We start from the raw sequence: 144,179 nt of genomic DNA on the forward strand, positions 1-144,179 counted from the left end.
ACATTCATCAAGGATAATGGGTACAGATTACCCATGGGCAGCACGGTAGCATGGTGGTTAGCATAAATGCTTCACAGCTCCAGGGTCCCAGGTTCGATTCCCGGCTGGGTCACTGTCTGTGCGGAGTCTGCACGTCCTCCCCGTGTGTGCGTGGGTTTCCTCCGGGTGCTCCGGTTTCCTCCCACAGTCCAAAGATGTGCGGGTTAGGTGGATTGGCCATGCTAAATTGCCCGTAGTGTCCTAAAAAGTAAGGTTAAGGGGGGGGGGGGGTTGTTAGGTTACGGGTATAGGGTGGATACGTGGGTTTGAGTAGGGTGATCATTGCTCGGCACAACATCGAGGGCCGAAGGACCTGTTCTGTGCTGTACTGTTCTATGTTCTATTACAAATTTTCAAATTTAGACAGAGCAGACAGACACGACGAGGAACCAGAGTCATCTGGTACACACGTGTTACAGAACTATGAGAACCAGTTAACTGATATAGACAGGGTTTCTGTAGAGGAACACAACACTTCTGATGTATTAGAACAGGCCATTTTTCCGAAGGGTCAACTTCCAAAAGTTGGTATAAAAGTGACATACTTGCCTGAAGGGTCTAGTCAATGGAAGGATGCAACTGTTATTAGTAGAGCAGGGAAGGCCACTGGAAAGTATAAACATTGGTTGAATGTACAGCATTCAGGGGAGGGAGTCAAGACAATGGATTGGGAACACAAAGTTCAAAAATGGAAGGCACAGAACCGCAGTGCTAGTTCAGATAGTACATTGGATAGTGAATAGGTCCACAGGAAAAGGTCAAGAACTATTGAAAGGACATCCCAGAGCAGAAGGGAAAGATCAAGCAGTAGCATTACAGAACGAGATACCAGGCGGGAGAGGGGACGTAGTTTATCAAGATCTTGGAACATGACTAAGACTACAAATACTAATAGGAGTAGAAGCCCACATGCACGTGAAATTTTGGTGGCTTTCAATAAATTTGATGAAAAAATTATCAAAGGTGCCAAACAGCAAGAACTGCATTGTTTGGGGTTTACACTGAAGTACCGGATAGGGGACAAAGAGCTCTATCCCACAGATGCACGGAAAAGATTCTTCCGGGTGGAACTTATAAGGCAAAGGCCAGGCTTGTGGCAAGGGGATTTGAAGAAAACTTAGAAGATCAGGATTTAAGGGTAGATTCGCCTACGGCAGGAAAGGTTATTTTAAAGATCTTCTTGGCTCTATTAGCCGCAATGGTATGGGAATGCAAATCTTTTGATATAAAAGCTGTCTTTTTGCAGAGGAATCAGCTCCAGAGAGACATTTTTCTCCGTCCTCCTAAAGAGGCAGCTAACACAGAAGAGGTACTCTGGAAGTTGAACAAATGTGTATATGGATTGAATGATGCGTCTGGAGTTTGGTACTTTTCGGTAAGGTTAGTTTTGTTACAGTTCGGCTGTTGCCAGTTGAAAGTAGATCCGGCAATGTTTTACTGCCACAATAAAGGAAATCTTTCTGGCATCTTTAGGATTCATGTCGATGATTTTTTGTGGGGTGGGACTAGTGTTTTTGAAGCTATTGTAATCTCTGGTTTGAGGAAAATATTCAGGGTTGGAAGTCAGGCTTCCGGTGCATTTAAATACATTGAACTGGATAGCGGACAGAGTAAGTTAGAGGCAACTTTACGGCAGCAATCTTATTTGGAAAGCATCAGCCCAATAGCAATTAGTCATGGCCGGGTTTCACAAAAAGACGCAATGGTTTCAAAGATGGAAAAAGAGCAACTGCGAAGTTTAATTGGGCAACTGAATTGGTTAGATAGACAGACTAGACTGGACATGAGTTTTGATGTCTTAGAGTTGAGTACAAAAATGAATGATCCCAAAGTGGAAGACATAATAAGAGCAAATAAAGCGTTGGTCAAACTATAAATGCAGGAGTGTGTTTTGAGTTTCCCAGGTTTAGGTGACCTTAGGCACTTGAAACTCATAGTTTATAGTGATGCATCCTGTGCAAATTTATGTGATGGGGTTTCAAGCGCAGGAGGTTTTATAATTTTCCTTTTGGGGAACAGTGGTAAATGTTGCTCTCTTATGTGGGAAACAAAGAAAATAAGGAAAGTGATCAAAAGCACTTTGGCTGCTGAGACGTTAAGCCTTGTAGAAGCAGTGGATATGGCCTTTCATTTGGCTCAGATATTGACAGAAATTTTGGGATTAGGGGATTTGGGGAATATACCTATTGACTGTCACATTGGCAATAAATCCCTGTGGGAAAATGTGCACACTACAAAAAGTGTCAATGAAAAAAGGTCAAGGATAGACATCATATGTTGAAGCAGATGTTGGACAGAGGGGAAATAGCAAAAAATAAATGGGTCGACAGTATCTATTAACTGTCAGACTGTTTTACAAAAAGAGGGGCTAGTTCACAGAAACTTTTGGATATTGTTAATGAAGGGCGTCTGTTTCTGTGACTGTGACTGAAAAAAAAAGAGAAGGGGGAAAATTGCGTGCCTGTTTTTGAGTTTTTTGTAATTTTTGTTTTCACCAAGGAAGGGGAGACTGTTAAGTAATGGGTTAAGATCAAGGAGCCAGAGGCCGAGCGGGTACGCGCGGAGGAGACCTCCTGCAGGGGGACCTCACTCCGGGCCCTCGCCACGGTGGCACTCCCATCCCCACCCAAACAACCCTCCAACAGCCCGGTTGTAATAGCCACCCTCCAATCCTGGAACCAACTACGGCCGCAATTTGGCCTGACTAAAATGTCAGGTAAAGCTCCCATCTGCAACAACCATAGGTTCACGCCAGCGCTGACTGATGCCACCTTCAAAACGTGGGGACAGGACAGAGGGACACTGACAGTCAGGGACCTATACACGGGCAGGATCGCAACACTGGGTGAACTGATAGAGAAATTCCAGCTAGCCAGGGGGAACGAGCTAAGGTACCTGCAATTAAAATACTTCCTATGAAAGGAAACAAGGACATACCCACAACCACCATGACAGACACTACTGGAAGAGTTACTAGATGCAAGCATATTAGATAAAGGAAACTGTAGCGACATGTACGACCGACTGGTAGAAGGGGCCGACACCGTACTGGACACAACATGAAGGAAATGGGAGGAGGACCTGGGGATCGAAATAGGGTGGGGACTCTGGAGCGAAGCACTGCCTAGGGTCAACTCCACCTACACGTGCGCAAGGCTCAGCCTGACGCAACGAAAAGTGGTACATAGAGCCCACTTAACAAGAACCCGTATGAGTGGGTTCTTCCCTGAGGTGGAGGACAGATGTGAACGGTGCCAAAGAGGCCCAACCACGACCACATGTTCTGGTCTTGCCCCAGACTTGTGGAGTACTGGACAGCCTTCTTCGAGGCCATGTCCAAAGTGGTGGGGGTGAGGGTGGAGCCATGCCCGAAAGTGGTGGTCTTCGGGGTTTCAGACCAGCCAGATCCATTCCTGGGGAGGAGGGCGTATGCCCTTGCCTTTGCCTCCCTGATTGCCCGCCGTAGAATCCTGTTCAGCTGGCGGTCAGCAGCACCACCCAAAGCTGCAGACTGGCTGTCCGACCTCTCGGAATCTCTCCAAATGGAGAAAATCAAATTCGCCATCCGAGGGTCAGACAATGGTTTCCACAGAACGTGGGAGCCATTCACCCAATTGTTCCGGGACCTGTTCATAGCCAACAAACAAGCAGAAGAGCAGCCAGGTAGCCAAGAAACGGGAAAGTAGCCAAAGCATGAGAGGGAGAGATAGACCGGGCCGGTGGGGGGGGGGGGGGGGGGGGGGGGGGGGGGGGGGGGGGGGGGGGGGAAGAAGACAGCAAAATCTAAGAGGAAGGAAAGGCGAACCACAGGGCTGGGGGGGGGGGGCAGAAGTGGGGAGGGGGGGCTGAGAAGAGAGACAGGGAACAATAGAGGAGTGCCAGGGAAAGGGAGGGGGGAGGCAGGGAAACGTCCACAGGATCCTGTGGCATCCACAGGAACGGGGAAAATGGGAAGATGGGAGGGCCGCAGAAGCAGAAGTGCGCACGAGACGACAACGTCAGCGAACTCCGTCCGGAAGAAGCAAGGGACATCACCACGAACGGATGCCTACATATGTGTGTAAATAACTTTGCCAAGGGTACAGAGCTGCCGCTGTTGCGCGAGGGCACAATACCGTCCGCTGACTTCGTGGGGAAAATTAACACTTCAGCAGCAGCAGCGACCCATGGGGGGGGGGGGGAGGGGGGAGGGGGGCGGCAGGGGTGAGTGCCCCGATGGGAGGGGGTGGGAGGACTGAGGCGCGTGGGGTAACGCCTAGTGGATTGCTGATGTATATTCTCTTTATGCACTATGTTAATGTTCACTAATTTGCTGTGTTAAGATTATTACTATTTAATATGGAAAATTTTGCAAAACCTTAATTATAAAAAAACAGCAGGAGCAACCCGGGGGGTTGGGGGGCGGGGTGATTTATTTTCCTTTTTGTAGGGGCGCATGCTCTATCCTGTTTTGAATTGGGTGTTAATTTGCTAAACTGTTCATCGTTTAGAGGGTTAAATTGTTCTGTTCTGTTGGCATGTTGCCCTTCTTTCTTTGTATTATTTTCCTTTTTGGAGGGTTTTGTAAACTTATTGAAAAACTTTGAATAAATACACTTTTTTAAAAAGTAATGGGTTAAGAGACATTCCAATTAGTTGTCTCATTTATGTTAAGTATCCAATAATTAATACTGATATGTAAAGAGGCTTCGGGTGGTCTTTGTGTCAGGTGATGTGAAGATAGAATTTTGTGCAGAGTCTATTGAAGTGAAATAAAGGTGTTTGTGAAAAGGAGAAGAACCTTTGACTCTTCATACAACAGCAGCTCTGTTTATTTGGTTCTAAATATAGCGGTCAATATAGTCGCCTTCCTTAATCTTAATTATGTTTCCTCTAGAGTCGCCAGGTATCTTTCGATACCGCCACATGGTTCAAACCCGAATACTGATCAAAGAATCAATGCACCAGTTAGTTAGTTCAAAGTCAATACTATTTACTTACACACACAGTAATATCTACTCATGCACAAAATACGACAAACTAAACTATCTCTAACGCTAACGCCTATACTTAACTTTGGGTGCCCACTCAGTCAGAGGAACAATGGCCGTTGTTCGGATCTGAGGTTGTTGGGCTCGAAGAGGTACAGAAGAACAGCTAAGGTCGTCCGTCTGATAGCGAGCGTTGACCTTGGGCTTACTTGCTGCTGGTGCAGCTGGTGGACGGGTCTCTCTACTTTGAGAGCCGAGTCCAAGAGAGCGATCCTCTCTCAGGGGCTTCTTCTTATACCCGAAGGGGCTTTGCGTGCTTTTGGGCAGGCCTTGAACTTGGCCCCAATTAATTGGGTCGCATCTTGATCACTGGTATTGATCTTGACCAATAAAGGGGTGGGTGCCCTGATGGCTGGATGTGTCTTTGGTGGCCGTTGGCCTTGCTTTGTTTATGTCTTTCTGGCGCCGGGATGTCTGCCACTCGGTTACTTGAGTGTCATTCCTTTGTTCCCGGAGATGGACCATCAATATGTTAATTGACCTACAGTTTCAGTCTTGTCTGGGAGTTGCCTTCTCAATACACATAAAGGCTATGTGCCTGCTTGCTTTCTTAACATTGTCCATATTTCCCTACAGTCATTGCGAACATCCATTTTGTATTCTGGAAGTGGCCATCCCAGATAGCTACACTGGACATAGTATAAGGCTGCCTCTTCAGCAGACAGAATGTCTGCTAAAACTATTTTATGGAGATCTATCTCTCACATCAAGATGGATAATGAGTGATTGAAAGGGGAACATTATGGAATCTATTCACTTGATGCTGGATGGGAATTGGATCACTGGGGATGGGTGGAGATGCAGGTCATCATTCAAGATAGCCTTTGAAATGGAGCAGTCAAATACACTCCCTTTCCTTAATGTACTGGTTAGTATATCTGCCAGTGTTCTCAACCACTGTTTACTGCAAGTCTACTTTCACTGGTCAATATATGTGTTGGGATTCTATACGCGATTTACAATTGGCATTATCACTAACCTCATAAATAGGGCCTGTACCATTTGCTCACCATTCAAGCTTGATGCTGAAACAGAGGCATCAAAGGCATCCTGTGAGACAATGGCAACCCATATCCGATCATTCTGTGCTATATAATGCACAAACAGGCCTAACGTTGTCACTTTCTGCCCTGAAAAGCACCTCAGAGAACACTGGAAGGGGAAGGTATCTCAAATGTATGAGCAACAGGTGAAACTAGCTATTTCAGCACCTACTAGGAAGTAGCAAAACAAGTGATATTCACCACTAAAGGATGCTGCCAGCAAGTCAAAAAGAAGTTCTGCCTGTCACAAAGCTGAGGATGTGGTATGTGAATTTCAGTGCTAGTATGATTTTAGGTATGTAAGCTGTATGTCCCAAAGACTGGTGGGTCGCATCAAACAGCATGTTCCTTTCACTGTTTGCAACAGACAAAGTACAGGCTGTACCCAACCAGCCAGTGCTTGCAAACCCAAAAAACAGTGTCCAACTTTAGATGTGATTCTTTATTGGATTACATTTGGTAAATAATTCTCAGTATGCGAGGAATTACACTGACAACAAATTTTAGATTGTCAGTTGGGCTCACAGTGTGGTGAATTTGCCTGTACTGGAAGCTACATATATTAATACACAGGGCCCTGTTCTTAACTGACAGAAAGACCATGTACACACATTGCAACTGTTTCAGCTGAACAAACTAACTGACAGCCATATCCCTCAAGACAATGCCTTGACCAATCAGAGTCAAACTGCCTGGTTTAAATTTCAAACAATGCTAAGCAGTTAACTGTCAGTCACCATCAACCAGTGTATTCTTCATGGCAACACATCTACCGATCAGAAGCCACTTACCAACCAATTAACATTCTCTTCTTACATAATATAAATTGTTGTTTCCTTTACATATGGTATTCTTGCAATTGTCCTGATGAGTGCAAGATGAAAAGCTTTGCCAAAAAAGCCACTTCTTTCAGAAATATATTAATAATCTTTATTGTCACAAGTACGCTAACATTAACACTGCAATGAAGTTACTGTGAAGTTTAGTCCTACCAATCGATTTAAGAAATGTTCTTCATCTTTCAAATGTTTTTTTTTGCACTGGAGTGCTGAACTGGTTGTATTTGAGTGCTACAGTGAGAGTTTGGTGACTGAGGGAGTATAAGGGTTCATTTTTATTTAAAGTCTAGTATTTATTTTATTTAGTTAATTAACTTAAAAGGTACTGTTTGTTCTATAAGGTGAATTTTGAATCAGCTTTAAACAAGGTTCGACTTGTAGGTACTTGCAGCTTGAGCTTGTTAATTAGTTAATTGGATTAGGTCAGTTTTCAGAGGCTAGATTCACAGTATAAAAATGATCCAGCTACAGTGCAGACTTTGTTTGCACTGAGTGCTGAACTTGGTGCATTTGAGTGCTACAGTGAGAGTTTGGTGACTGAGGGAGTTAGGTGAGGAGGGAGTAAGGTGCTCCTTACATTTAATTTCCTATATTTATCAAAGAGCGTGAAGGGAGCCAGGAGTTTAGAGTACAGCTGACTGGAAGCAGAGTCGGAGGGCGGAGGTCCAGTTGGTCTACGGGGCAGCTAATTCTGTAAAGTAAGAGGGGATGGAGGCTAGGGAAGTTGCATGCTCCTCCTGTAGGATGTGGGTGGTGAGGGATACCACTGGTGTCCCCACTGACTATACCTGCGGGAAGTGCACCCAACCCCAGCTCCTCAGAGACCGTGTTAGGGAACTGGAGCTGGAGCTGATTGAACTTCGGATCATCCGGGAGGCGGAGGGGGTTATCGAGAAGAGTTACAGGGAGGTAGCCACACCCAAGGTACTGAACAAGAGTAGCTGGGTTACAGTCAGGGAAAGGAAAACTAACAGGCAGACAGTGCAGGGATCCCTCGTGGCCGTTCCCCTTCAAAACAAGTATACCGTTTTGGATGCCGTTGGGGGGATGACCTACCGGGGGAAGGCCCTAGCGGCCAGGTCTCTGGCACTGTCTGGCTCTGGGGCTCAGAAGGGAAGGGGGGAGCATAGAAAAGCAATGGTTAGGGCAATAGATAGGAGATTCTGTGGTCGTGAGCAAGACTCCCGGAAGGTATGTTGCCTCCCGGGTGCCAGGGCCAGGGCCAGGGATGTCTCGGATCGTGTCTTCAGGATCCTGAAGGGGGAGGGGGAGCAGCCAGAGGTCATGGTGCACATTGGTACCAATGACGTAGGTAGCGCATGGGGTGTGGAGGTAATAAACAAGTTTAGGGAGTTAGGCTGGAAGTTAAAGGCCAGGACAGACAGAGTTGTCATCTCTGGTTTGTTGCCGGTGCCACGTGATAGTGAGGCTAGGAATAGGGAGAGAGTGCAGTTGAACATGTGGCTGCAGGAATGGTGTAGGAGAGAGGGCTTCAGGTATTTGGATAATTGGAGTGCATTCTGGGGAAGATGGGACAAGCAGGACGGGTTGCATCTGAACCAGAGGGGCACCAATATCCTGGGGGGGAGGTTTTAAACTAATTTGGCAGGGGAATGGGAACCAGATTTGTAATCCAGCAACTAAGGAAGCCGATATTCAGGACGCCAAAGCACGTAGTGATGCAGTGGGGAAGGTAACACTGACAAAGGAGAGTACTTGCAGGCAAGAAGATGGGTTGAAGTGTGTATACTTCAATGCAAGAAGCATCAGGAATAAGGTGGGTGAACTTAAGGCATGGATCGGTACTTGGGACTACGATGTGGTGGCCATCACGGAAACATGGATAGAAGAGGGACAGAAATGGTTGTTGGAGGTCCATGGTTATAGATGTTTCAACAAGACTTGGGAGGATGGTAAAAGAGGTGGGGGGTGGCATTGTTAATTAGAGACAGTATAACAACTGCAGAAAGGCAGTTCGAGGGGGATCTGCCTACTGAGGTAATATGGGTTGAAGTCAGAAATAGGAAAGGAGCAGTCACCTTGTTGGGAGTTTTCTATAGGCTCCCCAATAGCAGCAGAGATGTGGAGGAACAGATTGGGAAACAGATTTTGGAAAGGTGCAGAAGTCACAGGGTAGTAGTCATGGGTGACTTCAACTTCCCAAACATTGAGTGGAAACTCTTTAGATCAAATAGTTTGGATGGGGTAGTGTTTGTGCAGTGTGTCCAGGAAACTTTTCTAACACAGTGTGTAGATTGTCCGACCAGAGGGGAGGCCATATTGGATTTGGTACTTGGTAATGAACCAGGGCAGGTGATAGATTTGTTAGTGGGGGAGCATTTTGGAGGTAGTGACCACAATTCTGTGACTTTCACTTTAGTAATGGAGAGGGATAGGTGCGTGCAACAGGGCAAGGTTTACAATTGGGGGAAGGGTAAATACAATGTTGTCAGACAAGAATTGAAGTGCATAAGTTGGGAACATAGGCTGTCAGGGAAGGGCACAAGTGAAATGTGGAACTTGTTCAAGGAACAGGTACTGCGTGTTTTTGATATGTATGTCCCTGTCAGGCAGGGAAGAGATGGCCGAGTGAGGGAACCATGGTTGACAAGAGAGGTTGAATGTCTTGTTAAGAGGAAGAAGGAGACTTATGTAAGGCTGAGGAAATAAGGTTCAGACAGGGCGCTGGAGGGATACAAGACAGCCAGCAGGGAACTGAAGAAAGGGATTAGGAGAGCTAAGAGGGGGCATGAAAAATACTTGGTGGGTAGGATCAAGGAAAACCCCACGGTCTTTTACACATATGTGAGAAATATGAGAATGACTAGAGCGAGGGTAGGTCCGATCAAGGACAGTAGTGGGAGATTGTGTATTGAGTCTGAAGAGATAGGAGAGGTCTTGAACAAGTATTTTTCTTCAGTATTTACAAACGAGAGGGGCCATATTGTTGGAGAGGACAGTGTGAAACAGACTGGTAAACTCGAGGAGATACTTGTTAGGAAGGAAGATGTGTTGGGCGTTTTAAAAAACTTGAGGGTAGACAAGTCCCCCGGGCCTGCCGGGATATATCCAAGGATTCTATGGGAAGCAAGAAATGAAATTGCAGAGCCGTTGGCAATGATCTTTTTGTCCTCGCTGTCAACAGGGGTGGTACCAGAGGATTGGAGAGTGGCGAATGTCATGCCCCTGTTCAAAAAAGGGAATAGGGATAACCCTGGGAATTACAGGCCAGTTAGTCTTACTTCGGTGGTAGGCAAAGTAATGGAAAGGGTACTGAGGGATAGGATTTCTGAGCATCTGGAAAGACACTGCTTGATTAGGGATAGTCAGCACGGATTTGTGAGGGGTAGGTCTTGCCTTACAAGTCTTATTGACTTCTTTGAGGAGGTGACCAAGCATGTGGATGAAGGTAAAGCAGTGGATGTAGTGTACATGGATTTTAGTAAGGCATTTGATAAGGTTCCCCATGGTAGGCTTATGCAGAAAGTAAGGAGGCATGGGATAGTGGGCAATTTGGCCAGTTGGATAACGAACTGGCTAACCGATAGAAGACAGAGAGTGGTGGTGGATGGCAAATATTCAGCCTAGAGCCCAGTTACCAGTGGCGTACCGCAAGGATCAGCTCTGGGTCCTCTGCTGTTTGTGATTTTCATTAACGACTTGGATGAGGGAGTTGAAGGGTGGGTCAGTAGATTTGCCGATGATACGAAGATTGGTGGAGTTGTGGATAGTGAGGAGAGCTGTTGTCGGCTTCAAAGAGACATAGATAGGGTGCAGAGCTGGGCTGAGAAGTGGCAGATGGAGTTTAACCCTGACAAGTGTGAGGTTGTCCATTTTGGAAGGACAAATATGAATGCGGAATACAGGGTTAACGGTAGGGTTCTTGGCAATGTAGAGGAGCAGAGAGATCTTGGGGTCTATGTTCATAGATCTTTGAAAGTTGCCACTCAAGTGGATAGAGCTGTGAAGAAGGCCTATGGTGTGCTAGCGTTCATTAGCAGAGGGATTGAATTTAAGAGCCGTGAGGTGATGATGCAGCTGTACAAAACCTTGGTCAGGCCACATTTGGAGTACTATGTGCAGTCTGGTCACCTCATTTTAGGAAGGGTGTGGAAGCTTTGGAAAAGGTGCAAAGGAGATTTACCAGGATGTTGCCTGGAATGGAAAGTAGGTCTTACGAGGAAAGGTTGAGGGTGCTCGGCCTTTTCTCATTAGAATGGAGAAGGATGAGGGGCGACTTGATAGTGGTTTATAAGATGATCAGGGGAATAGATAGAGTAGACAGTCAGAGACTTTGTCCCCGGGTGGAACAAACCATTACAAGGGGACATAAATTTAAGGTAAATGGTGGAAGATATAGGGGGGATGTCAGAGGTAGGTTCTTTACCCAGAGAGTAGTGGGAGCATGGAATGCACTGCCTGTGGAAGTAGTTGAGTCGGAAACGTTAGGGACCTTCAAGCGGCTATTGGATAGTTACATGGATTAGGGTAGAATAATGGAGTGTAGATTAATTTCTTCTTAAGGGCAGCACGGTAGCAATGTGGATAGCACAATTGCTTCACAACTCCAGGGTCCCAAGTTGGATTTCGACTTGGTCACTGTCTGTGTGGAGTCTGCACATCCTCCCCGTGTGTGCGTGGGTTTCCTCCGGGTACTCCGGTTTCCTCCCATAGTCCAAAGATGTGCAGGCTGGGTGGATTGGCCATGATAAATTGCCCTTAGTGTCCAAAATTCTATGATTAACCTCGGACAAAAGTTCGGCACAACATTGTGGGCCGAAGGGGCTGTTCTGTGCTATATTTCTCTATTTCTATTTCACCTATTTCTAGATGGTGTTGAAGTGCATTGTTTGCTTGAGGTTCTTGAGACATTTTATGTTAAAGGTGCTATATAAATAGAATTTGTTGTTATTAATGACCAATGCCAATAGCCAATGCAAATACAAGCAGTAGGCTGCACTGCTAGAATTATTCAATATATTGGGAAGATCAAACCCATTGACTTTGATTCCCTCCCCGCAAATTTTGTTCCCTCATCACCCTCTCCCTGGTTATTATCTGAGGCAGCCTGAGGCTTTGTAATTTTGGTGTAATATTGTTTCTCGTTGTGTTCTCTCTTTAATTAGCTCTGTTTATGGTGGTTAATATGGTCGCCTTCCTTAATTCTAATTACCGGTACATTTGCTCAAGAGTCGCCAGGTATCTTTCGATACCGCCACAAGGTTCAAAACCGAATACTGATCAAAGACTCGATACACCAGTTAGTAGGTTCAAAATCAATGCTAATTTATTTACACACACAGTCAATTATACTCATGCACAAACTCTACCAACTAAACTATCACTACAACTAAAGCCTATACTTCACTTTGGGCACCTACTCAGTCAGAGGAACAATGGCCATTGTCCGGTTCTGAGGCTGCTGGGGTCGAACTAGTACGGAATCGTAGCTAGGAGCGTCAATCTCGTAGCGTGCGTTGACTTTGGACTTACTTGTTCTGGTGCAGCTGCTAGGCAGGCCTCTCACCGCTGAGAGCCAAGACCAAGAAGAACGATTTTCTCTTGGGGGCTTCTTCTTATACCCAAAGGGGGCTTTGCGTGCTTTTGGGCGGTCCTTGAACTTGGTCCCAATTAATTGGACCGTATCCTGATCATTGGCATCGATTTCCTCCAATAAAGGGGTGGCTGCCCTGATTGCTGGGCGGGCCCTAGGTGGCTGTTGGCCTACTTTGTTCTAGTCTCCTCTGGCGCCGGGGTGTCTACTTTAGTATCGTTTACCTAAATGTTTCTCTTTTGTCCCCTGAGATGGCTCATTAGTATGGTAATGGCTTTGTAGTATCGGTCTTGTCTGGGAGCTATAGCTCCAATCAACAGACAAATCTTGCACCCGCTTGCTTTCTCAGCATTGTCCATTTTTCCCTTCACTCTTTGCAAAGTGTCCATTTTGTAATCGGGATGTGACCACCCCAGGTGGCTACAATATGTGATTCCAAAATGAACTTCCAACCACATATCAGTGCTATCATCAAGCCTGTTTTATTCCACTTTTGTAAGTTTGCCCAACTACACCCTGTTTCGGTTCTAGCTCTTATCTATAGTTTACTTTAACCTCTAGATTTGACATTCCAACACTGTCCTAAGTTTCCATAGTTTATCCTTCACTAACATAAGAGCATTCTAAAACTGCTGCTCATGTTCGAACTCACGCTAAATGCCATTCACCCATCACCCTTGTGTTCGCTGCCTGACATTGGCACATTAACCATAGAATTCCTATAGTGCAGAAGGAGGCCATTCGGCCCATCGAGTCTGCACTGACCCTCTGAAAAAGCACCCTACCTAGGCCCACACCCCTGCCGTATCCCTGTAACCCCATCTAACCTCCACGGTCTTGGACGCTAAGGGGCAATTTAACACGGCCAATCCACCTAGCCTGCACATCTTTGGACTGTGGGAGGAAACTCCGGAGCACCTGGAAGAAACCCATGCAAACTTGGGGAGAAAGTGCAAACTCCAGTCACAAGGCCAGAATTGAACCCGGGTCCCTGGCACTGTGAGGCAACAGTGCTAGCCACTGTGCCACCGTGCCGCCCGAAGCATTGCCTTGAAAATTCCTTTCCTTGCTTTCAATCTTTCTCTGGCTTTGCCCACCCCTATCTCTGCAATTTCCTGCAGCCCAAGCCTATGAAATCCCTGTGTTCCTCTGCCTCTGGTCTCTAGAAAATCCCCAATTTTAATTGCTACTCCTCTGGCAAGCATGTTTTTAGCTGACAAAGCCCAAGCTCTGGAACTCTCTACCTAAACCTTTCTGTCTCTCGCCTCCCTTTCTCCCTTCAAGGCACTGCTAAAACTTACCTTTCAACAAGCTTTTAGTAACCTGCCTTTTTAAAAAAAACTTGTTGAGGGGGTTGTTGGCGAGGCTAGTATTTATTGCTCATGTCCAATTGCTCGAGCAACCTTCTTAAGCCAGTCTTGTCTGTGTAGTTAGATTGTTACGCAATACAAATCATGGTAAATGTAGTCTCACTGTGTGGTCCAGCCAAATTTTGTTTGTTGATATTATGAAACATTTTTGGATGTTTTACTCCATTAAACAAATTATACAAATGCAAGTTGTATAAAACAAAAAGCACAACTTTGTCCTTGTAGAAGAATTTGGTCCAGCCTCATTGAGTTCAATGGGCCCATGGAATGAAAACCAACACGAGAGGGTAAAAGTCAGCATTTGCAGCAAGGTGCTGGACCATTTCTTGGTTAGTTAGAGTTCGGAACAGTAGGCCATTCAGCCCCTTGAGCTTGCCCCACCATTTAATGAGCACAGTAAGAAGTCTTACAACACCAGGTTAAAGTCCAACAGGTTTGCTTCAAATCACTAGCTTTCTGAGCACTACTCCTTCCTCAGGTGAACATTCACCTGAGGAAGGAACAATGCTCCGAAAGCTAGTGATTTGAAACAAACCTGTTGGACTTTAACCTGGTGCTGTAAGACTTCTTACTGTGCTCACTCCAGTCCAACGCCGGCATCTCCACATCATGGCTACCATTTAATGGGATCATGGCTGTTCTGTGCCTAACTCCATATGGCCCATATCCCTTAATAAAAATCGATCAATCTCAGATTTAAAATTAACAACTATTCTAGCTTCAAAGCTGTTGTGGGAGAGTTCCAAACCTCTACCACCATTTGAGTGAGGAAGTGATTCCTAACATGTCTCTTGAACGGTCTCACCCTAATTTTTAGACTATGCCCCCCCTTAGTTTTAGAATCTCCAACCAGTGGAAATAGTTTATCTAAATTGTCTTTTCCTCCTAATATCTTAGTTTGATCAGATCACCCCATAACCGTATAAATTCTTAACACAAACAGGCCTAATTTGACTAACTTCTTCTTGTAGCGTAACCCCTGTAATCAAAATATCATTTTGTAAACCTTTGTTGGACTCAATCCAAAGCAAAAATATCCTTCCTACAGTATGGCGCCAGAACTGCTCGCAGTACTCTAACCGTGGTTTTGTATAGCTGCAGCATAATTTCTGTGTCTTTATACTCCAATCCTCTAGATATAACGGCTAACTTTCCATTAGCCTTTTTGATTATTTTCTGCACTTGTTCGTGGCATTTTAAGCATCTTGAACCCCCAAGTCTTTTTGGACATCCACTGCACCTAGGAGACTTGGGGGTTAATAGCATAAACAATGTTGGTGGATGGTTGAGTGCGGTGAAGAGCATCTGCTGGACCTTTAAACAGCAGAGAGGAATTTTCCAGATGCTTTCCTGTCAAGTGTCGACCTCTGGCTATTTTTATTTGGTCTCTGCAGGGTAGACACGACGGGCCACATACCCTCCTTCTGCACCGTAAATGTGTCTGAAAATCGCATGGCTGCTCTGGGAGCTAGCAAGGGGGGCAGGACGCTAACAGCAGCTGTCAAAGACATCTGTGCTTTGGGTGAACACAGTAAGACGCCTGACAAAGCCAGGTTAAAGTCCACCGACAGGTTTGTTTCCAATCACTAGCTTTCGGAGGGTAGCTCCTTCCTCGGGTGAATCCCGAGTGTTGTTGGACACTGGTGTTTTCAGACCTCTTAATGTGCTCACCGCAGTCCAACGCCGGCATCTCCACATTCGGGCAACACGTTCTCACCTGGGCGGCTCCAGGGCGGGCCCGGCCGGTTCCCATGACAACCCCCACCTGACGTCGCGGGCACGAACCTTCTGGAAGCGGAGGGCGAGATCTGACGCCGCCCGACTGTGTTCGCGCGAGATCGCGCAGTCCGTCCGAGGGGGAGGGGGAGGGGGACTTGGAGTGCTGGGACTTGGAGCTATGGCGGCGGAGCGAAAGGTTATTCAGCCGACGGAAAACATCAATGCGGCCGGCGCTCAGGACGACTCCGCTGGCAAGGAGGCTGGTAAGCACGGCCCAAGCGCATCCAGGATAGAACGCAGCACACGGCGGGGGCGCCGATCAGTGATGGGGAGAGTCCCGCATTCAGTTTATTGAGACGTAGGTGGGTAACGGCGAGGGCTAATTCCCCACCCCGGCTACAAGCTCTTGCATTCGGCCCTCACTCGCAGTGATCGAGATTTGTGAATTGGCGCATCAATACCTGACCTCCTGCTGGAGATCTCCCCTCCCTCCTTGCTTTGGAAATATTTTTTTTGGGGTGGGGGCTGCTGAATGAAGATGAAGCTCAAGCTCCGGGTGCTCCGCGTTCGGGAGCAGCTACCATTTAAAAAAGATCTGCAACATCTGTGCACATTTTATTTCAGATGGATGGGCTTGAGTGAGTTCTGGTTTGGTGGGGGTGGGGGGTGGGGGGGGGGGGGGGGGGGGGGGATGAGAGTAATAATTTATAATCAGCACAAAATCAGGGAATTAGACAGAAATAAAAACTCTGTCAAACACTCATGCAGGACCTGAATATTTCCAGCATTTACAAAAGCTGAGAGATGCTGACAGACTCTCAGTTTAAAATTTAAAAAATGCTGGAAATACTCATCAGGCCAGGCAGCGTCTGGAGAGAAATGCCAGGTTGGTGACCCTTCATCAAAACTGAAAAAAGATAGTAATGTAATGGATTTTGAGCAAGTGCAAGGGGAGAAGAACAACACACGGGAAGTTCTGTTGTTTTATGTTAGGCTGGATGGCAGGAAAATTCAACGGTTTGATGATTCAGGAACCAAAGTGAAAGTGGGTAGAATAAATAAATACAAGATGCAAAGCTAAGGAGTGCTATTGCTCAAGTTTGGGTTGAGCTTCATTGGCACCTGAGCAGGTGGGAACAAGGTTGAAAATTGAAGTGAACAGCAGCAGGATGCTACAGGACTAAAAGCGGTCACCCAGTCTGTGTTTGAAGGGACCTCTTGTGAGCAGCAAATGCAATATAGTAAGTGAAAACTAAGTAAATTTTGAATTTATTTGGAAGGAGTGTTTGGCACTGTGGGTAGTGAGAAGCGAGGAGGTAAAATGGCAGATGTTGCACATGCATAGAAAGGTGTTGAAGGAATGGGTGGGTCTGCAGAGGAATGGACTAGGTTTGCAGAGAGAATGGTTCCTTTGGTGTTGAGAGGGGAGAGAAGGGGAAGATGTGTTTGGTGGTGGCATCACAGTGGTGGTCAGAAGTGGTGGAAGATGATTCATTGAATACAGAAGCTGGTGGGATAAGGACTAGGCGATCTATCATGATTCTGGGAAGAAAGTAAGGGGTGAAGTCAGAAGTGTGTGCCAGCATTTTCTGTTTTCAGATCTCCAGTAGCTGCAATATGTTAGGGAAGAGTGTATTAGGGAAGAACGGTGAGAGGGGAACAGGAAAGAACAAAATGTAAGGTTTATGATATCATAGAATTTACTGCAGAAGGAGGCCCATCGAGTCTGCACGGGCCTTTGAAAGAGCACCCTACTTAAGCTTCCAACCTATCCCTGTAACCCCACCCAACCCCAGGATTGTGCCTTTGTTCCTTTTGGACCTGGTTATTCCAATTGTCATGTGAGAGTACCTTTAAGAAATAGGTAGTTATCAGTGATGTCAGAGTGGAGCTGGGCTGTCTGTCAGTTTTTAACTTTTGTTTTAGGCTGTTTGCTTCAGGGTATGTTTTAGTTTAATTTTCAGAGCTGGATAGCTGCAGCCACAGCCAGAAGGGGTATTAGTCTCTCTCTGTAATCTAAAAACTGTACATCAATCCTTTGGTGATTTAAAACTAATAACTGCTCTCAGTAATGACTTTAACCTGATGTGCTTCTGTTTAAAGTTGTTTTTAAGTCTTAGGATGTTAAAAGGACAGCTTAAGGATTAGTGTATTCTTTTGGGGGTTATATTTTAATTAATGATTGTTAAGATGTTCACTGTATGTTTTAAAAAGTTTCACTTGAGTTCATAGAATTTTTTTGCTTTAAAAAATACTTTTCCATTTCTGCTGTACCGCACCTGTAGAGTGGGCCGTGTGCTCCCCATACCATAATCTATTAAAAGTTGTGGGTCAGGTGAACTCCTTGATACACTTTGGGGTTCTCTAAACCCTGACCGATAACACAACACACATTATTCAAAATTAATCCAGGGCACTGCCAGTGGAATAAATGAGAAAATGGCTGTCACTATTTTTGTTCAGCTACAGGCACAATGTGTGTCCATGTTCTTTCTGACTGCAAAGAACAGGGTCCTATGCATTAATATATATAGCTTCCAGTACATGAAATGGCCATAGCGCAAGCCCAGTTGACAATCTTAAATTGGTTGTCATCATTATTCTTAGCACCCTGGATCATTTAGCAAATGCTGTTCAGTCGTGGAATCACATCTAAGGTTGGACACTGTATTTTGCAAGAATGGGCTAGTTGGCTACGGTCTGTTCCTTGTACGATGTGAACTGCGGCTGGGACATGCTTTTGATATGAGCCATCAGACACTGGGGTGCATAGCCCACATACCTGGTAACTCAAACAAGTTTAGCTACGAATCTGTTCAATCACACCCTCGCCTCAACCTTTTGATTCCCTAGCTCCCTCCAACGGGTAGTGTCATCACTTTCATTTTTGCAATCATTACCCCCTCTGCAAGAAAATCAACCACGATCCTATTACCGTGTGTCATCTCCAAGGTCTCCTTTTCTCTCCAAAGTCCATGAATGTGTTGTCACCTCCCAAATCTGTGCCCATCATTTTCTGAATTCCATGTTTAAATCCCCAATCAAGTCACTGCCTCTTCCAAAATATTGAAGCAGTCCTTACCACAGTAACATCCAAGTTTGTGACAAATGCAAACTACCCACTTTTCATCCGTTACAACCTACCTGTATGATTAACCAAACCATCCTCTCCCAATGCCTCTGCACCATAATCCAGTTCACCTCTCTTTTCTTTAAGATATATCTTAAAATCACTTATAGACCAAACATTTGGTCATTTAAAAAAATGAATTTGCAAATTGTGGGCGTCACTGGCTAGGCCAGCATTTACTGGAGGCTGGTCAGGAGTGTATTGGAATAGGGGAGCACAGTGGCGCTGTAGGTTAACCCCCCCCCCCCCCCCCCCGCCCATCAAAACCTCTTCCCTCATCAAACCGATCCCAATTAATCACCCAATATCCATAGGAGGCAACCTCGAACGAAAAACCCCACCAAGAACCCCCCCCCCCCCCCCCCCCCAATAGTGCAAATCAAAGTAATAAAAAGTAAAAATCCCACCAGCCACCCCCACCCCCACCAAAACACCGAAAACCCATGGAAACTGAAGCACTTTTTACTTCTTCCCCCCCCCCCCCCACCTTCGCCCAAACTCAACTGCAGAAGAAAAACGACAATCAAAACGTATAAACATCACTCAGAAAAGTTACAACTTAAAACAAAAAGGCCTCAGTTCAGCACCAGCCCTTTCTTCTTGGCAGAGTCTTCGGGCCACTCAAAATAATGGTGCTGGTGCGTAACCCAAAGACACCCAATTTTCACCTTCTTCTTAAACAGGATCACCTTAACTTGATTGAAGCCTGCTCTCCTTCTGGCCACTTCCACGTTCAGATCCTGATAGACCGGCAAAATGCTGTTGTCCCATTTGCAGCTCCGCATATGCTTGGCTCACCGGAGAACCCACTCCTTGTTCAAAAACCTGTGCAACCGGACCACCATCTCCCTTGGGGGAATCCCCCGGCCGCGGATTCCTCACCCTCGCACTGTCCACCGCCAATGTTTGGGGAAAAACCCCTCCCCCAGAAGCTTCTGAAACATACTCGCCACAAACGTGCCAGCATCAGCCCCTTCTATGAGACCAACAATTCTTAAGTTCTGCCGGCGAGCTCTATTCTCCAGGTCTTCTATCTTTTCCAGCAACCTTTTTTGCTGATCCTTCAGCATCCCCACCTCCAGCTCAACCACCGTTTGGTGCTCCTCCTGGTCTGCCAGAGCTTTCTCCTGCTTCTGAATCGTCCGATCCTGGACATCCAGCCTGCGCTCCAGCCGATCGATTCCTTTATCGGGTCAAGACAATCTTGTTTCTGTCCAGCAAAGCCCTCTTGGATGATCTGCATCAGCTTCTGTGTTGATGGTTGGGCCGTCGCAGCAGGGGTCTGAACATCAGCCATATTGTCTTCAGCCGCAACCTCCACCCAGCCCTTGCTTATCTTCTTATTTCTTCCTTTTTAATCCCTTGGGGTTCCCCATTCCAAACACCAATGTGTGGATCCAGTACCAAATTATCTGCGCCTTCAAAGCCAGTACTCGAAACTGCAAAAAAGTCGGGGAAAAAGGTCCAAAAGTCCAGCCAAATAGAAGCTACCAAATGTGCGACTTACTCCCTCGTAGCTGCCACCGGAAGTCCCCGCCCACTACATTTTAATCTTTCCATCCAAAGACTGACTTCTGTGCAAAGCATATTTATGGAAATGATGGACCACTTTTATTTCACCTTTAGTGTATTTTGAAGTCTGAGATGCAGTCCTGAATTTGATTCAGCCTTCTTCCATGCTTAGTAAATGTACATCATTATAAAATTTGGTTGGATTTTCTGTGATTTGACTTTTTGATATTCTTTGGAATTTTCTTACAATTTTATTGATTATTCTAAGCAATGGTACAAAACAATGTTGTTAGTCTGAAGATTACAAACTTGACCTGTACTGCTTGCTTGACAGGAAACTAATGACTCCAGTAATGGGGATTTAGCCTCCAAATACTACAAGCATTTCAGGACATTTAATGGCCAGCTTAATGACCTACAAGTATTTAAAAAATTGACACAATAGGGACAGGTTGGAGTAATTTTGGACTGTACCAAACTATTTCTTTAGTCTCTTCATTTTGAAAATGGAAATGGGTCGGACTGACTCTAAGGTTCAGTTGTGTCCCATTGTTGTCATCCCACTGATTTAAAAAAATGTCATGTTGGAGATATTACCTCAATATATGGAGTCCTACAAATGGCAGTGTTAAATTTTATTTTTAAATCGAAAAAATATCAAGCTGAGAGGCGATGTAGTGCTTTATTATAGAATATATGTAGCTATCGAAAGTTCATTGTATCTGAGGATGTCTATTCTACACACTAGGCAAAATAGTGAAATCTAATGCACTTGTTTAAAGGAGGCAATTACTGCAAGATGTCAGGATCTCTAATATTTTGTGTTAGTTCTTTGGTTTGCTTTTACAGTACAAAAGATCATCGGAGGAAATAGTGAGCTCTACACGGACACTTACTGCAAAGTGTGTAAAGCTGTGCTGGTTTCAGAGGTCCAGAGACTATCGCATTACCAGGTAATAAAGTGGCAGACCTATGTCAACATGAGTCTGGTGTGATTAGTGCATGCTGAGCATGAATGCCAGGTGCAAGATTTAAAAATCATAGCAGAAAGACCCTTATTGGTTATTGAGTAATTGTACTATCTGCTACACTAGAGCCGTTCAGGACTATGAAAATCTCAGGTTAATTTGTACTGACTATTGCGTTACTTCTTCTCCCTTTTCATTACTTTAACCAGTTACTAGAAGAACTAGCCAAGTTGATGCAAGCTTCCTTGAGAATAAAAATGTTGCATGTGAGATGATTGGGAGAAATACTGGAACTTGCTGGGTAGAGATTATGGGCTGCTAAATTGAAATTTAATACTGATGTGTCAATGTATTATGATGGTTATAGCAAAATTTTGAAATATCCCAAAAGAAACTAAAATCTTCAAAAGATAAAATTAATAAACATGATCATAATAAATGTGATCCCTTTGTCTGAATTAAAAGAGTATAAAATTAGTTGTAGCCATTTCATTGTGGTGTGCATCTTTGCCATGAAGGTTATGTCTCACAGCTTCTGCCCTGAAAGTAGCATTTTTAATCTGGGCAATAACCCAAAAGGTTTTTTATGCAAACCTTTTCACCATTTCGCAGTTGTATAATGTGTTAATAGTTCAAAGTTGTGGGTAATCTCAGGCTGTCAAATCACTGAAGTTCTGCTGTGATCCACAGAGCAAGAAACATGCAAAAACCGTACGTCGCTATGAGGAGCTCCATCAGGATGGTGAACCAGTCGCCCAAAGAAGAAAAAAGCATTCCACTGTAAGTTTCTTTTAATCATAGAATGTAAAGAGCACAGAAGGAGGTATGTGTTGGCCCTTGCATCGTCTCTTTTGTCTTGACAAAGTGTAATACCTAGAGTTGAATATAATACTCACATGGGGCCTAATCAGGAATCAAAGAATTCCTACAGTGCAAAAGGAAGTCATTTGGCCCATCTAATCTGCACTGGCCCTTAGAAAGAGCACCTTATTAAGCCCATGTCTCCACACTATCTCCGTAACCCAGTAACCCCACCTAACCTTTTGGACACCATGGGGAAATTTAACATGGCCAATTCACCTAACCTGCACTTTTGTTGACTTTGAGAGGAATCCGGAGGAATCCCACGCAGACACTGGGAGAAAGTGCAAACTCCACACAAACAGAGGCCGGAATTGAACCCGGGTCCCTGGAGCCGAGAGCAAGCAGTGCCAACCACTGTGCCACCATGCTGCCAATAAAAGGCTATTCAAGTAATGTTTGTTTATTTTGACAAACGTATGAGCGTTTCATAAAATTCCTACAGTGCAGAAGGAACCTATTTGGCTCATCAAGTCTGCACCGACCCTCCGAAAGAGCATCCTAACCTCGGCCCACTCTCCCACCCTATCCCCATAACCCCATAAGCTTTGGACACTTGAGTTATAAAGATTTAGCATAATTTCCTAGCACTTGTGTTTAATGCCTCTATAAAGCTATAGATCCCATATGCCCTTTAACAGTTGTTACATCTTGTTCTGCCACCGTCAAAGATTTGTTAATGTGCACCCCAAATTTGGCAGTTTCTGGCCGTACATTAAAATTCTTACCAAACTTAATCCCTTAATCACTTCACACTTCTATAGATTAAATTTCATTTATGAATATATGAAATTGGAGCAGGTGTAGGCCATATGACCCCTTGAACAAGCTCTGCTGTTTAAAACGATCATGGCTGATGTGATCGTGGCCTCCGATCCACTATCCTACCTGCCCCCCCCCCCCCCAAACTCTTGATTCCCCCGTAGAATATATTCTGTCTAATATATTCACTGATCTCTGGGATAGAAATTCCCAAGATTAATGACCCTCACCCTCAGAAAGATATTCCTCATCATTGTCTTAAATGAGAGACTCCCTATCTGGAACTCTTCCCCCTTGTTCTAAATGCCTCATCCTCTTGACATCTCGCCTGTTAACTTCCTTCACAATATATTTCAATAAGATCATCCGTCATTCTTCTAAATTCCAATAAATATAGGCATAACCTGCTTAACTTTTCTCCATAAGAAAAGCCCCTTCATCCCCAGTGATCCTCTGAACTTTCTACAATGGAAGTATATCCCTCCTGAAATAAGGGGACCAAAACTGTATGCAGTATTCTAGGTGCGGTCTCGCCAGCACTTTATATAGCTGTAGCAAGACTTCCCTAGTTTTATACTCCAACCTCCTTGTAAATGGAAAGACCATCATTCTATTTGCGTTTCTGGTTACTTGCTGGTTTTGTGTGCTAACACTTGTGGTTCATGTATGAGAGCCACCAGATTCCTTTGAACCACAGCATTCTGCAGTCTCACCATTTAAAAGCCAATTTACTTTTCTGTTCTTCCTACTGTAATAATTCCCATAGGAATCTGTTAAACCAAAAGAACCAGATTTACCCAATGAGCCCCAAATTAAACAATTACTGAACAAGATTTCGCCTTTTGTAACTTTTCACAAGAATTTAAACCTAAATTAACAAGTAATTAATGTTTGGTACGAACTATAAATTACACTTCAACTAGCAGATACAACATAGATTAATCTCAGATTTTTATAGGCAGTCCACTCTGGCTTCAGTTTCACTTCTTTGAAGCTCTGATTTTTATTGTGAAGAATTCCGTTCCTTTCCTTCAAGAACGTAGCTTATTCTTCACAGTTTCCATGCAGCTCTGATTTTGCACATGCAATTGTCTACACAATGGACTTGTATGTGTGTCAGTGGTAGAGGGAGTGATGTTTTAAGATGCTGGATGGTGTGCCGGCGTTATTGCTGTTTTGATTAGTTTTAGTCCAGGTGACGTAGCTTTGAACATCTGCAGGCCCGAAAAGTACCATTATCCAAACTTCTTTGCTCCTGTGTGGTTGGAATAACTTTGAGCTGTTGTAACAGGAATAAGCTCTTCTGTTTGTTGTCTTTCTGTTCTGCCATTCAATAGCCCATCTGCATCTCAACTTAATCCACCTGTGTTGGCTTCATTTTAAAAATATATTTATTAATTGAACTTCTCTAAGTATCTCAAAAAGAAGAATTCAGTAAAAGCAATTGTGGATTCTTGAGATGAGAGCATTGAATGTAACGTATCCAAACTTGTTGACAATACAAAGCTTGGTAGGAAAGTACACTGAGGAGAATGCAAAGAAGCTTCAAAGGTACATAGACCAAATGAGTGGACAACAAGGTGTAAGTGAAATGTGGGAGAGTGTTGAGTTATCCACTTTGTGGGGGGAAAAATAGAAAAGCAGAATATGTTTAAATGGTTGAGATGGGGAAATATTGGCATTCAAAGGGACCTGGGAGTCCTTGCATATGAACCACAAAAAAATAATATGTAGATACAGCAAGCAACTATGAGCACAAATATAATTTTGACCTTGTTCCATAAAGAAGCTTATTGTAAGCATATAGGGTCTTGATGAGGTCACAGGTGTGATGCTGTTCACAATTGGCTGTCTTGCCCAAGCAAGGATATTCTTTCCCTCCAGGGACTGCAATGGAGGTGCACTAGACAGAATCCTGGTGTGAGTTTGAGTTGCCTAGGACGATGTTCCCTAGAATTTAGGAGAATGGAAGGTGATCTTGTTTAAGCATGTAAAATTCTTAAGGTGCTTTGATAGGATAGATCCTGAAAGGGTATTTCTATTCATCTAGAACTAGGGCTCGCAGTTTCAGAAAAAGATGAGAAATTTGTTCACTCAAAGGGTTGTAAATCTTTGGAACTTTCTGGCTCAAGGTTCTGAATGCTTTGTTGTGGGCTAAATATTTAAGATAAAAGTTAATTACATTTTTGGGTATTAAGATATATGGGGATTGTGCGCAAAGGTGAAGTTGAGGTAGAAGATAGGTCGTGACGTTTGAATAATGGAATAAGCTCAAGGAAGAACAGTTGCTTCACAGCTCCAAGGTTCCAGGTTCGATTCCCGACTTGGGTCACTGTCTATGCAGAGTCTGCACGTTCTCCTCATGTCTGCGTGGGTTTCCTCCCGGGTGCTCCGGTTTCCTCCAACAGTCCAAAGATGTGCAGGTTAGGTGGATTGGCGATGCTAAATTGCCCTTAGTGTCATAAAAAAACGATTAGGTGGGGTTACGGGGATAGGGTGGAGGTGAGGGGCTAGGGTGAAGGTGTAGGTGTAGGTAGCTCTTTCCGATGGCTGGTGCAGACTCGATGGGCCGAATGGCCTTCTGCACTGTAAATTCTATGACACACTTTTTACCGGTAGCTTCTGAGCTCTCCATTTGCGTTGGTTGTGGGAGTGTGGATCTATGAAACTGCCTACCTTCACATGGCATGGCTGAGTCTGGGCGTTCAATCACTCTGTAATGGAAAAAAACAGCAGCAGTAGTCCTAAATGAGCTAACCCACCGCTCAGGAATCCAACTGTCCAACTGAGCTTGTTGACCACCTTCGTTCTCCAACTCTTCCCTTTCCAGTTTTCTGTCTGTCTCTCTGTATTTTAACAGGCACCGATTGGTATTCCTTCCTGGTCTGTAGTTGCTGGGTTAATCCAACAATGGAAATCCTCTGGTATCATTTTTGCATCAAAGGAGGATTGGAAGATTGTGGCCAGAGCTTCTGCAATGTCGGTTTTTCATCCCTTGGCATTTCAGGATGCATGACTTTGCGATTGAATGGTTGTTCTACTTGGAGCACTACCAGTCTTTCAAATGTCTTATTTTTCTATGCAATTCCTCTACTGCCTCATTTACTATGACATTGGCGTAATTCTTTTTAATGAAGGCAGATTTAAAATATTCATTTAATACCTCATTTATGCCCTTTGCCTCACCAGGATGATCTCCTTTTGATCCTTAATACATCAACTACTCTTATTGTATGTTTATAAAAGTTCCCATTTATGTTACTCACCAATCTATCTCATACATTCACTTTGCCCCCCTTATATCCGTTCTTGGTATTTTTTATAATGATCTTTCTTCTCTATGGAATTATGATTCAAATATTTATCATAAACCTTCTTACTCTATATAGCATAATATAATAATCGCTTATTGTCACAAGTAGGCTTCAATGAAATTACTGTGAAAAGCCCCTAGTCGCCGCATTCCGGCGCCTGTTCAGGGAGGCTGGTACGGGAATTGAAGCCGCGCTGCTGGCCTTGTTCTGCATTACAAGCCAACTGTTTAGCCCACTGTGCTAAACCAGCCCGCATATCCTTAGTTATACAAGAAGCTCGAGCTTTGGAATCACCTTCCTTTGCTCCTCCTTGAAATGTGTCTTTATACCTGAACTATGTTCTCTTTGAAGGACTCCACAACTGTCCATTAAAACTTAAGAATAAAGAGAGAAATCCGTTTCATATATATATTTTTATGCAAACATGTATTCATATCCACAAACTATTATATATATTCTCACAAAACATAAGCCATCTTTATACCCATCATAAGTAGATGCAAACAGATGGACTAGTTGAGACTCAGTGGGCATGATTCTCCACAACGGCGGAGAATCGGGAAGGCTGCCGTGGAAGAGGCCGTCACCCACGGCAGCCTCCGCGTCCCCTCCCGGGATCCGATTCTCCCGCCCCATCGGGGCTAGGGGCGGGGCCCCGGGGGTCTCGGTGGCGCGGCCTTGACGACCGTCGTCAAGGCCGCGCTCCAAGAATGACGCGCGGCTGGCGCCTGTATGACGTCAGCCGCGCATGGGCAGGTTGGACGGCTCCAACCTGTGCATGCGCGGCTGACATCATCATGCAGACGGCTCCGACCCACACATGCACGGAGCCGTCTTTTCCCTCAGCCGCCCCACAAGACGTGGCGGCTTGATCTTGCGGGGCGGCGGAGGGAAAATAGTGTGTCCGTTACGGACGCAGGCCCGACAATCGGTGGGCACCGATCGCGGGTCTTTGCCCTCCTTGGCACGGCTGTGGTACTGCCGTGCCAACCGGGCACCTAGAAGCCCCAGACTGATTTATTTTACATTTAAGCACATACACACAAAACAGGAGACAGTTATATACATTGTAGATAGATGGACTTTAAAGCAAAATGATGGATCAGCTGAGATTGATTACCTGTAATTGCTGTGGCACACTGCGAAACATGTGCCAAGACACTCTTTTAGAGCGAACACACTAATTACAAATTGTCAGTCAACCTTTGGCCTCAGTAACTAACACCTACTCAATGACTTATTTACAGCTCATCAACTGTTACCTGCCATGAATCTGCTTTATCTTATAGAAAATAACTCCGTTTCAGTTTAATAAAAACTCTTTAGTTTTCTAAACAGACTGCCAACAGAAATTTTTTCACGGCAAACGGCGATTCTCCGAGGCCGATGGGCCGGCCGTTTACGACCTTTCTACGACGGCGGCAACCACACCTGTTCGTCACCGTCGTGAAACGGGCGCTAGAAGCCCCAAACGGTCGTAAACGGCCGGCCCATCGGCCTCGGAGAATCGCCGTTTGCCGTGAAAAAATTTCTGTTGGCAGTCTGTTTAGAAAACTAAAGAGTTTTTATTAAACTGAAACGGAGTTATTTTCTATAAGATAAAGCAGATTCATGGCAGGTAACAGTTGATGAGCTGTAAATAAGTCATTGAGTAGGTGTTAGTTACTGAGGCTAAAGGTTGACTGACAATTTGTAATTAGTGTGTTCGCTCTAAAATAGTGTCTTGGCACATGTTTCGCAGTGTGCCACAGCAATTACAGGTAATCAATCTCAGCTGATCCATCATTTTGCTTTAAAGTCCATCTATCTACAATGTATATAACTGTCTCCTGTTTTGTGTGTATGTGCTTAAATGTAAAATAAATCAGTCTGTATGTATTTGCTTGTTTCACAAATTAACCCAATTCAGATCGAGCTTTGAGATGTGCTTTATTTAACGTAATCAGTCATTTTTGAACTTTTCAACAGGACAGTCGCAATAGAGAAGTGGATCGAAATATGGCTTGTCGCAATAGAGAAGTGGATCGAAATATAACTTGTCGTGTGTGTCATTTGACCTTTACATCACCAGCTGTTGCCTACTTGCATTACCACGGGAAAAACCATGCTCTGAAATATAAGTTGGTACGAGAAAAAACTACCCGAGCATCCTCTGGTAAGTAATCTTAGTTATTGTCAATGCTAGATAATTGAAATTGTATGCATGATTTCTAAACATCTTATTAAATTACCTGGTATTCAGCAATCTGTCGTCTTGCATTCATGAGAGTGGCCAAATGACTGCTGGAATTTTCTACAAATGTAGAGGCCGATGGTAAGAAAATATGTATAAATGCTTCTGGATTACTTTGATCATGTTCATCTTGAACCTGAAAATATGAAATTGCAGCACCCTTCCAAATTAGGAACTGCACTCTGCCTTACTCTTATGAATGTAAATGGTCCCAAGGGATATTTCTTTTTTGCTTTAAAGTTTTGTCAAACTGGACATGTTGTGACTGGATGAAAAAATATAAATTGACAGAGAACAACAGAGAGAGGGTACAAGAAGAGTCTGGCAGTTAATCTAAATGTCATATAGACATGCTAATTAGGGACCAAAAATGTGATCATGGGGTCAGAGGGCATGTCAGAGGTAATAACTTAATATCTCGCCTGTCTTTACCATCAAAGAAGATGCTTTCAAAATTATATGGAAAAGGGAGGTAGCTAAGATACTGGATGTGCCAAAAATTGATAGTGGTATCAGAAAGCCTAGCTGTCCTTAATGTTGATAAGTCACCAGGACCAGATGAGACACAAAGGAGAATGCTGGGGTGGAAATTGCAGAGGTACTGACTCTGTTTTTTCTGTACTTCTTAGATACAGAGGTGGTGCCAGAGGATTGGGGAATTGCAAATATTCCACTCTTGTTTGAAAAGAGGTGCAAGGACAAACTTACAGGCTAGTCAGTTTAACCTTGGTGGTGGAAAAGCTTTCAGAAAGTATAATCCTGGACAAAATTAACAGTTAGTTGCATGAATTAAGGAAAGTCAGCACAGATTTAGGAAGGGCAAATCATGATTAACTAAGATGCTCGAGTATTTTTGGTAAGATAACTGAGAGGGTTGATGACAGCAGTGCAATTGATGTGGTATGCATGGATTACAAAAGATGTTCAATGAAGTGTCACCTAAAAAGTTTCCCGATAAAGCTGAAGCCCATGGTTTAAACGGGACAGAAGAAGCATGGATGTGACAGGAAAGAATGGTTATATTATTGACTGGAGGGAGATGTACAGCAAAGTTCCCTGGGGGTCAGTACAAGGACCACTCCTTTCCTTAATTTTTTTAATGACCTAGACTTGGGTGTATAGGGCACTATTTCAGAATGCAGGTGACACAAAACTTGGAGGTATTGTGAACTGAGAGGACGATAATACAATTGACTTTGAGAAAATAAAAAAACTGATGGAATGCGCGGGCACATGACAGGTGAGACTTATTACAGAGAAGTGTTAAGTGATATAATTTGATAGAAGACCAAGAAGAGGCAATATAAAATAAAGTGCACATCCTAAAATGGTTGCAGGATCAGCAAACCTGGCAGGATATGTGCACAAAGTATTGATGGTGGCAGGACAGGTTGAGAAAACGGTTAACAAGGCATTTGGATTCCTGGCTTTGTAAACATGGGCATAGAATAGCAAAGCAAGGAAGTTAACATGAGCTTTTATACATTACTGGTTCGACCTCGGGTATTGTCTCCAATTCTGAACACCACACATTAGGAATGATGTAAAGGTTTTAGAGAGGGTACAGAAAGAATTGAAGAGAATAGTTCTCAGGTGAGGAATTGAAGTTATGTGGATAGATTGGAGAAGTTGGGGTTTAAAAAAAGAAGAGAAATTTGAAAAAGGTGTTCAAAATCATGAGGGGTTGAGACAGAACACAAAGAAAATATATCGATTGAGAATCAGCGGTTGCTGATGTAAGGTGATTTGCAAAAGAAATAATGGAAACATAAGGGAAATTATTTTAAGCGGCGAGTGGATAGGAATTCATTGGCTGACAGTGTGGTGAAGGCAGATTCAATCATGGCTTTCAATGAAAATTGGATAAGAACCTGAAGAGATAAAAAAGGACTGGGAAAGTGAGACGAGGTGAGTTCTAGGTGAGAGCTGGTACAGTCACGACTGGCTGAATGGCCACCTTCTATGCGGCTGGAATGAATTCAAGTAGTAAAGGTATCAAGTAACGTGGAGAGGTTTACTCCATTACGAAATTCCAAGGATAAAAGTATATCTTGTGGGCTTTGTGTTCTAGAAAACAGATTAACCGCAACAAGATGGTATGTTCGAGCGATTAGTTCGGTGCAACTGAGCAAAACTCTTTTAAGTATTTGTGGGAAAGCCAATCAAATTGACAGTGTTCTGAAACAAAAGTAGGAAGTAAGGATTGGGACCCATAGGTTTTTGAACAAATAATGCTAGCGGATGAGATTGAACAAATTAGCAGAATATAACATCAAGTGGATAAACTAGAATGACCAAGTTTCAAGTACACCCAGAAAAATCAATTGGTCTAAAGTCTGGTCATCAGGAATATTATAGATTAAGAACTGGGAGCTGGGTTATCAAAATCAGTCTCATAACACAAAGTAAAATAGCACCGGTGTGTCCCACCAAAGCTCAATGGACTTTCAGCATAGCTGCCGAATCTCTCGCATCGAACCCCACCATGGTGGCGCCAGAAAATTTCGGCCTTAAATTATAGAATCCCTACAGTGCAGAAGGAGGCCATTCAGCCCATCAAGTCTACGCTGACCTCTGAAAGACTACCCTACCTAGGCCCAATCCTCCACTCTATCTCGGTAAACCCACCTAACCTTTGCGCACTTGGTGGCAATTAAGCATGGCCAATCCACCTAACCTGCACATCTTTGGACTGTGGGAGGAAACCGGAGCACCTAGAAGAAACCACGCAGACACAGCAAGAATGTGCAAACTCTACACAGTCACCCAAGGTTGGAATCAAACCCCGGTCCCTGGTGCTGTGAGGCAGCAGTGCTAACCACTGTGGAACCCTAGTCCTGCTTTTATTCAGCACTTTAGTCTTAAATATCTCCTCAAATTGATTATTTTTAAGAATAATGTGGGGAAATTGTGGCAGCTATGTTTACTGCAGCAACATCCACTCAGAATTACCAGGTTTTCTGTTTTTAGTTAAGCTGGTTGAAAAATAAATGTTTACCAGGATGCCTGGAGAAACACCTTGGGCGTGATTCTCCCAAAAGGGAACAAAGTCACCTCGCCAGGGAGTTTAGCTGCGTGCTTCCCGGCGCTTGCAGTGCCAAGAAACACATGGCTATTGGCTATTCAATGCAACTCTTGTTGTATAAGGGGCCTGACCGGGGCACGCATAGTGGAGAACACCCACAGCTCCGTTTTGTGCAGTGGGGAGCTCTGCTCACCAGAACTCCCCAGTCTAATGAGAGATCGAGACACCATTTATAAATGGCATCCCGATCTTGGAGGCCCCTGGAACGATCCTCAAACTCCCCTGCCCCAAAACGCAATATGGGAGGGTAATCCCTGGGAAGATGTTCCGCCTGGTCCCAGTTTGTGAGGATCAGCGCTGAACGTCGCTCGCCTGAGGTCTCTGAGGTGATGGAGACGAATCTCAAAGCCTCAGGTACCTCAGGAATATGCACATTAATGTAGATTTGCCAAAAAGTGATCCTGCGCACAAAAGGCAGGATTTACATCGCAACGTCTCGCGAGATCGCATTGAGGTCTCCCGGCTTTCGCCGGCCACAGGCAAGCTGCTTTTCCAGTGCAGCGTGGCCATTGGATCGTGCTCCCTATTTTTCAAACAGTGCTTATGGATGATTAATGTCCAATTGAACCATCAATAAAATTGCTTTGCCACATCTGAATGCTGCCATCTCTGACGCCTCAGCACTTCCTCAGTATTCTTCTGGAACGGGCGGCACGGTGGCTCAGTGGTTAGCACTGCTGCCTCACGGCGCCGAGGACCAGGGTTCGATATAAGCCCCAGGTCACTGTCCATGTGGAGTTTGCAAATTCTCCCCGTGTCTGCGTGGGTCTCACCCTCCACAACCCAAGTGTGTAGGGGAAATGGATTAGCAATGCTAAATTGTCCCTTAATTGGAAAAAATAATAATTGAGTACTCTTTTATTTTAAAAAAAAGTATTGTTCTGGAATATCAGTATCCAGTCCTGGGGTAGGGCTTGAACCTACAATTTGTTGTAATGATGTGAAAATGCTGCAAACTAAGCCATGCTGAGAGATTGCCCTGTACTTGGGGAGCTGGAGATCTTGGACATAATTGAGATGTATTTTCCTAAATTAGCTGTTGGCAAATAATTTGTTTTCTCAAATTATTGCTTGCTGCACTCAAACTGACTCAATTTGTTTTAAGGGTGGTAGAAGATTGCCACTTTTTTAGGTCTTGTAGACTGGCCGTAATTCCATAAACTGTGGGTCAAGTGGAGAATGGGAGCAGGTAGGAATATGAATGAGGAAGAGCAGGACTGAGAAAATGAAACAGTGCAGTCATTCAGCAGACAACAGAGCAATATATGTGTACCTTTTAGTAGTTTCCCTTTTACACATGATAGAAGGACATTGTGAGCTTTCTGCTGTTGGGATAAAGACCAGAAGGGAATTTGAACACCTTAGTAAGGGTAGCTAAGTTTGTACGTGCAGCCTATCTTTAAATCAGTACCTGTTCTGGAACTTGCCTTTGTACTTCAAGAAATCCTCTGCAAATCAGTAATGACATTTCTAGTCACAGGAATGATAATGTACTCGTATCGTTTCTTACATTTTGGACGTCGATGTCATGTGATCTGAGGATTTTATTTATTTATTTTAAATTTAGAGCACCCAATTCTTTTTTTCCACTTAAGTTGCAATTTAACGTGGTCAATCCACCTACCCTGCACATCTTTGGGTTGTGCGGGTGAGATCCACGCAGACACTGGGAGAATGTGCAAACTCCACACAGACAGTGAGCCAGGCCGGAATTGAATCCGGGTCCTCAGCGCCATGAGGCAGCAGTGCTAACCGCTGAACCACCTTGAAATGTTTTTTTTACTGCAGCTGCCTCTAAGGCAAAGAACCCAACTGTCCGTGGCAACTACTGTAATTTGTGTGACGTTTTTCTTGGAGGATTTGAATGTTCCAAACAACACTTAAAGGGTAAAAAACACAAGAAACGTGAGATAAAAGCAAAGTTGGTGGAACAACTGGAAGAAATTGGTTATAACTGTGAGTATACAACTTGTTGAAACGAATACACATGTGAATAGAACAGGGATTAAATATTGTGAATGCACTGCAGGTCTCCTAGCATTTGCTTCAATATTGTTTACATTGCTATGAGGAACCCTATGTTAGGATTTGGGAAAAAGCATCCAAAACAGCAGTTCTTTTTCTTTCTTTCAGATTTTGACAAAACTGCTGTGAATTTCTGCCATTTTCTGTTTTTATTTCAGATTATCAGCTATTTTTATTTCTGGATTGAATGTTGTAATTCTATACCCCTAGAGTTCATCATAGAATTTATAGTGTAGAAGGAGGCCATTCAGTCCATCAAGTCTGCACCGGCCCTTGTAAAGAGCACCCCACCCAAGCCCACAGCTCCACCCTATCCCCATAACCCAGTAACTCCACCCATCCTTTTTGAACACAATTTAGGATGGCCAATCCACCTAACCTGCACATCTTTGGTCTGTGGGAGGAAACCAGAGCACCCGGAGGAAAACCACGCAGACACTGGGAGAACATGCAGACTCCGCACAGACAGTGACCCAAGCCGGGAATTGTACCTGGGACCCTGGAGCTGTAGAGCAACTGCACTAACCACTATGCTACCATGCTGCCCTCCGCTATGCTACCATGCTGCCCTGCTCACTGCAGACAACCTGCTCACTGAATCCAGCTGAGAAAACTGGGAAACTTCTCAGAAAATTTATATTATTTTTATAAAATATATTTGCCTTCAACGTTCAGATTTGAATTGCGGTATTCAACTTAGGAAAGCATAACTACCATTGTTGAAGCATAATTATCATTTTTATGCACACAATATAATGTGAAACAGGAAAAATGCTCTTGGATTTGAGAAAACATATGGGGTGCGATTCTCCGCAGGAGCGGAGAATCGCGAAGGCCGTCGTGAAAGACGGCCGCTTTCACGATGGCCTCAGAGCCCGCTCGCGGCACCGAATTCACCCCCATCCGCGGGGCTAGGAGCTGGGCTCCGGACTTCTCGGTGGCGCGGCCTTGACAAGGCGGCGCACCGAGAATGGCGCGTGGCCGGCGTCTATATGACGTCAGCCGCGCATGCGCAGGTTGGCCGGCTCCAAGCCGCGCATGCGCGGATGACGTCATCACGCAGACGGCACGAACCCGCGCATGAGCGGTGGCCGTCTTTCCCCTCAGCCGCCCGGCAAGACGTGGCGGCTTGATCTTATCGGGTGGCGAAGGGGAAAGAGTGCGTCCGATTTGGATGCTGGCCTGACGATCGGTGGGCACCGATCGTGGGCCTGTACCCTCCCGAGCACAGTCGTGGTACTCCCGTCCCAATCGGGCCCCTCGATGCCCCAAACGGGTATCTGGCGCCCGTTTTACGACGACAGCAACCAGGTGTGGTTACCGCCGTCGTGAAGGGCCGGCCGCTCGGCCCATCCGGGTCGGAGAATCGCCGTTCGCCGTGAAAAACGGCGAGCAGTGATTTTTCCGGAGGGGGGGGGGGTCGGAGAATGGCGAGGGGGGCATAAAAAATGTCGGGGGCCCTCCCGCGATTCTCCCAGGCCGCATGGGCTGCGGAGAATTCCGCCCATGGAATGTAGTAATTTGTAGATTTTTTTTCTGTGGGATATATGAGCAACCCAGCCATATCGCTAACCCAAAGCCCTGTTTTGTGGGCTTCGAGTCCCTCCATGCTAACAGTATCCGTCTCCGGGCTACCAAGGAGGCAAGGCCAAAACGTCAGCCTCTCTCGACCCCTGGACTCCCAGATCTTCTGACACTCCCAAAAATCGTCACCACTGGACTCGGCGCTATCCTTGTTTATATCCTTGTGGACATGACATCCACAAATCCCTGCCAGTATCCCCTAAGCTTCAGGCATGCCCAAAATAGTTGGACATGGTTTGCTAGCCCTCCCGCACCTCACACACCTGTCCTCCATCCCAAAAAACTTGCTCATCTGGGCCACCGTCATGTCTGCCCGGTGAACCACCTTGAATTGTATCAGGCTGAGCCTGACACATGATGAGGATGTGTTGACTCTGCTAAGAACATCCTCCCACAGACCTGCCTCTACCTTCCCTCCCAGCTCATCTTTCCATTTATGCTTTAGCTCACCTATCTGAGTTTCCTCCCACTCCATAAGTTCTTTATAGACATTCAAAACCTTCCCCTCCCCCATCCCCATTCTAGAAACTACCCTGTCCTGTATCCCCTGTGGTGGTGGAAGCAGAAAGGTTGAAACCTGCCATCGTGCGAATTCCCTAATCTGCAGATATCGAAACCCATTCCCTCCTGGCAATTCAAACCCCTCCTCCAAATCCTCTAAAACTGGAAAGCTCCCATCAATAAATAGATCCCCAAGCCTCTCAATCCCTGCTCTCTGCCACTTCCGAAACCCCCCATCCAGCCTCCCCGGGACAATCTGGTAGTTGCCACAAATTGGAGCCCACACCGACGCACCCTCCACTCCCATATGCTTCCGCTACTCAGGGCAGCCACTACCACGAGGCTTGTAGAGTACAGGGTCGTGTCAGCAAGAATTGCAGAGGAGCCGTTACCAATGCCCCAAAACTTGTGCCCTTACATGATACCGCCTCTAATCGGTCCCACACCGACCCCTCCCCCATTACCCACTTCTTAATCATGGTTATATTTGGCGCCCAGTAGTAATTACTAACGTTCGGCAGCACTTTCTTTACTCCCGGGGTTTTATCCACCCACACAAACCAGCGATCGCCCTATTCACCTGCTTAATAAAGGCCTTTGGTATAAAAATAGGGAGGCACTGGAAAACAAACAGAAATCTCAGGAGGACCGTCATTTTTAAGATCTGTACCCTCCCCGCCTGTGATAACGGGAGCATGTCCCACCTCTGGAAGTCCTCCTTCATTTGTTCAATTAGCCGGGTCAAATTCAATTTATGTAACTGCTCCCATTCCTGTACCACCTAAATTCCCAAGTGACGAAAACACCCTCCCACCACTTTAAACGCCAGCTCCCCCAGTCTCCACTCATGCCTCCTCACCTGGGTCACAAAAACCTCACTTGTACCCGAGAACCGACTAAATTCTCCTAAGATCCGCATAATCTTCCCCATCCCCCCTAACGGGTCAGAAATATATAGGAGTAGGTTGTCTGTCTGCATATAATGAGACCCTGTGCTCCACCCCCTCCCCCGAACTAGCCTCTTCCAGTCCTTCGATGCTCGAAGCACCATCGCCAATGGCTCTATAGCCGAAGCAAACAACAGTGGGGAGAGAGGACATCCTTGCCTTGTCCCCCGGTGCACTTTAAAGTAGTCTGAACTCAGCCGGTTCGTCCGCACACTCCCCACCGGTGCCTGGTACAGCAATCAAACCCAGTCAATAAAGCCCTGCCCAAACCCGAACTGTCCCAGGACTCCCACAAATAATTCCATTCCACCCGGTCGAAGGCCTTTCCGTGTTCATAGCGACCACTACCTCCGCCTCCCTCCCATCGGAGGACATCATGATCACATTAAGAAGCCTTCTAACGTTGGCCGTCAGCTGCCTGCCTTTAACAAACCCTGTCTGGTTTTCCCCTATCACCCCCGGAACACAGTCCTCTGTCCTTGAGGCCAAAGTTTTGGCCAGCAATTTTGCATTGACATTCAGTAGGTAGATTGGTTTGTATGACCCACATTGCTCTGGGTCCTTCTCCCGCCTCAGGATCAATGAGATCAAAGCCTGTGACATTGTTGGGGGAAGGACACCTCTCTCCGTAGCCTCATTAAATGCCCTCACCAGCAGCACGCCCAACATCCCAGAAAATGTTTTGTAAAATTCCACGGGTAGCCATCTACCCTTGCCCGACTGCATGGCCTCCTGTCTCTCTACTACTTCTACAATCCTGATCGGGGCTTCCAACCCCTCCACTAACCCTACCTCCACTGTCGGAAACTCCAATCCTTCCAAAAACTGCCTCATCCCCAGCACCGACACATACAGCCAACTATAAAACTCCTTAAACACCCCATTCACCCCTGCTGGGTACAAGACTGTGTTTCCCCCCTCTGTCCTTATTCTTCCTATCTTCCTTAGCTGATGTGCTAGCATCCTACTGGCGTTCTCCCCATACTCGTATACCGCCTGCCTCGCCTTCCTCAACTACCCCACTGCCTTCCCTGTGAATAACAGACCAAATTCCCTCTGCAGCTTCTGCCGCTCCTTCAACAACCTTGCCTCTGGAGATTTAGAATACCTTGTATCCACCTGGAGTATTTCCCTAACCAGCCTATCCATCTCTACACGCTCTACTATGAGCCCGTATCGAAATTAGCTCCCCCCTAACCACTGCCTTAAGCGCCTCCCATACCGTTGATGCCAAAGCTTCCCCCGTATCATTTATCTCCAAATAATTCTGGATGGCCTACTACACACGCACGCACACCCCCTCATCTGCGAGCAGTCCTACATCCAATCACCATTGCGGGTGCTGACCCCCCCCCCCCTCCTTGCTCACCCGTAAATCTACTCAGTGTGGGGCATGGTCCGACACAACAATCCTCGGTATCTGCCAACCCCGCCAGTAAAGCCCTGTTCAAAATGAAACAATCAATCTGGGAGTACACTTTGTGCACGTGGGGGGAAAAAAACTCCTTTGCTCTTGGCCGTCCGAACTCCTCTCTCTCTCTCTCTCCTCTCTCTCTCTCTCTCTCTCTCTCTCTCTCTCTCTCTCTCTCTCTCTCTCTCTCTCTCTCTCTCTCTCTCTCTCTCTCTCTTCCCCCCCCCCCCGGTTCCATGATCAGCTTATGTGGAATGTTCCCCAACACCCGCCTCAAACTCCACGTCGTCCTAATTTGGTGCGCAAATATTCACTAACCCCACCAGCAACCCCTCCAGCTTCCCACTCACCATGATCTACCTACCCCCTGAATCCGCCACTATATTCCCTACCTCGCTCATTGATCAGGATCGCAACCCTCTTAGTTTTAGAGTCCAGCCCGAGTGAAATACCTGCTAGGCCCACCCCTTCCTCAGCCTAGTCTGATCCATTACCCTCAGGTGTGTCTCTTGTAATATTGCCACATCCACCTTCAACCTCGAACATGCATATGCAAAACATCACAATCCCCAACAAACACGAGAATAAAGTTAACCCGCATACAAAACTGAGCAACTGTCCAAAAATTGATACAAAAAACACTCCACACGCAGCCCAAAAAGAAAATGACCGGTATTCTCCGCTCCCGATAAAAATCGCGAGGGCCGAGGTTCACGACGGCCTCGGCGCCTGCTCCCCGCACCTAATTCACCCCCACCCGGCGGGCTAGGAGCGGGCCCCCGTTGTTCCCGGCCGCGACCTCGTCGCGCCGGAAATGACGCGCAAACGGCGCTTTTCTGATGTCATCCGCGCATGCGCGGGTTGCCGGTTCCAACCCGCGCATGCGCAACTGACATCAGCGCGCAGACGGCACGAACCCGCACATGCGCGGTGCCGTCTTTCTCCTTCGCCGCCCGGCAAGACATGGCGGCTTGATCTTGCCGGGCGGCGGAGGGGAAAGAGTGCGTCCGTTTTGGTCGCTGGCCCAATGATCGGTGGGCACCGATCGCGGGCCTGTCCCCTCCCGAGCACAGTCGCGGTTCTCCCGTCCAAATCGGGCCCCTAGATGCCCCAAACGGGTATCTGGCGCCCGTTTCACGACGGCAGCGACCAGGTGTGGTTGCTGCGGTGGTGAAACGGGCGTGAAGGGCCGGCCGCTCGGCCCATCGGGCTTGGAGAATCGCCGTTCGCCATGAAAAACGGCGAGCAGCGATTTTTCCGAGAGGGGGGGAGAATCGAGCGCAAGGGGGCGCAAAAAATGTCAGGAGGCCCACCCACGATTCTCCCACGCCACTTGGGGAGCGGAGAATTCCGCCGAATAAATTTAGCAGCTCAGGCAGAATTACTCGCCCTCAAGTTCAGTGTCCTCAATCACCTGCTAGTCTCCTGTCCTTCACAAAGTTCATCGCCTCATCCGACGATCCGAAATAAAGTTCTTGACCCTCGTAAGTAACCCACAAATGAGCTGGGTACAACATGCCGAACTTCACCCCCTTCTGGAAGAGGGCCGATTTAAATTTGTTAAAGCTCGCTCTTTTGGCCAGTTCCGCACCCAAGCCCTGCTAAACGTGCAGCTCGTTATCTTCCCATTTTCAGCTACTCATCTGCCTGGCCCACCTCAAGATCTATTCCTTATCCAGGAACCGGTGCATTCGTACCACCACCACCCTCGGTGGCTCATTCATCCGCGGCTTCCTCGCAAGCGCCCTATGCGGTCTGTCCGCTTCCAAGGGTCGAGCAAACGCACCTTTGCCCAGCAGCTTCTCAAACATACGCGCCACATATTGCCCTGCATCCGATCCCTTGGTGCCCTCTGGGAGGCCAACTGTCCTCAAATTCTGCCTGCGCGACCTGTTCTTCAAATCCTCCACCTTCTCCTGTAGCCTTTTCTGATGGTCCCTCATCAGATCCATCTCCACTGCCGTCGCGGTTAGCTGGTCCTCGTGCTCAGTCACCTTCTCTTTCACCTTCTGGATGGCCAGTCCCTGGACTTCCAATCTTTGTTCCACCCGATCAATCCCCGTCTTAATAGGGTCCAGGCACTCCTGTCTTTGCTTGGCGAAACTCTCCTGAAGGAATTTCACCAGCTGCTCCGTTGACCACTGGGCCAGCAATCCCAGCTCCTGAGCCTCCGCCATGTTTTCCCGTGCTGCAGACTCCACTTTCGTCTATGCCCAATAATCTCTTCTTTGCAGACCACTTCTGGTCCACGGCTCCATAAACTGGTGGGGATTCCTCTTCTTTGCCTCACCAGTCTCCAATTTTACCGCTCAAATCCCCCAAAAGTCAGGGGAAAATATCCCAAAAGTCCACCACGGGCGTGAGCTACCAAATAAGCGACCTCTCACTCCATGGCCGCCACCAGAAGTCGCATCTGGTCAATTATGACCTAGCAACTGCTGGGTGATTGAAAACCAGTATCATCCAATTTGCTATGTTAGCCATGTGTTCATTGCAGTGTGGCCCTTTGGAAATGTTTTCTGCTATTGAAACAAGTTGTTGCATCTAAGGAGCATTTTTCCATTTTAAAAATAGGCAAACTTCTAATGACTCTACTGTTAGTGTGCCATCATGCCATTGCCATTGGTACATGGCTGAAATAACTTTTAAATCCAGGAAAAAAATTGTACTTGTACCATGGCTTGTACTTGAATGTGCAACCTGCACTGTTCTAAGCATCAACTCTGATGTTCTTGCTGGGGTCTGGTTCACAGGTAACCGGTCGCACTTTTCCCAGTTGATCATTTGTGGAACTAGACAGTGAATGTTGATGTGCTGTTTTCCATGAAGGACAAAGTAACTCGGGCCTTTTTGCATTTCCACTAGGAATTTGTGCAATGGTTGTAACTTATTTTTGATGTTTGTGCATGCATGCCCACTACTCCCAAAGGCAGAGCTGATATCAACTAATATTGACAGAACCTGGAATATTCATGTACTATCTTGCTAGCCACTGGCTTGATCCGGCTGAACCACAGGGGACAATACAGTATATTTTAGTTTAAAGCTGTGTATAGGCGTACATGTGAAATGAAATGAAAATTGCTTATTGTCACGAGTAGACTTCAATGAAGTTACTGTGAAAAGCCCCTAGTCGCCACAATCCGGCGCCTGTCCGGGGAGGCTGGTACGGGAATCGAACCGTGCTGCTGGCCGGCTTGGTCTGCTTTAAAAGCCAGCGGTTTAGCCGAGTGAGCTAAACCAGCCCCTGTTCATGTATCAATTTATTGGTCTGTTGCCTGTGGTGAGATACTGGCTAGTTTTGTATTTAGTTGCATGGGCATTGTCGCAAACCTCAAGGTGCACTGACCAAGTTGTTTTATCCCCTACTGCAAAGCTCAATTTTACCTGACAGAAAATGTCTCCTTTTACAAGCATTTACATTTCACGTGCCCATATTACTGTTAATGATGGAATAAACTCAAGGGGCTAAATGGCCTCTTATCATTCTTGCATTGTTTTAGAAAACTCTCAGATCCACTCTAGAAATTCATTACCTTAATAATTCAAGCTGCCCTTGTAGTTTCTGTGAAAATTGAATTCTCTCACTACAACCACATTGCTTCCCTGACCTGTGTTCATGCATTTTCCAGCCCCACTACGTTATCACTATCAGGAGGTTTATAGACCATTTCCACCAAAGTCTTTACAGGCTTCCACTGCCTGATTGCCTTTGCTGATATCCTATTTTTTTACTGCTGTAACTGAGGTTTTTCAGTATAGCTAATTCCCCTCCTGTCCCTATAAGACCCTGTGCAGGATTTACCGACCAGCCCACCGCATATTTTTCAGTGGTGGCGGTGGCCCGCAAGCAGAATTTTCTCATTCTGCCATTGTCAATGGGATTTCCAGTTGATTGCACCCCTCGTCACCGGGAAATCCATGAGTTATTGGGACCGAAATATGCCTCCGTCATGAACAGCCAGTAAATTCCACCCCCTATAGCCTGGAGTATGTACTCCCGATCATGTTTGCTACTAACCAAATTGAGCCTTACTGTTTTTAGTGTGTGGTGTCATAATGGTTTATGTTACTGGATTATTAATTTGAAAGCCCAAGCAGTGATCTGAGGGCATGAGTTTTAATCCCACCATGGCAGTGGGAAATTTAAATTCAATCAATTAAATAAATATGATTTTAATTTTTAACACTTGTAATGGTGAGCATACAACCATCATGTTTATTATTATTATGTTGTCTTAAAAACCCATCTGGGTGCTCACTACCATTATTTAGGGAAGGAAATCAGTACATTTTCTGTTCTTGCTCAGTCTGGCCTACATGTGACTCCAGACTGACAACAATGTAGTTGACTCAGAAATGGTCTAGCAAACCACTCAAATTGTATCTCCAATGCAATTGGGGTGGACAGTAAGTGCTGGTATTGCCAACAATAGCCACATCCTGTGAATGAACAAAATAATGCCAGTGCTCATTCTGAAACCTTATGAAAATAGAGGCAGTTGATTTAGCTTCTTGTTTTGGACCGCTCAATCACTGGCAAATTTTCTTTATCTATTCTGTGCAATCCTTTCATAATTTGAATGGCTCTATCAAAATGTCCTCTAATATCCTCTGTTCTGATGCAAATAGTCCCAATTTTAAAAGTCTTCTTTCACATTTATATTTCCTCACAGCAGGTGACACCTTTTGAAATCTGTGCCACACGTTTGCACCCTTTAGTCTGAAACCCAAACTGCACACACTTCTCTAATTGTGGTTTAGAAATGTTTTATATTAATATCATTAACAGGAGTCTATTAGATGACATGTAAATTTAATTCCTTCTCTGACTGGTTTACCTAGAAATCCTTTCCTTCCACCCCATTTTTTCCTAACCATACTAATATGCATGCATTTTTCAGGCCACATTTTGGATGAAGGGTCCACACCCAGAATCTAACAGCCTGCCCTTTCATCCCTTTCATTTTCATAGATGAAGACTGATCTGTGTGGAATGAGTACAGTTGACCATATCTTTAGACTGTCTCTAGCCCCTAAATTCTGTGTTTAAAAATATAAAGTAATTTTATCATGCTATAAAGTGTGGGTAAAAATCATTACCGTTGAGTGATGAAATTAGAAAGCAGGAAGGGAAAGCGAATAACTAAGCAAATAGTATGTGTTCCTGAAATTTCAACTTTGATAAATGTACTCTTATAGGCGGGTAATTGCATTATTTAACGGTTGTTTATTATGGCAGGTAAATAAATTATAATCTTTCACAGCTGCTGGCGGCTATCCCTGTAAAACCTGTCACGTTGTTCTGACATCAGTAGACCACTTTAATGCACACATCCTGGGAGTCAAACACAAGAGCCGGTAAGTACACCAACCTGTTTTTTTAACAATCTACAAGGACAAAAAAATAACACAGTTACTTAGCTTGACTTGAGTCAGGGATGAGTCCATTGGTTCTGCTGCCATTATCTTTATTTTGGGTTGCAGATAGCCATTTTGATACATGAACATGGTTACTCTGTGATCTGGCATGTGCAGATTGTTGTTGGAATGTGTGCATTTAAATCCAAATGATACATCTTTACTTTTGCATTTGAGGTCCACCTTGGTGAAATGACAATGAGGAGACAAACTGAACTGCTCATTTTGTTCAGTTGTATCCATAGTGGACAAAATGGAGTTATAAGGCTTTTGGGAAGCCCCTTTCAGTTGGAATTCCTCAATAACCTGTATATAAGCGGCACCGTAGTACAGTGGTTAGCACAGTTGCTTCACAGCTCCAGTGTCCCAGGTTCAATTTCCAGCTTGGATCACTGTGCGGAATCTGCACATTCTCCCTGTGTCTGTGTGGGTTTCCTTTGGGTGCTCCGGTTTCGTCCCACAGTCCAAAGATGTGCAGGTTAGTTGGATTGGCCATGCTAAAATTGTCCTTGGTATCCAAAAAAGGATAGGTGGGGTTACTGGGTCACGGGGATAGGGTGGAGGTGTGGGCTTGAGTGGGGTGTTCTTTCCAGGGACAGGTGCAGACATGATGGACCGAGTGGCCTCCTTCTGCAGTGCAAATTCTGTGATTCTATGATATTGTTGAAGTAGTGAAAGAGCCATGTTTTTATGAAAATGATCCAATTTGTAGGCTTAGGCCAGAAGATTATACTTCTGGGATACTTCATAAATCCGGACTCAATAAGTATACCATGTAAAATCGATCGACTGACCATTCACACCATTGTGTGGGAGGCCCAAACTGCTATTATGGTGTACTCGGATCATAAATATTCTGCATGCTGAAAAACTACTAGCACATCTGTTAATTGTGTTGAATTAGCAGCATGCTCCAATGCTTAAAGCAGGCAATTGCTGTATTACCATAGATAGTTAATAATAATAATCGCTTATTGTTACAGGTAGATTTAATGAAGTTACTGTGAAAAACCACATTCCGGCACCTGTTCGGGGAGGCTGGAACGGGAATTGAACCTGCGCTGCTGGTATTGTTCTGCATTACAAGACAGCTGTCTTAGCCCACTGTGCTAAACAAACCAGTTGGCAGAAGGTGTTTTAGTTCTTCAGTTCCAGACAGCCTCTCCTGTCATTAATCACACCTCCCTCCAATACTGGGTTCATTTGTTCTTCTGGGTGTGGCAGTACTCATAGAGTTAGATTTAATTCCACTTCAGATAATATTAAGAATCAGCTACATGGACAGGGGATTGGAATAAAATAGTCAGATTGTGAGGAGGTAGTGGTAAGTCTTTACAAAAGCATTAATGAACCAGTGGGGTATTTTATGGGCATGTAGCAGCTTCTGTGGCCATTTCATTTGATGCCAGTTTACAAATTTTAGATTAATTAATTCAGTGTCGCAACTTGCCATGGTGATACCTGAATTCAACCTCTGGGTTGCTAATACAGTATCATAACCACTCTGCTGATGTACCTCTGTATGACTAGCTGCTCGTCATTTAAATTTCTGGAGTCAGAGCCCATGCTGGAAGCTATTGCTTCATGTTTAACATTGGTGTTGATTATGCCAACAATGACTGCGACTTTACAAAAACTTTCGCTGGGGAATTTTTGAAAAGACAGCTTTATCATAATGTTTGCAGTATTGAGATGAAGGAGGCCCATCCTTGTACTCTGGATGCAGCTCCAATCACAGAGCATTAGTGAAACCTGCAGCAGTTGAGACCTTGTCAATCTATCTGTTTTACCCTAGTGACTGGAGACCACATGTTATTTAAGAATCTGCTTCCATCAAAGTAAGGGGGATTGACGTGGGGGATAGTCCCCCTTTGGATTGCCTTGGGAAGCATTTTCTGAATCAAACTATGCTGCTGATTTAGCCCCTCATTTGGTGCTAACTGGTTCTTTATTGTAATCTATTTTTTATTTATTTTTTTTTTAAATTTAGATTAGCCAATTATTTTTTCTAATTAAGGGGCAATTTAGTGTGGCCAATCCACCTACTCTGCACATTTTTGGGTTGTGGGGGTGAAACCCACGCAGACACGGGGAGAATGTGCAAACTCCACACGGACAGTGACCCAGAGCCGGGATCGAACCTGGGACCTCAGCGCCGTGAGGCGGTTGTGCTAACCACTAGGCCATCGTGCTGCCCTCTTTATTGTAATCTAAACCAATAATAGAAAATTTACTGCTATTCGGATATGCTTGTGACTAGACCCAAGGCAGCTTCGAGAAGGCCAACACTTTTCCTTCATTGGCTGATCCTTTCTTGGGAAATGATTGCTAGAAATCTCCCATTCAAGGCAAAATTTCAGTAACTTTAACTGCTGGATGAATAAAGATGTTTTGTTCACAGGGCTACTTTAGGTGTGTAAGCCCTTTCATCAGAGTTTCAGAATGAAATTAGTTGATCAAGAGTGGCCTGCACAGAACGCATTGCTAACAGTGTAACAGTTGGAAATTTGGTGATTAAATACATTGACTAATTACGTAAATAAAGCACAGTTACATATGGATGGTATTGAAGGTCGTGTGCACAACTGCAGTAAGTGGAACTTTGTGAAGAACATTGTGATCATAGACGACCATATCTGCAGTAAGTGTCTACACCTCGAGGAACTTTAGCTCAAATTTGTTGAGCTGGAATCCAAGGTGCAGATCTTCTTGAGCATCAGGGAGGGGGGTGAGTTTCTTGGCACCTTTACCAAGAGGCAATCACACCACTTAAGTTTGGACGTGGTGTAGGCCTGATCAGTGACCATGAGCAGGAGCTTGTGACTACAATTCAGGCAGGTAAGATGTCCCCAAATGCAATACTAAAGGAGCCTCACTAGGCCTTTGCCCTCAACCAACAGATACTATGTTCTTATTGCTTGTGGGTGAGGGCAAGGTCTGCAGGGTAATGAGCAAAGTGACCATGGCATCATGGCACAGAAGGCCATTCAAGTGGGAACTGTGAAAATAAATCTTTTGGTAAAGGACAGTATAGTCAAGGGAATAGATTCTGGGTGCGATTCTTCGGCCTCTCCTGCTTGGCGACTAGAAATTCCCGCATGAGGTCAATAGTCCGCATCCTTCCGTGGTGATCTTGCAATGGGCGCGGCCGAAGAATCCAGCCCTCTGTTCTCCGCAATCATGACTGAGAGTTTCAAATGTGTGTCTCAAGTGCCAAGGTAAGAATACATTTCCTGACAGCTGGAGAAGAATTTGAGATGGGAGGGAGCGAATCCAGTTGTTATGGTCTGCAAAGGAACCAATGACATAGAATGAGGATTGAGGTTCTGGTGAAAGAATTTGGTTGGGGGGGCAGGAGGAGAAAGAGGAAAGGCTGGAAAAAGCTAAAAAAGGGGAAGATCACAAAGCAAACAGTGGAAATGTGGAAAATGCCAATAAAAAGATTTTTTTCAAAAGTTATAACTCCATGACACATTAAATTGAGATTAAAATGAAACAAAAAATTGAGGTATTTGATAAATGTCAAGTCCATATTATAATAGGAGAAAAAGTCCAGGCGGAAACAGAAAGGAAAAAAGAGAAGCAAAAAGAATATCAAAGAAAAATTAGCATAAAATTAAACTGCAAGTCTTAAACAAAGAGTAAAGAATCGTCAACTGAGCCAATTAAAAACCAAAAAGGAAATCAGTTTGTTGACACAGAGGCAGAGTACCAAATGAATACTTTGTATCTGCCTTCAACAAAGGGGATACTGTAAATGTTCCAAGAAAGAGTGGGTAGAGAAATTGGATAGACCAAAAACAGATCAAAAGGAATTTCAGAAACATGCGACTGTGCAAGAGCATGAAAGAGAAAATGCTGGAAAATCTCAGCAGGTCTGGCAGCATCTGTAGGGAGAGAAAAGAGCTAACGTTTCGAATCCGATGACTCTTTGTCAAAGCAACTGGACTCAAAGTCATCGGACTCTAAACGTGAGCTCTTTTCTCTCCCTACAGGTGCTGCCAGACCTGCTGAAATTTTCCAGCATTTTCTCTTTCGTTTCAGATTCCAGCATCCGCAGTAATTTGCTTTTATGCTGTGTAAGAGCAAGTTGAGAAGGTGATTAAGAAAGCTTATGGGGGACATTTGTTTGTATGCGAAAACAAGGAAGTCATGCCAAACCTTTATACATCTCTGGTTAGGCCATAACGAGTGTTGTGTACAATTCTGGGCATTACACTTTAAGATGGATGTCAAGACCTTGCAGAGGGTACAGAGGTGATTTACCAAAATGAGAGCAGGGTTGAGGAAGTTCAGTTATGTACACAGACTAGAATTGTTCTCCTTGGGGCACCAAAGTTATGGAGTTTAAAACGTATTCAAAATTATGACAAGTTTTGCTGGAGCAAGGAGTGGGAGCTATTTCTTCTGGCTAGTGAATCGGTAAACAGTGGTCACAGATTTCAAAAAAATTGACAAAAGAATTAGACAGGTCATGATGGCAAATTTCTTTATGGGTTCTTTAATATCTGGAATCTCATGCAGTATAATTTTGTTTTTAATTTAGAGGACCCAATTCATTTTTTCCAATTAAGGGGCAATTTAGTGAGACCAATCCACCTACCCTGCACATCTTTGCGTTGCGGGGGTGAAACCCACGCAAACACTGGGAGAATGTGCAAACTCCACATGGACAGTAACCCAGAGCCGGGATCGGACTTGAGACCTTGGTGCCGTGGTACCACTGTGCCACCGTGCTGCCCTTCATGCTGTATAAATTGTTGTTCTCTTTGAGATTTGGTATTCTTCTGAATCTGCCCTGAGTGCAGGACAAAAAGCTTCAACAACATGTCTTTATTTTTCAACAATTGTCTGTATTACCAAGCGACTATTAAGGTCTGGAATGCACTAGCTGCAAGAGTGGTGGAATCAGATTCCATTAGAATTCTTAAAAGGAAATTCAATATGTAATTGAAGAGATCTAAATTAAAGCGTTATGAGACAGTGGGAAGTGAACAGATTTCAAGCAACAGTCAGACCACTGAAGCATTATACTGTAAACTTTAACGGTTGCAAGCCCCACCTGGCCAGCAAGAAAAGCCCAAAAGTGGGACTTTTTTTCTATGTAATGGGCAAATAGGAAAGACATTAAATATATCCTAATGTTCTTTCTCACTTGTTCTGCATCATAAAGGAGATCAAAGAAATGCATCAGCTGGTGATAGGACTTCAAAGTGCTCCCTCCGCCTTTAAGCCAGTTTAGAGAAAACCAGCAAAATCACCCTCATCAACAAATGCTAGCACCATAGTCAACATTTAATCCCTGGTTAAATCCTCATTTGGCATGAAAGGAGAATTTGTACCTGGTGAACTCAATGCTGCCTGGACCCTTGCTGAGCTCAAAGGGGCTTATTTGGATAACTCATTGGTATTTTATGAGATTTTAAAGATCATTTTGTCTACATATCAAAAACCCTTTATTAGTAAAGCATAGCACTGTGGATGCTGGAAATCTGATAATGAGACAGAAAATGCTGTAAATAATGAACAGGTCTGTCAGCATCCGATGCACTGTTACCTTTAATCCTTTTGCCTCTTACCACACACAAATCACTGAACAGCTTGGTGGCCTTGACTTTTGTCCTTAGATTGATACAATTTTTATACAGACATTTTAGTTTAAAGCCTCGTCTGAAACCCCAGTTACATGGTTCACCAGAACACTGGCCTCAGTTCACATTAAGTGGAGCGAATTTCTTCTCGGTGCTGATTCCAGTACTCAATAAATCAAACCCTCCACCTGCCACAATTTTCTTTGAATGATGCATTCGATTCTGATCTGTTTGACTATACTAATTTGTGTGCAGCCCAGCTAGCAATCCAGTTCCGCACTTTAATTCTCAAATTCAAGCAACAGCCTGACATAGTCATACTCACTGAACCATACCTTACAAATAATGTCCCCAACCATTCCTGGATATATTCTGACCACCGACAGGCAGACTCAGCAGAGGTGGGGGGCACATGGTGGGTGTACAATTGAGGGAATTGCCCTGGGAATCCTCAACATCGGCTCTGGTCAAAATGAAGTCTCATGGCACCAGGCAAACATGGGCACGGAAACAGTCTGCTAATTATCACATATCGTTCCCAAACCCCCCCCCCCCCCCCCAGCTGATGAATCAGTATTCCACCACTCTGAGAAAGCACTGAGGGTGGCAATGCCGCAAAATGTACTTTGGGTGGGGACTTCAATGACCAATACCAAAAGTGGCTTGGTAGTACCACCACAGACCAAGCTGGCCTGGTCCTAAAGGACACAATTGCTAGACTGGGACTGTGGTAGGTGGGGGAAACAACAAGAGTGGAAACCATTCTTGACCTGATCCTCACGCTCACCCCACAACCCAAAGATGTGCAGAGTAGGTGGATTGGCCATGATAAATTGCCCCTTAATTAGAAAAAAGGGAATTGGGCACTTTGTAAAAAAAAAAAAAAATTAAATTTTAACTGATGGAACGAGTCATCAACGGCATTATCAAGTTGCACTTTCTCAGGGGGGACTTTAACACGGTCATTGACCTGGGGATGGACCGGTCGAGATCGGGGAGGGTGTCGGCGGTGGTGAAGTAGCTGAAGGCGTTTATTGAGCGCATGGTGCGAGTGTGGAGGTTGGGAAGGTCGAGGGCACTACCATGTGCGTACAGTCTATTTGCGGATTGATTTTCTGCTGGCGGAGGTCTTGGACCAAGCACCGCATTGGGTGGGCTGACGAGTGGACCGGGGGGGGGGGGGGGGGTCAGCACCCGCAGTGGATGTTGGGTGTGGGACTGCTAGCGGAGAAGGAGGTGTGTGAGCGGGTGAGGGCCGCCATCCGGGGCTACGTGGAAGTAAATGATACAGGTGAAGCCTCGACCGCCATGCTTTGAGAGGCACTCGATGCAGTGGTCAGGGGGGAGTTTATATCAATTCAGGCCCACAGGGAGAAGGAGGAGCGGGCAGAAATGTCAAGGCTGGTGGACAAAATTATGCGGGTGGACAGAAAGTACGCGGAGGCCCCGGAGGCGGGATTGTTGAAGGAGAGACAGAAGCTCCAGATGGAGTTTGGGTTGGTGTCCACAGGGAAGGCGGTATGGGGAGATGGCTAGCAGGATGCTGGCCCACCAGCTCCAGAAGCAGGAGGCGGCGAGGGTGGAATGGTATTTGATCCGGGTGGGGTGAGGAGTTCTATAGGAGACTTTATGAATCGGAACCCCTGGCTGAGGTGGAAGGAATACGGGATTTTTTGGATGGGCTGGAATTCCCCAGGGTGGAGGAGGGGTTGGGAGTGCCCGTTGAATTGGTGGAGGTGCTGGAGGATATGGGGGCAATGCAGGAAGGGATGGCCCCGGTTCGTACAGTTTCCCAGCAGAGTTTTACAAAGGTTTTTGGGTGACCTGGGGCCGCTTCTGGTGAGGGCATTTAATGAGGCATGGGAGAAGGGTGAGCTTCCCCTGCCATTGGGGCAGACCTCAGTATCTCTGATCCTGAAGAAAGACAAGGACCCGGAGCAGTGTGTGTCCTAATGTCCAAATTCGCTGTTGAATGTGAATGCCAAGTTGCTGGCTAAGAATCTGGCCTCGCTGATTGAGGATTGTGTGCGTTAGGTGATTTGGGGGTGGGGGGGGGACCAGACGGGATTCGTAAAAGAGAGGCACTTGTTGGCTGATATCAGGCGCCTGCTAAATGTCATAATGATGCTAACGAGGGATGAAATGTGGAGGTGGCGGTCGCGATGAACGCGGAAACGGCCGTTGATTGGGTAGTGTGGGAGGTACTGGGGTGGTTCAGGTTTGGGCGGGGGTTTGTTGTACCGGGTGCTGGTGGCGAGTGTAAGAACGAATCGGATGAGTTTGGTGTATTTTAGGTTGTACCGGGGACAAGGCAGGGATGCCCACTCTCCCCGTTCCTTTTCACCTTGGCGATAGAGCTACTGACGATGGCTCTCAGAGCGTCTAATGGCTGGAAAGGGAATGTGCGGGGATGGGGGGAGGGGATCATAGGTTGTCCCTATATGTGGACAACCTGTTGTTGCTTTTTATCGGACCCACTGGAAAGCGTATGATGGACAGTTTGGTGAAATTCGGCTGGTTTTTGGGGTACAAATTAAACATGGGAAAGAGTGGTCTTCCCGATTCGGGTGAGGGGGGAGGAGAAGAAGCGGGGCAAGCTACCATTTAAGATACTGGGGGCTAGTTTTAGGTATCTAGGTATCCAGGTGGTGTGGTGGGTGGGAACAATTGCACAAATTGAATCTGGCTCGGTTGGTGGAGTAAATGAAAGGCAAATTTAAAAGGTGGGATGTGCTTCCGTTGTCATTAGCGGGAAGGATGCAGTCCGTAAAGATGATTGCACTCCTGAAGTTTTTGTTTTCATTCCAGAACCCCCCGATTTTTATCCCCAAGGCCTTTTCAAGAAGTTTAACTCATTGATATTGAGATTTGTGTGGACGGGGTAGGCCCCTTGAGTAAAGAAGACGTTGTTGGAGCAGGTGCGAGGGTGGGGCAGGTTGGCCTTGCCATGCCAGATTTAAGGAATTTTTATTGGGTGACAAATATAGCCATGGTAAGGAAGTGGGTAGTGGGGGAGGGGCCGGTTTGGGAGCGGGTAGAGGCAGCCTCATGTAAGGGTACTAGTTTGGGAGCGTTGTTGACGGCGCCTCTGCCGTTCCCGCCGGCCAGGTACTCCACAGGTCCGGTAGTAGTGGTGGTCCTGAAGGCATGGGGACAGTGGCGACAGCATTTGAGGCGTGAGGGGACCTAGGTTTGGGCCCTGATCTGTGGGAATCACAGGTTCGCTCCGGGGGAATTCGACGGGAGGTTTCAGGGTTGGCGCCGGGCGGGAATTAAGTGGTTTGGAGATTTGTTCGTGGAAGGCGGCTTCCCGAGCTTGGAAGGACTGGTGGAGGAGTACGAGTTGCCCAGCGGAAATGGGTTCAGATACTTACAGGTGCGGAACTATATGAGAAAGCAGGTGCCGTCCTTTTCTTTTTTGTTTTCAGATTTTAAAATAAATTTAGAGTACCCAATTCAATTGTTTTTCAATTAAGGGGCAATTTAGCCGTGCCAATCCATCTACCCTGCACATCTTTGGGTTGTGAGGGCAAAACCCATGCAAACACGGGAAGAATTTGCAAACTCCATACAGACTGGAGCTGTCCTTTCCTGGTCTGCCGTCCCCGGGGTTGCAGGACAAGCTGCTGTTGAGAACAGGAGTAGGAGAGGGCAGGGTGTCAGAGATATATACGGAATTGATGGATTGCGAGGCGCCCCGATAGGTGTAGTTAAGCGAAAGTCGGAGGAGGAGCTGGAAGGTGAGCTGGAGGCTGGGCTATGGGAGGAAGCTTTTAGGTGGATGAATGGGTCACCCTCGTGCGCCTGATTGAGTCTCATCCAATTTATGGTAATCCATAGGGCGCATATGACAGTGGCTAGAATAATTAGGTTCTTTGAGGGGGTGGGGGATAGATGTGGGTGATAAGAACATAAGAATGTGCAGGGGTGGGGCCGCGAATCATGTTGCATGCTTTGGGCCTGCTCGAGGTTGCAGGGATTTGGCTGGGGTTCACTGGCGTGATGTCGGAGGTAGGTGATCCTGAGTCCAGAATTGGCAGTGTTTGGAGTGCCGGATAATTCGGGAGTCCAGGGGGTGAGAGAGGCCGATGTTCTGGCCTTTGCTTCGCTGGTAGCCCGGAGACGGATCCTGATGTGGTGGAGGGACTGGGAGCTCCAAAGCTGGGGGTATGGGTGAGCGACCTCGCGGATTTCCTTAGGCTGGATAAAATTTAATTTGTTTAAGGGGGTCGATGGGAGGGTTTTCTTGGAGATGTAAACTGTTCATTGACTTCTTCCAGGACAGTTAAGTCAGCAAGGGGAGGGTGGGTAGGGTTAGCAAGAAAAAGTGGAGGCAGAAGGGTGGGGGGTATGGTAGGGAGAGCGGATTGGGGTTGTTGGCTATTTAATAAGTTCTGCTGTGTTCTCCTGTTTCTTATCTGTTGGTTATCTTTTTTATCTTTGTTGTGGTTTTATTTGATAATTCATAAATGCCTTAATAAAAATATTTTTTTTAAAGTGACACTTTCTCAGCAATAACCTGCTCACAGACACTTGCTTTGGCTTCCGCCAGGGTTATTAGGCTCGTGACCTCATCACAGCGGTGGGTGCAATGGTACAAATATGGACAAAAGAGTTGAACACAGGTGAGAGTGACTGAGAATGGCATCAAGGAACCCTGGCAACGCTGGACTCTGCTGGTTGGAATCATACCTTTTTTTTAATAAATGTTTTTTATTGGGTTTTTGAACAAAGTATATTTACCGTTATGTACACAGAATAAGATATATATACTATATATACAGAAGAGAAGGACACATACAAAAATACCCAAAAAAAGTAATAAGAAATAAATAAAATATAAAGTAAAATAACTGGTAAGGTATGATGCACCAGCTCAACAGCAGCAACTCTGTACAATTGGCAATATTATTTACAACACATAAGTAGGCATGTGTTCGTGGGGGGGAGGCGGGGGGAGACTGGGGAGGTAGGTATGCATTTGGGTGCCGGAGAAACAATTATAGAGGGCAGTACTCAAATGGGTCTGGTGTTGATGTTGTCACTTGCTTCTCCCGGACGGATTTCTTTGCCGTTGTCGTCTCGCATTCACCTCTGCTTCAGCCGTTCGTCCCATATCTCGCCTGGATTCTCCTTGCTCTCCGTTCCTGTAGATGACAAGTTTGTTATCGTTTCCCGTGCCCTCCTTCCGGTTACCATTTACCTAACCCCCCCCGGGTTTTCCTCTCTTGTTCCCTGTGGTTCGCCTTTTCTTTCCTCTTAGGTTTAGCTGTCTTCCCCCCCCCCCCCCCCCCCCCCCCAAAACCTCTGCCCGGGTCTGTCTCTCCCTCTCATGCCTTAGCTACTTTCCCCTGATTCTTGGCTACCTGGCTATTCTTCTGCTTGTTCTTTGGCCACAAACAGGTCCCGGAACAATTGGGTGAATGGCTCCCACGTTTTGTGGAAGCCGTCATCTGACCCTCAGATGGCGAATTTGATTTTCTCCATTTGGAGAGATTCTGAGAGGTCGGACAGCCAGTCTGCAGCTTTGGGTGGTGCTGCTAACCGCCAGCCGAACAGGATTCTACGGCGGGCGATCAGGGGGCCAAAGGCAAGGGCGTCCGCCCCCCTCCCCAGGAATAGATCTGGCTGGCCTGATACCTCAAACACGGCCACTTTCGGGCATGGCTCCACCCTCATCCCCACCACTTTGGACATTGCCTCGAAAAAGGCTGTCCAGTACCCCGCAAGTCTGGGGCAAGACCAAAACGTGGACATGGTTGGCTGGGCCTCCTTGGCACCGTTCACGTTGATCCTCCACCTCCGGGAAGAACCTACTCCTACGGGTTCTTGTTAAGTGGGCTCTATGTACCACTTTTAGTTGCGTCTGGCTGAGCCTTGCGCACGTGGAGGTGGAGTTGACCCAATGCAGTGCTTCGCTCCAGAGTCCCCACCCTATTTCAATCCCCAGGTCCTCCTCCCATTTCTTTCTTGTTGCGTCCAGTACGGTGTCGGCCCTTTCTACCAGTCGGTCATACATGTCACTACAAGGCGGCATGTGGCACAGTGGTTAGCATTGCTGCCTACGGCGCTGAGAACCCGGGTTCGAATCCCGGCAACGCTAAATTGCCCCTTAATTGTGAAAAAAAAATTATTGGCTACTCTAAATTTAAAAAAAAATACATGTCACTACAGTTTTCTTTATCTAGTAGGCTTGCGCCCAGTAACTCTTCCAGTAATGTATGTTATGGCGGTTGTCTCCATTCGTAGGAAGTTGTGTTGCCGGTAACTTAGCTCGTTCTCCCTGGCTAGCTGGAATTTCTCTGTCAGTTCGTCCAGTGTTGCGATCCTGCCATCTGTGTAGAGGTCCTTGACTGTCAGTGTCCCTCCGTCCGGTCCCCACTTTTTGAAGGTGGCGTCAGTCAGCGCTGGTGTGAACCTATGGTTGTTGCTGATGGGAGCTTTGTCTGACATTTTGGTCAGGCCAAATTGCTGCAGTAGTTGGTTCCAGGACTGGAGGGTGGCTATCACCACCGGGCTGCTGGAGTATGTTTTGGATGGGGTGGGAGTGCCTCTTCCGTGCGCACCCACTCTGCTTCTGGCTCCTTGATCCATCCCCTTATTCGCTCGACCGTCGCTGCCCAGTGGTAGAATTGTAGATTTGGGCGGGCTAGCACCCCCACCCCCCCATACGAACGCCATGATTAGTTTGTCTCTTGCTTTGAAAAAGGCCTTGGGGATGTAGATTGGAATAGATCTAAGTAGGAAGAGGTATCTGGGCAGTACGTTCATTTTGATCGTCTGGACTCTCCCCGCGAGGGAGAGGGAGTGTGGTCCATCTTTGCAGGTCCTTTTTTACTTCCTCTGTCAGACTGGTGAGGTTCCATTTGTGGATCCCTTTCCAGTCATGGGCTATTTGGATCCCCAGGTAGCAGAATTTGTGTCGGGCTTGTTTAAACGACAGTCCCGTTAGTGCTGCCCCCCCCCCCCCCCCCCCCCCCCCCCCCCCCCCCCCCTACTTGTGGGTGTACCGGGAAGATCTCGCTGGTCATCTGCATAGAGTGAAACTCTGTGCTCTCTGCCGCACCTTCGGCTCGCCCTCCAGCTTTTTGCTGCTCTGAGCGCAATTGCGAGTGGTTCGATCGCTAGAACGAACAGCAGCGTGGACAGTGGGCATTCTTGTCTGGTGCCCCTGTGCAGCTGGAAGTATCGGGAGTTGGTGTAGTTGGTCCGTATGCTTGCCATGGGAGCGTTGTTATAGGAGTTTTACCCAGGATGTGAACCCTGTTCCAAGCCCAAACTGCTCCAGTACCTCTGAGGTATTTCCATTCGACCTTGTCGAAGCCCTTTTCTGCGTGTCGGGAGATGATAACCTCTGGTTTTCTCTCCCCGGAGGGGGTCATTATCACGTTCAGCGGGCGCCTGATGTTCGAGGTAAGCTGTCTACCTTTGACAAAACCCATCTGGTCCTCTGCGACCACCTCTGGTCTGCAGACTTCTTGCCTTTTGGCTAGGATTTTAGCCAGTATTTTGGCATCTGCGTTCAGCAGTGAGATGGGTCTGTATGACCCATATTCTGTTGGGTCTTTATCTTTCCTAGGTATCAGCGAGATTGAGGCCTATGCTAGTGTGGGTGGCAGTGTGCCCCTAGCTAGCGAGTCTGTGAACATCTCCCGCAGGAGCGGGGCCAATGCTGTCGCAGATGTTTTGTAGAAGTCCGCCGGGAACCCGTCTGGTCCCGGCGCCATCCGAGCCTGCATGGAGCTAATGCTGTCCATAATCTCTCCCAGTGCTAGTGGTGCTTCCAGGTCCCGTTTTCTGCCCTCTCCCACGACTGGTCTGTCCAGTCCATCAAGGAATCGTTTCATCCCGGACTGCCCCATTGGGGGCTCTTAAGGTAGAAGGCCTTGAAGGTTTTGTTGACCTTTTCTGGTTCTGTTTCTAATGTGCCTCTGGTATCCCTGATTTGTGCAATTTCTCAACAGGCGGCTGGCTTTGTCTCCGTGTTCTTATAGAGTCCCACGTGCCTGGTGGAGTTGGTGCACTGCTTTCCTGATGGAGAGCAGATCAAAGTTCCTTTGTAGCTCTTTCCTCTCCGCCAGGAGCTCTACGGTCAGGGCCTCGGAGTATTTAAGGTCTACCTCCAGTATGAAGTCGACCAGCTGCCCCCTAGCCGCCCTTTCCTCCCTATCTATTTGCGCTTTGAAAGCGATGATTTCCCCTCTTAGTACGGACTTTAGCGCTTCCCAGAACGTGGAGGGTGAGACCTCCCCATTCTGGTTGTTCTCCATGTGCTCTGCTATGGCCTGCGATGTCTTTTCGTTGAAGGCCTTGTCAGCTAGTAGTACAATGTCCAACCTCCATGTGGGCGTTGGGCTCTGTCTGTCTCCAGCCTCATGTCCATGTAGTGTGGAGTGTGGTCAGATATCACAATTGAGGAGTATTCCACTTTGTCCGCCCCCGGAAGCACCGTTTTCCCCACCACAAAGAAGTCAATTCTGGTGTATACATTGTGTACTGGGGAGAAGAAGGAGAACTCCTCCCCTGGGTGGGTGAACCTCCAGGGGTCTACCGCTCCCATCTGTTCCATAAAGTGACTGTGTTCCCTTGCCATGCTTGAGGTTTTCCCTGTTTTGGGGTTTGATCTGTCAGTCGTTGGGTCCTGTACACAGTTTTTTTAAATATAAATTTAGAGTACCCAATTATTTTTTTCCAATTAAGGGGCAATTTAACGTGGCCAATCCATCTAACCTGCACATCTTTGGGTGTGGGGACAAAACCCACGCAGACACGGGGAGAATGTGCAAATTCCTCACAGACAGACCCAGGTCCTCAGTGCCGTAGGCAGCAATGCTAACCACTGTGCTGCCCTGGGTCCTGTACACAGTTGAAGTCTCTTCCCCCCCCCCCCCAATGATTAGTTGGTGCGTCGCTATGTCAGGGATTTCTGCCATGGTCTTTTTGATGAATCCCGTGTCGTACCAGTTGGGTGCTTACATGTTAACTAGTACTACCGGTGCCCCATCCAGGGCCCCGCTGACCATGACTTACTGTCCCCCTGGGTCTGCCTTTGTTGCCCTAAACATCGTCCTCTTGATGATCAGTATTGCCACACCCCTGTCCCCGTTCCATAGCAGGAATGGTAGGTTTGTCCCACCCAACCCTTTCTTACTCGCAGTCGGTCCTGCTCTCTCAGGTGTATCTCTTGGAGGAATACTATGTCGGCCTTCGTATTTCTTAGGTGGCTGAGGACTCTGGATCTTTTCACTGGGCCGTTGAGTCCCCTTACGTTCCAGGTGGCTATCCTGATGGGGGGTTTCTGTCCCCTCGCTCCTGTGGGATTAACCATACTTACCTGGTGGACGCGCCCCTGCGCTCCGGGGTTTCCCTTTGTTCGGCTGCCATCCAGGATGGCCACCACGTGGGTAGTCCTCTGTACTCTGAGTCTCCCTTCGTCCAGAGACCGTACTGGGTGGATGCTTGTAGCGATTCCTTGTTCCGAGCCTTTGGTTGTGGCACTTTGTAGCCCTATTGTTATTCCCTTTGTAGCCTTGTTCGTCCCTCCCTCCCTGTGTCGTCCACGGTCCCTCCCTACCTGTGCCCCCCCCCTCCCCTGTCCCTCCCTTCACCCCCCCCCTTTTTCCGCCCTCTATCGTATACCCCTCTTTTGTCCCTCTTTCCCCTGTTCCTATCCCCGTTTGCTCTCCCACCTCTGTTGAGTGGTCCCCTCTCCTCCCTGCCAGATGCCTTCCCCCCTTTTTGGGGGACGCTGCGGCCCCACATCTCCCTTGCCAGGCCTCTGCAGTTTTCTGCCCGCTCTTCCCCCATCCTACCCTGCACCCCTCTCACTTGCTTTGCCTTCTCCGCTATTTTTGTTCCCTCGTGCTGGGGCCTGGTCTCACACCTGAACCTGTCCCTCGGGTAGTGGTTTGCTTTTTGTTCAGGGTGCGCTCACCGTGGCGGGGGTGAAGGGCCTGGCGTTGCCTCTCCCCCCCTCAGGGTGCTGTTACCCCTTGCCAGAGGCTCCTTATTTCTACCCTACCTGTTGGTTTTCCTGCCCGTGTTCCTCGACAAACTTGTTTGCTTCGGCGGGGGCTGTGAAGAAGTACTCTCTTTCTTGGTATGTGACCCAGAGTTTCGCTGGGTACAGCATACCAAAACGCATGTCGTTCTTGTAAAGAGCTGCTTTCGCTCTACTGAATTCGGCCCGTCTCCTGGCTAGGTCTGCCCCAATGACCTCGTAAACTCTAATGAAGTGTCCTTCCCATTTGCAGGTTCCGTTTTGCCTGGCCCTGCGCAGGATTGTTTCCCTGTCTTGGTACCAGTGCAGTTTAGCTATAACTGTCCTCTGGTGGTGTTTTTGAATCATACCTGGCATAAGGGAAGATGATTGTGGTGGTTGGAGGTTAATCATCTCAGCTCCAGGACATCACTGCAGGAGTTCCTCAGGGTAGTATCATAGGCCCAACAATATTCAGATGCTTCATCAGTGATTTTCCTTCCATAGTAAGGTCAGAAGTGGGGATATTCGCTGATGACTACACATTGTTCAGTACCATTCGCGATGAGTCATATATTGAATCAGTGTATGTCCAAATGCAACAAAATCTGGACAGCATCCAGGCTTGGTCTGACAAGTGATAAGTAACATTCTTGCCGTGCAAGTGTCAGGCAATAGCCATCTCCAACAGGAGAGGATCTAATCATTGCTCCTTGACTTTCAATGGCATTGCCTTTGCTGAGTCCTGCACAATCAACATCCTGGGGATTACCATTGACTAGAAACTTAACTGGACTAGCCATATAAATACTGTGGCTACAAGAGCAGATCAGAGTCACCCAAGGCTCAGGTAAGTTGGTAGATCTTTAGGAAAAGATGAGAAAGTTCGATACAAATAAACAGTTGCAAATATTTGCCACATAACTAGTTTGGTAGCCTTTTAATTGCAGCCTAGGTAAGATGACAAACATCGCTTGTGAATCATTGCACTGATGTCCCATAATCTGTTTAAGCGAGCTAGAATTGACAGCTTTATACAGTCTCTCTGCAACGTGAAGTTTAGCTGGTTGACCTTGAGGAGGCAGTGAATTGTGATTGAGGTGAAAACCTTTTAATACATGGGACTGAGCCTGAATGTCATCTCTTCCACATATTCAGAAATTATTAATACAGATACTATGTATATGATTGCAGCATAAATTCTGTTCAAGAAATCTCTGATTGTGTCTCATTGCTGTATTTGATTATTGAATGGCCACTGAATTGGTATGACTGGTAACTAGCGTATCACACAAAAAAAACTCTATCTAAAGCTTTATACAGCCGTTACAAACTGCTATCCCATATGTTTAAAAAATACTTTATTTTGATTTATGATACAATTGGGAAATGTTTCAGTGAAGCATCTTGTAAAGGTATATGTGGCAAATGTCTGGAAAGACAATATCTGGCACTTACTGTAACATTTAACATGGATAATAGTGACATTTATTGCTAGCTCCTCACACTTTGTATAGGCCAATTTGTTGTGCACAGCAACTAAGGCTACAGTTCAAAACTTTTTGTTTGTTGATAAATTGGGTTTACTTTGATGTTCCTCGAAGATTCCCCCCAGCTCAATAATCCTTTAAATTGTAGGCGGCCGCTCAGTCAAACTTGAGTGCTGCATAAATTTTATCTAGAACATTCTTTAGAGTGTGGGTGACTTATTGAGAAAATGGGAAGAAACCTGGAGGTTAATACATGTGCAATAAATGTTAATGTTTAGAATACCATAAAACAAAAGTCTGTTTGGTCTGTTCTGGCACTATATTTTATTGTGTATGTTTGTCAATTTTCTTTTTTTTTAGAACAAAATAACCACCTACATTGGGGAATATAAGAGAAACTGATTTTAAGTGTCATTGTGACTGAAAACAATTGTACTGAACTGTGTGCAGACCTCGTGCAAGGATGGACCCAGGAGCTCAGCACATTCTTCCATTCTTCTGTAATTTTGGTGTATGTTTTAAACTGTCTTTTTTTTCTTTGCTTCAGCTACATATTTAGTTAAACCTCACAAGATTTGTTGAAAAATCTGTGACCCTTGACTATTTTTGTATTTTTACTCTCCTCATGCACAATAAATGTTGAATTAGTTTCCCTATCGAAGTGTTGATTTGCTTTCAATCCTGAATTTACTCCAAATACTTAATGATTGAACATTAGCTGTGCTCCAGACTTCTCCTATCTTGTACTTGGACAGTAAAAATCTTAATGTTTTCTATTAACTTCAGAATTGTACTGAAGATATTGTAGGCTTCTCCATTATTAAGTTTTCAGCAACATGTGGCAAAAATTGTACAGCTAAGGAATGTATCTTTTCATTACAGCATCAGCCATGACTCTGTGATTATACTCTTCCCTCTGAGTCAGAATCTTGTGGGTTCATGACTCACTCCAAAATCTAGGCTGATACTGTAGTGCGGTACAGGGTAAGTGCTGTACTGTATTTTGGGTGACATGTGAAACCAAGACCACATCTTCTTTCTCAGGTGGTTGTGACATATCCCATGGCACTATTTGAAAAAGAGTCCTCCCTGGTGTTTTGGGCAATTTTTGCACCTCAATCAGCATCACTAAAACAGATAAAAGCAAATTGAAATGAAAAATGAAATGAAAATCGCTTATTGTCGCAAGTAGGCTTCAAATGAAGTTACTGTGAAAAGCCCCTAGTTGCCAAATTCCGGTGCCTGTTCAGGGAGGCTGGTACGGGAATTGAACCGTGCTGCTGGCCTGCCTTGGTCTGCTTTCAAAGCCAGCGGTTTAGCCCTGTACTAAACCAGCCCCTGACATTACTGTGAAATTACTGCGGATGCTGGAATCTGAAACAAAAACGGAAAATACTGGACAATCTCAGCAGGTCTGACAGCATCTGCTGAGAGAGAAGGGAGCTAACATTTTGAGTCTGGATGACTTTGTCAAAGCTTTGACAAAGAATCATCCAGACTCAACATTAGCTCCCTTCTCCACGGATGCTGTCAGACCTGCTGAGATTGTCCAGTATTTTCCGTTTTTGTTTCACTATAACAGTTTATCTGCTCATTATTTCATTGCTTTTTGTGAAAATATTCTGTACACTAATTGGCAGATCAGTTTATTACACTACAACAGAGACCACATTTCAAAAAGTGATCTTTTGTTGCAAGGCAATTTGGAATATCCTCGGCTTGTGAAAGATGCTCTATAAAGTCAGGCCTTTTATATCAGCTGGGATAGTAGTGAAATTGCAGAAATTGAATTTAGCATCCCTCATAGTGGTCAGTAATCAGTGCCCCTCCTTCATGTGCGCGTGTTGGGTGAATGGGGCTATCGGTAGGTGGCTCATACGGTTAATTATTGGATTTAGCTGTACTGATCTCTTCTGCTGCTGTCCATTACTTGTTTCAGTCTCACATACTGCTGATAAACCACTTGTTTAATTGCCATCAGAGTAGAACGAGTTATTTTCGTGGTAGAAGGAAGAATGTTTTAGGAGAGGAAATTTTCCGTGTGCATAAATTGAATATTGGTCCATCATTATATGTTCATCAATCACTGCAATGACAGTACGAGCAGCTCAATGATGTTTTAAAAAAATATATTTTTGTTAAACTTTAATCATTTTACACCTATATATTACAAAAATTGCCAATAACAATAAACTAGCTAATAAGAACTATAGTGGAGCCCCCACCCCTCTACCTCCCCATCGAACAGCTAATGGTGACCAATTCCTTAAAGTACAATATGAAGGGTTGCCATCTACGGTCAAATACTTCAATTGCCCCCCTCACAGATATTTGACCGTCGCGAGATGCAAAAACTCGATTAGGTCACTTAGCCATGCCAAGGCACTAGGTGGCGTCACCAGCCTCCAACTTAAGATTTGCCCCCGAGCAACCAGCGAGGCGAATGCCAGGGTATCCATCCCCACTCCCATCCCACAAAAGGACAGGGCTCCAGCTCAATATTTTCTTTTTTATAAACATTTTATTGAGGTATTTGTGATTTTGTAACAATAACAGAATAAACTACATACAAATATAAACATAGTCCAAAGGCCGTCTTCCTCCCTCACAGATCCCACCTTTCCTGCACCCTAATCTAAACTAACCGCCCCCCCTCTCTGTTGACGGTTAATTTTCTCGAAATAAGTCGACGAACGGCTGCCACCTCCGGACGAACCCTGACATTGACCCTCTCAAGGCGAACCTGATTTTCTCCAGACAGAGAAAGCTAGCCATGTCAGTGAGCCAGGTCTCTGACTTCGGGGGCTTTGATAATAGTATCCGTCTTCCAGCTACCAGTGAAGCAAAGGCCAGAACATCTGCCTCTTTCTCCTCCTGGATTCCCGGATATTCCGACACTCCGAAAATCGCCAACTCTGGACTCGGTGCCACCCTTCTTTTTAACACCTTGGACATGACATCCACAAACCCCTGCTAGAATCCCCTAAGCTGCGTAGGAAGTCCCACGCCTGCAGGTACCTAAACTCATTCCCTCCCGTCAATTCAAATTTCTCCTCCAACTCCCTCAGGTTGGGAAAGATCCCCTCTATGAACAGATCTCCCATCCGCTTGATCCCTGCTTTTTGCCATTTCCGAAACCCATCCAGCCTCCCTGGGGCAATCCGATGATTATTGCAGATTGGAGACCAAACGGATGATCCCTCTGCTCCCACATGTTTTTTCCATTGCCCCAGACTCTCAGGGCCATCACCACCACGGGGCTGGTGGAGAACTGTGCCGGCGGGAACGTCAGAGGCACCGTTACCAATGTCCTCAAACTCGTACCCTTACATGATGCTGCCTCCACTCGCTCCCACACTGACCCACCACCCACTTGCTAATCATGGCTATATCTGCCGCCCAATAGTAATTGCTAAAGTTTGGCAGTGCCAACCTGCCTTCCCTCTGGCTACGCTCCAGCATCCCCTTTTTTACTCGCGGGGTCTTGCCCGCCAATACAAAACCAGAGATTACCTTATTTACCTGTTTAAAAAAGGGCCGTGGAATAAAGATGAGGGAACAGAAATCTCGGGAGGACCGTCATTTTCACTGTCTGTACCCTCCCAGCCAGTGATAGTGGGAGCGTGTCCCACCTTCGGAAGTCTTCCTTCATTTGATCCACCAGTCGGGTCAAATTTAGCTTCTGTAGCCGTTCCCATTCCCGTGTCACCTGGATGCCTAGATACCGAAGCCTTCTCCCTACCACTCTAAACGGCAACTCCCCCAGTCGCCTCTCCTGCCCCCTTGCCTGGATCACGAACATCTCATTTATCCCCATGTTCAATTTATAACCCGAAAACGGGTCAACTTCCCCCAGAATTCTCACAATTTCTCACATCCCCTCTGGTGGGTCAGAAACATGTAGGAGTAGGTCATCTGCGTATAGCGAGACTCTGATCCAACCCTCCCCGAACCAGCCCCTTGAGGCTCTTAGCGCAATTGCCAGCGGCTCTATGGCCAGCGCAAAGAGCAGTGGGGAGAGGGGGCATCCCTGCCTCATTCCCTGGTGCAGCCTAAAATGAAATGAAAATCGTTTATTGTCACGAGTCGGCTTCAATTAAGTTACTGTGAAAAGCCCGTAGTCGCCATATTTCGGCACCTGTTCGGGGAGGCTGGTACGGGAATTGAACCGTGCTGCTGGCCGTCCTTGGTCTGCTTTCAAAGCCAGCGATTTAGCCCAGTGTGCTAAACCAGCCCCAATGTCAACCTGTTCGTCCGTACACTCGCCACAGGCGCCTGATACAGCAGCCTAACCCAGTCGATGAAGCTCCGTCCAAACCCAAACCGCCCCAGCACCTCCCACAGATAGGTCCATTCCACACAATCATAGGCCCTCTCTGCATCCATTGCGACCATTACCTCTACATCCCTACTCTCTGGGGGCATCATGATCACATTCAACAGTCTTCTAACATTGGCCGCCAACTGCCTGCCGTTAACAAATCCCGTCTGGTCCTCCCCAGTCACATCTAGAATGCAGTCTTCGATCCTAGAGGACAAGATTTTAGTGTAATCTGATCGATTACCCTAAGATGCGTCTCCTGTAACATTGGCATGTTCGCCTTCAATCCCCTCAAATCCGCGAACATGCGTGCCCTCTTAACCGTCCCATTTAGCCCTCTAACATTCCATGTGATCAGCCTGGTCAGGGGATTGCCCCCCCCCCACTCCGCCTATCAGCCATCACCTTTCTTAGGCTAGTCTCCAGCTCACGCATCCGCAGGCCTGCCCCAAGGCCACCTCCGTCCCTGACTTCCCTTTTGTCCCCCAGCAACAGTTCCTCCCTCGTCAGCAGAGAAATTTCCCCACCCCCAATAACAGCAGAGACAAACAGTCCCCTCCAATAAGCATAACACCTGCTCACCCCCCACTGCCCGCCCAGCTAGCTTAGTAGCCCCCTACCCATGGCGCCAAACATTTTCCCAGCTATTGTTCACCCCCTTTCCCGCACAGATACACACATTCAAGAGAAAACATTCCCCGCCCAGTTAACCGAAAGAAACAAAAAACTCCCATATGAGAGTACCTTTAAGAAATGGGTGTTTATTGTTGCAGTGATGTCCGAGAGTGAGTGGCGCTGGGCTGTCTGTCAGCTTTTTACTTTTGCTTCAGGCTGTTTGCTGTAGGGTGTGTTTTCGTTTCTGTTTCAGTGTTGGAGCTGAAGCCAGAGAGAGCAGGTGTACTGTTGAACTCTCTGCCATGAAAAGACTATCTCTTGATCATTTGTTTAATTCAGAATTATAAATGTTCTTAGTAGTGCATGTAAACCTAATGTGCTTCTGTTAAAAGGTGTTTCATAAGTCTTCTGGATGTTAAAAAGACAGCTTGCGGATTACTTAGTGTTGTATTCTTTGGGGTTGTATTTGAATTAATGGTTGCTAAGTTGTTCACTGTATGTTTTAAAAAGGTTAACTTGAGTTAATAGAATAAACATTGTTTTGCTTTAAAAAATACTTTTCCATTTCTGCTGTACCCCACCTGTAGAGTGGGCTGTGTGCTCCCCATACCACAATCTATTAAAAGTTGTGGATCAGGTGAACTCCATGATACACTTTGGGGTTCTCTAAACCCTGGCCCATAAGAAATTGGGAGCTCGAGAGGGAATAAAAGTCTATGTATTGGATTGGCTTAGTGAACTTAAAGACAGTGAGGGTTGAGCATATTGTGGTTGCTTATCAGATGTGGTATTCTAGTTTAAGTGGAGAGTGTGTTGTGGAAAACGGCTCTTTCAGAAGGTCTGAAGTTTTTGGGGGTGGAGGCGGTCACACGCTGTACCTTACGGACAGAGACTAAAAGCAGACTGTTAGATTTGGCAAAAAACATTGCAGTTAACATTACCTGACAAAATGCAAAAAGATAAGGTAATTATGGTGGTGGCTAAGCATTTAAAGTTGCCTGAGATACAGTTTGACTCACTGGAAATGGCAAAAATTCAGTTACAAATTAAACAAATGGAACATGAGAAAGCATTAAATCAGCTTGAATACGAAAGAGAGAGAGAGGAAAAAGGAATAGAAAGAGAGAGAGAGGAAATAGAGAGAGAAGAAAGGAAAACAGAAAGAATAGACCTAGCAGAACAAAAGAAAGAAAGGGAGATACAGATCAGTAAAAAGATAAAGAGAGAGAGTTTGAACTTCAGAAACTAGCCATGAAACATGACAGATAAAATTAGCAGACGTAAAGGGAAACGTACAGTTGGATGGTAGTGATGAGGATATTGAGAAAGCGCGTCAAAGTCGACGGCTTGGTGGGGATCTATTTAAATATGTCCAAGCATTGCCAAGGTTTGACGAGAAGGAGGTGGAAGCCTTTTTCATTTCATTTGAGAAGGTGGCTAAACAAATGAAATGGCCACAGGACATGTGGGTATTACTGATTCAAACAAAGCTGGTAGGTAGAGCTAGTGAAGTGTGCATCACTACCAGAGGAGGTATCTGAGACTTACGAGGAGGAGAAAAAATCAATTTAAGGAAAGAATTTTGTCAATCATACATGGAGCTTGAAAGGATCAAACAGAGTAATTTTGATAGGTGGATAAGGGCTTTGAAAATAGACCAAACGTATGAAGCTCTCAGAGAAATTATACTTTTGGAGGAGTTTAAAAATTCAATTCCTGATGTAGTGAGAGCTCACGTGGAAGAGCAGAGGGTTTAAAACTGTGAGGTAAGCAGCAGAAATGGCAGATGATTATGAATTAGTTAATAAATCAAAGCTTGGTTTCCTACATCAGTTTCAGCCTGTGAGGGGGAGAAACTGGGGACATGAGAAATACTCAAGTAGTAAAGGTGATCTGATGGGAGATGATAAGGAGAGTGTACCTCAGATTAAAAATGAAATCCAGGAGGGTAGAAAAGACATGAAAAGTTTCAAATGTTTTCACTATAATAAACTAGGCCATGTAAAGTCACAGTGTTGGTGGTTGAAGAAAAGCCCTGGGAAGACTGATGTGCTAAAACAGGATAAGACAGTGGGGTTTATTAAAGTGGTAAAGGAAAGCCTAAGTGAAGTGAAGGAAGTGCAAAAGATTGTACAGCCTGATCAAGAGCTGATTGATCAGAAAATGCCAGATCTCTTGAAAGAATTTACTTGTGTGGGTAAAGTTTACTCGTGTGTATCAGGAGGAGCAAGTAAAGAGGTCACAATTTTAAGAGATACAGGAGCTAGTCAATCTTTAATGGCAAGAGATGAGGAGTTATGTAGTCCTGGGAAGAATGTTGTCAGAAAAGGTGGTAATATATGGAATTCAGGGTGAGAGCAGTAGTATTCCATTATATAAGGTAAGGTTGGAAAGTCCGGTGAAGTGGTAGTAGGAGTAAAAGAGAAACTATCTTGTTCAGGAATACAGTTTACCTTGGGTAATTATATAGCTGGATCACAGGTCGGAGTGATGCCTACCGTGGTGGATAAGCCAGTGGAAAACCAGACAACTGAAGTGTTGAAGGACGAATATCCTGGGATTTTTCCACAATGTGTCGTCGCAAAGTCACAGGTTAAGACAAGAGGAGAAATCAAAGAGTGAAGATGACGTTGAAGTGCAATTATCAGAAACTATTTTTGATCAGACGGTTGAAAAAGAACAAGAACAGGTGGAGGATGAGGCAGATATTTTTAGTTCAGGAAAATTAGCGGAGTTACAACAGAAAGATCTATCAGAAAGCATACACGGAAGAGAAATTTGAGTGTATACCAGAATGTTATTACCATAAAAGTGATGTCTTGATTAGAAAATGGAGATCTTTACATATGCAGGCGGATGAAAAGTGGGCAGAAGTTCATCAAGTAGTATTGCCAGTAGGGTATAGAAAGGGGGTATTGTGAGTTGCACATGAGGTACCAGTGGGAGGTCATTTGGGAATAAGGTAAACCCAAGCTAAAATCCAGAAACATTTTTGTTGGCCTGGACTACATAAAGATGTAGTTAAATTTTGTCAATCATGTCACACATGTCAAGTGATAGGGAAACCTCAAGCAGTAACAAAACCAGCTCGCTTAATACCCATTCCAGCATTTGAGGAACCTTTTACAAGGGTCCTAATTGATTGCGTAGGACCGCTTCCGAAAACAAAAAGTGGGAATCAGTATCTTTTGATGATAATGGATGTGTCTACTAGGTTTCCAGAGGCCATTCCAGTACATGATATTGCAGCTAAAAAGATTGTGGAGGAGTTACTGAAATTCTTTGCTAGATATGGACTACCCACAGAAATACTAGATATGGACTACCCACAGAAATACTATCGGATCAAGGATCAAATTTTATCTCGAGGTTATTCAAAGAAGTTATGGATAGTTTAGGAATAAAACAATTTAAATCAACTGCGTACCATCCAGAATCTCAGGAGGCATTAGAAAGGTGGCATCAGACATTAAAGATGATGTTGATGGCTTGTTGTCAAGATTATCCAGAGGATTGAGATAAAGGATTTCCATTTGTACTGTTTGCAATTAGGGATACACCTAATGAGTCAACCAAATGTCATGCTTTTGAACTAATTTTTGGTCATGAGGTAAGAGGACCACATAAATTGATTAAGGAAAAACTGGTGAGTGAAAAATCGGATATTACATTATTGGATTACGTGTCAAATTTTAGGGAATGATTAAATAGAGCAGGTGAATTGGCTAGACAACATTTAAGAGTTGCACAAAATGGGATGAAACGGGCAGCGGACAAGAAATCCAAAGTTCGTAGCTTTGCCTGTGGAGATAAAGTTTTAGTATTGTTACCAGTGGTAGGTGAGCCTTTAAAAGCTAGGTTTTGTGGACCTTATCAAATTTTAAAGGAAATTAAGTGAGGTGAATTATATGGTAAAAACATCAGATAGAAGGACGACTCACCGAGTGTGTCATGTGAATATGCTTAAAAGATACTTTGAAAGGGAAGGAGAGACAAAGGAGGAGGTTTTAATGATTCTAACTCAGTGACAAACCAAATCCAGATGACTGTGAATTTGACATACCTCAAATTAAATTGGAAAATGATGTTCTTAAAAATTGCGATAAATTGTTGAGTTGCCTTCCAGAGGAAAAACGGACTGACCTGAAAGAGTTATTGATATCACGTGGGCAAGTTTGTAGAAATAAATTGGAAAGTACTAAAATGGCTATACATGATGTAGATGTGGGAAATGCTGTTCCAATCAAACAACATCCATACAGACTTAACCCTTTAAAATTGGCACAGGTTAACAAAGAGATTGAAAGTATGCTTAAAAATGGCATAATTGAAGTGGGTTGCAGCCAATGGAGCTCACCCATAGTAATGGTACCTAAAACACGCGATACCCAACGGTTGTGTGTGGACTATAGAAAGGTTAATGCAGTTACAAGAACGGACTCTATCCTATCCCACGTTTGGAGAATTGCATTGAGAAAGTGGGACAAGCAGCTTTTATTTCCAAACAGAATTTACTTAAAGGTTACTGGCAGGTACCTATATAGAACATAGAACATAGAACATAGAACAGTACAGCACAGAACAGGCCCTTCGGCCCTCGATGTTGTGCCGAGCAATGATCACCCTACTTAAACCCATGTAACCCGTATACCCGTAACCCAACAATCCCCCCATTAACCTTACACTATGGGCAATTTAGCATGGCCAATCCACCTAACCTGCACATCTTTGGACTGTGGGAGGAAACCGGAGCACCCGGAGGAAACCCACGCACACACGGGGAGGACGTGCAGACTCCACACAGACAGTGACCCAGCCGGGAATCGAACCTGGGACCCTGGAGCTGTGAAGCATTGATGCTAACCACCATGCTACCGTGAGGCCGCAAGGGAGAAGGAGATTCAGCTTTTGTGACTCCAGATGGTGTATACCAATTCAAAGTTATGTCATTTGGTATGAAATGTGGCCCCAGCCACATTTCACCAGTTGATGAACACAGTTGTTTCAGGATTACCCAATTGTGCAGTATACATCGATGATCTGGTAATTTTCAGCCAGGCATGGAAAGAACATTTAAAACATCGAATGGAGTTATTCGATCGACTTCAGGAGGGAGGTTTGGTGATAAACCTAGCCAAAAGTGAATTTGGAAAAGCCCAAGTCACTTTCCTTGACCATACAATCGGACGGGGTCGAAATGGTCCCACAGGACGTGAAATCCAAAGTTATTGGGGAGTTTCCGATACCCTCAAGACGAAGGGAAATAATGCGATTTCTTGGCACGAGTGGATTTGATCGAACATTTGTGAAAAGATTTTGTAACGTGGTTGCTCCACTGATGGACTTGCTGAAGACACGTCGAAAATTTCAGTGGACAGCGGACTTTCAACAGACATTTGACTGCCTGAAAGTTGTGATAACCAATGCTCCTGTGTTGGAGAATTACAAGGGACTCTAAATGTTCTCTGACTCTAAACAGACATGCCGAAGTGTAGAGAAATGGACGGATCGTGCAGAGACCTTCTTGTTCAAATAGACTATCAATCGAGAAGGATTTCAGTTGGAGGAAGATAAACAAAAAAAAAATGGACTATATTATTATACCTGTTTGCGTGTGTTTTTTTTTAAACAAAGTATATTTACTGTGTGCATTTCTTAAAGGATAGTGAAAAGGTGAAAAATAAAACCATCTTGAAGTTGATGGTTTATTTTTTTTTCTTGGGGGGAGGTGTCATCTGAGAGTACCTTTAAGAAATGGGTGTGTATATAAATGTCTATGATGAGAGTACCTTTAAGAAATGGGTTTTTATTACTGCAGTGGTGTCAGAATGTGGGTGGAGCTGGGCTGTCTGTCGGCTTTTTACTTTCGTTTTAGGCTGTTTGCTGCAGGGCGTGTTTTCGTTTCAGTGTTGGAGCTGAAGCCAGACAGAACAGGTGTACTGTTGAACTCTGCCATGAAAAGACTATCTCTTGATCATTTGGTGAATTCAGAATTATAAATGTTCTCAGTAATGAATGTAAACCTAATGTGCTTCTGTTCAAAGGTGTTTCTTAAGTCTTCTGGATGTTAAAAGGACAGCTTACTGATTACTTAGTGTTGTAATCTTTGGGGATTGTATTTAAATTAATGGTTGCTTAGTTGTTCACTATGTTTTAAAAAGGTTAACTTGAGTTAATAAAATAAACATTGTTTTGCTTTTAAAAATACTTTTTCCATTTCTGCTGTACCACACCTGTAGAATGGGCTGTGTGCTCCCCATACCATAATCTATTAAAAGTTGTGGGTCAGGTGAACTCCATGAAACCCTGGCCCATAACAAAGCAAAAAAAAAACCCCACATCAAAATTCTCACCTCCATCCCCCACCAGTACAAATGCAACTTTAACTTACAAAAATACACAGCAGCTCCAGGATCGATACAGAAGGCATTACAAATATAGTGCAAAAACAAAAACATTTTTAATGTGAACACTGCAGCAAAGTTCAAACAACTGAGTCCCCTGCCAGCCCTTTCCTTCTGGCGAAGTCCATCGCTTCCTCGGGCGACTCAAAATAGAAGTGTTGCTCCTCATAGGTGACCCAAAGACAGGCTGGATACAGCAGTCCAAACTTCACCTTCTTCTTGAAAAGGGTTGACTTTACTTGGTTGAATCCCGCTCTTCTCCTGGCTACGTCCGCGCTCAGGTCTTGGTAAATGCGCTGGATGCTGTTCTCCCACTTACACCTCCGTGTCTGCCTGGCCCACCGTAAAATGCGCTCCTTGTCCAGGTACCTGTGCAATCTCACCACCATCGCCCTCGGGGGGGTCACCTACACGTGGCTTCTTCACTAGTGCTCTGTGCTCTGTCCACCTCCAAGGGTCGGGTGAACATCCCATCCCCCATTAGCTCCTCGAGCATACCCGCTATACATGCCCCTGCATCAGCTCCTTCGTCCCCTCCAGGAGACCAACGATGCTCAAGTTCTGGCGGCGGGACCTATTCTCTAGATCCTCCAACTTCCCCTGGAGCCTTTTCTGCTGGTCTCTCAGCATCTCCACCTCCATTGCTGTTTGGTGTTCCTCATGCTCGATCAGTGCCTTCTCCACTTTCTGGATCGCCCGATCTTGAGCATTCAATCTCTGTTGCAGCCGAGCAATCGATTCCCTAATGGGATCCAAGTATTCCTGTTTCTGCTTGGTGAAGCCCTCTGGGATAAGCTTCATCAACTGCTCCGTCGACCGCTGCGTCGTCGAGCCAGGACTCCGGTCAGCCGCCATACTTTCTCCCGCAGCAGCTTCAGCCCAGGCCTTCTCTGTTCACCTATTTATTCCTTTGCAAGCACTCCTGGTCCGCCTATCCACGCACCAGTGTGGGACTCCTCCTTACAGTCGCGTCCATTATCTATTTTCCAAATAAAATCCACAAATAAAATCAGACAAAGGTCCAACCCAAGCGGGAGCCTCCAAATGGGCAACCTACTCTTTCATGGCCGCCACCAGAAGTCCCCAGCTCAATATTTATGATTGTCGATATGGTGTTGAATAAAGAGCCTCAGAAACCCATAAGCTTGGGGCAGGACCAGAACACGTCTGTGTGATTCGCAGACCATCTCAACAGTCCTTGCACCTCGCCGAGGCCCAGGTTCAATCCCGGCTCCGGGTCACTGTCCGTGTGGAGTTTGCTCATTCACCCTGTGTTTGCGTGGGTTTCGCCCCCACAACCCAACGATGTGCAGAGTAGGTGGATTGGCCACGCTAAATTGCCCCTTAATTGGAAAAAATTAATTGGGTACTCTAAATACTTCAACAACAAAAAAAACAGTGCTTGCACCTATCTTCAACCCCCTCAAAGAAACAACTCATTCTAGCCTTGGTGTGGTGCACCCTAAATGCTACATGTAGCTGGATCAAACTCTGCCTCGCACAGGATGACAAAGTGTTCACCCTGCAGAAGGATTCACTCCACACCTCCTCCCATTTGGCCTCCACAACGTCCAACAAAACCAACTCTTCCCCCAAAATCTGTCCATAGATGCCGGACGTACAACCCTCTTTCGACCTCAAACAGGAAAGAATCCGATCCAAAAAGGATGAAGGCGGCGCCACTGGAAATGTCGGGAACATGCGTCAAACAAAATTTCGACCATGGAGGTACCAAACATATCCAAGCTCAAGTGCCTGACTTTCTCTTTCAGCTCCTCCAGGCTGGCAAACCGCCCCTCCAAAAATACATCCCTCACTCTATCCAGCTCCTTCCACCCCCCAAATCGGGCATCCAACTTCTTTGGTTCCAACAATTGGTTCATACAAATAGGAGCCCACCTTGACGCTTGAATGTTGCCGAAGTAACCTCCGTATTTTTTAAGTGGAGACAACCACCGGGTGTAGAGGGTATTTTGCCAGAGCAAAAGGCAAAGATGCTGTCACCAGAGCACGCAAACTGAGCCCTCTGCACGACCCAGACTCCATCCGCACCCAGATAGACACCAGGCCTTCACACCATCCCATCACCTCCACATTGGCAGTCAGTAGTAAACATCAAATTTGGTAGCGCAAACCTGCCGATTATCCCTCTCTCGGACCCCTTCTGAATCATTGGGTTTTCCCCAGCCATATGAAACCCCATATAAACCACTCAATTTCCCGAAAAAAGATTTGGGTTGGAATACTGGAAGACACTGAAATGATGTTTATCTTGATGGATTGAACCCAGCCCGCCAAGGACCATGGAAGGCTGCCCCACCTTTGCAGGTCCGCCTTGACCCTTCCCACTAGGTTGGCGTAATTCAATTTAAGGAGCTGCGCCTAATCCCGAGCCACCTGGGCCCCAAACACTGAAAGCTAGTCCCGGTCAGGCAGAAAGCGAACCACCCCTCCCAGAAGGGTTCACTACAAAATACTTAATATACCCATTATATACCCCATAACTGGCCCCAGGTCCATCATGTATAGCAGAAGGTCATCCGCATAGAAGTGGCACTGCGTTCCATCCCGCCTGCAACAATTCCTCTTCACTTATTTGAAGCCCTCTGGGTAATCACCAATAGCTCAATCGCTAGCGCAAACAAGAGGGAAGACGTAGGGCAGCCTCCTTTCACCCTAGCTGGTGAGCCAACAGATGACTGGCCTCCATGTACTCATACACCAGCCCTTCAACCGCCTCACAGCAGGACAAACTGCATTTGCAGCTTTTTCCTGCGTACCAATAGTTACAGAGTTGGGTCGCTCGCATACCCTCGGTCCACTCCCAGGATCTCATCTACTACCCTTTATTGCACCTTTTTAGCCCCCCCATCCATATGCACCTTGTATGATATGATCTTCCCTTTAATCACCGCTTTCAATGCCTCCCACAGAGGAGAAGGCGAGATCATTCCATTCCCATTAAACTCTGCACATTCCTTTATGGCTCGAGATACCTTCCCGCAGAACCCTGCATCCATTAAAAAATGGAGACAGGGCAGGGAAATGCTGACATTAAGGGACTTTTACATAGGGCACAGACTAGTGACACTGAACGAACTGACGGAAGAATGGGAATTGCCGACAGGACAGGAAATGAGGCACCTGCAAATAAAGCACTTCCTCCGCAAAGGGACAGCAGGGTACCCTTGGCCTCTGGAGACCACACTATTAGAGGACCTGTTGAACACGGACAGAAGTGTGGTGGGGACTCTGGAGCGAAGCACTGAGCAGGGCCAACTCTACCTCCTGCCTAAGGCTCAGCCTCATGCAGTTCAAAGTGGTACACAGAGCATACCTGACCAGAACCTGAATGATCAGGTTTTTCCCGGAGGTGGAGGACAAATGTGAATGGTGCCAGGGGGGCCCGGCCAACCACGCCCACATGTTCTGGGCATGTACTATCATGTGAGAGTACCTTTAAGAAATGGGTGTTTATCAGTGATGTCAGAGTGTGGGTGGAGCTGGGCTGTCTGTCTGCTTTTTACTTTCATTTTAGGCTGTTTGCTGCAGGGTATGTTTTAGTTTTGTTTTCTGTGTTGGAGCTGAAGTCAGATAGAGCAGGCGTACTGTTGATCTCTCTGCCATGAAAAGACTATCTCTTGATCGTTTGGTGAATTCAGAATTATAAATGTTTTCAGTAGTGACTTTAACCTGATGTGCTTCTGTTAAATGTTATGTTTTTTGTAAGTCTGGATGATAAAAGGACAGCGTAAGCATTACTTAGTGTTGAACTCTTTGGGGGTTGTATTTGAATTAATGGTTGCTAAGCTGTTCACTGTTTGTTTTAAAAAGGTTAACTTGAGTTCATAGAATAAACATTGTTTTGCTTTAAAAAATATTTTCCATTTCTGCTGTACCCCACCCGTAGAGTGGGCCTTGTGCTCCCCATACCACAATCTTAAAAGTTGTGGGTCAGGTGAACTCCATGATACACTTTGGAGTTCTCTAAACCCTGGCCCATAACAGTACCAACTTGCTGGGTTCTGGACAGCCTTTTCCAAGGCAATGTCCAAGGTTTTGGGGGTGAGGGTGAAGCAATCAGCGGGGTATCAGAGCAGCCAGAGCTACACGTGGGAAAGGGGGCCGGCGTCCTAGCTTTCGCTTCCCTAATCGCACGCCAGAGAATCCTGCTCGGCTGGCGATCGGCAACACCACCCACAGCTGCAGACTGGTTCGCTGACCTCTGAGAATGGGGAACCTACAAGTAGTAATCTCCACGTTACTCCCTGTACCATGCATAAGTGAGTATTGCTAGTACTATTGGGAAGGGCTTAAACTTACTTGGCAGAGGTTTGGGAACCAGAGATAATATTAGAGGAATACAAAGGTGCACAATATACTGGGAGATGACACTAGAATAAAGAATAGTAACCAGAGTGTATGAAAGTTCAGTGTAACTTCCCTGCTTTTCGGGGGAGTATGAAGTCCAAGCTCCCATATACTTTGCCAATCACTCTCTCAATATGTCCTGCCACTTTCAAAGGTCTAGGCACGTGTATCTCAGGCGCATCGGACCCTATATAAGAGGTGCACCCTCCCGTTTAGTCCCGTTTACTGTCAGTTCTTGACTTTAGAACTTTATTTTATTTATTTTTTAATTAAGGGGCAATTTAGCATAGCCAATCCCTGCACATCTTTGAGTTGTGGGGTGAGACCAACGCAGACACGGGGAGAATGTGCAAACTCCACACAGAAATGGAGAGAATGTGCAAACTCCACACAGACAATGACCTGGGGCCTCGAATCCGGGTCCTCTGCGCCGTGAGGCAGCAGTGCTAACCACTGTGCCATCGTGCCGCCCCTGACTTTAGAATTTTATAAAGGACAAACTTACACAGACACAGTGGGCTGGATTCTCCGATTTTGAGACTAAGTGCTGACGCCGGCGTGGAAAAAGTGATGTTTTACGACAGAAAAAATGGTGCAACAGGTGCACTGATTCAACAACTCTAAATGGACTAGCATCATCGCCACGTGGAACATAACCGGTACCATGTGAAACGGTGCCGGATTCACCGGGCCAACGCAATGGCTGGAAAGAGAGCAGCGCCACGGTTCAGGGGCGCCGAGCTGGAGACCCCCCCGTGGAGGAGAAAAGGATGACCCTGTATCGCGGCCCGGGAGGAAGGCCACCAGGCTCCCTCGTTCGCAGTGCCTGGGTGCAATTGGCAGACGCGGTCAGCGCAGTTGGCAACATTGTCTGGACTGGCCAGCAGTGTCGGGAGAGACTGCGCGACCTCCTTAGGGCGGCCAGGGTGAGTAGGCAGCGCTGTGGTCCGGCACTAACACCGCCCCCCCCACACACCGATAACTCTACCCCCCCCCCCCCCCCCTCCACCCCAGGAGAACACCGCGCACAACCGCCGGGAGTGAGAGATGACTGGAGGGGGACCACCAGACCTGCGGCCCCTCACCATGCCCGGTCAGAGGGCACTGGACGTGGTTGGCGGCCTGGAGGAAAGGGAGGTCACCGAGGTAGAGGTCAGTGGTGGGCAAGCAAGTGAGACCCTGCTTAGGTGCGCATCGCCATGACACATGTGTGGACACCTACCCCACACCCAGCCGTCGCCCACACCCCACCGACCCCTTTTGCACCTTCCTAACCATAGTGTGTGTCTGTAGCCCGTATACGGTGGACAAATGGCCACAAGTTGTTCAATAGGGTCATAGTTTATTACACGCACACACAGTGAACACACACATATAGGTTGCACTCTAAACTAACACAAGAATTACCCTACCTTCACGTCCAGGTGACTGGCAAGTACAGAGCAGATATGGCCTTATCTGGAATCCGTCGTCTGGCAGTGCTGGATGTCTGTTGCTGGTCGTCAGTGTCCCCGGCTCTGGTTCCTCTGGATGGCGTGGATGTTCCTCTCCTTGGCTGGTGAAGGTATCACCGCTGTTGCTTTCAGTGGTTGAGACAGCGAATGGCGGAGCAGACTCGAGGGTCCGAATTGCCCCTCCTGCGTTCAACCTCTATGTCCTGAGACACCATCTGGGCTGTAGCCTTTGTACATTTGCACGCTGCAGCCCGTCCATGTCCATGTGATTCCCAATGTCTTTGCGGACGGCAATCTCAGAAGTCCACACATCCCCCCCATCTGATCCTTAAGGTGGAGCATGGTGGATCAGGCACTCAGACCAATACATGCCTTTATCCCCAGACAACTGTCCGTCAGGTAGGACCCTAACTCTACATGCAAAACTCCCTAATACAGAATACACGAATAACAAACACAAATATAAATATACATTCCATTACGGACCTATTACGATCAGAGAAATGGAAGTCTCCGTACTGTAAAATACAATTGGTAGTCTAATGCAGAGGTTGGACAATATCGAAAATCTGATGCAGAAGTGGAGGAATGCTGTTCGGTACAAACTGCAAAACATACAAACGGTTGTGGAGATCAATATAAACAGGCTGGCCTTAATAATTACAGTTCTACAAAGGTTATATTCAAGACAACCTGGATTCTCAGTGAAAAACAAGTATCAGTTTCCGGGGATCCTTGGTCTGGCTGGATTAAAGAGGCCCGTGCAGTAAACATGAGTCCCATGTCCTGGCGCTCCGTGATCTCTGCTGTCTAGCTACGGAATTGGACCATAAGGATAAGATAGATCAAGCATTTTTTAAATTTAGAGTACCCAATTATTTTTTCCAATTAAGGGGCAATTTAACGTGGCCAATCCAACTACCCTGCACATCTTTTGGGTTGTGGGGGGCGAAACCCACGCAGACACAGGGAGAATGTGCAAACTCCTCACAGACAGTGACCCAGGGCCGAGATTCGAATCCAAGTCCTCAGCGCCGTAGGCAGCAATGCTAACCACTGTGCCAAAGATAGATCAAGCATGACAGCCAGGTGGGAGAGGAGTCAAACAATGGGGTGTCTTCGAAGGTCGGAGCCCCAATCCCAGGAATCATCCCACCAAGTTCTGGCTGTGCCTTCTGCATCTGCCGGGTGACATCCTGGGGTTGCTGTCTCCGGGCGTCCTGGGGGACCAAGCATAGTTTCTGTTATTATCACACGCCGAACATTTGCGTTCATTCCATCATACTGCCACCATCCGTGCCCCCCCCCCCATTTCCGCATTTCATCTAAACATGTTCGAACCCAACACAGCCTTCTCGTGACTGAGGCTTGGAGTGGTCGGAAGCTGTATTCGACCACCCACTTCTTAGCGCAACCGCATACTAGTTGTGGTCTGGCTTAACCAGCCGAACTCCAGGGCAGCCAGCTCTAAACAGTTTCACCCCAGGAGCACAGAGGTCTGATCTGAGGGGGGGGAGGAGGGGGGGGGGGAGGAGGGGGGGGGGGGCAATTGTAGGGCAGCCCGATTCCTTCACAGCAGCAATCACCATAGATTGCGAAACGTAAATAGCATGTGGGATCAGTCCAAAGGGACCTCTAGAGAAGAGTGAAAAAGAGGATGAGTTGTGACCTGAGTCACTGAATACATTTTCTGTCCCACAACCAAACAGTGGGGTGTGGCGCAGTGGTTCTGGTCTGAGACCTGCCCAAGTGTTTGATACCGTAAGTAGCCAATCCTGATAGTGGGGGCCAGAGCATAAAATATGTGGGGTCCCAGGTAGGGCGGGGGAAATGCCATTACTCCATCACCCGAGTGTGTTGAAGTGTGGATGAGTGTGTATTCCTAGGAAGAGGCTACTTCCTCGGTCTGGATAGACTGGTGGGTCAGAACCAGCAACAACAGATATAGCGATATGTTGGGTTTCCAAGGACTGATGACAGGGCGAGGGTGTATCCCTAGGAAGGGGCTGCCTCCTAGGTCTGGATAGACTGGTGGGTTAGAACCAGCAAGAACAGGTTGGTGATATGTTGGGTGTCCAAGGGCAGATGACAGGACGAGGGTGTGTGGTTGGTGAGGGACCACCCCATATTCTGTAGAAGGTGGACTGATCCCCATGCACAGCGACGGTAAAGATTGGAGTCTGATCGCAGGGGGAAGAGAAGATGGTCAGGGAGTGAATATAACAATTGCTCTGATTAGTGGGGGTCAATCGTGGAGTTGTGTGGCAGGGAAACAATGTAGAATGGGTTGGTGGCCTGTTATCCTGGAGGGGAAAGACGGCCCAGCATGAGTGCTGATGATGAAGGTGCTCTCAGAGTCTGATCAGTCAGAGGTGAGGGACAGTTCGAATTGCAAATAGCATACAGGGAGAAGAAGGGATGGGGAGACAAGGGTGAAACAACGCACAAACAAAGTAGACGTACGTGCGTGAAGCACACATGATGGGGAGGGTACCATCAGAAATCATGTGCCATGCTTATTGGGAGGCGTCCGATTGTCATCATCTGGACACCTCAGAATGTTTGTGCTCCACACACCTCAGAACACTGCGCTCCGCATTTGTTCTTGTAATACCCCCGGGGGAAGGTTCATCCATGGAATCATCTACCTCCCCTGGTCACCAGACCCGCGTCTGCCAGTTGCGTGCGTTCATTGGGTTCAGGATTACCGTGTCCTGGTCCTCGAATCGTTTGACTAACCAACCGTCCGGCGTGGCCCCATGTCCAATAGGGGAACTGGGGAGTTTAAGCGGTTGTGGGGCGGTTGCGTTGCGGGCGGGAACTGCTTCGTGAAGGTGTCAATGATAACCACTACATCCTTAAATCCATTTCTGCATGGTGGGGGTGGGCCGATGTAATCCACGTGGGGATTCGTCCAGGGATCCTCCACAGGCGGGTCTGATATGTCCCCTCCTGGCGTCAAAGTCGGGAATATTCTGGTCGCAAATGAGGCAGTCCTCAATGTAGTGAGTGACATCCTCCTTTAGTTCAGGGCACCAACATAATGGTGGTCCGTATTGGTCTCCATGCCCTGGTGTCTGTGTCCATCATGGGATTGGTATATGAGCTGGTTTCGGTCCTGGGTAGGGACTGCATCACTCCTGCCCTTTAAATGAATCCATCCTGTATGGTTATCCCAGGGGTGGGCAAACTACGGCCCGCGGGCCGCAAGGTCTTTATGCGGCCCACCAAGTCATTTTTAAAAAAAATAATTTAAAAAAAAAATTTTTTTTTTTTAATTTTTAATTATTTTTTTTACGGTTAATGGGGGGAGCTGTTGGGTTACTTACTGGTACAGGGTGGATACGTTGACTTGAGTAGGGTGATCATTGCTCGGCACAACGTCGAGGGCCGAAGGGCCTGTTCTGTGCTGTACTGTTCTATGTTCTATATGAGGCGCCCAGAATCATAACCGGGTGAAGTAATTATTTTACTTAATATACTATGCGGCCCTTTAAAATTGTGAATTTCTGAATGTGGCCCTTGCACGGAAAAGTTTGCCCACCCCTGGGTTAGCCCATCCTCCCATGTTTCGTACGGGGCCGTGAATCGCCAGTCATCATCTGTCCTAGGAAATCGGCTGTGCGTTGGCACTGAACTAGTTTGGCTACATTAGTCTGGGAGATGTCAATCGCATTCATCGGCTCACCTCCGGGTGGCCGCCAGAGACGTCCGTTACGGGCACTGGCTCAAGGATAACCGCTAGCCTAGCCAGCAATGCCCATATCCTTTGAAATAATAAATTGAATGAATAAAAATATATACAATGTGAAAAACAGCAGCAGTCCTTTTACCAATCCCCAGAGGGCACTTAGCAACCAGAAAATGTCCCAACTCTCTGTCTCACTGTCACACAGATGATTCCCCAGTCATGCCAGAAGAGGGCCTCCAGATCCACACATTTGAGCTTACGTAGAATTTCAAATGCCGTCTGAAAATCCAGATATGATGACGTCCAGTGATCCACCCCATTCACCATTCAAATAACTCTTAAACGTCCGTCATCATCTTTCACAAAAAATGTTGACTCTCTGTAATCGCCTCATGCATGTTCTACATGTATTCAACTCTCCCGAATGGTGGAGTCCAGCATTTCTTCTGCTATTATAGTGCTACTAAGCTCATGATGATAAAGCTTGTTAAATGTAAAACTCATAGTTTATCACATTTTCTAAATTGCTGAACCTTTCAATGCATTGCAATGCATTCGACCACGCAGAGAAAAGCAGCAGCTTGCATGATATACTATGGATATGAGACGCACTGTGTTGCCCTGCATACAAATGTTGCAATTATTCATTATTCAGACCGTGAACTATTTTGGAGAGGGGGCTAACAGCACCTATCACCTTTCCTTGGATTTTCTCTCTTTTTGTGGGGAAACATCTAGTTTCCCAACAGCACACTCTCCCAGTAGTAGGGCTTCAATCAGGCATTCAGGATGTCACAAGAGTTAACAATGTTGGTGGATTGGGCTTTTCCTAAATTTACCAAAGGTTCTGAAAACAAACTCTTTGATCAACTTATTCTAATTTTGCCAGAAGAGGGCGCTCCTACACAGCAACCTTTATTTAAAATGGGGTTAATGCAAAATTCTGACATTTTGGGTCTCTTATTCAAGCAAGGGTGGCACAGTGGTTAACACTGCTGCCTCACAGTGCCAGGAACCTGGGTTCGATTCCGGCTTTAGGTGACTGTCTGTGTGGAGTTTGCGCTCGCTCCCCGTGCCTGTGTGGGTTTTATCCGGGTGCACCGGTTTCCTCCCATGATCCAAAGATGTGCAGGTTAGGTGGGTTGGTGATTCTAAATTGCCCCTTAGTGCCCAAGGATGTGTAAGTTAGATGGGGTTACGTAGAAAGGGCGGGGGGGGGGGAGGGGGGGGGGGGGGGGGGGGAGTGGGCCAAGGTAGGATTTTTTCAGAGGGTCAGTGTGGACTCGATGGGCCGAATGTCCTCCTTCTGCATTGTAGAAATTCTATGGTTCTATTTAGCTGCTGTCTATAAATTGAAAAATGAGCCCATGACTTAGGCCTGATAAATCAGACTGGTGAATTGTCCCATGTTGATTGCTAACGCTGACACAAAATGGCCATTGTTTTTCATCCAAGTCACTTTCTTTTCCCCTGTCACTATTAGCACTATTTATTTTGTTACACTGAGCCCATATGATCGGCATGAGTTTTAGATAGTACCAGCTCTTGTTCTTTCATAATATGAGGGGAACCACCCGCTCACTCACAGAAAATAAAGCACTGAGCCTCCTATGGGCTAAATGCAGGTGGATCAAGGACAATTATTCTGGGAACATTCAATGCCTCACACACACCATACATTTGCTGAAAACTGCACGGGGGAAGCAACTCTTACACTAGAGTCCCAATGATTTATTTCCTATTTACACAAAGGACTCAATTTGTCCAAAGGTCCTATTGTGTAGGGTAGCACCCAAGTTTTGTAAAGCAGCAGCCAGCTTAAACAAAGTTTTATGTGATCAATTATGGATTATTTTCATGAGTTTGTGACATAATAAATGATAGAGAATCAAGTCAAAGAACCAGCTATTAGTAATATATACGTCACCAGTGTTCATGGTAACAACAGCATGTGAGACTAGAACTGTCATGTGGTTTTGCTTCACCTCAAACAGTTACAATGTGACCCCAGATAGCTATGGTCAATGTGTTTTATTTTTTCCTGAAGTTCAGATTAAAGATGGTAAGAATTAATAGGAATAATAATAATGATCTTTCTTGTCACAAGTAGGCTTACATTAACACTGCAGTGAAGTTACTGTGAAAAGACCTTCGTTGTCACATTCCAGCGCCTGTTCGGGTACACAGAGGGAGAATTAAGGGCAGCAGAGTAGCACAGTGGTTAGCACATGCTTCACAGCTCCAGGGTTCCAGGTTCGATTCCCGGCTTGGGTGACTGTCTGTGCGGAGTCTGCATGTTCTCCCCGTGTCGGCGTGTGTTTCCTCCCGGTGCTCCGGTTTCCTCCCACAGTCCAAAGATGTGCAGGTTAGGTGGATTGGTCATGCTAAATTGCCCTTAATGTCCAAAAAAAAAGGTTGGGTGGGGTTACTGGGTTACGGGGATAGGGTGGAGGTGTGGGCTTGGGTAGGGTGCTCTTTCCCAGGGCCGGTGTAGACTCGATGGGCCAAATGGCCTCCTTCTGCACTGTAAATTCTATAATCTATGATTCAGAATGTCCAATTCACCTAACAGCTCATCTTTCGGGACTTGTTACAAAACGTTTGAACAACACTTAAATAAGAATAGATTGGAGGTGATAAGCATATAGGTGAATCCATGCATTCTACGTATTTACTGATTTCTCATTTTCTGCTATACAGCTGGAGGAATGACACTGTCCAGGTGCTCCTACATTCGCAACGGTGATCATTTATTTTTTAACATTCTCGAGCACGTCTTCATGGCTATTGGCCTCTTTTGCTGGGTCCAAATCTTTTGTTCGATGGCCGCATCGTACTCGGCAGGTCCAGAAGGGAAACAAACACTCGGAACAGCTGGAGAGGGAGGGCACGGAGAAAAGGGAGGGTACCTTCTGGAGCCTCTAATGTGCTCCCTCAGGGGGAATACCCACTGCGGAACTGTGTCAGAGAGCTGCAGCCCTACAAAAAAATAAATTGCAGTGGAGAAAATGGTGTCTGAGCAGCATATTCAAGCACACAACTTCAGTCTCCAAACACCTTTCTAAAGTTTTACCTCAGCCCTGGTATTTCACCCAGCCCCGAATCAAGGTTGCGGCTAAAACGTAAAGGCCACTTGGAAATCGGCCTGCCCTCCAACCCTAAAAGCAGATCGGCCATGTAAAATTGTATTCAAGTTGGCCCTTAATGGGCTAAATTGCCTGTTTGATTGTCAGTGGGTGTGCTCCCGATTCACAGGCGTGCCAGCCGACCGAAATATCGACGACATCAGGATGCACGGCCAACGTCTTCCTGCGCAATTTCACGTGTTTTCTGGTCTGGCCACGCGCCCGCCCGAGCAGCATAAAATTCTGGTCCTGAATGTTTCGGAAATATTTAGTGAATGGCACAAGAATAGGACAAGTAATTTGTTTCAGCCGTGATCTGTTGTGGCTCAAATCTACTTAGTTTCCAGGGGCTACCTTTTACACAGATAGTTGTTATCGAGAATGCACTGCCTGAAAGGGTAGTGACTTGAACATTGATAGTAACTTTCACAAAGGATATATATCTGATGGGGAAGAGATTGTCGGCCTGTGGGGCAAGAGCCTAGGAGTGGGACTGATTGGATAGTACTTCCCTTCGCTAGCACAGGCATGATGGGCCTAACAGTCTTGTTATGGGCCAAGGTTGAGAAAACTCCAAAGTATATCATGGAGTTCACCTGACCTACAACTGTTTATTTATTTGGGTTATGATGAGCATAAGGGCCTGCCTTTCAGGTGTTATTCAACTAGAGGCCTTTACCACTTTTAATCAAAAATAAGGTTTATTCTACAAATTTAGTTAACATTTTTATAAACACACACAGTAAGCATTTTTATCAACTACCAACATGAATACCCCACACAGCTATAGTACTCTATGTATAACCCTTAATAAATTCCTACGTTAGCTGTTCCAATTTAATAACAAGATCCCATAAACCAGAAACCTCGTTTCAAAGGAGTGGCCCAGCACACAGCACTAAAGACCTGGTTTGGATGCTCTTGTGTCCTTTCCAAAACAGCAGGTTTGAATTTCTTCCAGAAAACAATTATTTCTTTTCAAGTTATCAAGCAGTCTGGAAACAGGGGCGGGATTCTCCGTTGCCCGTCGTAACGCGGGTTTCCGGCGAGAAAAATCGGTGTTAATGACTCCGGCGTCGGGGCCTTCTTTAAGGCCGCTATTCTCCGTTCCCGGAGGGGCTAGCAGCTGACTGACGCGATACGCGTCAGTTTCACCAGCTGCGGAAGTGGTGAGACCCGGCGTTTTTTGGAGGATAAGGAGGAGAGAGACAGACCCGGCATTTGGGGGGGGGTGGTTCCGGCATTTGGGGGGGGGGGGGGTGTTCCGGCATTGGGGGGGGGTGGGGGTGGGGGGGGGGGTGTTCCGGCATTTGGGGGGGGGGGGTGTGTGTGTTCCGGCATTTGGGGGGGGGGGTGTTCCGGCATTTTGGGGGGGGGGATGTGTTCCGGCATTTTGGGGGGGGGTGTGTTCCGGCATTTGGGGGGGGGTGTGTTTTCCGGCATTTTGGGGGGGGGGGTGTGTGTTCTGGCATTTGGGGGGGGGGGTGTGTGTTCCCGGCATTGGGGGGGGGGGTCTGTTCCGGCATTTGGGGGGGGGTGTGTGTTCCCCGGCATTTGGGGGGGGGGGGTGTGTTCCGGCATTGAGGGGGGGGGGGGTGTTCCGGCATTGGGGGGGGGGGGTGTTCCGGCATTTGGGGGGGGGGGGGGTTGGGGGGCAGCGGCGGGCAGAGAGGGGGGGGCGACGGATGCCCGGGGCCAACGCACCGTCGCCCCCCCCTCTGTACCCGCTGCCCCCTACCCCAACCCCCCCCTCACCACCCCTACCTCAACCCCCCCTCACCACCCTACCTCCCTCCCCACCACCCCTACCTCCCTCCCCACCACCCCTACCTCCCTCCCACCACCCCTACCTCCCTCCCCACCACCCCTACCTCCCTCCCACCACCCCTACCTCCCTCCCCACCACCCCTACCCCCCTCCAACGCCGGCTCTCCCCCCCCCCCCTCAACGCCGGGTCCCCCCCCCCCCTCAACGCCGGTCCCCCCCCCCCCTCAACGCCGGGTTCCCCCCCCCTCCCCCCAACGCCGGGTCCCCCCCCCCTCCCCCCAACGCCGGGTCCCCCCCCCTCCCCCCAATGCCGGGTCCCCCCCTCCCCCCAACGCCGGGTCCCCCTCCCTCCCCCAACGCCGGGTCCCCCCCCTCCCTCAACGCCGGGTCCCCCCCCCTCAATGCCGGGTCCCCCCCCCTCAATGCCGGTACCCCACCCCGTCCCCCCCCTCTGAAGGCCGGTACCCACACCCCCCCCCCTCTCTCCTCCCGCCTCTCTCTCCCCTCCCGTCTCTCTCCTCCTCCCCCCCCTCTCTCCTCCTCCCCCCTCTCCTCCCTCCCCCCTCTCTCCTCCTCCCCCCCCTCTCCTCCTCCCCCCCTCTCTCCTCCTCCCCCCCTCTCTCCTCCTCCCCCCTCCCTCTCTCCTCCTCCCCCCCCCCTCTCTCCTCCTCCCCCCCCTCCTCTCCTCCTCCTCCCCCCCCTCCTTCCTTCCTCTGTTAGTGGGGGGGGGGGGTGTGGGGGGTGCGGCGTTGGAGGGAGTAGGGGTGGTGAAGGGGGTAGGGGTGGTGAAGGGAGGGGGTTGGGGTAGGGGCAGCTGCGTGCAGAGGGGGGGCGACGGTGCGTTGGCCCCGGGCATCCGTCGCCCCCCCCTCTCTGCCCGCCGCTGCCCCTACCCCAACCCCCTCCCCTCACCACCCCTACCCCCTTCACCACCCCTACCCCACTCCAACGCCGCACCCACCCCCCACTAACGCCGCACCCCCCCCCCCCCACTAACGGAGGAAGGAAGGGGGGGAGGAGGAAGGAAGGGGGGGAGGAGGAGAGAGGGGGGGGTGTGGGTACCGGCCTTCAGAGGGAGGGGGACGGGGTGTAGGGTTGCGGCGTTGAGGGTGGGGGGTTGCGGCGTTGAGGGGGGGGACCCGGCGTTGAGGGGGGGGGACCCGGCGTTGAGGGGGGGGGGGACCCAGCGTTGAGGGGGGGGGGGTTGCGGCGTTGCGAGAGATGGGGGGCGGCGTTGGAGGGGGGTAGGGGTGGTGAGGGGGGTAGGGGCGTTGGAGGGAGGTAGGGGTGGTGAGGGGGGGGTGGTTAGGGTAGGGGGCAGCGGCGTACAGAGGGGGGGGGCGATGGTGCGTTGGCCCCGGGCATCCGTCGCCCCCCCCTCTCTGCCCGCCGCTGCCCCCAAACCCCCCCGATGCCGCAACCCACCCCCCCAATGGCCGCAACCCCCCGATGGCCGCAACCCCCCGATGGCCGCAACCCACCCCCCCGATGCCGCAACCCACTCCCCCGATGGCCGCAACCCCCCCGATGGCCGCAACCCCCCAATGGCCGCAACCCACCCCCCCGATGGCCGCAACCCACCCCCCCGATGGCCGCAACCCACCCCCCCGATGCCGCAACCCCCCCGATGGCCGCAGCCCCCCCGATGGCCGCAACCCAACCCCCCGATGGCCGCAACCCACCCCCCCGATTGCCGCAACCCACCCCCCCGATGGCCACAACCCACCCCCCCGATGGCCGCAACCCCCCGATGGCCGCAACCCACTCCCCCGATGGCCGCAACCCCCCGATGGCCGCAACCCACCCGATGGCCGCAACCCCCCGATGGCCGCAACCCCCCAATGGCCGCAACCCCCCCGATGGCCGCAACCCACCCCCCCGATGGCCGCAACCCACCCCCCCGATGGCCGCAACCCACCCCCCCGATGGCCGCAACACCCCCCCCGATGGCCGCAACCCACCCCCCCGATGGCCGCAACCCACCCCCCCGATGGCCGCAACCCCCCGATGCCGCAACCCTCCCCCCCGATGGCCGCAACCCCCCGATGGCCGCAACCCACCCCCCCGATGGCCGCAACCCACCCCCCCCGATGGCCGCAACCCACCCCTCCCCGATGGCCGCAACCCACACCCCCCGATGGCCGCAACCCACCCCCCCTCGATGGCCGCAACCCACCCCCCCCGATGGCCGCAACCCACCCCCCCCCCATGCCGCAACCCACCCCCCCCCCCATGCCGCAACCCACCCCCGACACTGAACGGCGTCAACCATCATCAATGGTTGACGCCGTTTTAAATCAACTGTGATTTTCGCCGACGTGACCCATGGCCACGTCGGCGGGACTTCGGCCCATCCGGGCCGGAGATTTAAGGTCAGTGCAAATAAAATGAAATCCCGCCGGCGCCAGCTGTTTTCACAGGCTGCCGGCGGGATTTGCACAACGCCGGTTTTTTACTGGCGGGAGAATTCGAAAACCTGCGGGAGCGGAAATAACGCCGCTTCCCGCCAATTCTCCGACCCTGCGTGGGGTCGGAGAATCCCGCCCCAGATTTTAAAATGCAGATGGAGAAAAAAAACCTTCTTTCAACCTATGCAGAATAAAACCAGTTCAAACTCAAAGCGAAAGTAAAACTAGAGCCACAGCCCAGCTCTCAACTCAAAAACAAAAGTAAAAACCCAGTGCTACAGCCCAGCTCCACCCACACAATAACATCACTGAAGCCATGTGATAAGACAAAAACATTTCTTAAAGGGGCACTCCCATGACAGTCTCCTCTGTACTACATGACGCTGCTTGGCAAAATCATTGTGGACAGTTTGCCGCATAAGATAAAGATTTATACGTGTGATATGCAAAGCTATTTAGCCACATTTAGAGGAGAGAGGAATGGGTACAAAAAATAAACAAAATTTCTCTATAATTAATGGGAAATGTATATGAAATAATGAGCAGAATTTTCAGACTTTTTTAGGCTCTAGTTTTTCAAAGTGATGCCTTGGGTGAGTAAAGCGTAGGGCAGCCCAACGACTCTCTTGCTGGCTGTTCCCACCATATTTTAAAATGCACTGGGAAAAAAATGAGCCGGTCTCACGACGTCATGCTGACTCAGAGCACACCACAGCCCCCCACCCACCCCCTCACTCCCGCCAGCAACAACATAGGTCTTTGAAAGATCGACCCTTTTCAAAAAGGCTCGATCTACTGGCCACATCCCGCTGGAACCAGGGCGAGACGTGGCCTGTAAATCCCAGGAGAGGACTATCTCGGCTGTTGCGCCACATGTGATCTGACTAGATCTCACAAGACACCGGGATTGGGATCCCTCCCACAATGGGCGGGACCCAGTCGCGCACGGCTAAGTGAGTTTAAGAACAAACTTAGCCATGCTCACACTGGATTTAAATGCCGTCCTGCATCCACCGGCCTCGCTAAGGAGACTGCAGCCTGGTGCTGTTCAGTACTCGTCCCCAAAAATGAGGACCAGGTGGAACAGTACCTGGGGGGGAGGGGGGGGGTCTCTCCGGGCGATCGAGGCCCCCGCATTGTCGGCCCCTGGGCAGGGTGGAATGTTGGCACTGCCAGCCTGGTACCCTGGCAGTGCCACCGTGGTGCCAGCCTGACACTGCCAGGGCATCTGGGTGGTACTGCCAGGCTGGCTGGGGGGAGGGGGGGGAGGGGTTGTTTCGGGGGAAGGGAGAAATGTGTATATGTGTTTATTGAATATGCCGGGTGTTTATCTATTTCTTCTTTTTGTAGTTACTGGGTGTGGGGGGGGGGGGTTGGTTTTGGGGGTTAGTGTGTTTTTCTTTTGGTTGTTGTTAATACTGGTTTCTTGTTGTTATTTTCTGTTTTTGATATGTTTTGGAAAATCTCAATTAAAATTATTTATTAAAAAAGACTTTCTTATATTTCCAACTTCCATTTTAACAATTAAATAGCATTTATAATCACCTTTCACAATCTCAGGACATGACAAAATGATTAGAGCCAACTAGGACCTTTTGAAATGTAATCACTCTTGTAATGTAGGAAACACAGAATGTTTCTATTAACCCCATTATGGGAAGGATATTGTTAAACTCGAAAGAGAGCAGGAGAGATTTACGAGGATGCTGCCAGGACTTGCTGGTCTGAGTTATAAGGAGAGGCTGGATAGGCTGAATCTTTTTTCCCTGGAGTGTAGGAGGCTTGGGGGTGAACTTATAGAGGTCTACAAAATAATGAGGAGCATAGATAAAGTAGATAGTCGACACCTTTTCCCAAAGGTAGAGGAGTCTAGGACTAGAAGGTATAGGTTTAAGGTGAGAGGGAAGAGGTACAAAAGAGACCAGAGAGAAAATTTCTTCACACAGATGGTGGTGAGCACCTGGAACAGGCTGCCAGAGGCAGTGGTAGAGGCAGGTACGATTTTATCGTTTAAAAGGCAGTTAGACAGTTACAAGGGCAGGGTGGGTATAGAGTAATATGGGCCAAATGAGGGCAAGTGGGACTAGCTTAGTGATAGAAACTGGGTGGCATGGACAAGCTGGGCTGAAGGGCCTGTTTTCATGCTGTAAACATCTATGACTCTATGACACAGCCATCAATTTGGACAACAGCAAGATCCCACAAACAGGAATGAGACAATAGACAGATTATCGGCTTTGATCTTGGTTGAGGGATTAATATTAGCCAGGACGCTGGGAGAATTCCACTATGCTTATTCAAAATAGTGCCATGGGGTCTTTCACTTGCATCTGTCTGCCTGACTGGGAAGACAGCACACTAGCCTGAGCTGAAAGATGGCACCTCTGAAAGCATAGCACTCCCTGCAGTGCTGCACTCAAGTGTCACCTTAGATTTTTTTGCTCAAGTCTCTGAAATGGGGCTTGAACTCACAACCTCGGACTCAGTGGTTGGAGTGCGACAACCAGGCAACAGCTGACACAATACAACTTTCCAAGAGTGTTGATTGAATCACTTATTCCCACTTACCAATCAGCAGACAGATCATTAACTTTGCATTACTAAAGAAGGGCTTCAGGATAAGAGCTCACGATGGGTCTCAAGCATTTCTTTAAAAATGACACTCTACATTGAATGGAAGATTCCTAGCACCTCACATGAAAATAAAATAGCTTCCAAATTCATTAATTACCCAAAATGTACCATGTGAATGTTACTTTCCAAAATACTGAGTTAATATTGAGACCCATAATGCTCTATTAATATTATGATCCATTATGCTGCATGTTATATGGGTGAGCACAGTAAGAAGTCTTACGACACCAGGTTAAAATCCAACAGGTTTGTTTCAAACACGAGCTTTCGGAGCACTGCTCCTTCCTCACCTGAGGAAGGAGCTGTGCTCCGAAAGCACGTGTTTGAAACAAACCTGTTGGACTTTGACCTGGTGTTGTAAGACTTCTTACTGTGCTCACCCCAGTCCAACGCCGGCATCTCCACATCATGTTATATGGGTGGCATGATAGCACAGTGGTTAGCACTATTGCTTCACATCGCCAGAGTCCCAGGTTCGATTCCCGGCTTGGGTCACTGTCTATGCGGAGTCTGCACGTTCTCCCTGTGTCTGCGTGGGTTTCCTCCAGGTGCTCCGTTTCCTCCCACAAGTCCCAAAACATGTGCTGTTAGGTCATTTGAACATTCTGAATTCTCCCTCCGTGTACCCAAACGGCGCTGGAATGTGGTGACCAGGGGATTTTCACAGTAACTTCATTGTAGTGTTAATGTAAGCCTATTTGTGACAATAAAAATTATTATTGTTATAATCCTATGATCCTCAGATATTTACATTATTTCCATTGCCTCTCAACAGGCTGGGGAGAAGGAGGTGCCAAGGAGGCGCCACATGACGCCTCGCGTGTACCGGCAGTGCCTGTCGTTCGAGAACCTTCCGGACCAGGCATGCCGTCGAAGACTTTGACTGAGCATGGCATCCTTGACACCTCGGGGGCATGTGGTAGGACACCTGGTGGCTGTCAAGGTGACGGTCACCCTGAACTTTTACGCCACGGGGTCCTTCCAAGCACGCCACCTGTTTCAAAATTTTAAAAGCACAAGTGAACCTCGCCGTCGGGAAGTAGCCCCAGTGGAGGCAGAGAATTGCGGAGGCCCCAGAAAATACCGGATCACGCCCGCTAATGATATGCCAAGGGTGTTTACTGTACGTGCGGAGTGGAATGCAATGACACCGCTGTCGAGGTACCAGAGAATTGCGATTTGGTGTGAACCCAGCAGCGCCACAGTTTCAGCGCCAAAACCGATTCGCTGCCCAATCGCATTTTCCGACTCCGACATCAGCCAATGGAGAATCCCCAGAACTTTTTACGGAATTTTTTTCTGAGGCTAAAGTTTACTCCCGTGTACAAGGTGGAGTAGGCAAGGAGATTAAGATCTTATGGGATACAGGAGCAAGTCAATCTTAAATGGTGAGAGATAAGGAGATATGTGACTTGGAAAGCACATTGTCGGAAAAGATGATAATACAGTATGTGGTATTGATGGCGAGAGCAATAGTGTGCTACTATATATGGTAAGGTCAGAGAGTAGTTTGAAAAGTAATGAAGTGGTAGTAGGAATGATAGAAGAAATACCATTGCCAGGGGTAAAATTTATCCTGGTTAATGATATAGCTGGATCACAAGTGGAAATGCAGCCCTCTGTGGTTGAAAAACCAGTGGAAAATCAAACAACAGAGATGTGACAAGAAGTATATCAGGGAGTGTTTCCTGATTGTATGGTAATCCAATCACAAAGCCATATGCTGAGACAGGTGGAAGAAGATTTGAGTGCGCCTATAGAGAGGTTGAGATTCAATTGTCAGGAGCTGTGTTTGATCAGATGCCAGAGCAGATGGTGGATGAAGTGGATGTCTTTAGTTCAAGCAAGTTGGTTGAATTACAACAAAAGGTTCAGAGATAAAGAGGTTATACCAGAAAGCAGATACGGAAATGGATTTTAATGTATACCGGAACGTTATTATATTATAAATAAGGTATTAATGAGAAAATGGAGGCCTGTACATACTCAAGCAGTTGAGAACTCGGCAGAAATTTATCAAGTTGCATTACTGGTGGGTTATAGAAATGCGGTTTTGCAGGTAGCACATGAGGTCCCCATAGGGGATCATTTAGGGGTAAGCAAAAAGACAAAAACATTTTCATTGGTATAGCCTGCATAAGGATGTAGTTGAATTTTCCGTGCATGTCATACATGTCAGGTTCTAGGAAAACCTCGACTTCCGGTGGCGGCCATGGAGTGAACGGTCGCACATTTAGCAGCTCTCGCCCTTAGTGGTCTTCTAATGGCTTTTAAGCTGAATTTTTCTGGAAATTTCTCAACATAAGTTGATTAATGCGAGAGGAAAAGGAGGTGACCCCCAGTTTATGGAATCATGTTCAAATAAGAGTTGAAAAATAAGAAACCAAAAGACGAGTGAAAGCAAGGCTCAGAGGTCAGCGAGTGCAATGGCAACGAGGCAAACCTCGTCCACGCCAGCTCAATGGACGATGGAGCAATGGATCAAGTACCTGGATGAGAAGTTTGCCCAGCATCGTAAGGAGTGTACAGAAAACATGACCCAGGCTGTAGCCTCGATTAAAGAGGTAGTTGACTGGATGGAGGAGAAAATGATGACCCAGGGACAGGAGATTCAAAAGTTGCAGGAGCTGGCGACTGAACAAGTGGAGGAGCCCACTGCGATGGCTTTGGAAATTAGCATTCTACAGGACAGCCAGAAACGGCTGCTGGGAAAGATAGAAGACCTGGAGAACCGGTCTCGCAGGCAGAATATCCAAATTGTCGGTCTGCCAGAAGGAAAGGAGGGATCAGATGCCAGTACATATGCGGGAAAGACGTTGGAGAAGATGATCGGGGACAATATGTTTGACAGGACGCTGGAGGTGAACCTGGCACATAGGGTGGATATGTGTAAGCCCCAGGATCGTGAGCCCCTGAGAGCCATGGTAGTGAGGCTACATCGATTACTCAACAAGGAGCGCATTATGAAATGGGCCAGGCAGACAAAACGGTGTATGTGGGAAAAATCAGAGATCCGGGTGTACCAAGACTGGGGAGCAGAACTCGCATAGAGGAGAGCAAGTTTCAACAAAGTTAAGGTGGCCCTGTATGCGAAAGACATAAAATTTGGACTGCTATGCCCGGCTCGTCTTTGAGTGACCTACGAGAACTGGGAGCTGTACATTAGCTCGCCGGAAGATGTGGCGAATTTCATGAAAGACAATAACCTGGCTTAAGGACTTCAAAATCCAAACTATGGTGGACTGAGATTGGTGGAAGGGAAAAAGCGGGAGGAGAGAAAATAGTTCTGTGTTTTGTCTTGTTTAAAATTTCAGTCTTTCAATTCTGAGTTAAGTCACGATGTTCGGGAAGAAAAGGATTTTTCTAGTGTAATTTGATTTTGATTTATTGCTTTACATACTGGATTACGGAGAAAATATTTTCAAGTTGCAACGGTTTTTTTTTGTAAAAAAGATTGTTGAGTTCTTGCATGCACAATTTTGCTAAAGTTCCTTGAAGCTTCTTCTATTGTGTTTGATTCTGTTTGAAGGTGATGGGACTGATTTGGTTAAAGCGGGAGGGGCTGACCTTTTTGCCTGCGCATTGGGGGATGGGTTGTTTGTTTTTGGGGATTGTTGTTACTGTGTTGAGTGCCTGTGTTAAGTTTAGGGGAGATAGAATCTGGCAGATGGCAGGTTTCTTGGTGCCGGAGGGTGAGAGCTGCTGGGCGAGCTGGACAGTTGGTCCACGGGAGCAAAGTGGGGGAAGAGCTGAGGAGAGTCAAAGTTGGGGGGGGGGGGGGTGGCGGGAGGGGGGAGGGGGGACTGTTGACGGGTAAGGGACAGCTAGGAGACTGGAGATGGAGATCAGATGGCGGTCGCTGCCGAGGGGTGGACCAAGTGAGGTGCGGGACATGGGCAAAGAGCTGGCCGAGGAAAGGTCATGGTTGACCGACAGGGCAGGGGGGCAAGAGGCTCCCCGACCAGACTGGTTACATGGAATGTTTGTGGACTGAATGGGCCGGTCAAGAGAGCCCATATGTTCGCAGACCTGAGACTGTTAAAAGCGGGCGTAGCTATGTTACAGGAGACACACTTGAAGCTGGCAGACCAAATTAGATTAAAGAGGGGATGGGTTGGGCAAGTGTTTCATTCGGGACTGGACTTTAAAACAAGGGGATGGCTATCCCGATTAACAAAAGGGTGACATTCAAGGTGGGGAGGATAGAGACAGACTAGGGAGGCAGATTTATTATGGTTAGCGGGAAGCTAGAGGGAATGACAGTGCTGCTGGTGAATATATATATGCCCCAAACTGGGATGATGTCGCGTTTATCAGGAAGGTGCTGGGAAAGATCCCAGAACTAGACTTGCACCGGCTGGTTATGGGGGGTGACTTTAATATGATCCTGGATCCGAGGTTGGACCGGTCGAGTTCTAGGTCGGGGAAACTATCAGCAATAGCAAAGGAACTGCGGGGGTTCATGGAGCGCATGGGAAGGGTGGATTCGTGAAGATTTGAGAGACCAAGGAGCAGGAAATATTCATTCTACTCCGATGTACATATGGCATGCTCCAGGATAGATTTCTTCGTACTCGATAAAACACTGTTAGCAGGGGTTGAGGACACTGAGTACTCAGCAATTGTGAGTTTTAGATCACGCACCATATTGGATAGACCTACGGGCAGGCACAGGAAAGTCCCAGCGCCCACAGTGGAGACTAGATACAGGGCTGTTAGCGGATGAGGAGATCTGTGAACGAGTGAGGGAATTTTATAGCCGGCTATATGAGTCAGAACCCCCAGTTGGGGAGGAGGGCATGAATCAACTCGTGGGGAGGCTAGAGTTTCCGAAGGTAGTTGAGGAGCTGGTGGAAGTTCTGGGAGGCCCGATTGGACTTGGGGAGGTGATAGATGGATTGGCGGCGATGCAATCGGGTAAGGCCCGGGACCTGACGGATTCCCAGTGGAATTTTATAAGAAGTTCTCTGGGTTACTGGGACCGCTCTTGGTTAAGGCTTTTAACGAGTCCAAGGAGCTGGGAGTACTCCCCCCAACGTTATCACAGGCATCAATTTCTCTCACCCTGAAGCGTGACAAGGACCCGGAGAGCTGTGGATTGTACAGGCCAATTTCCCTTTTTAATGTAGATGCTAGATTATTGCCAAAGATCCTGGCCCCTCAAATAGAGGATTGTGTCCCGGAGATAATTGGGGAGGATCAGACGGGATTTATAAAGGGCAGGCACCTGACACCCAATATTAGACGGCTTCTCAATGTTATAATGATGCCAGCGGAGGGGAGCGAGGTTGAGGTGGTAGTTGCCATGGATGCGGAGAAGGCTTTCGACTGGGTGGAGTGGAAGTACCTATGGGATATTTTAGGCAGGGTTGGGTTTGGGCAGGGATTTGTGGAGTGGGTCCGGCTATTGTACCAGGTCCCGGTGGCAAACGTAAGAACTAACTGAGTTCGGTCGGAATACTTTAGTCTATGTCGGGGAACAAGGCAGGGATGCCCACTATCCCCATTAATATTTGCCCTAGCCGTAGAGCCCTTAGCAATGGCCCTGAGAGCAGCGATTGTTTGGCGGGGTATAGTGAGGGGGGGGGGGGGGGACATGGGAAAGAGCGAGATGTTCGTGATCCAGGCACAGGGGCAGAAAAGGAGACTGAAGGAGTTACCTTTTAAAGTGGTTGGGAGGACCTCTCTGTATAATAAAGGAAGCTAATGCGGGTGAGAAAAATGTGATGTGTATGTATACAACTGTTTATAAATATGAGAAATGCCAATAAAAAGATTTTTTTTTTAAAGTGGCTGAGAGGAGTTTTAGGTATCTGGCGATTCAAGTGGCTAAGGATTGGGAGCAGCTTCATAAGTTACATTTGGGCAAAGCAGTGGGTCAAATGAGAAGGGATTTCCACAGATGGGACACGCTCCCACTGACGCTGGCGGGGAGGGTTCAAACGGTGAAGATGACGGTCCTTCCGAGACTGCTTTTCTTTTTTCAAAATCTCCCGATTTTTGCCCCAAAGGCTTTTTCCAGAAGGATGAATGTGGCGATATCGAGGTTCGTATGGGTGGGTAAAACCCCGAGAGTAAAGAGGGCACTCCTGGAATGGAAAGGAAAAAGGGGTGGGGAGAAAAGAAGGAGGCACAGCGATGTTGGATGTTGGGGACAGGGCTGGAGAAGTGGGGGACGTGGTGTATTGTTTGTTGTTCTTTTAGGGGGTTTTGTGTGCTTCGGCCCATGCAGTTATTTTAGAATTGTGAATATTTAAACTGAAAATTACAAATGCTTCAATAAAATATTTTAAAATAGGAAACCCTCATGCGGTGTTCAAACCAGCACCTTTCATACCCATCCCTGCATTCAAGGGACCATTCAAGAGAGTCCTAATTGATTGCGTGGGATCCCTGCTTGGAGCCAAAAGTGGGAATCAGTATCTGTTGACCATAATGATTGTGTCTACTAGATTTCTAGAGGCAATCCCCTTAAGAAACAATATATCTAAGATGGTTGTAGAGGAGATAACCAATGTTTTTACACGGTATGGCGTATCAAAAGAAACTCAATCAGATCAGGGATCCAATTTTATGTTGAAGTTATTCAAGGAAGTGATAATGGCTCAGGAGTAAAGCAATTTAACTCCACGGTGTATCGTCCGCAATCACAAGTGGCATTAGAAACATGGCATCAAACTCTAAATACCATACTGAGGGCCTATAGAGAGGATTATCCAGAGGATTGGGACGAAGGAATTCCATTTGTACTATTTGCAATTAAGGATGCACCCAATGAATCAACTAAATTCAGTCCATTTGAATTTACTTTTGGCCATGACGTGAGAGGACCACTCAAATTGATCAAAGAGAAATTGGTGAATCAGCGGTCAGAGTCTACGTTGTTGGACTATGTGTCAAACTTTAGGGAGAGATTAAACAAGACAGGTGAGTTGTCTAAAAACATTTTAAAGTGTCACATCAGGTGGTGAAGAAATAGGGGGATAAGAAATCAAAAATTTGTCATTTTGAACCATTAAAAGCAAGTTTTAGAGGGCCTTGTCAGATTGAAAGGAAACTGAGTAAGGTGAATTATTTGATAAGAATGCCAGACAGAAGAAGGACTCACAGAGTGTGTCATGTTAATAAACTCAAAAGATATTTTGATAGAGAAGGAACGAAGGAGGAAGTGATGAATCCAGACAATTCTGAATTTGATATTCCTCAAATTAAATTGGACAATGAGGAAGCATTCAAAAATTGAGATAAAATATTGAGTTACCTTCTGGAGGAAAATCAAAATGACCTGAAAAGGTTATTACAGTCACATATAGCGGTGTGCGGAAATAACTTGGACGTACGAAATAGATATTGGAAATGCTGTTCCTAGTAAACAACACCCATAAAGGCTCAATCCACTAAAGTTCAGACAGTTGCAAAAGGAGATTGACAACATGCTTAAAGATTATATCATCAAAGCGATTTGCAGCAATTGAAGTTCACCAATCGTCATGGTATCAAAACTGGATGGGACACAACGATTGTGTATGGACTATAGAAAGATCAATGCCGCTATGAAGTTGGATTTGTACCCTAATCCTCGCCTGGAAGACTTGTGTTGAAAAGGTGGGCCAAGCACATTTTATCACAAAACTGGAATTATGAAGTGATATTGGCAAGTACCTTTATCAGACCTGGCAAAGGAAATTTTTGGCTCTTGTGATAGCAAATGGTCTATATCAATTTAAGGACATGCCATTTGGAATGAAAAATGCAGCAGCGATTTTACACGGTCATCTCTGGACTAAAGAATTGCGCCGTGCACATTGACAATTTGGTGGTCTTTAGTCCAACATGGAAGGAGCATCTGAAAGGTTTGTTTAGTCGGAGGAAGCTGGATTGGTGGTAAAGCTGGCTAAGAGAGAGTTTGCGAAAGCTCGTCACTTTCTCAGGTCATACCACTGAAAATGGTCAGATGGCTCCCGGAGATGTAAAGACAGAGACTATTGGAGAATTTCCCATACCAGCCGAAGGAGAGAAGTACTGAGATTTCTGGGCATGAGTGTGTTCTACCAGACATTAGTGTTACATTTCAGCAGTGTGGTAGCTCTCCTAACTGAACTTCTGAAAAAACAAAAAAATTCAGTGGACATCGGAATGACAAGAGGCATTCGAGAACCTGAAGGCTGTACTAACCACTGATGACACCTAATTATGCCAAGCCAGATAAGATGGCAATTGATGCAAGTGATGTGCGGGTCGGTGCAGCATCACTCCAGGAAGACGGCGAGGGAATTGAATGACCAATCGGGTATTTTTCTCTGAAACTCCACATTCTCCAGAATAAATACTCAAACGTTTAAAACGAAAGCTTAGGATTGGTCTTGGTGTTGCAATATTTTGACATTTATGTTAGCAACAATGTATCTGACACACTTGTATATCCAGAATATTTAAAAGTATATATTTTTATAAATTTTGAGGACCCAATTATTTTTTTTCCAATTAAGGGGCAATTTAGCGTGACCAATCCATCTATCCTGCACATCTTTGGGTTGTGGGGGTGAGACCCATGCAGACAGGGGGAGAATGTGCAAACTCCACACAGACACGGACTCTTGGGCTGGGATAGAACCCGGGTCCTCAGCACCTATAGACAGAAGTGCCCACCACTGCGCCACCGTGCCGCCTTTCTTTTCATTTTTTTTTTAAGAAAGTTTGTTTATAAAATAACTAAGCCCTATTTCTTATACTATCACTTCTGGAATGAATTGCTCTTTCTGCACAGTCTTAAAACTTTAAAAAGTTCTAGTTCTGGTACAGTATCTTAGCCACTGTCGAGAGATGACCAGGCATCCGTAACACAGGTCAGGAATCCCTCCTGAATAATCTACACAGTGGTCACCCAGGCACCTCAAAAATAAAGGTGCGGCTCGGAGCTATGTCTGGTGACCTGACATTGTTGGGGACAGAGAGCGAGCTGTACACAGTTGCCCGGCATGTTGAGAGCACCAAACGCTCCTGCCAGCGGCTTCCCATCATCCTTGGGAATGGCCAGAATGTCCCTGAGTACGACTGCAGGCAGACTTTGCAGGGCCTTTCATTGGTTCTGTTTTGGGCCAGGGTTTAGAGAACCCAAAAGTGTATCATGGAGTTCACCTGACCCGCAACTTTTTATAGATTGTGGTTATGGCACAAAGGCCTACTTTACAGGTGCTTTGCAACAGAGATCTAAAGTACTTTTAAAACAAAGCTATGTTTATTTATGAATCCAGTTAACACTTTATAAACCCACAGTAAACATCTTAACAACTATCAACGCCAATAATCCCCACAGATACAATATTCTATAAATAATCCATCATAACCCTCCTAACAATATCCATCAAACAAAAATAACCTTTTCACAGAAAGACAGCAGGTTTAAATTCTCTACAGAAACAGGTATACTTTGTAATCCTCAGATGATCTGGAGACAGTCTTTAGATTGCAGAGAGAGATCAATACACCTTTTTGCTTTGACTGCAGCTTCTTCAACTCTGAAAACAAAACTAAAACACAGACACACACCAGCTTTTCTTTGCTCAAAACGAAAGTAGAAACAGAGTCACAGCTCAGCTCCACCCACACACTGACATCACTGCAGCTAGTTGATAAATACCCATTTCTTAAAGGTACATCCACTACAGTTATTTTATAAACATCAATTTCTTAAAGATACTCTTACATGACAGTTCCATGTTTCTCCTTATCGTGGATCCCCACTCAAAGTGGCTTGGAACGGCACTGTAGCACAGTGGTTAGCAAGGTTGCCAGGGACCCGGGTTCGATTCCCAGCTTGGGTCACTGTCTGCGAAAAGTCTGCACGTTCTCCCCGTGACTGCGTGGGTTTCCTTCGGGTGCTCCGATTTCCTCCCACAAGTCTTGAAAGACGTGTTTGTTAGATGAATTGGACATCCTGAATTCTCCCTCTGTGTACCCGAACAGGTGCCAGAGTGTGGCGACTAGGGGATTTTCACAGTAACTTCATTGCAGCGTTAATGTAAGCCTACTTGTGTCACTAAGGGCCACTGTCGAGAAATGAGGTGCTCATTCAGTACCAATGAGATCCCTGAAGTGTTGGTTACGGACAATGGGCCGCCATTCATGAGCGAGGAGTTTGCTACATTCACAAATTGGAATGGCATCCAGCACACAAGAACCATCTAATGGCCTGGTGGTCCAGATGTTCAAAAGAGGCATAAAAAAGCAGACCACATGATCCATAGACATGCGACTAGCACAATTCCTTTTTAATTACTGGACAATGCCACACGTGATGACAGGGGTAGCAGCAGCAGAACTGCTGATGGGCTGCAGGGTGAGGAGCCGGTTAAAACTAATTATCCCAATCCTAGGCAGGAAAGTAGAGGTGCAGCAAGAAGCAAAGAGGCGGCACCATGACTGTCGGGCACCAGGGCAGAAGTTTACATTGAGAGACACAATATAGGCCCACAACTTTGGAGACAGGGCACACTGACTCCCAGGAGTCGTGCTCTTAAGAACAGGGCCCCAAGGGAAAGCCCAACAAAGACATGTGGACAAAGAAGCTGGAGCCCACACAACATGGCACCCAACCGACAACATCGTCACCCACACCATGCCAAGAACCAGCCGGGGGACCCAACCGGCCATGACCCATCAACCAGACTAATAGGAAGAAGATCACTCCGACACAGATATGGACACAGAAGCATCCACACAGACGGACGATGTTGTGTCTGGGCCTAGATTCTGGCAATAGCCCTTCAGAGGTCGACTAGAAAAGGACAGTCATCAAACCGGTATACACCACCTGACCCAGACCCGCTGCTGGCTCAGCTTCAGGCAAAGCTGATGATGGCAGAGGGGGAACTTTCGGACTTCAGGGGGAAAGGGGGATCATATCGTCCAAGAGGTCGATGGGGAAACAAGTATTGATCTCCCCATAGGGCTCATAGTGTATGGGCTTCCCAGGTAGGAGTGGAGGCCACCCAGCTGGGGCTCGTTAGAACTGAACATAAAAGCCAGCCGAAATAGGGACCAGAAAGTTGGTTGTCCCACAGGAACTGTGATTGTAGATAGTTACCTCCGGGGGCGGATTATTGTAAATATTTAAAATGAATCTTTGATTCCTACCACTGGCTTCTTCGGTCATTTAAGGGAGTAACAGAGACAGAGAGTGCAGGGTCATGGGGCCCAAGAGACTGTGGGGCCCATAAAGCCCAAGAGGCTGCAGGACCCAAGGGGTCAGAGAGGTAGTGGGGTCTAAGGGACTGTGGGGTCCAAGAGACTGTGGGGGCCATGGGGCCAGTGAGGCTGCAGGGCCCTTGGAGGCCTGAGAGACTGCGGTCACCATAGCGGAGAGAGGTTGTGGGGCATGAAGGGGTGGGAAAGCCTGCTGAGACCTGGAGGGGGGAGGGAGGTTGTCAGGGCTTCTGGCAAGAGAGAGGCTGCTGAGATCTATGAGGGAGGCAGAGGCTGCTGGGGTGCATTGGGTGGAGAGAGGGGCCAATCATGAGGGGGGAGAGGCTGCATGGGGTGGCTGGAGGGAAGCAACAGGTTGCTTGGGCAGTGTGAAGACATTTCCTACCGGGAGGGGTTTGTGAGAGAGAGTGAGTGTGTTTGCGTGCATGTATGAGTGAGAGAGAAAGAGAGTGTGTGAGAGAGTGACAGTGTGTATGTGAGAGAGACAGTATGTGAGAAATGGAGCATGTGCAAGAGAGTATGAGTGTGCTTGAGAGAGTGTTTGCGAATGTGAGGGGTGTGTGTGTGAGTGTGTGGTTAAACATGAGAGTGTGTAAGCAAACATGAGAGTGTGTCAGCATACCGAGCATTCATGAGAGTGTGTAAGCAAACATGACAGTGTGTGAGCCTTAATGTGAGAGTGTGTGTAGGTGTGTGAGAGAAAGTGTGAGAGTATGTGTGAAAGAGTATGTCTATGAGTGTGTGGGAATGACTCTGTGTCTGTGTGAGAGAGATGTGTGAGAGTGTGAGTGTGTGCCAGATAGGGGTGGCCCTGTGGCACAGTGGTTAGCACTAGACTCGGAAACAGCACTATTTCGATTATGACCTCAGGTGACTGTGCGCAGTTTGTACATTCACCCCGTGCCTGCGTGGGTTTCCTCCGGGAGCTCCGGTTGAGCACCCTGAGATTGGAAGTGACAGCCAGGCCGGGATTCTCCCCTACCCAGTGGGGCCGGGGATCCCGTGTAGCGGAGTGGCGCAAACCACTCCGGCGTCGGGCCTCCCCAAAGGTGCGGAATTCTCCGCACCTTTAGGGGCTAGGCCCGCGCCGGAGTGGTTGGCGCCTGCCGCCCGGCGTCGGGGCTGGCCGAAAGGCCTTCGCCGGTCCGCGCATGCGCTGGTCCGTCACCATCCGCTGACGTCACCACCGGCGCATGCGCGGTAGGGGGGGTTCTCTTCCACCTCCGCTATGGTGGAGGCCGTGGCGGCGGCGGACGAAAAAGAGTGCCCCCACGGCACTGGACCTCCCGCCGATCGGTGGGCCCTGATCGCGGGCCAGGCCACCGTGGGGGCACCCCCCCCCCCCCCCCCCGGGTCCGATCGCCCCGCGCCCCCCCCCCCCCAGGACCACGGGGGCCCGCTCGCGCCGCCAATCCCGCCGGCACCAGAGGTGCTCCAATTCCCACCGGCGGGAGAGGCCTGTCAGCGGCGGGGCTTCGGCCATCGTGGCCGGAGAATCGCCGCGGGGGTCACGCCGATCGGCGGGGCGTGATTCCCGCTCCCGACGATTCCCGGGTGGCGGAGTATTACGGCCACGGTGGGGGCGGAATTTACGCCAGCCCCAGGCGATTCCCCGACCCTGCGGGGGGTCGGAGACTTCCGCTCACAATTCCGCTCATAAACTTTCACCTACTCGCACTCTAATGATCACTTTTATGAATTCCTCATTTTTAATGCGCAATTCTTTGCTTTGATATTGTTTTATTTTTGCTCACAAGTTGATTCTTTGTTCATTTCTCTGTTTAAAAAAATGCTATTTAATGTTGTGTCAAAACTTGGCCGGGATTCTCTGATCCTGTGCCGAGTCGGAGAATCGCCCGGGGGGGGGGCTCGAATCCCGCCACGCCGCTCTGACGCCGGGTAGCCGATTCTCTGCTGACCGGAGAACTGGCACCAATCGCGCCGGTGCAGTCGCAACGGCACCGGTCGGGGGCCGTTGAAATCGCCCACCGGTGATTCACCGCACCTCGACGGGCCAAGTTCCGCCGGCGACGTTTGCGTGTGGTCCTACCTGGCGGGATCTCAGAGTTCTGGCTGCAGGGGCTGTCCTGGTTGTGGGGGGGGGGGGGGGGGTGGCAAGGGGAGCCGACTCCGGGGGGGGCCTCCACGGTGGCCAGGCCCACGTTTGGGGGCAACCGATTGGCGGGCAAGCTCATTCCGGGAGCGCCTATGTTTCTCCGTGCCGGGTCTCTGTCGGGATCTGCCATGTTGCCCGCTGGCCTATGCGCACATGCGTGGACCTGCGCTGGCCCTGGTGCGCAAATCCGCGCCGGCCATGGTGCGCATGCGTGAACCCGCGCCGGCTTTTGGTGTCGGAGCAACGGACAGCACTCCGGCACGGTACTAGCCCCCTAGGAAGAGCTGAATGCCTGGGCCGGAGTCGCTCGCGCTGGTTTTGATGCCGGCGACAACACTTGGCCGGGATTTCATAGAATCCCGGCCCCTATTTGCTTTAGTGAGAAAAATATGGCTATGTGCCCCCCCAATGCAAAAAGGCTGGACAAGCCTGGTTTACGCTGTATCTGAAGTGAATAGGTTGTATTTCCAGCAACTCTAGAATATGTTTGTATTGTATTGGGGACCAGGCAACTTTTGCTTCTCCCAGCCTGCCGGTGGATCTGGAAGCTGGTACTTTATTTCTATCATTCTATAAATGGGTCAGGAAGGGGAAGTAAGTTGTGTTTGTATTGGCTGATAGACAGGCCTGAAAGGGAGCTTGTGGTTGTGCTTCTGTGGGTCTGAAACCTGAGTTAGAAGAGCAGAGCTCGTGCTTATATTGGTGCTGAGCCCAGTACGGAGAGTAGGTATTTTGTATTTATTTTGGTTGGGAGTCTGTTCAGGAACGGTGGGCAGGTTGTGGTGTATTTGTTTTGGTATTATATGGCGCCAGTGTGAAACATTTCATGTCAGCAGTATGACAGATATATTACACACCTGGTTTTATGAATACCACATGTTAACTGATTAATTACTGAAGGATCATTTCAGTTTGTGAATTAAGGCCGACTTCTGACATCAATAAGGACTTAGAATCAGAGCGTGGAATTTTCCCATCCTGCCCACGATGGAGGGGTGGGGGGATAACAGTCACACAGTGAGGGGTGGGGGGGATAACAGTCACACAGTGAGGGGTGGGGGGATAACAGTCACACAGTGAGGGGTGGGGGGATAACAGTCACACAGTGAGGGGTGGGGGGGATAACAGTCACACAGTGAGGGGTGGGTGGGATAACAGTCACACAGTGAGGGGTGGGGGGGATAACAGTCACACAGTGAGGGGTGGAGTGGGGGGTAACAGTCACACAGTGAGGGGTGGGGGGATAACAGTCACACAGTGAGGGGTGGGGGGGGGATAACAGTCACACAGTGAGGGGTGGGGGATAACAGTCACACAGTGAGGGGTGGGGGGATAATAGTCACACAGTGAGGGGTGGGGGGATAACAGTAACACAGTGAGGGGTGGGGGGGATAACAGTCACACAGTGAGGGGTGGGGGGGTAACAGTCACACAGTGAGGGGTGGGGGGGTAACAGTCACACAGTGAGGGGTGGGGGGGAATAACAGTCACACAGTGAGGGGTGGGGGGGATAACAGTCACACAGTGAGGGGTGGGGGGATAACAGCCACACAGTGAGGGGTGGGGGGGATAACAGTCACACAGTGAGGGGTGGGGGGGATAACAGTCACACAGTGAGGGGTGGGGGGGGATAACAGTCACACAGTGAGGGGTGGGGGGGATAACAGTCACACAGTGAGGGGTGGGGGGGATAACAGTCACACAGTGAGGGGTGGGGGGATAACAGTCACACAGTGAGGGGTGGGGGGAATAACAGTCACACAATGAGGGGTGGGGGGATAACAGCCACACAGTGAGGGGTGCGGGATAACAAGCACACAGTGAGGGGTGGGGGGGGGATAACAGTCACACAGTGAGGGGTGGGGGGGGTAACAGTCACACAGTGAGGGGTGGGGGGGATAACAGTCACACAGTGAGGGGTGGGGGGATAACAGTCACACAGTGAGGGGTGGGGGGAGGTAACAGTTACACAGTGAGGGGTGGGGGGAGGTAACAGTCACACAGTGAGGGGTGGGGGGATAACAGCCACACAGTGAGGGGTGGGGGATAACAGTTACACAGTGAGGGGTGGGGGGACAACAGTCACACAATGAGGGGTGGAGGGGGATAACAGTCACACAGTGAGGGGTGGGGGGGTGACAGTCACACAGTGAGGGGTGGGGGGATAACAGTCACACAGTGAGGGGTGGGGGGATAACAGTCACACAGTGAGGGGTAGGGGATAACAATCACACAGTGAGGGGTGGGGGGATAACAGTCACACAGTGAGCGGTGGGGAGATAACAGTCACACAGTGAGGGGTGGGGGGATAACAGTCACACAGTGAGGGGTGGGGGGATAACAGTCACACAGTGAGGGGTGGGGGGATAACAGTCACACAGTGAGGGGTGGGGGGATAACAGTCACACAGTGAGGGGTGGGGGGATAACAGTCACACAGTGAGGGGTGGGGGATAACAGTCACACAGTGAGGGGTGGGGGGATAACAGTCACACAGTGAGGGGTGGGGGGATAACAGTCACACAGTGAGGGGTGGGGGATAACAGTCACACAGTGAGGGGTGGGGGGATAACAGTCACACAGTGAGGGGTGGGGGGATAACAGTCACACAGTGAGGGGTGGGGGGGATAACAGTCACACAGTGAGGGGTGGGGGATAACAGTCACACAATGAGGGGTGGGGGATAACAGTCACACAGTGAGGGGTGGGGGGATAACAGTCACACAGTGAGGGGTGGGGGGGATAACAGTCACACAGTGAGGGGTGGGGGATAACAGTCACACAGTGAGGGGTGGAGTGGGGGATAACAGTCACACAGTGAGGGGTGGGGGGGATAACAGTCACACAGTGAGGGGTGGGGGGGATAACAGTCACACAGTGAGGGGTGGGGGGATAACAGTCACACAGTGAGGGGTGGGGGGGATAACAGTCACACAGTGAGGGGTGGGGGGGATAACAGTCACACAGTGAGGGGTGGGGGGATAACAGTCACACAGTGAGGGGTGGGGGGATAACAGTCACACAGTGAGGGGATAAGGTGGGGATAACGAACACACAACGATGGCTGACAGCGATGACAATCACACAGCGAGGGTGGGGAGGCGGGGGATTAACAAGCACAGTGTGTGGGGGTGGGGGTAGGGGCGGGAAGGCTTTGCAAGTGAATGATGGAAGGCAGAGGGGCAGAAAGGCTTTGCCGGGTTAGGAGAATCGGCAAATTGGGGCTGGGGGTGCGAACCACATGACGGCGTTCTGACGTCCGGAGAATCGGCACCAATGGCGCCAGTGCCGTTGCCGTGCCGCTGGTCGGGGGCTGCTCAACGCGAGTTGAGTACTCTCAAACTTAGAGTACCCAATTCATTTTTTCCAATTTAGACGCAATTTAGCGTGGCCAATCCACCTATCCTGTACATCTTTGAGTTTTGGGGGCGATACCCACGCAAACACGGGGAGAATGTGCAAACGTCACACGGACAGTGAGCCAGAGCCGGGATCGAACCTGAGACCCTCGGTGACCTGAGGCTGCAGAGCTAACCCACTGCGCCACCGTGCTTTCCGTATGTAGTCGTCAGTTATGAGGTCAATGAAAAGAAGGCATTGAAAGTCAAAGTGTTCGTCCTGGGGCTAGCAGGTCGGAATCAGAGAGTAGAAACACATCTTGGGCTTACAGTCATGAGTCAGACAGTAAAGAGGCCTGGGGCTCTGTGTGCATCGCAGTCAAGAGTAAGAGAGTAAGACCATCACGGGTGGCATAGGGCTGACGCTGTGGGGCTATTCATGGAACCCACATTCCAGGGAAGGGCATGGGCTATTTGCTCCATTGGAATAACGCACAGTTTGGTGCTTTAATCACACATTTCTAATAAAGTGTGTCACATCTCACTGACATCACACAAGAGTGCGGAAAACTACCTTCAGTGAGATTGACATCACATGAATCTAAATCTCACAGAGAGACATGACTGAGCGGGAGAATAACTAAACCTCGAAATAGGAGGATTCAAAAGTACATAATCACAATGCCTTCAGTGACCAAGCCATTCACATGAACGGCAAATATATTAACATAAGTGCAATATTTTTACAATGGTTTCACACCCTTGAACCAAAAATGATTTCAATATTTCTTTACTTTCTTAACCCTGTCACCAAGCCTGGGTGAAATCCTCACATCTGCAGCAGATGTGGAGGCAGCCTGCTGACATTTACATCTTGATATATGTGATGCTTTTGACGGATGTCCTCTGATGACCGGAGGCCTGAAGGACCCCAGCCTGATAAGGGTCTCCTGCTCAAGAACAGGGATGCACCCTCCTCGGCCTGAGCAATTGGAGTGGATGGGGTCACAGGCAGAGGAGGCTTGGAGTGGCCGGCACCCTTGGAATGTTCTGAGTGTAGTGTTCGTTTCTCTCACCTGCCCTTCATGTGCCCCTCTCTGACTCCATGAGAATAAGACCGACGTCAAGGTGCCTAGCTGCTCTCTCTCCTAGACACTGCTGGTATCCACAAATGCGTGTGGCCATGGAGCCCAGAGTCCGAGTGAAAATCCAGTGGAAAGGTTAGCACAGTGGTTAGCACTGCGGCCTGAGAGCACCAGGGTCCCAGGTTCGATTCCCTGCTGGGTCACTGTATGTGCGGAGTCTGCACGTTCTCCCCGTGTCTGCATGGGTTTCCTCCGGGTGCTCCGGTTTCCTCCCACAGGCCAACAACGTGCAGGCTTGGTGGATTGGCCATGTTAAATAGCCCCTTAGTATCCAACGATGTGCAGGTTGGATGGGGTTACAGGGATAGGGCAGAGGAGTGGGCCTAGGTAGGGTGCCTTCTGTTCCGCTGCTTGTTGTTGCATATCCAGCACTGAGTTGATGGCTGCTCTCAGAGGCTCTTCAATTGACTTGATTGGTCTTCAGCAGCCCTCTGAATGCCAGAGACCTGGGTAGTCTCTGCCTCCGACCTCTGCAGACGTGCAGAGAGGTTTTCTGCGCTGGTGGAAGGTGTGGGTGAGTGCAGTGACAGTTCTTCCTCAGCTTCCTCATCCAAAGTTACCTGTGGTCTAGGAATTATGTTGACCAGCTCTCTGGACCTCGATCTGCTGGTCCCGATAAGAAATAAAACACAGCTCATGAGCATGCGGATCACAAAAGTAGACCATAAAACCACAAGATATAGGAGCTTAAGTAGACCATTCTACCCATCGAGTCTGCCCCACCATTCAAAGAGATAATGACTGATCTGACATGACTCACTGAGGAGACCGCAGCCGGGTTCCGTTCAGTGCTGGTTCCCACAAACGGAGACCAAGTGGAATGGTACCTCGGGAGGTCACACAGGTGATCGGAGGACCCGGGTGGGCAGCCTCCGGGCAGGATGATACCCTGGCACTGCCAGGGTGCCCAGGTGGCACTGCCAGGTGGGCAGGGGCACTGCAAGGGTGCCAGGCTGGCATTCTGCCCATGCCAGGATTGAGCCCAAGGGTGCCCTGCCCATGTGAGGTGCGAAGTGGGGAGGCTCGATGACTCCATTATAGGTGAGTTAGGGCGTTGTGCGGGTCCGAGGATTGCACGATGGGGGGGGGGGGGGGGGGGGGGTGCAGAGGGGGGAAAGAGATTGGGATGCCATTTAAACATGACGTCCTAATCTATTCCTGCACAGAGAAGTTCCGCTCGCTCGAGCTCTTCAGTGCAGGAAATTATGCTGAGTGCAGCCTCGGTGTTGTTATCCGAGGGCGGGGGGGGGGGGGCACTAGAAAAAAGATTTGCGGCGGGAATGACCTTGTTAATCCCACCCGGAACTGACCATTTTTTTTAGCTATATTGCGCACCTCAGTTCCACTTTCTCGCCTTATTGCCAGAACCCTTGATTCCCTTACTGATTACAAATCTCTCTTTCTCAGCCTTGATAAAACTTAATGGCTCCACAGCCCTCTGAGGTAAAGAATTGCAGGTTCACTTCTTTCCGAGAGAAGAAATTCCTCCTCATCTCTGTCTTAAATGGGTGACCCCTTACTCTGAGATTATGCCCACTGCTCCTAGACTCTCCCATAAGGGGAAACGATCTCTCAGCATCTACCCTGTCAAGCCCCGTGAGAATCCTATATATCTCAATAAGGTCTCCTCACGTCCTTCTGAAGCCCGATGAGGTACAGGTCCAAACTACTCAACCTCTTCTCATAAGAAAATCCCTTACTTCCGAGGATCGACCTAGTGAACCTTCTCTGGACCGCCTCCAACACCAGGAAATCTTTCCTTAGATAAGGGGACCAAAACTGTTCACAGTATTCCAGGTGAGGTCTAACCTCAGTTTAAGCAAGACTTCCTCATTTTTATACACCATTCCCTTTGAAGTAAAGGCCAACATTTGCCTTCCCTATTACCTGCTGAACTTGCATGCTAGCTTTTTGTGATCTACGCACAAGGATCTCCAAATCCCTCTGTGCTGCAGCTTTCCGCAGTCTTTCTCCATTTAAATAATATTCAGTTACTTTATTCTTCCTACCAAAGAGTATAACTTCACACTTTCATGTCACTCCCTGGGATTGTCACAATGCGATGAACTGATGGAGTTGTACTGGGTTGCTGAGATAGTGCAATCCCCCCTCCCCCAAAGGAGTGATCCTTGTCTTCCCCAGTGATCTCAGCGGCATCCTCCTTGAATTCTGTGAGGGCAATTATATTGGCCATCCTTTCCCCGATCTGTGATTTTCCCATCTGTTGTGGATGATATGTGCGTGCCGTTAATGGTTGTGTGAGATCACTGAAGACAGTAGCCCTCTTGGGTATATAGTGCCCTGGATGATGAGCACCATATATCAGAAGGGGCTGAAGTTGGAGTGAGAGCAGCAGAACAGATGAGTTGGTGCCGATGTGAAAGCTCCCGTGAGACAATTAGTGGTGATATGTGTACCCGCCTAATGGTTGTGAGATCCCTGAAGAGGGTAGCCCTCTTGAGCGTATGGTGCCACGATGACAGATTGAAATTGGAGGGAGCTGAAGGATGACGTACACTGGCAGAGCGGAACAAATCGTCCATCCTCTTCCTACATTGGACGGTGTTCCAGGTGTGGTGGCCAGCTGTTGCGGACCTTCTCTGCAGGGTCCTGCCAGGCCCGAATGGTGAGGCTGGTGTGCTTTCTGGAGCTGGGATAAAGCACAGCCCTGTGCGCACACTCTCCTATCTGGGCCTGGCGGGTGTCATGGCTGAAGCAGGATGCAGCCTTTTCCTTCAGTTTGCCAGACATCTCTAATAGTCTCGTGGAGATAGGCGGGCTGGAGAGAATGAGATGTGTGTGTTTGGGTGGCATTCAAAAACGGTACCCGGAATTCCGACCCCCACACCTAGAAACGGCCTTGGGGGGGGTGGGGGGGGGGGGGGGGGGGGGGAATAACTCCCAACCTGTCAGGTGATTCAAAAGAGGCTCATCTGTGCGTAATTAATGAGCTTCCAAGTGCAGAATCAGGTGTGATTTCCCACCATTCCGTGCTGCGGGATACATGCTGCAAGACCGACAGCACCGCGTTTAGTTTCAAAAATGGAAAGTTCCACCTCTGGAATTTAAAGCAGGAGAGGAAATCCATTCAGACCATCGTACCTGCTGCTAGCTCTGCAACTGTGAACTTACACACAAAAATCTAGGCTGACAATTCAATGTCGAACTAAGGGAATGGGGTCTTACCCTTTTCTTGGATGAAGCATTAAGCTGAGGCCCGAGCTGCCCTCTCAGTGAAATGTTAAAAATCTCATTGTACTATTTCAAAGAAGAGAGAAGGAGTTACTCCCGTGCCCTGGTCAATAATTATCCTTCAGTTAAGATCGCTATCATTTATTAAATTTATGTTTGTGGTGGGGCAGCACAGTGTGGTGCAGTGATTAGCACTACTGCCTCACGGCGCTAAGGACCATGGTTCGATCCTGGCCCCGGGTCACTATCCGTATGGAGTTTGCATATTCTCCCCGTGTCTGAGTAGGTCTCACCCCACAACCAAAGATGTGCGGTGAAGGTGGACTGGCCATGGGGTGGCACAGTGGCACAGTGTTTAGCACTGCTGCCTCACAGCTCCAGGGTCCCTGGTTCAATTCCGGCCTCTAGTGACTGTCTTTGTGGAGTTTGCACTTTCTTTCCATGTCTGCGTGGATTTTCTCCGGATGCTCCGGTATCCTCCCACAGTCCAAAGATATGCAGTTAGGTGGATTGGCCATGCTAAATTTCCCCTTAATATCCAAAAGGTTAGGTGGGGTTACTGGGATAGGGTGGCGGCGTGGGCTTAAAATGGTTGCTCTTTCCCAGGGCTGGTGCAGACTCGATGGGCCGAATAGCCTCATTCTGCACTGTAAATTCTATGATGCCACGAAATTTCCCTTTAATAAAAAAAATTATGTTTGTGGGAGCTTGCTATGCACAAATGAGCTACTGCCCTTCCTGCATTGCAACAGTGATTACACTTCAAAAAGTACTTAATTAGCTGGAAAGTGCTTTGGGATGTCCTGAGTTTGTGAAAGGCGCTATACAAATGGAATTCTTTATTTCGACATGTGTGATATGGAAAGATTTATTTTTAAATTCCAAAGGGATTGCAAAGAAAGGATGATTTTTAAATGGAATTGCTTTCATTTTTACCAATGTATATGCCTCTGGTTGGATGCCAATGTTATGGCAATATGCAATGATCATTACTGTCCTAAAACTGATGAAAGCAACCAATGATCATAAAAGTTAATAGTCAATATCACTGCTGTGTGCTTTGTACAAGCTGCTGGAAAGGATGTTGCTCAAAAGATTTATGCAACTTTTAGAGAATTACATAGTTAAGAAGCAGTGTGGGTTTAGGCCTGGATGGACTATGTAATTGCGCTCATAACACACATTAAAGCTGGACATCAGCATGAACCAAACTGGTTTTTATGGACTTCTCTGTAGCATATGATCTGGCATGGAGGGATGATCTACTGCTGAAAATGTCAAGAACAGTACGTTGCAAATCTACATTACACTGCTCACAGCCACATTTACCAACCGCAAGTGCAACATACATCTCATGCCACAGCTCAGCAGACCTTGACTGATGAATATCTGGCTCCTACAAGGCTCAATCTTGGCATCATCTTTGTTAATGTTTCCATTAGCGATATCCCGCTGACCCAGTCAACTAAATTTGTATATGCAGATGACATTTCAATAACTATCCAAATGAAAATGTTTGCCTGTGCAGAATGCTGCTTACAGAAGACTTGAACATGCTTGAGGATTATTATAAACTTTAGAGCTGTTGCCCAAATCCTCAACAAACATTTATCTCTGGCTGCTACACAAAACAGTTTAAGTGCTCCCTTCTGTGTTACTGAGCGTAGATATGAGGATTTCCTAAACTACCTTAGCATTGTTCTGGATTTTGGTTTCACTAACCTTCGATATCTGAGGAACACTGCAGCCATGGTAAAGACTACAGTCAGGTTATTCCACAAATTGTGGAACAGATAATCATATCCTGCGGATCCCCAGCTTGTCTCTCATTTATTCAGTGGCCGAATATTTCACACCAGCATTGTGATAAATTTCACAGCAACCAGCAGTCTTGGTCCCTTACTGTGGACATATCTTACCACCGTCTCTCAGAACCAAAGCAGAATAAAAAGAAAATTAGGATATTCAGAAGACCCCAAAATGACCTCAAATTCTGGAGCTGAAACTTAGTGGCCAAAACTATCAAAACCTCAAAACTCCCAAATGCAAGTTGTGGGAGGTGTGGCAAACCAACAGGTTTGGGAATCCCTGGTTCTCTTCATGGACTCTACAGATCAATGACAATCTAGTTCTCTTCATGGGCTCTACTGAACTGTGTCAGAACAACATATGGGCCTATAACCGCTTGTTACAAAAATGCAGTACGAAGGATGGCCCAAGGTGTGATTGTGGAGACGTTCTCAAGGCCATCGAGCATTTTGGGCTGGGTGGGGGGTGGCCAAGGGGTGACCTGTGGGGTTGCATTCTACGGGTTGGGTCCACGCGTGGCCGGCGCCATGTTGTACGGCGCGACCGCTGCAGGTTGTCAGACGTGTGCACGATCGGCCAAGGACCCGCCATTCTCCGGCGGTTTTCGGCGCAGGACCTGGAAGTTTCACCAGGTGCCGCTGCTAGCCCGGCGCGGGAGCTGGGAGTTTCACCCTGTGCCGCTGCTAGCCCGGAGCGGGAGCTGGGAGTTTCACCAGGTGCCGCTGCTAGCCCGGCGCGGGAGCTGGGAGTTTCACCCAGTGCCACTGCTAGCCCGGTGCGGGAGCTGGGAGTTTCACCCTGTGCCGCTGCTAGCCCGGAGTGGGAGCTGGGAGTTTCACCCTGTGCCGCTGCTAGCCCGGTGCGGGAGCTGGGAGATTCACCCTGTCCCGCTTCTAGCCCGGTGCGGGAGCTGGGAGTTTCACCCTGTGCCGCTGCTAACCCGGAGTGGGAGCTGGGAGTTTCACCCTGTGCCGCTGCTAGCCCGGAGTGGGAGCTGGGAGTTTCACCCTGTGCCGCTGCTAGCCCGGAGTGGGAGCTGGGAGTTTCACCCTGTGCCGCTGCTAGCCCGGAGCGGGAGCTCGGAGTTTCACCCTGTGCCGCTGCTTGCCCGGAGCGGGAGCTGGGAGTTTCACCCTGTGCCGCTGCTAGCCCGGAGCGGGAGCTGGGAGTTTCACCCTGTGCCGCTGCTAGCCCGGTGCGGGAGCTGGGAGTTTCACCCTGTGCCGCTGCTAGCCCGGTGCGGGAGCTGGGAGTTTCACCCTGTGCCGCTGCTAGCCCGGCACGGGAGCTGGGAGTTTCACCCACTGCCGCTGCTAGCCCGGAGCGGGAGCTGGGAGTTTCACCCACTGCCGCTGCTAGCCCGGAGTGGGAGCTGGCAGGTTTCACCCTGTGCCTCTGCTAGCCTGGCGCGGGAGCTGGGAGTTTCACCTGGTGCTGCTGCTAGCCCGGAGCGGGAGCTGGGAGTTTCACCTGGTGCTGCTGCCAGCCCGGAGCGGGAGCTGGGAGTTTCACCCTGTGCCGCTGCTAGCCCGGTGCGGGAGCTGGGAGTTTCACCCTGTGCCGCTGCTAGCCCGGTGCGGGAGCTGGGAGTTTCACCCTGTGCCGCTGCTAGCCCGGAGCGGGAGCTGGGAGTTTCACCCTGTGCCTCTGCTAGCCCGGAGTGGGAGCTGGCAGGTTTCACCCTGTGCCTCTGCTAGCCTGGCGCGGGAGCTGGGAGTTTCACCCACTGCCGCTGCTAGCCCGGAGTGGGAGCTGGGAGTTTCACCTGGTGCCGCTGCTAGCCCGGAGCGGGAGCTGGGAGTTTCACCCTGTGCCACTGCTAGCCCGGAGCGGGAGCTGGGAGTTTCACCCTGTGCCGCTGCTAGCCCGGTGCGGGAGCTGGGAGTTTCACCCTGTGCTGCTGCTAGCCCGGCCACGGGAGCCGGGAGTTTCACCCTGTGCCGCTGCTGACCTGGCGCGGGAGCTGGGAGTTTCACCCTGTGCCACTGCTAGCCCGGAGCGGGAGCTGGGAGTTTCACCCTGTGCTGCTGCTAGCCCGGCCACGGGAGCCGGGAGTTTCACCCTGTGCCGCTGCTAGCCCGGCCACGGGAGCTGGGAGTTTCACCCTGTGCCTCTGCTAGCCCGGCGCGGGAGCTGGGAGTTTCACCCTGTGAAGACAACAATGGCAGACTTGGGCCATGAACATGGTGTCTTCGATCTCCAGGCTGAATACTTGCTTGACCCGGGGGTTGGGGGGAGAACTTAGAGGTACACCAAAGCGAGAAATGGGGGGGGGGGAAGAACAAAACGGGTGGAGGGTAGGGGAGAGCTGCTCCCTGGGGGTGCCAGCATACTGGCAAATACACTAGACCGTGGATGTAAGAGGAGAGGGAGGGCTGCGACACAACTCCCGAAAGAGAGGGGGGCGCCTAGCAGAAAGGGGGGGGCAATCCGAGGAGAAGGGTGGGAGAAGGGTAAATTGGGGGAGGCAAGGGTGGGAAGGCAACAGGGGTAGGTGGTAGGGCGAACAGCAAGGGCAGATGGGCTGGGGGGGGGGGGGGTAAAATACTGGTTACAACAGGTTGCACATGGAGACAGCCAGAAAAAGTAGACAACGATGCCCACCTTGAATGGCCCACAAACAAAGGGAAACCCCAGAATGCAGGAGCATGTCCATGTGGTGAGTATGGCTGACCCCACAGGAAGTGGGGACAGAGATCCCCCTCACCAGAATAGTGACTGTGGACACGAGTAACAACACATGGTACCCAGGAGTGGCTTCAGACGCTTACTACAGGACAACTCAGTGGCAGATACAGAAAGCTAAAATGGCATGGAAATCTCCTACTGGACATTTGACTTGGGAAGACATCGCTAATTCGAGGATGTGGTATGGATACCCAGATCAGCTGGACCAGATTGGCACTGTAAGAAATGTCTGGAAAACGTTTAAACAAATGTTTGATATTTATCTCACAGCTAATGATGTACAAGAAGCCTCAGACACCATTAAAATAGCAATTCTCACCGCAGGGCCTGTAAATAGGAAAGTGTATAATGGATTTAAATACTCAAAAGATGAAGACAGAAACAGCTTACAAACGTTACTAAACAAATTTGAAGAGTACTGTGAGAAATTTGAACAGCAAGGCATGCTCAGAGTCCAAACTGCACAGAGACTGAGTGATGCAAAACTAAAAAAATCACGAAAAGAACAAGAAATTGCGAATGAAAAGTACAGATCAAAAAGAAGAAATAATAAGAATTTCTCACAAAGCCAAAACGCTAAAACCCTGTCCAGATCGGGAAGAGAAGATTACTTACAACTTTTAGAAGTCCAGTCCTGGTGGGAAAGAAAAATCCCTGAAATCCGCAAAAAACGCGAAAAAATGGCGTCGGAGCACATTTTGCAGTCTCCGGTAAGCAAAGAACTACAAATCGCGTCTGCGCATGCGCAGTTTAAAAAAGATCGCGGTGCCGATCGTTATGCGCATGCGCAAGCCGCGCATGCGCAGTCAAAAAAAGTCTTGGTCGCGGATCGTCCTGCGCCTGCGCAAGCCGCGCATGCGCAATGGACACAGAACCGCACAGGGAAGGAAAGCCGATTTGCGCATGCGCAATTCATTCCTACGCGTGACGTCATGACGTCTGAGCATCTCGACCACGCCCACTTAAAAGGGAAATGTCCGAAAATTGAAAATAAGACACTTAAAGTGGTAAACACAAATTTTCTTGCCTCAGAACACAGAAAAACGCCTCAACTTAAACCAACAGTTAAAAACAACTTGCACAACACCCTGAAAAAAGCAGTCTGCACCACCCAAAGTGAAGAGAACAAAAAGAATTCTGAAACAACAAAAGATGATTTGTTTTTCGAAGATTACCTCTCAGACATGGCTGAGACAGTCGGATATGCTTATCACAGCATCAGCGACACGGTCGCAAAGTTCAACACGAATCAACTCGTGGTAGAAGAATCCAACCAGGATGATTTGGTTTTCGAAGAATACTACTCAGACACAGCTGAGTCAGTCGGATATGCTTATCACAGCATCAGCGACACGGTCGCAAAGTTCAACACGAATCAACTCGTGGTAGAAGAAGCCAACGAAGATGAAATGGGTTTCAAAGAATACTACTCAGACATGGAGGAGTTATTTGGACATGCTGATCACAGCATCAGCGACACCGTTGCAAAGCTCAACACGACTCTACTCATGGTAGATGAATCCAACACCATGATGCCATGGCAGCTCGTCGATACATTGGATGACAGCAATACCCTAGACGAAGACGACGCCACACAGAGAGCACAGAAAGACTCCACAGAGCGAGCGATGACAGGCTCCACAGTGCGAGTGATGAAAGACTCCAAAAGGGATGCAAGCAAACACTCCCTGGCGAACACCATGCATGAACAAGACCATGCAGGTAAACCCGCAGTATCTGAGCAACCGCAAGCAGACTATGACAGTCTACCAAGCTCACAGGAACAAAAAGAAGACAATGCACCTCTACCCACTGCATGCAAAGACAGTGACAAGGTGATCACACTCGACGTACAGGATCACAGCGAAACTGACAGTTCTCAGCTTGTCTGTACCGACGCACAGAGCGAAAACAGTAACAAGGTGATCGCACTCGACGTACAGGATCACAGCGAGACTGACAGTTCTCAGCTTGTCTGTACAGAAGCACAGAGTCGGGCCACCCAACAGTCCAGAGAGACGATGCCGAAAGAAAACATGCAGATTTTGACTCCAGAAAAGGAGCACCTGGAGTCCAGAGAGACAACGCCGAAAGAAACCATGCAGATTCTGACTCCAGAAGAGGAGCACCTGGAGTCCAGAGAGACCAAGCCAAAAGAAACCATGCAGATTTTGACTCCAGAAGAGGAGCGCCAGAAGTCCACAGACACCACGTCAATTGTAATCATGGAGGTTTTGACTCCAGAAGAGGAGCGCCAAGAATCCAGAGACACCGCGTCAAACGAAATCGAGAAGAATTTGACTCCGGAAGAGGAGCACCAAAAAAGCAAAGATGAGGAATCCAATTCTCCACAAATGATTGATGTCACCTGCACCGATGCAACATCAGATCATTCGCACCACTCTCGAGACGAAATGCTCAATGACTCAAATTATCCACTCGGGACACGAATAGAGTATAACAAGAAAAACAAAAGTCAAAAGAAGCACAGCAGAAACAGGAACGACAGAAACAACAGCAATGAAACAACGACTTGTACACAATGGTACTACTCGGCACATGAAGGATAATGCCACAGCACACTGCAAAACGATGACAAGACTACAAACATGTCATGGGATGACAACGAATCGCACAAACTCACGTCTGCTCCAGAACAAGCAAGCACACCAGCATCCAAGGCGGATGAGACAATAAATCAACACCACAAGCACAGAAAAAAGTCCATGCCAGTCAACATCAGTGAGGTGACCATGAAAACATCTCGGGATGATGCATTGGGTACTTAAAATAACAAGGAACACCAACAACATTCACAGCGGACTTGCAATATCAATATCACCACGTCATCAACAACAAAAAGAAAAAGAGCTCTGAACAAATTCATCAAGTTTGGACTCATAAATGTTTTTATTAAGATTGGACATATAAAGACATTGGCTTTGTAAAATATGCAATAGCACCATCACCTGTATAGATACGCATATCATAAGTAACTGTTTTCTATAATTTTCTTTAACGATGTACAGCAAATATGTAAAGAGAAAAAGGGGGATGTGGTGATCGTAGATTGACTAGATACAAAACAACTGAGCAAACACCAGAGGGAGAGCTATGAATACACCGGGACAGGATGTACAATTTTCTTTAACGATGTACAGAAAATATGTAAAGAGAAAAAGGGGGATGTGGTGATCACAAGTTAACTAGATGCAATACAACTGAGCAAACACTAGAGGGGGCACGGGAGAGCCATATAAATAGACGGGGACAGGAAGTGAGGACACACTTCACAGAGGGCAGAACTTGGAGCAGGACACACACGCCAGCTAAGAACACTGAAGGTAGCCTTAGGTAACAGCTCTGAAGAGAGAACGAACTCACAATAAAGCATCTTCTCCACATTTGAGACTACGAGCTTTATTAAGACACGAGTAACAACACAGTGACCTGGAATGTGAGGGGACCTAACGGCCCAGTGAGAAGATCCAGTGTTCGTCCATCTGAAAAGCCTGAGGGCCGACATAGTTTTCCTTCAAGAGATACACCTGAGGGAAAAGGACCAACTGAGGGTAAGGAAAAACTGGATAGGACAGACCAGCAAGCATGTTATGGGAGAGGGGGTGGTGACAATGTTAAGAGTAAAAGGGCAACCTTTATAGAGGCTAATGGGGGAAATGGTATGTAATATAATGGTCAGCGGTGTCCTGGAAGGGGCGCCGATAGTGCTTGTGAATGTATATGACTCCAATTGGGATGATGCTGACTTCATCAAAAAGTCCATGGCAGAAATCCCGACCTAGACTCCCACAAACTCATCATGAGGGGAGACTTCAACTGTGTACAGGACACAAGGATGGACAAATCCAGCCCCAACTCAGGGAAACAATTGGATGTGTCAAGGGAACTAAAAGCCTTTATGGAGCAGATAGGGGTGTGGACCCATGAAGGTTCAAGCATCGAGGGAGAAGAAGTTCTCCGTCTTTCCCCAAGTCCACAAAGTATACTCCCACATCAACTGGCTGTCCAACCTAGCGGAATGCTTTAAATTAGAAAGGATAAAATTGAGGGAGGCAGCCAGGGAGATAGGGAAAGTAAATGACGGAGATGGGAACCTGATTGGAGATTCAGCAGGGGTGAATAAGGCGTTCAGGGATTTCTACAGTAGGCTGTATAGGTCGGAACCCCTTACGGGGCCGGAGGGGATGAGGCACTTCTTGGGGGGGCTGAATTACCCAAAGGTGGATGGGGAGCTGGTAGAAGGGCTGGGGGCCCCGATCAGGTTGGAAGAAATAGTGGAGGCCATGCAGGCGGGTAAAGCCCCGGGGCCGGACGGGTACCCAGTGGAGTTTTAGAACATAGAACATAGAACGATACAGCGCAGTACAGGCCCTTCGGCCCTCGATGTTGCACCGACATGGAAAAAAAAAACTAAAGGCCATCTAACCTACACTATGCCCTTATCATCCATATGCTTATCCAATAAATTTTTAAATGCCCTCAATGTTGGCGAGTTCACTACTGTTGCAGGTAGGGCATTCCACGGCCTCACCACTCTTTGCGTAAAAAACCCACCTCTGACCTCTGTCCTATATCTATTACCCCTCAATTTAAGGCTATGTCCCCTCGTGCTAGCCACCTCCATCCGCGGGAGAAGGCTCTCGCTGTCCACCCTATCTAACCCTCTGATCATTTTGTATGCCTCTATTAAGTCACCTCTCAACCTTCTTCTCTCTAACGAAAACAACCTCAAGTCCATCAGCCTTTCCTCATAAGATTTTCCCTCCATACCAGGCAACATCCTGGTAAATCTCCTCTGCACCCGTTCCAAAGCTTCCACGTCCTTCCTATAATGAGGCGACCAGAACTGTACGCAATACTCCAAATGCGGCCGTACCAGAGTTTGGTACAGCTGCATCATGACCTCATGGCTCCGGAACTCAATCCCTCTACCAATAAAGGCCAACACACCATAGGCCTTCTTCACAACCCTATCAACCTGGGTGGCAACTTTCAGGGATCTATGTACATGGACACCGAGATCCCTCTGCTCATCCACACTACCAAGAATTTTACCATTAGCCAAATATTCCGCATTCCTGTTATTCTTTCCAAAGTGAATCACCTCACACTTCTCCACATTAAACTCCATTTGCCACCTCTCAGCCCAGCTCTGCAGCTTATCTATGTCCCTCTGTAACCTGCAACATCCTTCCGCACTGTCTACAACTCCACCGACTTTAGTGTCGTCTGCAAATTTACTCACCCATCCTTCTGCGCCCTCCTCTAGGTCATTTATAAAAATGACAAACAGCAACGGCCCCAGAACAGATCCTTGTGGTACGCCACTCGTAACTGAACTCCATTCTGAACATTTCCCATCAACTACCACTCTCTGTCTTCTTTCAACTAGCCAATTTCTGATCCACATCTCTAAATCACCCTCAATCCCCAGCCTCCGTATTTTCTGCAATAGCCGACCGTGGGGAACCTTATCAAACGCTTTACTGAAATCCATATACACCACATCAACTGCTCTACCCTCGTCTACCTGTTCAGTCACCTTCTCAAAGAACTCGATAAGGTTTGTGAGGCATGACCTACCCTTCACAAAACCATGCTGACTATCCCTAATCATATTATTCCTATCTAGATGATTATAAATCGTATCTTTTATAATCCTCTCCAAGACTTTACCCACCACAGACGTTAGGCTCACCGGCCTATAGTTACCGGGGTTATCTCTACTCCCCTTCTTGAACAAAGGGACCACATTTGCTATCCTCCAGTCCTCTGGCACTATTCCTGTAGCCAATGATGACCTAAAAATCAAAGCCAAAGGCTCAGCAATCTCTTCCCTGGCTTCCCAGAGAATCCTAGGATAAATCCCATCCGGCCCCGGGGACTTATCTATTTTCACCTTGTCCAGAATTGCCAACACTTCTTCCCTATGCACCTCAATGCCATCTATTCTAATAGCCTGGGTCTCAGCATTCTCCTCCACAATATTATCTTTTTCTTGAGTGAATACTGACGAAAAGTATTCATTTAGTACCTTATAAAAGGTTCTCTGGGATATTGGGGCCGGTGTTGATGAGGATGTTCAATGAGGTAAGGGAAAGAGGGGTGCTGCCTCCGACCATGTCGCAGGCCACGATTGCACTGATTCTGAAGCAGGACTAGAACCTGGAGCTATGTGGGTCCCACAGGCCGATATCACTGTTGAATGTGGACGCCAAACTGCTGGCCAAAACTTTGTCCTCCAGTATTGTGGATTGCGTTCCGGACGTTATTGGGGAGGACCATCCGGGGTTTTCTAAAGGGTAGGCAGTTGCTGGCCAATGTAAGAAGGTTGTTAAATGTGATCATGATGCCCCCGGAAGGTAGGGAGGTGGAGGTAGTGATCGCAATGGATGCAGAAAAGGCTTTTGATCTTTTGAGGGTAGAATGGGATTATCTATGGGAGGTACTGGGACGGTTCGGATTTGGGCGGGGCTTTATTGACTGGGTCAGGTTGCTGTATCAGGCTCCATTGGCAAGCGTACGGACGAATAGGACAACATCGAACTATTTTAGACTGTACCTGGGGACGAGACAGGGCTGCCCCCTCTCCCCACTATTGTTCATGCTAGCTATAGAGCCGTTGGCAATTGCTCTGAGAGCCTCAAGAGGCTGGAAGGGGCTGGTCGGGGAGGGGGGGGGGGGGGGGTGGAGCACAGAGTCTCGCTCTATGCAGACGACCTGCTCCTGTACGTATCGGACCCATTAGAGGGGATGGAAGAAATCGTAAGGATTCTAGTGGAATTTGGCCGGTTTTTGCGGTATAAGCTAAATATCGGGAAAAGTGAGATGTTTGCTGTCCAGGCAAGGGGAGAGGAGAGGCGATTGGGGGAGCTGCCGTTTAGATGAGTAGGGGGTAGCTTTAGGTATTCAAGTGACGCGGGAATGGGACCGGCTGCATAAATTAAATCTGGCCTGGCTAGTAAACCAAATGAAGGACGATTTTTGGAGATGGGACACGCTCCCATTGTCATTAGCTGGGATGGTGCAGACGGTGAAGTTGACGGTCCTCCCGAGATTCCTGTTCGTGTTTCAATGTTTCCCCATCTTTATTCTGCGGTCCTTTTTTAACCGGGGCAACAAAGTGATCTCTGGCTTTCTTTGGGCAGGCAAGACCCCGCAGGTAAGGAAGGTAATGCTTGAGCGGAGTCGGGGAAAGGGCGGACTAGCGCTGCCAAATGTTAGTAACTATTACTGGGCAGCGAATATAGCCATTATCAGGAAGTGGGTGGGGAGGAGACTTCGGCATGGGAGCGTATGGAGGCGGGTTCATTCAAGGGCACCAGTTTGGGGGCGTTGCTAACTCCACCTCTGCCTTTCCCGCTGGCACGGTACTCCACCAGCCCCATGGTGGTGACGACCCTGAGACTCTGGGGGCAATGGAGGAGACATGTGGGAGCAGAGGGCACATCGGTCTGGCCCCCAATCTGTAATAATCACTGGTTTGCCCCAGGAAGTATGGATGGGGGGTTCCGGATATGGTGGAGAGCAGGGTTGAGAGGATGGGGGATATGTTTATAGAGGGGAGCTTTCCGAGTATGAGGGCGCTGGAGGAGAGGTTTGAGTTGGCGAGGGGAAACAAATTCAAGTATCTGCAGGTGCAGGACTTCCTCCGTAAACAGGTGTCAACCTTCCCGCTCCTACCGCTAAAGGGGATTCAGGAGAAGGTAGTTTCCAGAGGGTGCGTAGGAGAAGAGAGCGTCTCGGACATTTACAAGGATCTTATGGGGTCAAAGTAGACGCAGACCGAGGAGCTGAAGCGCAAGAGGGAGGAGGAGCTGGGAGGTGAGATAGAGGATGGTCTATGGGCAGAAACGTTGAGTAGAGTCAACACATCCGCAACATGTGCCAGGCTCAGCCTGATACAATTGAAGATCATTCACTTTTTAAAAAATAAATTTAGTGTACCCAATTAATTTTTTCCAATTAAGGGGCAATTTAGCGTGGCCAATCCACCTAGCCTGCACATCTTTGGGTTGTGGGGGTGAAACCCACGCAGACACGGGGAGAATGTGCAAACTCCTCACAGACAGTGACCAAGGGCCGGGATTCGAACCCAGGTCCTCAGCGCCACAGGCAGCAATGCTAACCACCGTGCCACCGTGCTGCCCTGAAGACTGTTCACTGGGCTCACATGACAGTGGCCCGGGTGAGCAAATTCTTTGGGGCGGAAGACAGGTGTACAAAATTTGCGGGAGGACCAGCGAACCATGTCCATATGTTCTGGGCATGTCTGAAGCTTAAGAAATTTCTGCAGGGGTTTGCAGATGTCATGTCCACGGTGTTAAAAACAAGGGTGGTGCTGAGTCAAGAGGTGGCAATTTTCAGGGTGTCGGAAGGTCCGGGAATCTAGGAGAAGAGGCAGACGTTCCGGCCTTTGCTTCCCTGGTAGCCCGGAGACAGATATTATTAGCTTGGAGGGACTCAAAGCCCCGAAGTCGGAGACCTGGCTATCGGACATGGCTAGCTTTCTCTGTTTGGAGAAAATCAAGTTCGCCTTGAGAGGGTCACTGTTTGGGTTCTCCCGGAGGTGGCAACTGTTCATCGACTTCCTCGTGGAAAATTAATTGTCAATAGAAGGGGGGGGGGTTAGTTTAGCTTAGAGTAGGGGGTTAATAAAGGTGGGACCTGTAAGGGAGGGAGACGGCTTTTGCACTATGTTTATAGTTTCATGTGCATTGTTTATTGTGTTGTTATAATACCAAAAAATACCTCAATAAAATGTTTATTGAAAAAAAAGAAAGGATAAAATTCTCCATTCGTGGATCGGAGGAAGGTTTTCACCACACATGGAAGCAGCCTGTTCCAAGACCTGTTTGTTACCAACAACCAATACGGGGGGAAGGGGAAGCGAAGGCTGTGACAAAAATGGACAATGGAGGAAGAGTAGAGTTGGCAGGGGGGGGCAGGAGATAGGTAGGGGGAGAGGGTGGGGACACCAACCAGGATACAGGGCAGGCAAGGCAGAGGAGCCGGGGGGATGAAAGGCAAGGAAAGACATGGGTGCAATCACAGCAATGGCAACAAGGTCTGCCGAGGTAGCACTGAACATGCCGCTGGTATGTTTTAATACCAGGAGGCAACATGTATAAAGTTAATATGGCACGGTTGTGGCAACTGATTCTGTGGAGCCTAAATTACACACATTACTTTTGTATACATAACTATTTATATTCCTAATTTTTTTCTTTTCTCTCTGCCTCTATAAATATGTCATCATTACTGTGGGATGTTCCTTGCAATGTTATATTATAACTGCAACCAATAAAGATATTTTAAAAAAAGAATGGCAAATGTAGACAGCTGTACAGTTCTACACATAGATGCTCATAGCATAGGCATGGAGGTACAATATAGGTGGGGTTGGCAAATGAGAACAAGAACATTTTCAGATAAATCATTGATCATTCCCTCCAGGTTCAAGTTCATGCCAGGAAGCTATAACCAAAATAACTAAACACTTGGACGGTTTTGCTTGGACAACCAAATGCAAAACTGGGAAACTGGGACCGTGATAAAAGTGTTATATAAAGTTTAAGTATCTCCTCACTTGTAATCGATAGTCTTGACACATCACCCCTCAGACCTCAGAAAATGTTTGGCGGTCGTCAAATTTTTTGAATTCTTCTAAAGTGGCAGGAATGCAACCAAAGTATCAATGAGTCCTGACATTATTTTGTTTCCTGAAATCAATTCCCTTTGATTTCTCTGATTTTGAGGCTTATACTTTCGCTCAGCAGCTATGCACCCTGCTGCGTCTATTAGGTGCCAAGGTGCATGGAACTTCCAGAATATTCCAGGGGCACTCACAGTGCCATATGACATTCGAGTGTAATCCAGAATTTTGGAACTGCGAAACAATTTTTTTTAGAGTACCCAATTCTTTTTTCCAATTCAAGGGCAATTTAGCATGGCCAATCCACCTAGCCTACACATTTTTTGGGTTGTGGGGCTGAAACCCACGTAGACACAGAAACATTCTCAGGGGAGAATGTGCAAACTCCACACGGACAGTGACCCAGAGCCAGGATTCGAACCCGGGCCCTCAGCGCTGTAGGCAGCAATGCTAACCACAATGCCACCATGCTACCTTTGCAAAACAAATTTTGATGGATGTTCATGAAGAATGAGATACAAAGGAGCTGTCACCAACCAGATGTAGGAGGAACATATTTGTCAAAATGTTAACTATGTGCAATGAAGAGGGTAGCACGGGTGGTACAGCGGTTAGCACTGCTGCTCATGGCACCGAGGACCTGGGTTTGATCCTGGCCCTAGGTCACTGACCATGTGCAGTTTGCACATTATCCCCATATCTGCCTGGATCTCACCCCCACAACCCAAAAAGATGTGCAGGGTAGGTGAATTGGCCACGCTAAAATTCCCCTTAATTGGGAAAAAAAGAATGGATACTCTAAATTCTTTTAAAAACTATGTGCAATGAAAGATTTTTTAAATTTAGAGTACCCAATTATTTTTTCCAATTATGGGGCAGTTTAGCATGGCCAATCCACCTACCTGCACATCTTTGGCTTGTGGGGTGAAACCCACACAGACATGGAGAGAATGCGCAAACTCCACACGGACGGCGACCTGTGACCTGGATCGAACCTGGGTCCTCAGTGCCGTAGGCAGAAGTGCTAACTGCTGTGCCACCGTGCCGCCCCGATGCGTAATGAAAGCAATGACGATTGCGTTATTCGTCTGTAGTGAGGGGTGTTTATTTTCAATAAAAGATCGTTGTAAATATAGCATGTGACGCATCTTTGTGGAAAAAATGACAAATAAAAGCGATAGGAAGGTTAATCATGTCAAGTAGAATGTATGCTAGTTTCAATTACTGTAGCGTTTATTCCTTTCATCCACATTTGCTTACTCTCATCCCGGCTGTTTGGAATATGGCTGAAGGTATTTTGCATATTTAATGTGCTATATAGATTTACATTGTCATGCTTACATTTCTTGAGAAATCTTGACCTTCCCAGTTGATTTGGAAAGGTTTGCTGGAGACAGGAAGGCTGCTATTGAAATCATTTTACAGTGATCAACTCGGGTTAATTCCTGCTTGACTAAAGAGAGATGCTATCTGTATGAAGGACTGTTCAGACAAAGAGAGAGACTGTTGTGCCATGTTATGGTGCTCAGGCCTAGGGTCTTATTCACAGGAAGCAGATTCTATCTCTCCTTCACAGTGGAGTGTTACAAACATAAACTGCAATGCCTTCTGACAGGATGAGATTAGCAGCAGCCTCAGGCCCAACATTTTTAGTGTGAGGCATATGGTATATGGCCAATGCTGTATATTATGTTCTTATGGCAGGTTTAAACCTGAGGAGGAAGAAATACCATCTGCTTCAGCTGGAACAGCCCTGACCTAATTCACAATGGGACAATCACCAATATGTTGGTGTTGATTATTTGACCTCTTTTGATCACATTGTCAGATATTCAGGCTATTTATTGAATGTGATTGACTGGTGTCTGCTTCTCATCCCGTACCACTTTAATGATCTTTTCACCAACATTGAGTCAACTGATTGATGCAGAGCTTAATTCTGCTAAACCCATCCTCTCTAGATCAATGGAGTTAACATTGCAGTTTCCATATTTCAAACCAGTCCTTGAGAAAGATAACAGAAAACTTATTTTCAGTTTAAGCCTTGAATCTACTTCTGTATTAATTTTCACATATCATCATACTGGCCACAGCATACTCAATAATCCATGTTAACACAAGAGATAGCTTCGCATATCAGATTCACAACTTCATGTCATTACAACTGGTAACATCTTAATCTTAACTTCACATTCTATTTCAGTTGCTAACAGGATAACCAAAGTTTCTATTATATTGCAAGTGTAATTCCCATCGCATTATGAACAATTCCCCACCATTGCAGGAGGATTCCATTTCATCAAAACTGATTCTGCTGCCACTATAATTGGTGTTGCTCCAACATCACAATCAATATCTCACATAACGGACTTCCAATGGTGGCATGTAGATGGATGTCGCACGTTGGGTGGCTCCTGCTCGAGGCTCTGTTTTTTTAATTTTAATGCCCGATTCCAGGGGCAGTTTTTGGATAAGCTGGTGCAGGAAGACATAAGGAAGGAGGGGAATGTCGACAATCCAGAAAAAAACTCAGGGAAGAAAGGGACGAGTGGAAGTTTACCATCGAGTGAACGGGTCAGCCCGGCAGCAGGAATGATAGCGGAGGTTGGATCGCTGGGTGATGCCGTGCCAATCACCTTCGAGACTTTGACCGAGGTGATTGCTGAAGAGTTTGAGAGGCAGTTCGCCAAACATATGGAGGTGATGAGCAAGAAGATGATGGCGGTGATGTAGGAGCTGGTGGAAGAGGCGATGGCCCTGGTGAAGTCGGCCGTATTGAAGACATCGGCTGAGGTACAGAAGCAAGGAGAGAAGCTGAAGGGGGTGAAGGAAGCTCTGTCACAACATAGTGACCAGTTCACCTCAATGAGTGAGGAGCTGCGGAGGGTGGTGGAGGCCAACAAAGGACTCAGAGCCATGGTGAAGGACCTGGAGAACAGGCTGAGTTAGTAGAATTGTGGGCTTGCCTGAGGGGGTGGAGGGCCTGAGGCGAAGATGTTGGAGGAGTTGCTGGGGAAGGGACAAGAACCCTCCCGGTATGAACTGGACAGGGCTCATCGGTCGCTTAGGCCCAAACCGAAGACAAACGAGCTGCCAAGGGTGGTCATAATTTGTTTCCACAAGTTCCATGCCAAGGAGAAGGTCCTGAGTTGGACTAAACAAAGGCATGAGGTGCAGTGGGAAGGAGCTGGTATTTATATAGGACTTAATTATGGAGCTGGCGAGAAGGCGGCAGCCTTTGGTCGAGTGAAGGCAGCACTCTGCAGTAATGCTGTGAGGTTTGGCGTGGTCTACCCAGCGAAGCTGAGGGTGACCTATGACTTGAGGGGCTTCTACTTTGAGATGGTGGAGGCAGCGGAGGTGTATGTGAAAGCTGAAGGACTGAGGTTAAAAGGAGAGATGAGGCTGGGGTTTGGTTCTGGACTGAAGAGAGGAGGGTGAAATGTTGTATACAACCTTATCCCTTGTTTCTTATTTCAGGATGTTTATTTGTGTTTATCTGTGGGAGGAACAGTTGGGGTTTGATTTTTGAGTTGGTTGATGGGGAAGGGTAGTGTAACCTCTGCTGTGGGTTACAGTGGGTGTGAGAATATTGGGCTTTGGGGTAACGGTGTTTTTTCTGGGACGTAATCTTTGAGCATTGGTTTTGTTTGAATGTCTTTGTTTTCCAGTGAATAGGTCATGGGGGAGAGGATAGCAAGAAGGGGGGCTTAGGCTGGAGCCTCCACACGAGCAAGCGAAGGTTGGCTAGTGAACGTGATTATGGTGGGGGGAGGGGCCGTGGACATTGGAACCTGGTCGAACAGGTTTCAGTGGGCCTGGGAGGTGTGAAAAGTAGGGGGATGGGATCGATACTGGGCGAGGTGTTTTCAAGAGGAAGTGGATGGGGAGATTCAGGGAGGGTGGCGGGATTCGACGGCAACAAAGGGACTGGGCGGGTCAGGCCCAGTGGGTAGGACTCGGAGTTATGACGATGGCGGATAGGAGGGGCGGGGTGGGGGGGGAGGGAGTGGAGACCCTCAGTCAGAATAGTAACGTGGAACGTGAGGGGGCTCAGGGGACCTGTGAAGAGGTCGAGGGTATTTGCACATTTAAAGAGTCTGAAGGCCAACATGGTGATGCTGCAGGTCATCTGAGGGTTAAAGATCAGGTGAGGCTCAGAAGGATTGGGTGGGTTAGGTTTTCCACTCGTGGTTTGATAGCAGGGCTCGGGGCATAGCGGTATTGGTGGGCAAGTTGGAGAAGGTGGGGGCGGACCAGCGGGGCAGGTACGTGATTGTGACGGGGTCATAAGAGGGGAGCTTGGTGGCACTGGCTGGCGTATATGGCCTCAACTGGGATAATGTAGAGTTTGTCAAGAGGGTGCTGGATGCCATCCCGGACCCGGATATTCACAAGTTAATAGTGGGGGGGGGGGGACTGGAATATGGTGCAGGAGCTGAAAGTGGACAGGTCTCAGCCACGCTCGCTGGCTCAGTCGGGAGGGGTGGGGGGAGAGAGGTGAAGGTGCTGGCTGGGCTCATTAGAGAGATGGGAGGAGTGGACGCTTGGCGGTTCCTGCATCCAAGGGAGCGGGAATATAAATTTTTCTCCTCAGTACATAAAGTGTACTCAAAAATAGACATTTTGGGCAGCACGGTGGCCAAGTGGTTAGCACAACCGCCTCACGGCGCTGAGGTCCCAGGTTCGATCCCGGCTCTGGGTCACTGTCCGTGTGGAGTTTGCACATTCTCCCCGTGTCTGCGTGGGTTTCGCTCCCACAACCCAAAAATGTGTAGAGTAGGTGGATTGGCCACGCTAAATTGCCCTTAATTGGAAAAAATAATTGGGTAAACTAAATTTATAAAAAAAAATAGACATTTTATAGTGGGGTAGGTATTATTGGCCGGGGTCAAAATGTCAGAGTTTTCAGCAATAGTGATTTCAGACCATGCACCGCATTGGGTGGATGTGGTTCTGGAGAAGGGGATGGCCCAGAGGCCAGAGTGGAGAATGGATTTGGGGCTGTTAGGGGACCGGAGTTTTTGCGATATGATTGGGAAGGTGATTGAGGAATATGTGAAGTTTAAGTGCATTGGGAAAGTTTTGCAGTCAGTGGTCTGTGAGGCCGCTGTGAGGTCTGTAAGGGGAGAAGTGATCTTGTTTAAGATTAAGGTGGACAGGGAGGAGAGAGAGGAGTGCCAAACATTGATAGAGGAGATGCTGGCGGTGGGTAGGAGGAACGCCAGGACCCAGATCTGGCCCTTCTGGTGAGGAGGAAGGAACTTCAGGCAAAGTTCGACCGGTTGTCCACGGGAAAAGCGGTGCACAAATTGAGATAGGTGAGGGGGGGGGACGATCTACGAACATGAGGAGAAGGCTAGCCAGCTCTGGAGAGAGATGGCTACGGCAAGGGAGATAATTCAGATAAGATGGGGAAGCTGGTGGTGTCCCCGGAGCAGATCAATAAAGTTTTTGAAGAGTAATGTAAGAAGTTGTCAAGGTCGGAGCCACCGGGAGAGGAGCGAGAGATAAGGGAGTTCCTGGACGGATTGGAGTACCCGACGTTGGGGCAATGCTGGAGGGGCTGGTGGGGGAGCAGGAGGTGAAGGAGGCAATTGGGAAGATGCTGTCAGAGAAGGCAGCGGGACCGGATGGCTTCCCAGTGGAATATTATAAGAAGCTTAAGGACAACATGGCGCCGCTGAAGGTGGGAATGTTTGAGGAGGTGATAGGTAAGGCGGTCTTGCCACAAACCTTGGGGCAGGCTTAAATTTTCCTGCTGTTATAGATGGATAGGGACCCGGTGGAATGTCGGTCTTTTAGGCCTAAATCCCTATTGAACGTAGATGCCCAGATATTGGCAACGATGCTGGCGGCAAGGCTGGAGGGATGTCTCCTGAAGGTGCTAGGAGTGAATCAGACAGGGTTCGTGAAGGGAAGGCAGCTGTTTTCAAATATGAGAAGGTGGCAAATGTGATCTTGTCTCTGTCGGAGGGAAAGTAGACTGAAGTCGTGATGGCACTGGACGCAGAGAAGGCATTTGATTGGGTAGAGTGGGATTATTTGATGGCGGTATTGGAAACATTTCGAATCAGGCTGAGGTTCGCGGCTTGGCTACAACTGCTGTATAAGGAGCCGGTGGCGAGTGTTCGCACTAATAATATGAATTTGGGTTCTGCATCGGGTTGCAAGGCAGGGGTATCCTATGCCCCCTCTGTTGTTTGCACTGGCTATAGAGCCTTTGGCCATGGCGCTAAGGAGCTTGGGGTTGTGGAAGGGGATAGTGAGGGGGGGTGTAGAGTACAGAGTATCCTGATATGCTGATGATCTGCTACTGTACATTTCAGAGCGAAGCACACTGGTGGGGAATATAATGGGGCTGCTCCAAAGATTTGGGTTGTTCTTGGGGTATAAATTGAATCTTTTTTCAAAAAAATTTAAAGTATCCAATTTTGTTTTCTAATTAAGCGACAATTTAGAATGGCCAATCCACCTACCCTGCACATCTTTGGGTTGTGGGGATGGGACCCACGCAGTCCATAAGGAGAATGTGCAAACTCTACACAGACAGTGACCCGGAGCCGGGATCGAAACCAGATCCGCGTCGCCATGAGGAAGCAGTGCTGACCGCTGCACCACTGTGCTGCACCACTATAAACTGAACCTAGGCAAGAGCGAGTACTTTATTGTCTCCCAGCCAGGAGTAGGGGCAGGGATGGGAGGGGGAAGCTGCCATTTCATCTGGTGGCAACCCACTTTAGGTACTTGGGGATGCAAGTGGCGCGGGGATTGGGGTGGGTTCTGGATGGATCATTTTACTAGTTTGCTGGGGATGGTGAAGGCCAATTTGGCAAGTTGGGACAACTAATTTGTCATTGGTAGACTGGGTGCAGGCAGCTAAAGTGAATGTGTTACTGCAATTTTTATTCGTTTTTCAGTGCCTGCTGGTCTTCCTATCAAAATCCTTCTTTAAGGAGGTGGACAAATTGATCACCTTGTTTATTTGAGGGTGGGAGAGGAAGGTGGCCAGGATTAAGAGGGTGGTTTTGTAGAGAGGGCAAGGCCTCCCAAACTTACTGTACTACTATTGGGCGGTGAATGTGGTGACGGTGCAGGACTGGATTAAGGAGGGGAAACCCGTTGGGTTAAGGTGGAGGAGGGTTCACCTAGGGGGTTGGAGTTACGAGCACTGGCAACAGCGTCGCTCCCGATGGGACCGGGTAAGTATTCAGTGAGTCCAGTGGTGTGGCCACTTTGAAAATCTGGAGGCAGTTCAGGCAACATTTTAAGCTGGGCACCGGGTCAGGGGGGATGCCGATTAGGGGAATCATGGATTTGAGCCGGGGAAGAATGGTGTAGGGTTTCAGAGCTGGGATGGGAGGGGGATTCAGGAAATGAAGGATCTGTTTCTTGGGGGACGATTCATGAGCTTGGAGGATTTTGGAGAAAAGCATGGGTTGGTGCATTGATAAGTGTTTAGATACCTACAGGTTCGGCATTTTGAAAGAAAGGTCTTCCCAATTTTCCCGATAGCACCGGCTTCCTCATTGCTGGAGGTGGTATTGTCAGCAGGGGGGGTTGGAGAAGGGGGTTGTGTCAGTGATCTGTGGGAGGATCCTGAAGGGGGATAGGGTGCCCGTGAAGGAGGTTAAGGTGAAGTGGAAAGAAGAGCTAGGTGGGATTGGGGGGGGGGGGGGGGGGGGGGGGGGGGGTGATGGAAGAGGATCATTTTGATCCCATGAATGCGATTGAAGTTGACTGCAACGGCCTCCCGAAAATGACCCAACTCCACAGTGCACAGTGGGAATTCACATGGGCATCGTTTAGTACTCCTTTTCAAAAACGGGAACCTGGTGCAATGGCATACCATGGGGAAGTGAGGAAGTGAGTAACCATTTCCATTTTCCGGCACACAGCTTAAGGGCATTGGAGCTGCTATCCCAGTGCTCCTGATGGGCGGGTGGGGGCTATGTCTAGGCGTGTCCTCAGAATGCACATCAAAGGTGGAGGCAGCCTGCTGTTTTCCATGCCCTGTGACCTTTGATACCCTTGGCGGACGTCTTCTGGAGGGCCTGGAGATGGGGGCCTTGGCCGACTTATCGGTGTCACTGATGTCGCCATGCCCCCTTTAAGATATTTTTTTCTGAGATCCCTTTTGTCAACATCTAAAACTTTATTTGAACAAGATAAAGAGGGGTAATTCATTAAATTCTGAAGCATTCATTCAGGTCTGGGTACTAATGTAGGCATCCGAGTTTCAGTGCAGAAAGCTTGAAATATCCACGGAGAGATGTTTTTGCACTGTTTTCGAGAGACATTCAGTGATCATTAAGAATATGGGACGGGATTCTCCGACATCCCGCCGGGTCAGAGAATCGCCGGAGGGCAGGGTGAATTCTCCTGCACCGAGGATTTGGCGGGGGCGGGAATCGCACCGTGCCGGTCGGCGGCCGCTGGCGGCGGCACCCCTCCGGCGATTCTACGGTCCGCGATGGGCCGAGTGGCCACCCGTTTTTTTGCTGGTCCCACCGGCGTAAATTAGAGTAGGTCCTTACCGGCGGGACCTGGCAGCGTGGGCAGCCTCGGGGGTCCTCAGGGGGTCGAGGGGGGGATCTGGCCCCGGCAGATGCCCCCACGGTGGCCTGGCCCGCGATCGGGGCCTACCGATCCGCGAGCGGGCCTATGCCGTGGGGGCACTCTATTCTTCCGCACCGGCGGCTATAGCAGTCTGCCTTGGCCGGTACGGAGACAAAGCCCTCTGCGCATGCGCTGGGATGATGCCAGCACACGCTGGCGATCCCGCGCATGCGCCAACTCGCGCTGGCTGGCGTTGCCCTTCAGCACTGGTTGACGTGGCACCAAGCCCCTTACCCGCCGGCTGACGCAGCGCAAACCACTCCGGAGCCGGCCTAGCCCCTGAAGGTGCAGAGGATTACGCACTTTTGGGGTGGTCCGACGCAGGAGTGGTTCACGCCACTCCTTCCCGCCGGAGTTGCCCACCCCGCCGATTACGGCAGAATCCCGCCCCAGATTTTCATCTCTATTTAGAATATAGGTAAAGGCCGATAGAAGATCCTCTATCCATTTCTCAGAGTGCAGCTGGGAACAAATTTAATTAAAAATCCTTCCTCCAGAGGTCTCCAGTATTGCAGATGCCAATTCAATTCACTCCGTGTGATCAAGAAATGGCTCAAGGCACTGGATACGGCAAAGGCCATGTGCCCTGACAACAAGATCTCTACAATAATGCTGAACACTTGTGCTCCAGACCTAGTTACACCAAGCTGACCAGTAATGCTACAACTCTGACACTTACCTAACAATGTCACAGATTGCCCAAGGATGTCCAGAAAAAGCAGGACAAATCCAATCAGGCCAATTACCGCCAGACTAGCCTCTTCCCAATCGTCAGCACATTGATGGAAGGCTGGCAGACATGTCGGAATTTCAACACCTGGAGAAGATCAAGTACACCATCCGAGGGTCAGACGAGGGCTTCCGCAAATTGTGGCGGCTATTCATCAGCCTGTTCCAGGACCCGTTCGTTAGGATTAGGATTAGGAAGGGGGGGGGGGGGGGCGATGAGAGCAGACAAGCGCGCATAGAGCAGAGAGAAACAAGGGGAGGGAAGGGAGGCAAGGGAGGAACCCACGGGAGTTCAGGGAGACACATGGAAAAAGAATGAGGAGGGGAAGGGGCAGAGAGCCCCCCCCCCTCCCCCCCCCCCCACCCCCCCCCCCCACCCCCCCCCCCCCCCCCCCCCCCTCTCCCAGCAAACCCACCGAACAGCAGGAATCAAATAATGAAGGAAAGAAGTATAACAATAGGACAGCTAGGGCAAAAGATGAGACCAGGAGGGAGCCTAACTATCAACTCGGGAGGGGGAGCAAGGAAAGGGGTAGGGCCAAAAAAGGGGTACGTGTAAAATTGTACATAAGGAACATCATACTCTGTAAATATTATTTGCTTTATATGTCAAACTGTTAAAATTGGAAAATGGCAATAAAAATATTTTTTTTTAATCTAAGTGATGGATGGTGCCATTGACACTGGCTACAATGTGGCACATGTGCAGCAAAACCCCTCTCACTGATACTCAGTTTGGGTTTCCCCTGAGCCGCTTGTCTCCTGACCTCATTACAACCTTGGGCAAACTCAAAAGGTGAGGTGCAAGTGACTGCCCTTGACGTCAAGGCAGCATTTAATCGGATGTGGCATCAAGGAGCTTCGGCAATATTGAAGTCAGTGGAAATCAAGGGGAAAACTCTCGACTGGTTGGAATCATACTTAACACAAAAGAAGATTTTTGTATTTGTCAGAGGCCAATCACTTCAGTCAGAGGGCATCCTTGCAGGAGTTCCTCAGGATAATATCCTAGGCGCAACCATCTTCAGCTGCTACATCACTGAACCTCCCTCCATCATTAGAGAAGCAAATCTGTAGACTCTATGGTTCTGAACTGTGATCTGAAATGGCCTAGCAAGCCACTCAGTTCCCCCAAATAGGGTTCGGCAATAATCGCTGGCCTTGCCAGCGACATCCAAATGAATATATAAAAGAAGAGAACAAGAGAGAATATAACTATTGCCCCTTGAAATTCAATGGCATTACCATCGCTGAATCAAACTTCATTCACCAGAAACTGAACTGAACCAGCATGCAAATATTGTGGCTAAGGGCAGGTCAGAGGTTAAGAATTCTGTAATGAGTATCTCAGCTCCTGCTTCCCCAAAACCTGTGCACCATGTATAGTGAGGATGGTAATAGAATACTCTTCATTGCCTCAATGAGTGTGGCTCCACTCAAGAAGCTTGCTACCATCCAGGACAAAGCTCCCCATTCATCCTAATTTATCCCTCTGTCTCTCCTGAGGGGAAACAATGGAATTTTGACCAGAATCACAGAAATTGATTATTAAGCTGCAACTAATCATTACTAGGCCATATAACATGGCACAAGTCTCTGCCTATTAGACAGTTTTACTATTACATTTTGGATCTCACAGGCAATCTGCTGTTGAACATTCAACTGGTGACATCCAAGAGGCAGAACAAAGATTTCCTACCATCTCCTGGAGAGCCGATTCAGTCTCAGTGTACCTATGCCATCTGCGATATTAGCACCAACTGGGGAATGAACTCTATAACTCCGGTCTTCAGCCAGCTGAACTCAAGCTTCTACATGAAAGAATCCCTCACTGGACTCTAACTCTGGACTCTGGCAATCACATGGACTAATATCCATTTCTGTGTTTCTTGAACTATTACTATCAATAGTTGTAAAATTATTTGGGTGAATTGAAATTATAATTTAAGTAATAAAATATTATAGTTTGGGTTCCTTGATTTAAGTGCTTTTTAATTTTTGAGTTGGTCTTGATCATTTGCCTTACAATGCATCTTCATTAATTACTTTTGTTAATGTCCATTCTGTCATAATGTAGCTATGGTCATGGTAACAAACAACATATTAAAATGGAATTTTCTTCTAATTCCTTCACCTCTAATATAGGCCCTTTGCTCCTGCTCTTCAGAACTTATGTTGAAAAGTAGCTACAATGACCTCATATCCCGTCCAAGTAACCATTATTCAAAATTAAGAATAGAATATTGGACATTCTGAATTCTTCCTCAGTACCCGAACAGGTGCCAGAGTGTGGCAACTAGGGGATTTTCACAATAACTTCATTGCAGTGTTAATGTAAGCCTGTTTGTGACACAAATAAAGATTCTTATTATTAAAAATTATTATTTTTTTAAATTACATGATAATTTAAAAGCCGTATTGTTGAAATTCAAAGTTTTTAATAGTGCTTCCTACATTTGGCGCATGATATTGTAGGGCACATCAGTTGTTGGGGCCAGAATATGAGACATCAACAGTGATGAAGGGCTGGCTCTGCCTATAGAGTGGAACTATCCCACTGTAACTGGATAAAAGCACAATGATGCCTTTCACTAAATGGCTGTTGGAGATCTTGGATGAGCAGCAACATTGAAAAGGGGTGGCCTGTATGAAAGAGAGCCATCCTATGGACAAACGGTTCTAAGATCACAGATGAGAAGAAGCAAGAGCAAGAGTAGGCCATTTAACCCATTGGGCCTGCAGCACCATTCAATGAGTTTAGAACTGATCTGATTATGGTGTTGTGATGAACGGTATTAATAACTGCCGTAAACGGTACCTGATCTTTAATACCTTGCCCCTTTAAGAGGCTTGGAACCCTGGAGGACTCCGCCTCTGGCTACGCCCCCAGGAAACGGTATATAGGATAAGGCTCCATGTGGCGAGCACACTTCTCTCGAATGCTGTCCTGTTCTCTGTAGATTAAAGCCTTTTGATTGCCGACCTCGCTCTCGCGCCATAATTGAGGGTGCTTAAATTTCATCTACAGACACATCAAGATGGGCAGCGCTCTAAAACCGGAGAAACTCAACCTGGACGCCAGGTCGCCGGAAGCCCCAGAAATTTTAAAATATTGGCTCCGGTGTTTTGAGGACTATCTGGACTCCTCAACGACTGATGTCGACAGCACTCGCAAGCTGCGGTTACTACATGGCCGGGTGGGCCACCGACTCTCCGCCGTGATCGAGAACACTACGACCTATGATGCGGCGGTCGAAATACTGAAGAAACGCTTCATAAAACCTACTAGGAGGTACAGGCCAGACATTTGCTCTCAACCTGCAGCCAGCGTTCCGGGGAAACGCTGGACGAGTTCGTGGAAAGACTCAATTCACTCGAGAGGAACTGCGACCCCAAAGCAGTGACGGCAGAAGACCACAGGAACTTACACCCTACACGCGACGCCCTAGTGTCCGGCATCAGGTCCTCGTACATCCGGCAGCGGCTCCTAGAAGACGGGGCAAAGGATCTTCAGGGCACGGTAACGTTCGCTTCTTCTCTCGAAACGGCCCACCGTAACCTCCGCATGTACTCCGCAGACCTTGCGAACCCCTCTCGATCCCCTCCAGACTCGGCCATGCTACAGGCCTGTGCCACGCGGCGATCCGCCCACTCCGGGGGTTCCCCATGCTATTTCTGTGGGCAAGGCCAGCACCCACGTCAGCGTTGCCTGCCCGCTCCGCGATCTGCAACGACTGCGGGAAGAAAGGGCACTTCGCTAAAGTCTGCCTGGCTGGGCCCAATGGCCACAAACGAAACCCTCACCAGGCCCAGAAATCAAGCTCCCGGCCTCACAGACCCCGCAACGCGGCCGCACTGTGGCCGGGCACGCCCACTTCCGACGCGTCATCGACCTCGTGCAAGTCATGGGAGCGGCCATCTTGGCGGCGGCCATCTTCGAAACCCGACACGTTCGACCGGCGGCAGCGGTGGCCATCTTGTGACTCCGGGTGGCCATTTTGTGAGTTCGACTCTGACGGCCCGCAACTAGGAGCGATCACACTCGATCAATCGCGGCCGAAACACCTGCGAAACTCAATGATGCAGGTGTGAATCAACAGCCACGACACTCCCTGCCTATTCGACTCCAGGAGCATGGAGAGCTTTATCCATCCAGACACGGTAAGGCGCTGCTCCCAACGACCCCGATCTGTGCGGAATGCAAACCGCCTCTGGCTACGCCCCCAGGAAACGGTATATAGGATAAGGCTCCATGTGGCGAGCACACTTCTCTCGAATGCTGTCCTGTTCTCTGTAGATTAAAGCCTTTTGATTACTGACCTCGCTCTCGCGTCGTAATTGAGGGTGCCTCAGGTCTTAACTGCAATTTCCCAGCTGTCCCCCATAACCATCGACTCCCATGTAAATCAAAAATCTGTCTATCATTGCCTTGAATTGGGTGGCATTTACAAGGAACACATCAGTTAGCATGCAGGCGCAGCAAGCAATTAGGAAGGTAAATAAATATAATAATCTTTATTGTCACAAGTAGGCTTACATTAACACTGCAATGAAGTTACTGTGGAAAACCCCGAGTCACCACATTCCGCCGCCTGTTCGGGTACAATGAGGGAGAATTCAGAATGTCCAAATTACCTAACAGCACGTCTTTTGGGACTTGTGGGAGGGAACCAGAGCACCCGGAGGAAACCCACACAGACACAGGGAGAACGGGCAGACTCTACAGACTTTGACCCAAGCGAGGAATTCAACCTGGGACCCTGGCACTGAGAAGCAGCAGTGCTAATGGCATGCTGGTCTTAATTGCAAAGGGATTGGAGTACTGGAATAAACAAGTCTTATTACTGTACTGGACTTTATTGAGACTGCATCAGAAGTACTGTGTCAGTTTTGCTCTTTAAGAAAGGATACTTGCATTGGAGGTAGTATAGTGGAGGTTTTCTTAATTGCTCCCTGGGATGCTGGGTGTCTTATGAAGAAAAGCTGAGTAAATTGGGTTTATATTCTCTGGCGTTGAGAAGAATGAGAGGCAATGTCTCTGAAACGTACAAAATTCTGAAGGGGCTTGATAGTATGGGCACTGAGAGATTGTTCTCATTCGTCGGGGAATCTCAAACACAAGGGATAAGGGGCTGATCATTTAGGACTGAGTTCAAGAGAAATTTGTTCACGCAAAGGGTTGTGAATCTTTGAAATTCTTTAACCCCCGAAGATTGTGGATGCTCCTTTGTTGAAAACTTTAAGTCTGGGATAGACAGATATTTTGTCTCTGAGAGAATTTAAAGTATATAGGGAGCAGGCAGGAGAATAGAGTTGAAGACCTAGATCAGCCAGGATTGTACTCACTGGAGGAACAGGGTCAATGGGCCATGTGGTCTACTTTTGCACCTATTTCTTATATTCTAATGAACATATTCAGTGACACAGCCTTCAGTGCTCGTTGGGGAAGAGAATTCCCAAGGCTAATGACCCTCTGAGAGAAGAAATTCCTCTTAATCTCCATATTGAAAGGAGACCCCTATTTTAAAATTGTGCTTTTAGTCCTGGACTCACCCTACAGGACAAAAATCCTCTCAGCATATACCCTATCAGGACTCCTCAAGCCACACCAATCTGTTTCCTTCTGAACTTGCTGCACCCTGTTCTCTCAAGTCAAACGCCGGCTTTGATATCAAACCTGCCGACAAGGGTGGTGCTGTTGGTATCTGGCGTACTAATCATTACCTCGCAGAGCCTGAGCGCCAACTCTGAGACACGTCCTCCTACAACCCCCTGGACCATGGCCCCACCACTGAACATCAAACCATTGTTTCCAGGGTCACTGACCTCATCATCTCTGAAGATCTTCCCTCCACATCTTTAAGCTCATAGTACCCCAACCCCACAGCCTGTTTCTACCCCCTCCTCAAAATCCACAAACAGTACTGCCCGGGTAGTCCCATCGTATCAGCCTGTTCCTCCCCCCACTGAACCCATTTCCTCCCATCTCAACTCCATTCTCACTCCCCTTGTCCAGTCCTTTCCCACCTATATTCATGATTCCTCTGATGCCCTACGTCACATCAACAATTTCCAGTTTCCTGAACGAATCGGCTCCTCTTCATTATGGACGTCCAAATCTTCCACACCTACATTCCCAACCAGGAGGATTTCTGGGATCTCCACTTCTTCCTCGAGCAGAGGGCAAAACAATCCCCAAACACCACCGGCGGAATCCTCTGTTCCTTAGGCTAAGTGTTGACGCCGGGGCAGGATTTGTGGACTTCCAGGATACCAAAACTGGCACTGCACCTGGACCGATTCAATAACCGTTGAGGGGCTAACACTGGCACCAGATGGAATACAATCCCACGCTGCAAGCACTGTGAAACACACAGCTAAACGCGCTCGCTATGGAACTTTGTTCCAATTTAGTTCAATCCACCCTTGGTTAATTAGGCTTAACTGTAAACTTGAAGAGAATCAGATTGTTGAAAAGTGAGTTAATAATAGGACACTAGAGGGCAGTGCGGTGGCTCAGTGGTTAGCACTGCTGCCTCATGGCGCCAAGGTCCCAGGTTTAATCCCGGCCCCGAGTCACTGTCCATGTCGAATTTGCACATTCTCCCCGTGTTTCCGTGGGTTTTGCCCCCACCAGTAAGGCTAGGTGGATTGGCCACTCTAAATTGCTCCTTAATTGGAAAAAAAGACTGGGTACTCCAAAATATAAAAAAAATAGCAGGACATTATGCCAAATCTCTCAAAACATTCTCACAATAGCAGTCCTTACATTCTATTCTTTATTGCTTTAATAACAGCTGTCACAATTAAATAGGATCAATTCTGCAGCTGTTGCAATTTAACTTGAAATGCACACATCCCATCTACCTAACCCGACAATCTGTTCCAACATAATCCAGTGAACCCCACAAACCTGTCCCACATGTAATTCGATGAAGCCCACATCTAATCGATGCACAGCACAGTGAATGCATCATCTGTTCACATGCAATCTAGTGAACCCCTTCAACCTTTCCGTCAAGCTGTCGAATATGTAACCCAGTGAACCCCTTCAACCTTTCCTTCAAGCTGTCGAATATGTAACCCAGTGAACCCCTTCAACCTTTCCTTCAAGCTGTCGAATATGTAACCCAGTGAACCCCTTCAACCTTTCCGTCAAGCTGCCCAACAGGTAACCTAGTGAACCCCTCAAGCTGCAGACCAACTATTGAACTTCACAGGCCACGTGTAAGCAATTGAACAAAACAATCTCCCATACGTGCAACACATTAAACTCCACAAGTTGTCAAAATGAGAAAAGATGAGTCTTTGAACATATTACAGCTTTTAGCCATGGATACCCACCAGTCTGTATTATACATTGCTGTGCACAACCAAATTACATGTGCAGCCCAGTTTAAACTGCACAATGTATGTAGAGCTGCACTGCATCTTTAGCACATGCTGCCCTAGACTCACAGTACACAATCAAATAATTCTGGAAACATATTGAAGATGCTGATATAAGTGGACTGTAGCTAAGATATTGGCTGGAATTTTCCGTCCGTTCTCACCGGCGGGATTTTCCGGACCTGCTGACGGCGAAACCGCGGCGCGATTTTCCCAGCAGTTCATAGACTGGTAAACCCCATTGACAACGGTGGGATCTTCTGATCCCACTGCCAGCCAATGGTGGGTCGCCACCGCCAAACTCACTGCGGGGGGCACGGAAAATCCTGCCCACGGTGGCAATTAAAGAGTTTTGGCGAACCTTACCCCTGCAAAACCACAGTTTTAATCAAATCACAATATCTGCAAAAGGCAGGTTAACTAGAAGTAAACAAATTGTATGTCAAAGCAATTATATGTCGGAATATTGACCACATCATTTGTGATTAAGCTCACAACAGATTTAGACTTGATAAAAATATGTTTCTTACAACAGGCAACAAGAATTTCAGACCTGTATAATAAGTGGATTAATCAGTAAACAGATGTCGCAGGGTGACTGTGAAAGCTGGATATTAATTCAGTGCTAGCTGAATGTCAAGGGGAGTTTTGGCAGGGGCACATTAAAATCAGGCAATAAATACGAAGAGACAAACAGAATGAAAGAGAAAGAATGCTGGCCTGAAGCTTCGGAAACACTTTGCACTTGAGAAGGCTTGTGTACAGTTGGATTAGGTTATTGTTAGAGTCAGCCTTGCCTGTGGCATTCAACGACACCGAGAGATTTATTAAAAAAGGGAGGCTGACTGGACGGACCAGCCGCAGACAAGAGATTCCATGACCTGCTTGATTTTCCCAGGGTAGCCGACACAATGAAGTTGTACATCTTTCCCAGTATTCTCCTGCATGAGGAAATCTTCTGTGCTGCAACTTAGGGGGAGGGGTGGAGATATACAACTCTATTACCCAACAAGGACATTTTCACTTGACGTCTTAGTCTGCATGCAATTTATAGTGCCTAGTTTTATAATGTTGAG

General features: G+C 47.7%; 1 protein-coding gene across 4 annotated transcripts; it reads left to right on the forward strand.

The window, feature by feature from the left end:
- Window positions 1–15,700: 15,700 nt before the first annotated feature.
- On the forward strand, window positions 15,701–61,064 carry LOC119965107 (zinc finger protein 346-like). Of its 4 annotated transcripts, none has more exons than XM_038795412.1 (8): window positions 15,701–15,857; window positions 21,086–21,189; window positions 21,895–21,984; window positions 28,110–28,296; window positions 33,248–33,415; window positions 43,195–43,288; window positions 53,438–53,564; window positions 60,769–61,064. In XM_038795412.1, exons 1-7 carry the CDS (start codon window positions 15,773–15,775, stop codon window positions 53,556–53,558), a joined length of 849 nt encoding a protein of 282 aa, XP_038651340.1. In that variant the 5' UTR covers window positions 15,701–15,772; the 3' UTR covers window positions 53,559–53,564; window positions 60,769–61,064. The 4 variants fall into 4 exon arrangements, with proteins under 4 accessions (XP_038651340.1, XP_038651341.1, XP_038651342.1 ...); XM_038795413.1 differs by having other exon boundaries at window positions 53,492–53,564; XM_038795414.1 differs by lacking the exon at window positions 33,248–33,415.
- The last annotated feature ends 83,115 nt before the right edge of the window (window positions 61,065–144,179 follow it).

This window comes from Scyliorhinus canicula, chromosome 4 (genome assembly GCF_902713615.1).
Source record: "Scyliorhinus canicula chromosome 4, sScyCan1.1, whole genome shotgun sequence".
Classification (NCBI taxonomy): Eukaryota; Metazoa; Chordata; class Chondrichthyes; order Carcharhiniformes; family Scyliorhinidae; genus Scyliorhinus; species Scyliorhinus canicula.

Bases quoted from the DNA above. Each gene is read 5' to 3' on its own strand.
- LOC119965107 (XM_038795412.1), top strand. From the start codon at position 15,773: ATGGCGGCGGAGCGAAAGGTTATTCAGCCGACGGAAAACATCAATGCG. The intron at 21,190-21,894 runs GTAATAAAGTGG...TGTGATCCACAG, and splicing joins AGAGACTATCGCATTACCAG to AGCAAGAAACATGCAAAAAC. The intron at 28,297-33,247 runs GTAAGTAATCTT...TTTTTACTGCAG, and splicing joins AACTACCCGAGCATCCTCTG to CTGCCTCTAAGGCAAAGAAC.